The following is a 144,179-nucleotide window of genomic DNA, read 5'->3' as shown; positions in this document are numbered from 1 at the left end:
TATACACACATGAACCGTAAGCTTTTTCGGAAGCATCGGAAAAGAAATGGAGCTCAATATAAGTTGAATTTTTACAAATAACATTTCGATTTATTTTTAGTTCATTTAATTCACTGAGTTGCGAATAAAACTGACACCAAATTGAGTGGATATGTAAAGGTAAGCTCTCATCCCAAGAAATTTTTTCAAGCCATATGTTTTGCAATAAAATTTTTATTAAAATTACACAGGGACTTAGGAGCCCTAGTGGATCAAATACCTGAGATATTGATGACAAAATTGTACGTTTGGTATGCTTGTATAAATCTGTATACCTATATTAAAATTACTTCATGTACCAATGTACCAAAACACAGAAGCCGATACTAATCGAATATTCGCGCATATTTGTGGTTAATTTAATTTATTTCCATACTTTCATAAATTAAGCCGCCGAATCGAACGTGGAGTCGGAGATCCACTTTGCGATATCCATTATAGTCACAAGGGATCGGGCATTCACAATTTATGTTCTTTCGGACACTGTCACCAAATTTCACGCGACTGGATGACATCTGTGGGTCCCTTTTAGTGTACGAGATTTAATCGGATAAAATAAAAGAAGCATTTTTTTAATATTTAAATTGCATTTTGGCTCGAAGTCGATAGTATAGTAGGTATAGTAGATAGTACCGATGCTTCCGAAAAAGCTTACGGTTCATGTGTGTATATTAAATCCATTGACTAAAATTCCAAGGCATTTGTTAATTTATTGTGCAGTAAATCAAAGGTGGCACCTCTTAAAACAATTACCATGCCTCGATTGGAATTATGTGGTGCTCTAGTTTCAGCTAGATTGTATGAAAAAGTTTTGAAAGCTCTAAGACTGAAAATACAAGAATGTGTATTTTGGACAGACTCAACCGTGGTACTTGGGTGGTTGAAAACCCCCCCAAATAAATTAAAAAATTTTGTTAGTAACCGAGTATCGGAGATTCAAACTTTGACTGGTTCCAATCCGTGGAAACACGTTCCAACTCAATTTAACCCAGTTGATCTCTTGTCACGGGGTGTAAAGCCTTGCGAAATAGGAGGCGCAAAAATATGGTGGCAAGGACCAGATTATTTAAAATTAGACGAAATTCATTGGCCCACTATTAATTTAAATCGCGAAGAAGGGCTCCCTGATATTCAAAACAAGGTCAAGGTTCTTATTGCTCGTCAAAATTCTGATATTGGTATATTTGAAATAGTTTCTAATATAAATACTTTGACTCGAGTAGTTGCACTGATATTTAGATTCAAAGAAAATTGTAAGACAACATTAGTGCAAATTGAAGCATTTTCTCGTGAAATTGAATTAGCCAAGAAAGGTAAATTAAATTCTAATAAAATTGGAAATTTAAACCACTTTATTGATGACGTTGGTCTTTTGCGTGTTGGGGCAGACGGTCAAATGCAAAGTATGATTTTGAAAAGAAATATCCACTCATTTTACCAAAACAACATTCGTTCACGAAATTATTATTTAACAACGAGCATGAAAAATTATTTCATGCAGGCCCGCAACATTTATTAGCATCGATACGCGAGAAATTTTGGCCAATTTCTGGGCGGTATTTAGCCAAGCTGACAGTTCGAAATTGTGTCAAATGTTTTAGATTCAACCCAAAAATTTCAAAACCAATTATGGGAAATTTGCCTGAGCAGCGCATTTGTCCAACCCATCTCTTCGACATAACTGGCGTCGACTACGCAGGTCCATTTTCCATGAAAAGTAAAACAAGTCGTGGTTTTAAGACTTAAAAAGTTTATGTTGCACTTTTTATATGTTTTCTGACTGGAATTGGTAACCGACCTCACGAAAGATGCATTTATTTTAGCTTTAGGTAGATTTGTGTCTCGCAGAGGAAAACCGAGTCAAATATTCTCGGACAACGGAACCAATTTTGTAGCAGCCAGTTCTGAATTAAATGCTTTATACAATTCTATTAGAAAAAATGGCAACGATTTCATTCATACCTTTGGAAAAGAAAACGTTGAGTGGCGATTTATTCCGCCCCAGTCTCCACATTTTGGTGGTTTACGGGAAGCAGGCGTGAAAAGTATGAAACATCATCTAAAGCGAGTAGTATCCAACGTAAATTTAACTTTTGAACATTTTTATACACTTATCACACAAATCGAAGCCATACTAAACTCCCGACCTATTTCTCCATTATCCCCAAGTCCACATGATCTTAGTCCTTTGACTCCCTCTCACTTTTTATTGACCAAGCAATTGGGAAAGATGGAATGAAGAATATGTATCCGAATTGCAACAAAGAAGATAACCTACCGGTTATGTGCTGGAAACTTGGAAGAGTTACGACATTACATCCCGGAAAAGACGGTGTTAATCGCGTAGCGACATTGAAAACTCAAGCTGGAACAATTAAAAGAGCTTTATCTAAACTTTGTCCACTACCAGTGAAGCGAAGTGAAGTGTCGTATTGACAATTTTTTGGCTTTGCCCTACCTTTTTTATTTTGTGTTGAAGGTGGTATCTTTCAAGGCTGGGGGCATGTTAAATATTTTTGCTTAATGTCACAGTTTTCAGTAAGTGCGCATGCCTGTAACTTATAATAAAGTTCCGCGCAGGGTGCCTTTGCTAGAGAGACGAGAGTCGGTCGGTATCAGAGTCGCACAGAAGCGGAAAGAACTTTTGTCGGTAATAAGAATGTCGGGATAATTTGTCTTTTACAAAATACACAGTGTTAGTCATCTTCCGACGTTTTATTTTACCGAAAAATTGTGTTACTGAAAGTTGCTGAACAATAACCCCCAAATCAACAACACATACCTTATAGTTCTCTTGAGCTAATTTGGAGATCAAAAATCATTTTTTTGAAAATTTGGCGATGAATATATATCATTAAAATAATCATCTAACTTTATTTTGGCAATTAAAAGAATCATGCGCTTTTTTATCTAAAAGTATTATAACATACTATACCCATTGAAATTGCATTGTTCAAAATAGGTATAGTAAGTTATACTTTTAGATCAAGATTGAATTGATATACATATATTGATATATTTTGCAAAATATATAATTTTGTAAAGCTGTCTGAGATAACTTAAATCTTATATCATAATACGATACAGCATTCCATTGGAAAACCGTAAACAAAATATCCATTATCATTCATTCATTTATATAAAATTGTTGAAAAATAGTTAATTGATAAAAAATTTTCTATGAAGGGTCCGGGGGGGGGCGGGGTCGATTTTAAGGTGCAGAATTCGAATTTCTTCTTGTTTTAGGAGAAAACCCCCACTATTGCATTAAAAAGTTAGATGGAATATTTTCCACACCGGCATCTCAGAAGATAAAGTGAGATATATCAGAAGCTCTCTTGTTTCTGTCGGAAAAGAACCTACAGATATGCGCCGCAAACATTTAAACAGGCGCCGCAAGTTATCAGAAGAAACGCTGACGAAAATGGATAGATTTTGCAAGTCGATGATAGCAAAGAAATCCCGCAGTAGTTATTTTTCGTGATTTCTACATCCCCCGTCCCCCGGGGGAGATCTTGAGATGGCAAATTTACAGATTCCCTTTCCTTTTAATTTAGTTCAGCTAGCGTCCGAAAGATGTCGTGCATTATTTAGTTCGGCTAGCGCCCGACAGATGTCGCGCATTAATAGTTCAGGTTTTTGTCGCCAGATGTCAACCCAGCTATTACACATTCCCAGCCAACCCTTTAATTTAGTTTGACGAGAGATGTCGCGCATTAATAGCTCAGGGTTTGATCGCCAGATGTTACCCTTAATGGGGTAGGGGGTATATTATTTCGCCGAGGTCGCGCGTAATCTATGGAAATAATAAGACTATGTTAATGTTTTGCGATAGCAATTATCGTGGAGATACAGAAGCGGCGTGACAACTAATCGTTTTGTGGTCAGCCAGAAACAAATGATAGACGGGTATATTTAGGAATTATACGAGAAAATGCATAAACCAAACACGGGTTACTAATAAAATTATTTATTGGTTATATATATTTTCATCTCGATATAAATTCACAGCGTTAAATAGCCGAGAAAAATTTGCGACTGCTCATTTTTTAACAGCCTCAAATCACAAAGCTCTTCTTCGTTCCAATACATCACCTCGATGACCGTCACGTTGTCGATGTCGATGGCGTTTCGTGCCGAAACCTCGTTCCACTTTAGATGTTCTCCTACTTCTTCGTTTAGAAAATTTAGAAAATCCAAGAATTCTTCTAGTTGAAAATCCATATGTTCGTCTCTGCTGGTGAAACGAACGCCAGTATTGTAAACTTCGAACAGCATATTTTCGTCGATCTTAACAACGGCAGTGGACACTTTCTTTTTTTTTTGCTTGCGTTAAGTTCACTTTTCGAGTTACAGTCGATTTAAAAGTTTTGGAATATATGCGAACGATTTATACATTCGTATATCTCTACTTGCGAAGATGAGCGGAGCACTGAATTTTTGTCAGCTTGTATAGACACTTTGATAACAAAAGGAAACAAGTACACGTCACTAGATACAGTTGTAATTTAGGTACTGAGCGGTAACGTTTGGTAACTTTGCTCCAAAAATTTGTAGCTTATCTTTACCGTTAACTGTCATGGGATATAGCTGACTCCATTCTTCTGGCCAAACGCTACTGATATTGTCAATTTTAAAACAAACTTACGCTGCGATCACCCCATTGGGTTTATTTACATAGAACATATTTTGCACCACCTGTTGTGTAGCGGACGTAAAAAACTGATTCTGCTTTTCACAAAATGAAACGTGTTTATTTCGTTACAAAAAAAAATTGAAAAAATGAACGTAGTTGAGGAGATGCTGTGACCCACAAGTCGGAACGGGTCGGCATCGGACGTCTTAATGCTTCTCGGACTCCGTGCGCGGAACGATCTGCTCGTTTGGCGGTGAGGAAAAAGGTTTATACATGTTAAACGTTTGCCGTTTCTAATGGCACTGGATTTGCCAACGATATTTCTCTTTTTATAGTTTTTATATTGTACTGTAACCACCCATGGTTTCCTTATAAATGTCCTATTATATCTGGTAACTATTACTGCTTTTTTAAATGCAACCTCACTGTTATCGTTTCGTTTTTAAAATTAATGACATAATAAAATAATAACGTTGATTGGCAAATAAAGTATAGGTAGGGCCGAGTGGACTATTTTATACCCAGGAGCTACAGTTGGAAAAAACTGATGTATTATGTGAACCGGTTTACCATTACTGTATGAGCCGACACTTATATTACAAGCGACGCAAATAGCATTGATTTTGTTAATATTTACTACTTCATCCGACTGTTCTGTAGTCGATGCTTCAATCACTCGCTTTTTAAATCCATGCAGCCGATCTATAGGATCATTCAGGGGAAAATAAATTCGTTTAGAACAAAAAATTAAACTTTCTAATGTGTTGGAATTTGATTCCACAACAAAATCGACCTTCTCCTTAAATATCTTTTTCACTTGGTTTTTGATGTATTTTTTGATATCTGTTAAATCGTTCCCTCTGAAATAGTTATAAGTTTCTCTCCTATATATAACTTGTTATTACCGGGCTCAATATTTGGTATGCTCATGTATGTCTCGAAATCCGCTAGTCCAAAAAAGTATTCCTTATCGTCATCTAAATAAATTGGCGGATTGAAATCGGCGGATAATATAGTTTTCCTACTTATGGAAATCGTAGAGAACATTATGAAGCTAAATTAATCACTGACGCTTTATTTTAACGGCATATTATTATATAGAAATTTTAGTCACAGATGCCCGGAATTTGTAGTATTTTTGCATATTTTTCTAGATAAAAATTTGTCAAAGCTCTTCGGGGTAAATTTATTTGGATTTTTTTCTCTTTTGGGTGTTTTTCTCCTTCGATACAGCACCGCCCTTACAGAATTTAATATAAAGACCTTTTCCCTCTCCTCTAACGCTTTTAAACGGTTTTACGTATAGTCCTTTCCCTTGAGCTTCCACTACGTTTTTGTTCTGCCAACTGCTCTTTGGCTGTTTTAACATTGGTTACTGCTTTCGCGATACCTGCCGCTCCTCCGCTTAGCGCCCCGAGTGCTCCAAATACCGGTAGCAAAAGAGGTAAAAATCCGCCAATTTTATTAGGTGTTTTCATAATACGCTTTTTTTTGCTTTGCTTTTTTTTTTGTTGGGAAATACTGTTTATAAATATTTAGGAATTATGCTATAAATACTTGTGTCGGTTCTTACTAATGTCTCAGTCGAAATCAGAGTTGAAAAGTAAGCCTTTTCTTTACCCGTAAAAAACCACCACGCAAGCTTGTTCCGCGAATTTCAAAAGCACTGCGACCTCTTTGGAGGTAGTTGCAAGAGGGTACTAATTGTAGGACCCTCAAATTCGGGTAAAACCAATGTCATGTTATCTTTGCTCGAACATCCTAATTAAATTAGATTTGAAATACACGTATTTGAGAGAACTCCTGAAGCCTTTGCAAGAGATAGGCTTTTTTGAGTTTGAGAGCCATGAGAATATCGTTTCTTCTCAGGAAGTTAAACTCAATTCTGTTATAATATTTGATGATATTCCTTGTCACGATCAAAGTGTTATTAGAGATTATTTCACTCACGGTATTCATAAAAACGCCGATTGTTTCTTTATTTTTCAAGGATATTCTTCTATACTCAAGCGACTTATCCGGGAAAACGCCAACCTTCTGATTTTATTCAAGCACGACATTATGAGTTTAAAGAATATATATAACGATTATTATATTGGACATGTCATTTGAACAGAAATATCTGTGTGTACTGCTGGAAGAAACCCTATAATTTTCTTGTGATTGACAAAGATTGTGCATAGATAAGGGCAGATATAGGAAAAACTTCGATTCCTTCATTTATATATTTATATATTCCAAAATGGATAAACGCTTAGCGACGGAACTAATAAAATCAAGAAAAGCAGTGAGAGAAAAATAACCAAGGCTAAAACAAGCCCCAAATGAATCCCAGGCGCAACTGAAATAAACCTATAAACCGATAACTCAGCCTCTGCAGCAATTAATTTGAACAATAAATAAAACGGATATCAAAGAGGAGCCGTTTGAGGAAAAATAAAATGTTAAATATGAAGTGTTAACTTTGACGCCTACCAGAATAAAGGAGAAAAGAACCGGAAAAAACCCAATCTTTCGTTCTGAATTGCACTCATTTTTTGATACCTCCTTTTCATTGATCCAACAACAAAGCAATGTTGTAGCTGAAACAGCTACAGCGGAACGACGTTGGGAAATCTGTCAGATATTTTAGAACAAACTAAGCAAGCGATACAGGATTACGTCGACACTCCCGCCTACGAGCAATAGTTGAGTGGCTTTGATAAATTACCGCGGACATATATTTATGATGTAAAAGACACCCAACATATATTTGACCCAACATATGTATGGTATCGTTCATGACATCGAAAACGATACATTTTTTCTGGGTTTAACCCAAAAAGCTGTGGAAATTGTTGGTAAAGATATAAAGATACAAGGAATTACATATCCCGGAGCCGTAGGTTTGTACGAGTTACTTTTCAAGAAGGTACCTGTCAGTTTCAAAATGAAAGATAGATAGATAATTACATGGATATATTCAAAAGAACAAACGCGTATCGGAGAAACCATGATCCTAATCAACAAGTGCAAGGAAACGAATCATTTAAGTATATAAATATAATTGGACATTATTTACAGGACCGAGGAATAACAAAAACAAAAAACCCGGTGAGACGACTAGCTGACGCATTTTCTAAATTGCCACCGCTTTATAGAAGAGACAAAAGTGGGACGGGGCTGATTTTGAAAGCAAATAAAGAAAATGCAGATTATATTTATTGGAATAATGTTAGCGAAATTGTCGATAGATTAAGATTGTTATTGGCATCTACCGTTTCAATTATTGAAGAACTAAGAGAGGGAAAAGTTATCTTATAAAATAAGCACGACTGGGAGTTAGAAAATTATTCGAGCAACAACCGTCATCATGACTATTAATAAATTTGGTACACACATTCATCACCACCTTAACGAGAAATACGATAATTCAATGAAAAACTTTTATCCAATATGGAGGAGCTCGAGAAGAAATTTAAGAGCTATCAGGCAGATATCAGTTCCCCACTTAATAAACTTTTGCCACAACAAAACGGATATACACAATGGATCAACAAATACAATACGAGTTTGGACCAAATAAATCAGTTAGCGACCACAAATAATGAATGATTTAAAATAGTGTTTAATTTAAATCGACGGGCAATCGACAAAGTAATGAGCAGTGAGAAAGCGCAACTCGTCCGAGAGCTGCCGAAGCCGGCACGCAGAAATTACGCGCGTCGCAGAACGAGGGCTGGCTAACTAACCAAAACTTAAGCGTCATAAAGAGCACGACTGCACTCACATTTCCATCAAACTTCCGACCACCGAATTGCGCAAGGACAAATACTATAAAGATGTTCCCGCGAATACGCTGAAATGTGAAAAATTTTAAAAGAAATTAAAAGTGCTTTTTGTTGTGTACGCGGATTTTTAGAGGTGGAAGGCGAACCGAACCCCGACAAATCGTTTACCATCAAAACTCACATTCACGAGCCTTACTCTTTCGCCTACTATGTCAAATGTGACTTTGACGATTCCCAGTCTGCTTTTAAACAGTACAGAAGTCGGGACGCATACAAAATTTTCATTGACAAGTTCATGAAAACTTCCGTGCCCATGTGCAAATGTGACACACGCTGCGAGAAGACGAAAAAGTAAAAGATCATTGTCATATGACCGGCGAATTTCGAAGTGCGGCTCACTCCGCTTGCAACTTCAAAGTTCCGCGACACCATTTAATTTTCGACAGTCATCTGTTTGTAAAATTTATAGCTGAAGAAGGGGAGAAGATCGATGTTATCGGTCGGAAAAAAGAGGCAAAGGAAAAAAGGTATTTTTAAAACTCAGATTTTTAGATGCGTTTCAAGTCAAAAATTGTTTTACAAATGAACAAGAATTTCAGCTTATTCGACGGAAGGACGTTTTTCCATATACTAACCTAAATTATTTATCCAGATTAGACGAAACCAAACTACCATCGCACGAAAAAGCAACTTAACCAGGTAGGATTACAATCGTGTCTGGACGGTGTGGAATTTGTTCAAATGTAAAACTTTAGGCGAATATTCCGATATTTATTTAAAATCCGACGTTTTGCTTTTAGCCAATATTTTTGAAAACTTCAAGGAGGTGTGTCTGAAAACGTACGGCTATCTCAAAATCAAGTACGGCGACAAAGCCGTCCTACTCTACACCGATACTGACAGCCTCGTTGTCCAAATTTTTTGCGAAAATTTGAAGATATGAAAGAAAATTTGGACAAATTCGATACGTCTAATTACTCGGAGAACAACCAACACAGCATTCTCGTAAACAAGTCCGTTGTTGGCAAAATGAAGGACGAGTACGCGGGACGGCCGTTGTGGGAATTCTTAGGTAAGGGAGCGAAGGCTTATTGCGTAAATGTGGACGGCAACGAGTTGACCAAAAAGGCCAAGGGCGTTCCCGATTCGGTTAGTCAGCGCGAACTTAGTCTCGACGACTATAAGCGCGCTGTCGACGAGGAAGGCACGTCAATCTTGCGCCAAATGTCTTTGTTTCGCTCACATTTACATGATGTGTACGTCGAACTGAAAAATAAGGTGGCGTTGTCTTACGCGGACGACAAACAACATCTCACACCCGGCTCAGGGCTAGCTAGCTTGGGGCTACCGAAATTTGACACAGTACAAAGGACAAACGCAAAGGCAAACTAATATGGTACGATTCCTTTAGATGATTGTGCTTTAGATTAAGGATATAGTTTTATATAATATTTGTGTTTAATTTATGTCCATATATGTGCCTAGCTTAAAAAATTAAATCTTAAAACTAATTGTTTATTGATGCATATCGTTCTCCCATATTTATTCCGCTTATATTTGTCTGTCCTGGAGGGTTTTGTATATATAGCACAAGTTTAATAACCCAATTTGTTCTATATGAGTATCATTAAACGTCTTTTTGGCTGCAGCTTTTTATTTAATCAGCAAAAAAAAATCGAAGCGCGGGTGGCATCTAGAGATAAGAAACCTATTCGGCTTGGGGATCTCGTCATTGCTATCGCAAAACGTTAACAGCGTCTTATTATGTACGTGGATTACGCGCGACCTCGGTGACCTAATCATCTTGCTCCGCGATATAAACGCAACGCTGTGGCTCGCCTCCCGCGACGTAAAGTACAGGGGGCGAAAAAAAATACCCCCTACTCCATTAAGGGTGACAACTGGCGATCAAAACCTGAGCTATTAATGCGCGACATCTCTCGGACACTAGCCGAACTAAATTAAATGGTTGCCTGGAAATCTGTAATGCCTAGGGGTGACATCTGGAGACCAAAACCTGAACTATTAATCTCGGCCACTAGCCGAACTAAATTATGCGCGACATCTCTCGGACACTAGTCGAACTAAATTAAAAGGTTACTTGGGAATCTGTAAATTTGCTATCTCAAGATTTCCCCCTGGTGACGGGGGATGTAGAAATCAGGAAAAGTAACTACTTCCCACGACTCGCTTAAGGATTCTCAAAGACTATATCTGCCGACAGATTTGAATGTTGAAAGAGTTTCGTACAAAAGTTTCTTGGACTCTCCTGAAGATTTAAAATATTATAATTTTGTTGATACAGGGTGTCACAAAAGTGTCCCCTCCCCGACGTCAACTTTGCTATTTTAAATAGAACACCCATTATGTTTCACATTTTTGGTTAAAACAAAGGTCACTTTCTTAAGAAATTTCTATTCAAATTTTGCATAGTTTGGCCAGAAATTGAGGTTATGAGTTTTTTTTCATATTTTGATTACCCCATAAAAATTGTGTTGTGACGCTGCTGATCCAAGTATTGCAACGAAAATTTAACCACAGACTAAGGAGATCTGATCTGATCTGATAGTGCACTACTTAATCAGTTTGACAGATGCGGCTCAGCTTATAGAGGCTTGTCTCAAATAGGTGGTGTCTTTTTGGCGAATTCAATTAACAAAATCTCAAAACGGTGCCTTGGTAGGCATCTAAATAACTTAAATGTAAATGATTTTGGGATTGTTTTGGTTAATTTTGATTAGTTAGTTAGTGTCAATACCTGATTAGCAGGAATAATTAATAATAATTTTTTTAAAGGGTTGGAGACTAAATAATGAATGCTAAGGAACAGAAGATAATTTTGCAAATATTTTCAATTTTCAATTTTATTCAGCTATTTTTTAAAAACTAATTGACATACGGACCATAATGGAGATCAAAAACATTTACCGATTTTAGTTTTCTTTTTTTTGCAGTTGCATATTGGTTGCAGGTTTTTCCCAATTTTTTTAATTTTGTCAAATTTTGTCGCCGTCAGGATAGCATTTTTCATGGGTGGTAAGATTTTCAAATTATGATAAAATTGCCTTAGAACACTGAAAATGTATACAAACAGTAATGGCAGATTCTATTAAACAAGCAGTTAATGGCAGAGTTAAAACTCTCTAATGAAAACTGTCTAAATATTTTTAGTACTGACAACTTTCAACCAGTCGCAACGAATTAGAAACAATAAGAATAATTACAGAATTCGGTAAGGGCACGCAAATTAAAAAATCCAATAACAAATAACGCTAATATAAAAAAAACGCTAAGGACAAATAACATAACCAATAAATATGCGAAGAGCGAACAGCAAGCTCTGTATCAGTCAATATTGTATATTATATTATATATGTTATCTCAACTTGTAAGAGGAGAAATAGAAAGATAATTAGTTGCGAAAATCGAGACACTGACACTATTCCGAAAAATATAAAAACAAAATAATTACCACAAATACCCGAATCAAGAAAATTATTTACCATCTTATAAACAAAGAAAATATCAAAATACTGCCTTCTGGACTTCAGTGATAATAATGTAAATTCGCATGATAAGAGTGAAAGTGTTTTTGTCTATTGAAACGAAAATTATGAATTAAGAAGTATTATGAATTTTTAATTCTTACGTTTTAAAGTAGGTTGTCTCTTCTCCATAACATAAAAATCGTAAATATTTCCCTTATGGATTTCATTTATCCTTAAATGATAGGATGGTCTACATTCGCTTTTCTTGACTCTTTTTGAATCCTAGATCAGATTGATTCAGATACCTTGGTACCAGAGTTCTAACTATGTTTGTGTGTGTGTGTATGTGTGTGTGTGTATGTGTGTGTGTGTATGTGTGTGTGTGTATGTGTGTGTGCGTGTGTGTGTGTGTTTTTTTAAGAAGGGGGAATCCTTTTTACGGATTCCAGGCATAGATATTTCGCCTGGATATGTCAGACTCGACACACGACACTGAGTTATAATAAAAACTCGGCTCTAGTGCCCCTACTCACTAAACCCTAAAAACCTCTTATCTTCTATCCTCTCATCCCCCGCGGACCCGCCTTTTAGGTATTACATCGCAGAGGGAGGAATTAGCTGCTGCTCTTCCTTCTGGTACCTAAGATTTTATATCTTCTTCTTTCTTCTAGTGGACATTTGTTCTTCTCCTTTCAATAGAAACGGACGCCTTCTACTGATGCTGCTATAAAGCCTGCATTGTTCTTGTCGACTGCCTTCTGGAAAGGGAGCTTGCCACATGATTAAACGACAGCTTTAGATGTGCTGTCACATTCCCACGATTGATTACTTAGATGTTTGTACGGCTCAGTTATTAGTGCTATGTCTAGCTCTAATTCTCGTACGGATTGCATGAGCGGGTCATACGCCGCCTCACAATGGTTGAGATTGAGCTGCAGTATCTTCATGTTTGTTTCTTTATCAATTTCTGGAGCTCCTCCTGAAATACCGGGCATCTGTGGGTGCCGGCATGATGAGCCACATCGTTCACTCCTTGCTGTTCAGCACATATTACACACTTTGCAGAATTTTTACAGTCAGTGACACGGTGCCCTTCTTGTCCACATCTGATGCAGAGTTTAGACCGGTCTACTTGGCTTTTACATTGAGGTCCAATATGTCCAAAGTGCCAGCATTTAAAGCATTGGACTGGTCTTCTAAATGCTCTTATTCGGCAATTGACCCAGCCAATCCTTATCGCCGCAGTTACTGATAGGGTTACTGTAGCGATTTGGGTACCTCTGTAGGCCTTACGGATCTTGATTGCCTCTAATGATATATCACAGCTATCTCCAACTTCCTTTTGAAGGGCGGCCTGAATGTCCGTCTTTGTAGTATCGTCATCAATGTCAAGGATTTCGATCGTCTCCTGTGGCCCTTTACAGACTACTATGGCGTCTTTTTTCAGAATGTCCGCAATAGTCTTTCTCAATGTTTGGCCTTTGTCGGTGCTTTTCCTCGAAAGAGTAATTAGCATATCTCCAGCGTCGGTCTTATAGATCTTCTGGACAGTACCGCGGACCTGTTCATCAGGAACATCCTGTTTAATTCGACGCAGGATCTCGGCGTACTTTGCCTTCTCTGTTGGACGGATGATAAGAGCATCTGTTCTGATCCATTTTCGCGGTTTCTTTCTCTTTGTTTCCGGATTAAGCTTTTTTGTCGATTCCTTTGTAAACTGGTATCTGCTTTGCTTCCTCTTCTGCTTCTTGGATTGAATATTCTGCCACTCAGTCACCTCTTTTTTTCCAGCGTTCTTCACGAATTGGCTGATCTTTGGGTCAAGCGAAGATCGATTTTTCTCTTACCTGGTTTGTTGCTAGTTCCATTTTTGTCGTCTGAGACTGATTCACCGTCACCTTCGGCTCCGGTGTCCATTGGTTCTTCATTCATGACAGCTATTTGAATGCTTCTCTTCGGTGTAGTGCGAGAAATGTGTCGTGCTGTTAAACGCCATTCTTCATCGAGTTTTTTGAATCTCTGGAGGGCGTTCGTTACGCTGGTTGTCTTGGTCTTTATATATATATATATATATATATATATATATATATATATATATATATATATATATATATATATATATATATATATATATATATATATAATGACATTTTTAAGACAACATTATGAACTGATAAATTTGTGATAAATATATTGAGAATATATTACAGTATCACCATATTTAATTTTTTTTTTGTTATTTGTTTCTGTTTTTTTTGTTTTACAGATTCATGGACGCCCTGTATTGTTAGGTTTTATTCGTATATCTGGAGTGTTATATCCTAAAAAAGAAGTAGTATCATGTCTCTGCTATTTAAAAGAAACTTAATATTGTGACGTGACATAATGTAGGCAGTTTTAAATTCAACAAGAATTTATACGGGTGTTATCTTAAAGCTCGAATATCTCAAAAACCAAGTAAAATTGAAATATAAGATAATTTACAAACTAACCCTATTTTTGTCCTAGAATTGATATCTGAATAAAAATATGTTGTGTTCCATTTGAAAATCTTGAGATTTTGTCAATCAATTCGCCAAAACAGCACCACCTATTTGGGACGCCCTGTATAAGCTGAGGCGCATCTGTCAAACTGATTCACCGTCTCCTTAGTCTGTGGTTAAATTTTCATTGCAATACTTGGATCAGTAGCGTCACAACACAATTTTATATGGGGCCTATAGGCATAACCTCGACTTCTGCCTAAACTATGCAAAATTGAAATAGGAATTTCAAGCTGCCAAAGACCTTCAATAAAAAGAAAGAGAAAAGGAAGCGCATTTGTAGAAAAGTATTCGCTTTTACGATGTAAAGAAATCCCTCAAGCCTCAACCATTGAAGCAGTTACAATGGAGTTCCAAAAAACCTACCTTGTCCGAATATTACCTACCAGCAACGATGTTTATCACAAACGTCAATTGAACTTTATCAGTTTTAACGTCCACGTTCTTTCGAATCTGCAGGCGCACATATGACGAGTCTGTTGCAAAATAGGCGCCATGTTCATCCTTTTTTTCTCTAAAATTTTGTTGCGAGAAGTAACTGAGCTCGCCATATTTTGTGACTCATGCGCTGGTCAAAACAAAAATTTTATCTTATATAAGGTTTTTGCATCATTTGGTCACTACTAAAAAGTGTCCTTTTGATGCCATCAAAGTAATTTTTCTATTCGCAGACACCTCTACCTAGAATGCGATCGGCATATAAGTATTGTGAAGCAAAAGTCATATACTGAAACTCCCCATGATTGGAGAGAGGTTCTGTGAAGTGCGCATGTTAAACCTTTTACTCTTCAGATCATGGACTCTAGTAAAGGCTTTAGTTTCCAGAACTGCATTGAGTATTTATTATTTGACGATCCGCCTCAAAAGGATTAAATATCAGATTCAGAGTAAAAATACATCATTATTTTTTTGTCCTGTAACGATTTTGTGAAAAGATTTATTATTGTACTACTTACTAAACAAATAAATAAAAGCTTAAAAAAAAGGGTTTTATTGCTAACGAAAAAATTACTACTCACAACAATAAATTTATTAATTTGATGCTTGTGTTTTTATTTGTATTTAACTTCTTTAAAAACAGAACTTCTTTAGTACTCCAGTCTTTTGAGGCATTATTTATATAATTAGTTTATCTTATTAACGGCTTGTTATTCTCTTACACGTCACGCCACTGGTAGAGCAGATTACCACTGCTTGAGAGAGACAGGAGGGAGGCAATCACGTTCGCACAGAAAACAATGACGTCAATGTACTCTTTACTAAATAATCGGACTCTTCACATCTGTTTTAATAAAAGTTTTTGAAGTATTTTCTTTGACTTTGTTGTTATTCAAACAATATTTTCCTTTTGATTTTAACTGGTAAAACTAAAAATCGTTGTTTATGCAATGAGGGGTTTTTGCCCTGTACTCTTCACATGTTACCGGGCATTCCATTTAAGAAAATGAAATTGGTGTGTTATTATATACATCTAATGCGCCATTTGTCCTGTATAGTTGGCATACACATGTCATATACATCATAATTAATAGACCAACTTTTTTGAGCACGGGGTCTCTGATTAAAGAAGATTATTTTAAATTTCGTGAAGCATATTTCGGACACCCGGTATGATTTGGTTAATTTAAAATTCAAACTCACATCCTGGAACAACTGAAGCCAAGCCCGTAAGTAATTCAAGACATCAATTTCCTCCTTGTTTTTCACGATGTTATGGTTTAATTCACACCCCTCCTTTTTTTGTCGTTTTAATGAAAAATGTTATTCGGACAGGATTTGCCTTGAAGACAACTTTTGTTACATTTGAAAAGGCAATTTTCGTGGTCTCATTTCCGTTTAATTAACATTGGATTTTTATTATAAAGTCTCTTTGTTTCGCACAGAAGCAAAATAGACTGTCGCGTCCGTCTATTTTTACCGACGCTTCTGTGGATCAGACCAGATTATTCATTACGGTGCAATTTTCTCCAAAATACATGGAGAAAATTATTCTAGCCAACTAACCAAAACAGTAAACATAGGAACAACAAGGCGTATGATGTTTAGCAGTTTAGTTTTGAACTGTTTTTTAATATTATTATAATAGAGAAGTTTTCCAGTTATGGTTTAATGTATTTAATATTCTTTTTCTAAATCTCCTTTGTGACGCCATAAAAATTACCTTTTATAAAATGTTCTGGATTCCCCCTGCGGCTGTTGTCTTCTTCAGAGCTGAACTGAAACTAGTTTGCTTTCTACTCTTATGAACACAACTATAAGGAAAAAATCAAGATATTTTAACAAACGGATCTTAACGCCAGTTTAAAAAAATATCTATGGAACGCAACCTTAAATCTGCTATTAAAACTTTTTATTCCACGAGTCTAAAATTCCTCTTTTTTACGGACTCCCTTCGACCTATTGTTAGCACTATTGGTCCTGCAAGCTATTCCTTTCACTTCATTGAACAATTAAAATTACATTTGATCCAAACGATATCCAGGTTAGTTTCGATATAGAGACCCTCTTTACTAAATTCCCTACTTCTGAAACTGTCAACATTATTTCAGATATATTAAAATCCGAGGAAATGCTTGTCTGGAACATAGTTTTCTTGTAACTGTCAAATTTATGAACAAATATCACAGCTATGGAAGCTTTTAAGAAGAAAGCCCTTGACACTTTCCATATAAAACCAAATTTTTTTTATTTGGTCTCATGGTCAAGAATGCCTCCAAGATTTTCTTAACTATTTAAACTCTATATCATTGAATTAGAAACTAATAATAATCTCCCATTCTTTCAGCTTATAGCAAACCTAAGCACACAGACTGATACCTTATTTCACACATCACTAACCGAACCAAAAGTCATTGGTCTCTTGTTTACAGAGCCGTAAAACTATGTCAACCTGAATTACTAAACCCAGAATGAAAAAACCTAAAATGTGCTTTTCTCTCAAATAATTTTCATATTAGAAATATTAAGCGGTCCATTTAAAATACACTTCACCACAACCTGTCATAGAAAATGAATCCAATAGCAACTGCACACTTGCCACTGCGGTCCTTCGTTACATTTAAAACATTATTGGCCAAATATCAAAAGTTCTTAAGAAAAGAGAATTAAAAAAATCTCTCCACATATCTCATCCACCACAGACAAAATTCCGTTTGAGACATCAGGAGTTTACAGCATTCCATGCACATGCAGCAAATTGCAGAGACAGGACGAAAAATATCAAGTAGGCTAAAAGAACGTGAAAAAGCTTTAAGACTAGGACAAATAAAATCATCAGCAGTTGCCGAACATAATCATGAAACCGGACGTAAATCTCATAGCAACAAACTAAACTCCCTTTAATCCCGCATTTTTTCTACCGAAGAAAAATTCGAGAATCTCCAGAAACCTCTAAACAACCAAATCAGTCATCCGAGACAATCTTCATGTCTTTCCTCTAGCTTCGTCCGTCAAGCAGTATATAAGCAGGTACAGAGTAGAATGCCAATCAGTTTTAGTTAAGCTCTGAAGAAATCAACAGAATGACTGGTGAATCGTCAGTAAATTCGATTCAACAAGAACCAATGCAGGAGGAATCCAGCAAGCAGATTTGTAAATAGTATTACAGTAGCCTGTGGAAGTTCTGTTTTTTTAAATTAATAAAATTAAAATAAATTAATAATAAATAAAACTAAAAGCAATTGAAGAAGTAAGAACGTAACCATTAATTTTGGGATACATTTTCGCAACATCTTGGATCGCCCCCAAACTCGTGACTAAAGTACCGGTAGAAATGAATCACGACAGTGTTTAACAAACCTTACTTATTAAAGTGACATTATATTATTATTACATTATATTTTTATATTATTCATTATATTATTATATATTACATTATATTATTCAATAAATGCGGTAAACGGCATTTGAGTCACGAGTTTATTTGGCACTAGGGGAACGCAGCAGAGCGAGTGTTTAATAAACGAGTGATATAAATAGTGTGGCAAACGTGTTGCATACTATACTTTTTCTAAGAGCGTTAGTCAAAATTCAACCCGTGTGGTAAAAGTGACGCTTCCCCTATATAATTAGGTATTTTACCTTAGGGAGTAGAAAAATATATACAGTGAACCCTATTGTGAGATTAGTATTTACCAAAGTATAGATGTGTTGTCTTTGAAAATGAAGTAGTAGTTTAATCTTTATTTGCTAAATTGAGTAAGAAATTGTTTTATAACTTTGAATGTACATAAACTGTTAACATTGCCATTATTTACCAAAGAATTTATTAATTACAGTTTTATCTAAATTTTCGACGCCTCTTATCTGCTGGCTTCCTGACTTTAACAATTTGCTATCGTTCTAATTTTGAAGTAAGTAAATTGGGAGAAAAAAAAATGAAAATCTTATTTTTTCCGATCTATCTGCAACATACTTTTTGATTGTTAAATATTGTGCTGTGATGTTTTCTATATTTTAAAATTGGTTTGGTTAACATAATATAACATAACAAAACGACACACTGACAATATTAACGACAATTAATGAGACGCAAAATTTGCTTTTGATTTGCCTTTTAGATAACAAGAAAAGTTGTGAAGTTTTTTGTTTCGGCTACCCGAAATATTCCTTACAAGATTACCGATTATTATACTCAATGTGTCCGTTTAATAAGTATTGTTCGTAAAGTAGCCGATAAATTTAACAAAAATCAGACAGAAATATCGTTTAATGTTACACACAAAACAAATCAAAAAAAGGGTCTTTAAATTCTGCAAAATAAAAAAAACGCAATTTTCATTTAAAATAATAACAATTAGGTTATCAAAGAAAAGGAAAGAAAATTGTGCTCCAGGACTCTCCAAGAACTACCATTTCAATTTTAAATTTCTTAAACATTAAAGCATGGGTCATTCATTAATCGTCCTTTATATAGCACTAACTATACCATTTATAACACAAGAAATTGCAACTTCCTAAAAAAATATTTAAAAACCAAATGTTTAACGAAGAGCGGAAAACGAGACATTTCAATATTGCGATGTAACTGAAAATGGGCTTGTTCAGAATTAACATAATTTAATATACCACCAACTTGTGGGCGTCGGAGAGGAAAGAAATGAATTAAAATTAATAATACCATCAGGTTTGAAATGCAATGCGACGTGTATACGCTTTTTATTGTTGACAGACAGTTATTTCGATAAATATTTATCACTGTCCCGAATTTTTTTTTATCAATTATTTTGAGTCGTACCGAACCTTCGAATAATTCGTACGTTAGCTGTTTACATATGGTCATATGCAGAACATACGTCAAAGTTATCGCATGAAATTGAAGGGTGCATTTATGCGTGTCAAATGATGGATCTGTAGAGAAAGACAAAAAAAATTAACACCATATTATTCATTTTGTCTTGAACGCACAGCGGGCAAATGATTAGAGGGGATGGATTCAGTAAGTGTTATATTAGAATATAAATTATGAATTGTCTCTTAACCTAATTTCGTATAATTAAAAAGTTGACAATCTAATTGACAAGAAAAAAATGTTGTAAATATTTTTTTATTTTTTATTATTTATCAATAATAATAATAACAATAAAGTCTTTATTGCAGAAGAGTCAAGTGGCCAAGTTTTTTCTTACGATTATACTTTCACTTAACCAGAGTTACGAGAAGTAGGTACATAAAATATAATATAATGTAATATACCTAATGTAAAATAATTACAAAGGAGAATAACAACAGTGTTACTAATGAGGATTTTATTTTCTCTCGCAATAACAGCCTCGTAATGTAAGTTGTACTTTTTAGTTACTAAATCCAAAGAAATATCATTGTTTGAAAAAAAAAAAAGCTTATTAATACCCGTATAAGAAGAGAACGCTTGATTAAGGTTAATACTCCTATTTATTCAAATCGTCATCAATCATGTTAGGAGGTACAAGTTGCTATTAATTATTGAATACTTCGAAATTAGAACTTCCCATTAGGCTAAAATGCGAAACTGTGATTCTTCGTATATTCGAGATCCCAGTGATTTGGTCACATTGCTAACCTTAATAGATTGCTTGTCAAATAAGTAACAGATGTTTCAAAAATACAATTGCTATGTACGAACCTGTAAGATATGGTCGAGACGAATTTTATTTTTGCGTTATTAATTTACTAGTATACTTCTCTACTAGTACATTTACGAAATAGAGAAACTTCCTTCACGCGGTAAGAAGTTATAAGCAATTTCAGGAAAGTGTAGAGTATGTACTGAAATAGGAAATGCCGTTCAGTTCCGCAGGGCCTATGTATACTTATCAAAATAAGCTTTGTTGCCATTTTTGACAACCAACTTACCTGATAAGTATATTTTATAAATTTTTCTACTTCCCCAAATGTACCCAAAAATTAAAAAAAAACTAAAAAATAAACTGGTAACCCAAATCACTGGTAACCCAAATCACACCTACACCACACTTATTGCATAATATGCTATTTTCTCTTCCTTCTGTAAAATCCAAATTTGGTAAACTTTTTAAGTCACGAGTTTATTTGGCACGAACGAAGCGCAGCGGAGAGATTTTTGAAAGAAGGTTTGTCTATCCTTTCACTAGTGCTATATGATAGGTTACAACACATAAATTCGGATGTTCTTGATGTTCTTCACAATAATAGTTATGGATATTGTAAGCTAACAAGAAATTAACGACTCTTTAACCACCAAACCAAAAAATATTGTATTTAAACATCATTTGATAAAGAAGGACAAACATATAGCAAATTTATACAAATATCTAACCTAAATCCTGTAGAACTTAATATGAGCGTAAGTGAAATGAGAAATCATGTAGCAAGACATTCAAAATGAAACATAAGTTACTGTTTGTTCAAGCCAGGAAGTGACACCAGAGAACTGGAGAAATTCAATTCAGCACGTCGCTAAAGAAGAGAAAATGTGGGATCTTGACTATTTGGTCGATTGGACCGTCGACCCGTTAATTATAACATCACAAGAAGTGACGGTTTCTGATATTATGAAGAATATTATGACTTTTTTCAATTTGATTGAATTTACCTTCTGTATAATGTATTTTTTTATACTGTTTAATTAAAATTACCGGGTACCTAATACTGTAGAAAATACCTAATTTTTATTCTATTAAAACCAAATGCCATCCTTTTTAAGAGTATCATATTGGGACGCATCCCATTTTCATTGTTGGTGAATGGATAACAATACGCAAACCCGGGTGGTACTAGAATTTTGTTTGCATTCCTATTGAGGTTTCATTATTATTCTATACCTTTCTGAATTTGTAAAAAATATTAAAAAAAAAACTTGTTTGGCTTCACTTATACGTTTAAAATATTATATTAAATTATATACAGGAAAGAACCCGGAATCCTCGACAAGTAACGACTTTCTCATTTCAAATAGAACAAGGCATTATTGAATTCCGTTGAACTTCTACGTATAGTTCATGTGTAATATCCTATACCGAAGTCTTACCGTTTAAAATTTTGTTCTAAAAAAGACGTTTGCAGGTCAAAATTTACCTGCCGATTTCTTCGACTGAAAGCTATTGTTTTCTTGGGGTTGATTTTTCTTATAGAAGCAGATTTACTTTGGGGGTATATGTTAGAAATAGATAAATAGAAATAAATAAATACACGGTGGCCAAAAACTAACATTAAAAATTGGAATGAAAAATCGTTAAAAACTAAATGGAAATACCCTCTTTTTTATAATTTTATCATATTTGGCATTAAAAAAATTATATTAGGTTTTCTATTTTAAAAAGGTTTCTACATTGAAATATTAGCAAAAAAATTGTTTCCATTGCAAAAATGATAAACCACTAACAGAAAAAAAAACAATGAGGCGTTTCAGTTTTTAAATTAGTGTAACTTCTAAAATTGGAACATATTTCGTCAAAAATACTTACATTTACGGAAAAGTAACCAGATTGACTAAATCATACAATAAACACTGTTTTAAACGAATAATAGAAAATTTGTATATATATTTTTTTGAATGTTACACATAATAAACCCACTTTTTAATTTGTTGTATTTCCTAATAGTATTTTCTTTATTATTTAGTTTTATTAAACGTTTTATTGACTCAAGATCATGTTATTGTAATAAAATCATAACAATAAAAAATGAAGTTAGGTTGTGTAAAACTATCAAACATTGATTTCCAAATCAACAGCAGCATTTTTGAAGTTTTCGATTGATAGTGATTTTTCACCATGTTTCGTCATCATAGTTTGCTTATAATGAAAAAAAAAACGTTTTTTCTGGGAATCTGGGTAGATTTTGACAAAAGTTCCGCAACGAAACTGAAAACCGTCGAATGTTGGTTGTTGAATAGCGTTGAAAGCGTTGATGCGAGTTTTAAAATGGCCCTTCTCAGCATGTTTTGAAGTTCGCTTCACCACTGCCTGTATTATCGGCATAGGACAAGGCTTCTGATGTGGATTGTTCATTTCAAGCAAGAAAATTTTCTTGAAAATTTATGATATAGTACGATAAATGACTGGATAATTGTCCCTTTGGAAGTGGTCGATAAAACACATAGGTATTGTAGCAAGAATATTATATTTTTTAACGTTTTCAAATATACAACTTTAAAAGATTCACTAACTCGTAAGATTTTTTGATTCTTAAAAACCAAATATTCGAATTCTGATTTTTTATATAAAACAGTCGAAATCGCAGCGCGACATGTTTCTTCATTCATAACTGACCCGCGCGAGTATTTTACTCAACAAAAACCTCCAAAACAAAGAATCCGGAATCTCTCAAACAAAATTAGAACCGGCGTTTATATATATTGCACAAATTCATTTACCTAACTTTTGATAATTCAAGTACTGAAACAAGTTTTTCTGACTCCCGCCAAAATTTCACTAAAATCGTCTTCGTTTTTCGGGGCGACACCAGACGCGAGATCGTACACTTCCGGACAACCGACGAATTCTGATTTCACGGCACCCGTTGGATGAATCACACTAGTGGGCTGTGATTGGTAACTGTAGGACAAAACCGGAGAATTTTGTGACACGGCACTCGAAGTTAGCACTTCGGGTCGATGATAGTTGTGATTCGAATCTACACCTCTCAAGTCCAGACCACTAGAGGCGTTATTCCCATCAAATTTGAGGTACTTGTCAAACTCTTGCGTATCCACGTCGGAGTCGGGGTCGCTGCGCTCCTCCGAAATGTAATTTTGGACTATATTTTGTTGATCCGAAGACTGGGGATAGTCTTGGTACGGGTCTTCGAGGCCCTTGTACGGATGGAGATACTCGTTGGGAGGTGGCTTATCCATCAACGGCTTTATGTGAGAATAACTATAACAAAATTAATGGCGTTACACAAACATTGCGCTTTGTATAACATGGCAACAGTGAACTCGATCTGAGATGGATTGGTAACGACGTGATATAGAACTGATGTAAATTTTACATTAGAAAAAGTGATAGTAATGGGAATTGTGCTCTTTTTCTCACTCATATTAACTGGAGAAAGTGGTGTTCGCGTAGTTTGATTGCATTATTTACCAATATACTACTGCAATTATTGCGTGATCAAACAAAATTTTCTTTAAATATTACGTATAAAATTAAAATTATAATAATCTGAATTCTTAAAAAACGTAACGTACAAAAATAATTGATTATTAAAAACAGTACCTATTTATTTGAGGTGTTTTTAATAATTTTTTACCTAAATATATCTATGACCAATGTTTTTCATTTCTTGAACAAGATCAAATTTTCTTTTTAAATTTTTGTGAACGTTCAACGCCTGTAATTTTTAACCAATCAAAACGTGTTTTTTCGACAGATTACTATGGCACCGGATGGGTTTTAGTGGATATTTTTTGACGTTGTTATGGTTTCTAAAAAATCAAGTGGACGAAATCTTCTGTTTTGTTGGTACTTAATGAAGACAAAAATTAACATTATTGGAGATCAAAAAATAAATGTGTCTACTCCCGTCTGTATAATACGTAATTACACACCGTAGCATGTGCGAAGCATCACTTTACCACATCAGTTTCGTTTCCCATGAATCCGAGCCACTTCTGACCTTTCCGGGATTTTACCGAACGGGTTTGGGGGCAATCGGATGTTTTCGGAGATATTTCCCACGCTTTGAATTTTGACGTTTGCCAATTCAGACGGTCATGTCAGTGAATTGATTCGTGTTGTTTTGCGAAAATGTACCCAAAACTAACGGTCGTAGACAAGACAACACGTTCGGTAAACTTTTTAAGTCACTCGTTTATTAAACACTCGCTCCGCTCGTTTCAAATAAACTCGTGAGTCAAATGCCGTTTCCCGCATTTGTTGCATAATATACTATTAATCATTTGATTTCAGAACATAATTTGGTGTGGGATTTTCTTATCGAATACCACACGAGGTCAAATTAAATCAAAATTGATCAAAAAGATATTCATGAGCTCGAAAAAATTTCTGGAAACAATTTGACTTCTAGTGAGAATTAAATAAAAAAAATGAATAACAAAATAGTGATTTATTTTTTAATTCTAAACAATATCAAATAAAATTAAATTAACAATTTTCGTTTTTACATTGTTTCAATAATCATAGTTATATATTTTTCTCCTGATAACTCTAAAATACCCCATTCAAAACGTCACCTGAATTCGCGTGTAAAGAGTGATTTATAAAATGTTGCGAGTTATTATTTATTTACTAGCCAAAACTCAGATCATATACCTACAGATTGGGGGGGTGGGGGTGAGCTTGAGCTTTGGTCAATCAGTGGCTGTTTGTATGTGTTATATACCCATTACTACAACCATATTTACTATTTTATAAAATGTATTTTAATCAACAAGAGCACGAAATTATTACCAGGTATTCTATACACAAGATTGTACACAATCACTTCTTTCAAAGAAGCATAAACGATTAATCTAATTAACGTGACAAAGTACCCTCCGGTAGCAAACGATTTATCCCCAAAATCTCCAACAGGTATAAAATGTAAACAATCTAGGAAAATAAAATATCCCTTATAAAATCCATACCCGCTGCCTTACCGAAAAACAAGTAACTTACTTTAGAAAATCATCCTTCTCACTTTGATCGTAAGTCGCGTATTCTTTGACCGTGTAGTAAGGTTGAACATTCGCGTTGTAATAGTGAATACCACCAGCGGCAGAGTTGGCTATCACAGTATTCATTGCATTCTGCTGACTAACTCCCAGCAATTGCTGATCTTGACTGGTTGCTACTGGAGGATAAAACGTGCCGGTAACCACATGACCCTGTTCTACGCCACTCTTACTAGCGCACATAACGTACATTCCGTTCGCCATCGGCACAGAAGTGATAGGTTGAGTGTTTGTGTAACTTTGACTAATTTGTCTGAAGTTTTGAACCTGAAACGCAATACGCAAGTTGCAAAGAGAGCAGAAACGCAATAAACAATGATTACCTTTGTACTATAATGCGCTTGCGTGTTGGGAACATTGTTCGCATGTTGAATATTTGACACTCTGGTTTTGCTATCCTCATACGCGTTGTAATGTTCTTTTTCGTGTTGCTCCAACGGACTCATTTCTGGCGTTGGAAGCTGTGCGTTTTTTTCTTGGCTATTCGTGTCTTTTCCAGGTTCTTGAGGGCTCGGCGGAATTTTTTTCGGCTCCGGACTGTGGGTGGGCGATGTTTCGGGCGTGTGTATCGAGTAAGGGCTTTTTTGGGGAAAGTTTTGGTAACCCACGTAACTAAATTGATTAAATTTGTAGCTATCTGGACTATACCTGAAATAAAGTTTGGAGATAAAATTGATCCTCGTTTGTTAAATCGGAAAATTTGATTGAAGTGAAACGAATTAAAGGTGTAAAACTGATATGCGCTAGTTATCTGGAATATAGCTTTTTGTTGGAATATACGATAAAAAATACCATGACGGTGTATTAGCTAGCTCTGTAATAATTGTGTGACAAAAAAGATCTGGAAGACAGGGCACAATATATACTCACCATGGTGTTTTATGATTTGTAATCCAACACAATTGGTTTATACCCAGAAACATGGTTCGGAAAAAGAAAGAACCCCTTCTAAATTTATTTAAGACTCTTTCCTTAGAACCATTGAACAATGATCCATAAACTGTTCTGACGTGTATAAAAAACCACGACCAATAATTCCAATTACTTACTGATAACGAATTAGGCGAAATGCATTGAAGTTATAGTGAAAGAAATACAGATAATGTTTTTTGGGCTGTTTGTTGGTACGGTAGAATACTACCCAGGTGGATTTATCGATTGAAACACAAGAATCTTACTCATATACGAGGTTAGCGCCAAAATTTCCCGGCCTGACATAGATGCAGCTTCAGTATCACGATAAAACTTTGTCTTCTTTTAAATATATATCTTAGTAGGCTGCAAAAACAAAAATTGAAGTCTTGCGTCAAATAGTTTTTTATTGACGGCATTTTAAACAAGACGTGTCCGAAAAAATGTCGCAAACACCGCAAATTGAGTATAGAGCAGTCATAAAAGTTTTGACAAAAGAAGGGTTAGCACCTAAAATTCTCCTTCGTATTCTGTAGTGAATGAATGGGCAAACCGTTTTCGAATGGGCAGGAGTCAATTGAAGATGATTCAACAACTGGTCAATCAGTGGAGGTCATAACGGAAGATATTGTTGCGATTGTGGAAGAGGTGGTATTGACTGATCGACGTTTAAAGGTCAAGGAAATCTCAGAAATTAATTAGCTTTCTGATACAAGTGTTCGTCGAATCCTGCATGATCATTTAGGTATGCATAAAGATGCAAGATGGGTTCCTAAAAACCTTTTCGCTATTCAAAAATAACGCCGTGTCGAGTGTGCGCGATCTGTGGGTCGGAACCGAAGCCTGTGATAGGAACTATTGAGACGGGAGATGAAATTATGGTTCTCTATTATGACCCTCTATCGAAAAAAGAATCAATGGAGTGGCGTCGTAAGGGTGAAGCACCTCCAAGAAAATTCAGAGTCTGCCACTCAACAAAAAAGGTGATGGCCACGATCTTTTGGGATTGTGAAGAAATTCTTTTGATAGATTTTAAAGAAACTAATACCACTGTCAATGGTAAATATTACGCAACATTATTACATAAATTGCGAGACAGCATACGTGTAAAACGTCGAGGAAAACTGACCGAAGGCGTGAGTCTTTTGTACGATAATGCACCTGTTTATACTGCTGGTGTTGCACAAGCTGCCATTTTAGAGTGTGGGTTCTAACAGATAGATCATCCTCCCTATAGTCCAGATATGGCCCCCAGCGACTATTATTTGTTTGGATATTTGAAAAAGGATTTACGTGGACGTAGCTCATTTTGCAGACAAACCAAAATAATATTTTATTAAAGGGATTAAGTTAAGGGGGATTATATCGAAAAATAATAAAAAAATGTTACTCTACTTTGCTTCTTTCATAGTCAGCCGGGAAATTTTGGCGCTGCCCTCGTACATTGTATCAACCTCCATAATTATTAATTAGGACTACTTGCGGTAGCAAGAAGTTATCCATAAACCACGCAAAAGATAGCGATGCGATGGAGAACGGAAAAATAGTACAAAATTCTCAACAGATGACAAGAAGAGTGAGTCACAGAGAAAGCAAATCCCAGACGGGCAGAACAATTAGTGAAATAACGGTAATAAGTTATCTGATAAAATGATAGAATGACGAGTATAAAAAAAAAAACAGAAAAGAAACAAAGAATAGCTGCTGTCAACAGTAAATTCAATTCTGCATTGAGTAATGTCAGTCGACAAGACCATGTGATTTTGGTGGGTATGCAACACAGCTTTAAATATTTTTACTAAATATTCCTGCCACTGTAATTTATTTCTATTACCATTAAAATTGTTAAAAGCGCACCATAATTTGTTGCTTCTCTGTAGATAATAGATTGATTTGTGACAATCTCTTTGAAAAGAATGTTTATCTAATATGCATTACCTTTTCTCTTGACCGCTATATTCTCCAATACTCCCACCTGGACTTGGAAAATCCATGGGGGAGCCGTAACCACTTGCCGACACTGTAGGCGACAATCCCGCATTAGGAACATAACCCTGGTAACGAGGAGACATATTTGGCAAGTTTGGGCTAGGCAACGAAGCTCCAACTCGTGGCCCTCCAGGTGTCGCCCGTTGTTTATTGTGCTTGCGCCGGCGTGGTCTGTACTTATAGTTAGGATGTTCAGTCATGTGTATTACTCTCAATCGTTCAGCTTCTTCAACGAACGGTCTTCGGTCTTGTGGAGTGAGAGATCGCCATTTTTTGCCTGAAAAAGAAGAATTTTTTGTATATAGCTACGTGTGGTAATTAGAGTCGCTCATAATATTTTTACGACGTCAACTCCAAAGTTGTTGTGATCTATATATAGTTGACGTGTTTCATTATGGTTTTCATTGATCGTGATTATCTTTAAATACATAAATTTGCATTATTATTAGCTATTATTGTTCCTTACCAAGAGATATGGTACAAAAGTGCACCTAGAAATATTTTTATATTTTATATAAAATTCCTAATTATACACCGATTTAGTGTGCAAAAAGTGTCATTTTACAACGTCAGTTTCATTTCCCACGGATCCGAGCCACATTTTTAGTATATTGCTGCACGGCTTGAATTTTAATGTTTGTCAATTCTGACTGGCAGTGAATATATTCGTGTTGTTTTGCAAAAATGTACCCAAAAACTAATGGTCATAGAAAAAGTATAGTATGCAACACGTTTGGTAAACTTTTTAAGTCACTCGTTCATTAAGTACTCGCCCACTACCAAATAAACTCGTGACTCACATGCCGTTAACCACACGTTCATCACATTTTTCCATCCGTGAATCAATATGTGAAAATATCATATACCTTTACGGGGAGAAGACCTTTACAGCCACCAAGTTTTATGAAAAACTAAGACAAAGGAGGGTTACTTCGCTATGCAACTTGAATTTTCTTATAAATTGCCGCAACCAGAACTTGCTGCCAACATTTACAAGGTTGCCTTATCACACACGCACCAAAAAGACACAAGCTATCCCGGACATGCCCAGTGTTCGAAGTGTTTTCGGAGCGCGAGCACTGAAGATGCCAAGTGAGATTTTGATATATATATATATATATATATATATATATATATATATATATATATATATATATATATATATATATATATATATATATATATATATATATATATATATATATATATATATATATATATATATATATATATATATATATATATATATTGTTTATATTTTGTTTTTTCTTAGACCTTCTCTATATTTATGTTTAGCTTTTGGTTCTTGGGTTATAGGTCTTTGTATTAAAAGCGATTAAAATTTTTTTTGTCCATATATTGACGTTTCGGTCTTCTATGACCTTCTTCAGAAAGGGGTACAGTCTAAAATTATGTTATAGTACAGTTCTTTTTTTTTACATATACACAACGGAATTACAAAGAACCTTACCAAAAAGAGACAAACACAAATCTTAAAATTGAAGAGGTAGCATCATATGAAAGTTTATACTTTAAAAGCGTTTGGTTTTGTCATAGTGCCTAGAAATATTATTGTTTTGGTTTTTTCCAACTATGAGAATAAAAAAGTCATACCCTTGATAAAAGATAAAAGTCCAACAAAAAATGATTTGTATACGGCACTCACACACATAATACACACAAATTTAACGAAACAGTTAAAATATATATAAGAGTTTAAAATAATAATAATAATAATAATAATACCGATACGCGAGGTTTGCTCGCGTCGACGTTACTGTAAAAACATCGTACGATGCACGATTGTTTTGGTGCAAGGTTCAGAGGATATACAGAGTGTTTTTGTTAATTTATAATTTTTTTCTTTTATTTATTTTAAATTATTTTTATATATTATAATTTTATATTAATATATCCCTATGTTGTTACTTCCATTGTTGTTTTATTTCAGAATGTTGCAATATAACTTACTGAGATTGTTGGTGTCTGTTTTCGAATTTATAGAGTTCTTATTTTTTTGGATCTCAACCATTTCCAGAATTTCCCTTTTTTTTGTATTATTTTCGGTTTTTAGAATTTTTACTTTCGCAAAGTTGAAAGAATGCTTGGTTTCCGCGCAATGACTCTTCAGGGCAGTCGTATTTTTTTTGTCGTATTTGTGACCATTAATTCTGTTTTTAAGATACTGGCTTGTTTGACCGATGTACACACCCTCACAATCGTTGCAAGGTATCTCGTAAATGACGTGACTCTTCTTTTCGTCCGGTATCTTGTCTTTTAATTTACTGAAAATGTTTTTTACCAAATTGTATCCTTTGTGAGCAATAGTAATGTTGTGATTCATAAAAATTTTGCTAAAATTTTCGGACATACTGGGTATATAAGGAAGCGAAAGATAATTTTTTTTTTGTTTTTGTTGGGTGTTGCTTTTTTGTTTAGTTTGGTTATAGAATAGGTGTATACGTTTTTTGAAAATGGTGTTAATTAATCGTTCCGGATAGTTATTTAGTTTTAATGCTTGTTTTGCTTTAGTAATCGATTTTTCTCTGAAATCCGGATCAGAGAGTTTAATTGCACGGTCAGCCAAGCCAATAATTACGGATTTTTTTTGCGATATAGGGTGCTGGGAGTTAAAATTAACGTATCTGGAAGACCAGGTCACTTTAGTGTACCACTCGGTTTTAATTCCTTTTTTTAAATTATGAAGGGTTAAATCTAAAAAGTTGATTTTACTTTGGGACTCTATTTCTATTGTAAATTGTAATTTCTGATGGTAGCTGTTGAAGAGTTGAAGAATTTCGTGTTGTTTGTTTTTTGGTATTGCCGTTATGCAATCGTCTACGTATCTGTAGAAAAAAGGTATGTCAAAAAGGGCATTGCTAAGGACCGACTCCTCCAAATCTTCCAGTACAATTTGTGCGATGGCGCTGGAAATTGAAACTCCCATGGCGCATCCGTCGATTTGTTGATAAAAAACTTTGTTATATGCAAAATAGGTTGATTTTAGTGTTATTTCGACTGCTTCTAAAAAGTCATCGAGCGGAATGTCGGTAAAGGTTTTGATGTTATCCCATTTTTTGATGATTACTTGCTTAGCAATATTTATTGGAATGTTGGTGTATAGAGAAGCAACATCTAATGAAACTAGGATGTAATCGTTGGGTAGAGAAATATTTTTAATTTTGTTTTTGAAATCAAAAGAGTCTTTAATATAGTATCTATTTTTATGTATAACGTTTTGCAAGATGTTCTTTAAAAATTTTGAGAGTTTTTCAAATGGTGATTGGATACATGATACTATTGGTCTTAGAGGGATGGATTCCTTGTGAAGCTTGGGTAATCCATAAATTCTGGGTGGCTGAGAATTAAGAATTTTTAAGCTTTGCGCTGTGCTATGGGAAATGTATAACTTTTTTTCCCAGGAGGACACTAAGTCGTTGTTCTTTCTCTGAAAAATAGCTGTTGGGTCGTTTTTCATTTCTCTGTAGGTGGTATTGTCTTTTAGTAGATCTAGCATTTTTTTGTCATACTGAGCGTCCGTCATAATAACTGTTTTATTTGTTTTATCTGGTATCAAAATTTTGAGTTCTTTATGTTGTTTCAGGAAACGTTCTGTTTTTTTAATTTTAGCGCATAGTTTTGAATTTTGTTTATTTTGATCTGTTTTTTTTGGTTTTTTGTTGAATTTATTTTTGTAATTAGTTATTATATTGCAACATTCCGATCGCACCCCGTCCCTAGTTTGAGTGTTAAGACCGTTTAAGGAAGTTTCTATACCTGCAATTATGTCACCGATTGGTAACTGATCGGCTCGTTCTAACGGTGTAGCAAAATTTGGACCAAGACTCAAAACTTCATTTACGTATTCCGGAATAACGGTCTCTGTTAGATTTTCCACCCAATCGGTGACACAAATATCTGGATTTTTGTTTTTTTTGTATAATTGTTCGAATTTCTTAATGTTTTTGTTTTTAATTTTTTGGAACAAGAATTCGGTTTTTTTTGTTTGTCTGTCGATCAAAATTGTTGATATGTTTGCAGGGACTAGAGTGGTGAGCTTTTCTATAAAACCGTCAATTTGCCTTTGTAGTTTTGAGATATTTTTAGTTGTGTCCGTGATTAAAAGATTTATTGTATTTAGCACAAAATTTCCCATGATGCCCTCTCTGAATTTCTTTTCGAGATGTTTACAATTAAAAGTGATGTGTTTCATTTTAAAATTGAGAAAAATGGGGGTTACACCGTCGTTTTTGCACCGAAGGAGGAATATTCTTCTGTTCTTCTGTTTGCATAGTTGTGTTACTGATTTGCAGTATAATTTCAAGGTTCTTGTAGTTCCCTCGCCGAAAGTGTTAGAGATGTATTCGTAGGTAAGCATATTTTCACCCATGCTGTATATATATTGTTTATATTTTGTTTTTTCTTAGACCTTCTCTATATTTATGTTTAGCTTTTGGTTCTTGGGTTATAGGTCTTTGTATTAAAAGCGATTAAAATTTTTTTTGTCCATATAATGACGTTTCGGTCTTCTATGACCTTCTTCAGAAAGGGGTACAGTCTAAAATTATGTTATAGTACAGTTCTTTTTTTTTACATATACACAACGGAATTACAAAGAACCTTACCAAAAAGAGACAAACACAAATCTTAAAATTGAAGAGGTAGCATCATATGAAAGTTTATACTTTAAAAGCGTTTGGTTTTGTCATAGTGCCTAGAAATATTATTGTTTTGGTTTTTTCCAACTATGAGAATAAAAAAGTCATACCCTTGATAAAAGATAAAAGTCCAACAAAAAATGATTTGTATACGGCACTCACACACATAATACACACAAATTTAACGAAACAGTTAAAATATATATAAGAGTTTAAAATAATAATAATAATAATAATACCGATACGCGAGGTTTGCTCGCGTCGACGTTACTGTAAAAACATCGTACGATGCACGATTGTTTTGGTGCAAGGTTCAGAGGATATACAGAGTGTTTTTGTTAATTTATAATTTTTTTCTTTTATTTATTTTAAATTATTTTTATATATTATAATTTTATATTAATATGTTGTTACTTCCATTGTTGTTTTATTTCAGAATGTTGCAATATAACTTACTGAGATTGTTGGTGTCTGTTTTCGAATTTATAGAGTTCTTATTTTTTTGGATCTCAACCATTTCCAGAATTTCCCTTTTTTTTGTATTATTTTCGGTTTTTAGAATTTTTACTTTCGCAAAGTTGAAAGAATGCTTGGTTTCCGCGCAATGACTCTTCAGGGCAGTCGTATTTTTTTTGTCGTATTTGTGACCATTAATTCTGTTTTTAAGATACTGGCTTGTTTGACCGATGTACACACCCTCACAATCGTTGCAAGGTATCTCGTAAATGACGTGACTCTTCTTTTCGTCCGGTATCTTGTCTTTTAATTTACTGAAAATGTTTTTTACCAAATTGTATCCTTTGTGAGCAATAGTAATGTTGTGATTCATAAAAATTTTGCTAAAATTTTCGGACATACTGGGTATATAAGGAAGCGAAAGATAATTTTTTTTTTGTTTTTGCTGGGTGTTGCTTTTTTGATTAGTTTGGTTATAGAATAGGTGTATACGTTTTTTGAAAATGGTGTTAATTAATCGTTCCGGATAGTTATTTAGTTTTAATGCTTGTTTTGCTTTAGTAATCGATTTTTCTCTGAAATCCGGATCAGAGAGTTTAATTGCACGGTCAGCCAAGCCAATAATTACGGATTTTTTTTGCGATATAGGGTGCTGGGAGTTAAAATTAACGTATCTGGAAGACCAGGTCACTTTAGTGTACCACTCGGTTTTAATTCCTTTTTTTAAATTATGAAGGGTTAAATCTAAAAAGTTGATTTTACTTTGGGACTCTATTTCTATTGTAAATTGTAATTTCTGATGGTAGCTGTTGAAGAGTTGAAGAATTTCGTGTTGTTTGTTTTTTGGTATTGCCGTTATGCAATCGTCTACGTATCTGTAGAAAAAAGGTATGTCAAAAAGGGCATTGCTAAGGACCGACTCCTCCAAATCTTCCAGTACAATTTGTGCGATGGCGCTGGAAATTGAAACTCCCATGGCGCATCCGTCGATTTGTTGATAAAAAACTTTGTTGTATGCAAAATAGGTTGATTTTAGTGTTATTTCGACTGCTTCTAAAAAGTCATCGAGCGGAATGTCGGTAAAGGTTTTGATGTTATCCCATTTTTTGATGATTACTTGCTTAGCAATATTTATTGGAATGTTGGTGTATAGAGAAGCAACATCTAATGAAACTAGGATGTAATCGTTGGGTAGAGAAATATTTTTAATTTTGTTTTTGAAATCAAAAGAGTCTTTAATATAGTATCTATTTTTATGTATAACGTTTTGCAAGATGTTCTTTAAAAATTTTGAGAGTTTTTCAAATGGTGATTGGATACATGATACTATTGGTCTTAGAGGGATGGATTCCTTGTGAAGCTTGGGTAATCCATAAATTCTGGGTGGCTGAGAATTAAGAATTTTTAAGCTTTGCGCTGTGCTATGGGAAATGTATAACTTTTTTTCCCAGGAGGACACTAAGTCGTTGTTCTTTCTCTGAAAAATAGCTGTTGGGTCGTTTTTCATTTCTCTGTAGGTGGTATTGTCTTTTAGTAGATCTAGCATTTTTTTGTCATACTGAGCGTCCGTCATAATAACTGTTTTATTTGTTTTATCTGGTATCAAAATTTTGAGTTCTTTATGTTGTTTCAGGAAACGTTCTGTTTTTTTAATTTTAGCGCATAGTTTTGAATTTTGTTTATTTTGATCTGTTTTTCTTGGTTTTTTGTTGAATTTATTTTTGTAATTAGTTATTATATTGCAACATTCCGATCGCACCCCGTCCCTAGTTTGAGTGTTAAGACCGTTTAAGGAAGTTTCTATACCTGCAATTATGTCACCGATTGGTAACTGATCGGCTCGTTCTAACGGTGTAGCAAAATTTGGACCAAGACTCAAAACTTCATTTACGTATTCCGGAATAACGGTCTCTGTTAGATTTTCCACCCAATCGGTGACACAAATATCTGGATTTTTGTTTTTTTTGTATAATTGTTCGAATTTCTTAATGTTTTTGTTTTTAATTTTTTGGAACAAGAATTCGGTTTTTTTTGTTTGTCTGTCGATCAAAATTGTTGATATGTTTGCAGGGACTAGAGTGGTGAGCTTTTCTATAAAACCGTCAATTTGCCTTTGTAGTTTTGAGATATTTTTAGTTGTGTCCGTGATTAAAAGATTTATTGTATTTAGCACAAAATTTCCCATGATGCCCTCTCTGAATTTCTTTTCGAGATGTTTACAATTAAAAGTGATGTGTTTCATTTTAAAATTGAGAAAAATGGGGGTTACACCGTCGTTTTTGCACCGAAGGAGGAATATTCTTCTGTTCTTCTGTTTGCATAGTTGTGTTACTGATTTGCAGTATAATTTCAAGGTTCTTGTAGTTCCCTCGCCGAAAGTGTTAGAGATGTATTCGTAGGTAAGCATATTTTCACCCATGCTGTATATATATTGTTTATATTTTGTTTTTTCTTAGACCTTCTCTATATTTATGTTTAGCTTTTGGTTCTTGGGTTATAGGTCTTTGTATTAAAAGCGATTAAAATTTTTTTTGTCCATATATTGACGTTTCGGTCTTCTATGACCTTCTTCAGAAAGGGGTACAGTCTAAAATTATGTTATAGTACAGTTCTTTTTTTTTACATATACACAACGGAATTACAAAGAACCTTACCAAAAAGAGACAAACACAAATCTTAAAATTGAAGAGGTAGCATCATATGAAAGTTTATACTTTAAAAGCGTTTGGTTTTGTCATAGTGCCTAGAAATATTATTGTTTTGGTTTTTTCCAACTATGAGAATAAAAAAGTCATACCCTTGATAAAAGATAAAAGTCCAACAAAAAATGATTTGTATACGGCACTCACACACATAATACACACAAATTTAACGAAACAGTTAAAATATATATAAGAGTTTAAAATAATAATAATAATAATAATACCGATACGCGAGGTTTGCTCGCGTCGACGTTACTGTAAAAACATCGTACGATGCACGATTGTTTTGGTGCAAGGTTCAGAGGATATACAGAGTGTTTTTGTTAATTTATAATTTTTTTCTTTTATTTATTTTAAATTATTTTTATATATTATAATTTTATATTAATATGTTGTTACTTCCATTGTTGTTTTATTTCAGAATGTTGCAATATAACTTACTGAGATTGTTGGTGTCTGTTTTCGAATTTATAGAGTTCTTATTTTTTTGGATCTCAACCATTTCCAGAATTTCCCTTTTTTTTGTATTATTTTCGGTTTTTAGAATTTTTACTTTCGCAAAGTTGAAAGAATGCTTGGTTTCCGCGCAATGACTCTTCAGGGCAGTCGTATTTTTTTTGTCGTATTTGTGACCATTAATTCTGTTTTTAAGATACTGGCTTGTTTGACCGATGTACACACCCTCACAATCGTTGCAAGGTATCTCGTAAATGACGTGACTCTTCTTTTCGTCCGGTATCTTGTCTTTTAATTTACTGAAAATGTTTTTTACCAAATTGTATCCTTTGTGAGCAATAGTAATGTTGTGATTCATAAAAATTTTGCTAAAATTTTCGGACATACTGGGTATATAAGGAAGCGAAAGATAATTTTTTTTTTGTTTTTGCTGGGTGTTGCTTTTTTGTTTAGTTTGGTTATAGAATAGGTGTATACGTTTTTTGAAAATGGTGTTAATTAATCGTTCCGGATAGTTATTTAGTTTTAATGCTTGTTTTGCTTTAGTAATCGATTTTTCTCTGAAATCCGGATCAGAGAGTTTAATTGCACGGTCAGCCAAGCCAATAATTACGGATTTTTTTTGCGATATAGGGTGCTGGGAGTTAAAATTAACGTATCTGGAAGACCAGGTCACTTTAGTGTACCACTCGGTTTTAATTCCTTTTTTTAAATTATGAAGGGTTAAATCTAAAAAGTTGATTTTACTTTGGGACTCTATTTCTATTGTAAATTGTAATTTCTGATGGTAGCTGTTGAAGAGTTGAAGAATTTCGTGTTGTTTGTTTTTTGGTATTGCCGTTATGCAATCGTCTACGTATCTGTAGAAAAAAGGTATGTCAAAAAGGGCATTGCTAAGGACCGACTCCTCCAAATCTTCCAGTACAATTTGTGCGATGGCGCTGGAAATTGAAACTCCCATGGCGCATCCGTCGATTTGTTGATAAAAAACTTTGTTGTATGCAAAATAGGTTGATTTTAGTGTTATTTCGACTGCTTCTAAAAAGTCATCGAGCGGAATGTCGGTAAAGGTTTTGATGTTATCCCATTTTTTGATGATTACTTGCTTAGCAATATTTATTGGAATGTTGGTGTATAGAGAAGCAACATCTAATGAAACTAGGATGTAATCGTTGGGTAGAGAAATATTTTTAATTTTGTTTTTGAAATCAAAAGAGTCTTTAATATAGTATCTATTTTTATGTATAACGTTTTGCAAGATGTTCTTTAAAAATTTTGAGAGTTTTTCAAATGGTGATTGGATACATGATACTATTGGTCTTAGAGGGATGGATTCCTTGTGAAGCTTGGGTAATCCATAAATTCTGGGTGGCTGAGAATTAAGAATTTTTAAGCTTTGCGCTGTGCTATGGGAAATGTATAACTTTTTTTCCCAGGAGGACACTAAGTCGTTGTTCTTTCTCTGAAAAATAGCTGTTGGGTCGTTTTATGGATTACCCAAGCTTCACAAGGAATCCATCCCTCTAAGACCAATAGTATCATGTATCCAATCACCATTTGAAAAACTCTCAAAATTTTTAAAGAACATCTTGCAAAACGTTATACATAAAAATAGATACTATATTAAAGACTCTTTTGATTTCAAAAACAAAATTAAAAATATTTCTCTACCCAACGATTACATCCTAGTTTCATTGGATGTTGCTTCTCTATACACCAACATTCCAATAAATATTGCTAAGCAAGTAATCATCAAAAAATGGGATAACATCAAAACCTTTACCGACATTCCGCTCGATGACTTTTTAGAAGCAGTCGAAATAACACTAAAATCAACCTATTTTGCATACAACAAAGTTTTTTATCAACAAATCGACGGATGCGCCATGGGAGTTTCAATTTCCAGCGCCATCGCACAAATTGTACTGGAAGATTTGGAGGAGTCGGTCCTTAGCAATGCCCTTTTTGACATACCTTTTTTCTACAGATACGTAGACGATTGCATAACGGCAATACCAAAAAACAAACAACACGAAATTCTTCAACTCTTCAACAGCTACCATCAGAAATTACAATTTACAATAGAAATAGAGTCCCAAAGTAAAATCAACTTTTTAGATTTAACCCTTCATAATTTAAAAAAAGGAATTAAAACCGAGTGGTACACTAAAGTGACCTGGTCTTCCAGATACGTTAATTTTAACTCCCAGCACCCTATATCGCAAAAAAAATCCGTAATTATTGGCTTGGCTGACCGTGCAATTAAACTCTCTGATCCGGATTTCAGAGAAAAATCGATTACTAAAGCAAAACAAGCATTAAAACTAAATAACTATCCGGAACGATTAATTAACACCATTTTCAAAAAACGTATACACCTATTCTATAACCAAACTAAACAAAAAAGCAACACCCAGCAAAAACAAAAAAAAAATTATCTTTCGCTTCCTTATATACCCAGTATGTCCGAAAATTTTAGCAAAATTTTTATGAATCACAACATTACTATTGCTCACAAAGGATACAATTTGGTAAAAAACATTTTCAGTAAATTAAAAGACAAGATACCGGACGAAAAGAAGAGTCACGTCATTTACGAGATACCTTGCAACGATTGTGAGGGTGTGTACATCGGTCAAACAAGCCAGTATCTTAAAAACAGAATTAATGGTCACAAATACGACAAAAAAAATACGACTGCCCTGAAGAGTCATTGCGCGGAAACCAAGCATTCTTTCAACTTTGCGAAAGTAAAAATTCTAAAAACCGAAAATAATACAAAAAAAAGGGAAATTCTGGAAATGGTTGAGATCCAAAAAAATAAGAACTCTATAAATTCGAAAACAGACACCAACAATCTCAGTAAGTTATATTGCAACATTCTGAAATAAAACAACAATGGAAGTAACAACATAGGGATATATTAATATAAAATTATAATATATAAAAATAATTTAAAATAAATAAAAGAAAAAAATTATAAATTAACAAAAACACTCTGTATATCCTCTGAACCTTGCACCAAAACAATCGTGCATCGTACGATGTTTTTACAGTAACGTCGACGCGAGCAAACCTCGCGTATCGGTATTATTATTATTATTATTATTTTAAACTCTTATATATATTTTAACTGTTTCGTTAAATTTGTGTGTATTATGTGTGTGAGTGCCGTATACAAATCATTTTTTGTTGGACTTTTATCTTTTATCAAGGGTATGACTTTTTTATTCTCATAGTTGGAAAAAACCAAAACAATAATATTTCTAGGCACTATGACAAAACCAAACGCTTTTAAAGTATAAACTTTCATATGATGCTACCTCTTCAATTTTAAGATTTGTGTTTGTCTCTTTTTGGTAAGGTTCTTTGTAATTCCGTTGTGTATATGTAAAAAAAAAGAACTGTACTATAACATAATTTTAGACTGTACCCCTTTCTGAAGAAGGTCATAGAAGACCGAAACGTCAATATATAGACAAAAAAAATTTTAATCGCTTTTAATACAAAGACCTATAACCCAAGAACCAAAAGCTAAACATAAATATAGAGAAGGTCTAAGAAAAAACAAAATATAAACAATATATATACAGCATGGGTGAAAATATGCTTACCTACGAATACATCTCTAACACTTTCGGCGAGGGAACTACAAGAACCTTGAAATTATACTGCAAATCAGTAACACAACTATGCAAACAGAAGAACAGAAGAATATTCCTCCTTCGGTGCAAAAACGACGGTGTAACCCCCATTTTTCTCAATTTTAAAATGAAACACATCACTTTTAATTGTAAACATCTCGAAAAGAAATTCAGAGAGGGCATCATGGGAAATTTTGTGCTAAATACAATAAATCTTTTAATCACGGACACAACTAAAAATATCTCAAAACTACAAAGGCAAATTGACGGTTTTATAGAAAAGCTCACCACTCTAGTCCCTGCAAACATATCAACAATTTTGATCGACAGACAAACAAAAAAAACCGAATTCTTGTTCCAAAAAATTAAAAACAAAAACATTAAGAAATTCGAACAATTATACAAAAAAAACAAAAATCCAGATATTTGTGTCACCGATTGGGTGGAAAATCTAACAGAGACCGTTATTCCGGAATACGTAAATGAAGTTTTGAGTCTTGGTCCAAATTTTGCTACACCGTTAGAACGAGCCGATCAGTTACCAATCGGTGACATAATTGCAGGTATAGAAACTTCCTTAAACGGTCTTAACACTCAAACTAGGGACGGGGTGCGATCGGAATGTTGCAATATAATAACTAATTACAAAAATAAATTCAACAAAAAACCAAGAAAAACAGATCAAAATAAACAAAATTCAAAACTATGCGCTAAAATTAAAAAAACAGAACGTTTCCTGAAACAACATAAAGAACTCAAAATTTTGATACCAGATAAAACAAATAAAACAGTTATTATGACGGACGCTCAGTATGACAAAAAAATGCTAGATCTACTAAAAGACAATACCACCTACAGAGAAATGAAAAACGACCCAACAGCTATTTTTCAGAGAAAGAACAACGACTTAGTGTCCTCCTGGGAAAAAAAGTTATACATTTCCCATAGCACAGCGCAAAGCTTAAAAATTCTTAATTCTCAGCCACCCAGAATTTATGGATTACCCAAGCTTCACAAGGAATCCATCCCTCTAAGACCAATAGTATCATGTATCCAATCACCATTTGAAAAACTCTCAAAATTTTTAAAGAACATCTTGCAAAACGTTATACATAAAAATAGATACTATATTAAAGACTCTTTTGATTTCAAAAACAAAATTAAAAATATTTCTCTACCCAACGATTACATCCTAGTTTCATTAGATGTTGCTTCTCTATACACCAACATTCCAATAAATATTGCTAAGCAAGTAATCATCAAAAAATGGGATAACATCAAAACCTTTACCGACATTCCGCTCGATGACTTTTTAGAAGCAGTCGAAATAACACTAAAATCAACCTATTTTGCATACAACAAAGTTTTTTATCAACAAATCGACGGATGCGCCATGGGAGTTTCAATTTCCAGCGCCATCGCACAAATTGTACTGGAAGATTTGGAGGAGTCGGTCCTTAGCAATGCCCTTTTTGACATACCTTTTTTCTACAGATACGTAGACGATTGCATAACGGCAATACCAAAAAACAAACAACACGAAATTCTTCAACTCTTCAACAGCTACCATCAGAAATTACAATTTACAATAGAAATAGAGTCCCAAAGTAAAATCAACTTTTTAGATTTAACCCTTCATAATTTAAAAAAAGGAATTAAAACCGAGTGGTACACTAAAGTGACCTGGTCTTCCAGATACGTTAATTTTAACTCCCAGCACCCTATATCGCAAAAAAAATCCGTAATTATTGGCTTGGCTGACCGTGCAATTAAACTCTCTGATCCGGATTTCAGAGAAAAATCGATTACTAAAGCAAAACAAGCATTAAAACTAAATAACTATCCGGAACGATTAATTAACACCATTTTCAAAAAACGTATACACCTATTCTATAACCAAACTAAACAAAAAAGCAACACCCAGCAAAAACAAAAAAAAAATTATCTTTCGCTTCCTTATATACCCAGTATGTCCGAAAATTTTAGCAAAATTTTTATGAATCACAACATTACTATTGCTCACAAAGGATACAATTTGGTAAAAAACATTTTCAGTAAATTAAAAGACAAGATACCGGACGAAAAGAAGAGTCACGTCATTTACGAGATACCTTGCAACGATTGTGAGGGTGTGTACATCGGTCAAACAAGCCAGTATCTTAAAAACAGAATTAATGGTCACAAATACGACAAAAAAAATACGACTGCCCTGAAGAGTCATTGCGCGGAAACCAAGTATTCTTTCAACTTTGCGAAAGTAAAAATTCTAAAAACCGAAAATAATACAAAAAAAAGGGAAATTCTGGAAATGGTTGAGATCCAAAAAAATAAGAACTCTATAAATTCGAAAACAGACACCAACAATCTCAGTAAGTTATATTGCAACATTCTGAAATAAAACAACAATGGAAGTAACAACATAGGGATATATTAATATAAAATTATAATATATAAAAATAATTTAAAATAAATAAAAGAAAAAAATTATAAATTAACAAAAACACTCTGTATATCCTCTGAACCTTGCACCAAAACAATCGTGCATCGTACGATGTTTTTACAGTAACGTCGACGCGAGCAAACCTCGCGTATCGGTATTATTATTATTATTTTAAACTCTTATATATATTTTAACTGTTTCGTTAAATTTGTGTGTATTATGTGTGTGAGTGCCGTATACAAATCATTTTTTGTTGGACTTTTATCTTTTATCAAGGGTATGACTTTTTTATTCTCATAGTTGGAAAAAACCAAAACAATAATATTTCTAGGCACTATGACAAAACCAAACGCTTTTAAAGTATAAACTTTCATATGATGCTACCTCTTCAATTTTAAGATTTGTGTTTGTCTCTTTTTGGTAAGGTTCTTTGTAATTCCGTTGTGTATATGTAAAAAAAAAGAACTGTACTATAACATAATTTTAGACTGTACCCCTTTCTGAAGAAGGTCATAGAAGACCGAAACGTCAATATATGGACAAAAAAAATTTTAATCGCTTTTAATACAAAGACCTATAACCCAAGAACCAAAAGCTAAACATAAATATAGAGAAGGTCTAAGAAAAAACAAAATATAAACAATATATATATATATATATATATATATATATATATATATATATATATATATATATATATATATATATATATATATATATATATATATATATATATATATATATATATATATATATATATATATATATATATATATATATATATATATATATATATTATTATTATTATTATTATTATTATTATTATTATTATTATTATTATTATATCAATTATTTGAAATCGCTAAAGCAAAAATAAAGTTAGCAATAGGTTGAAGAAAACTTTAATAAACAGATAAAGCTGAAAATAATTGTGTATATATGTTTATCCAAAAACCACCACATTTCCAGAATTATCAAACATAATTTCAGTTGTTTAAAGGAATATTATCAGTGTTATCCAACGCTGCCAAAAAATGTGTTTGTGTACTGTATGTAACCCTATTTTTCATATGTTTGTATTAATTACGCGTTGATTTGTTGCGGAGGTTCCACGTGCGGAGGAAGCCTTTAGGAAGCAGAAACACATTTTACCGATTAAGTCGTGGAATTTTTCATGTCGAGACCTATTTCTACAACACTCTTTATTGACACTTCCTAATCTTTATATGTTCTCAAGAAACTCAGACATCAGTATAATTTAAGAGCGAATCTTAACATACAAATACATAGACGCCGACTGTCTTTTACATCAAATAGTCCTTTTGTTTTGACCTAAAAAATTTATAATAAATTTCCTATCGAAATGAAGGAAATAGTCAAACAAAATTCAAATACACTCTTAAAAACAAATTACTATCACTCGCTTATTACAATATTACGGATTTTTTTTAAATACGTATTCGTTGTTTGTTATTATCTATATATTTGGTATTTATCTAACGTTAGTAATTGTCATTATTATTAATTAACTAATTAATTATACGAACGTAATTTTATATTATTTATATTTGTAACTTGTAACTCAAGACTTTGCCGATTAAGCTATCTTTATCATTATCTTTAAAGGAAAATGTGTAAATAAAACAAATTTAACAATATGCGTATATGAAACAAAATTAACATTTTGCTTTCATATACGCATTACAAAATTTTCAGCGGGATTTTATGATTAAACTGTACACAAAATGCCTATATCCAAAAAAATTTGTTCCACCAACACACCGTAGCAAGTCCCTCGATTCCATGAATTATTAATGGTACCTTCAAAGTCGAGACATTGAAGATTGAAGCTCTTCGCCTGTCTGAGGAATATGACAACGCCGCGTCGGTCGGCAGGGTGCGGCTGACAGACGGTCTACAACTATGATGCGATCTTCCACTTGTTTCTAGCGTTTATTGAGCGGGAATGCAAGTTATGACTTTATAAAAAGGTAAATAAATTACAAGCATTTCAATTCAAAAACACAGCAACGCCGTGATACGACGTTGTGACATTTAAATTTGTTTCGAACGGTTCTATTATTATTAACTCGTTACTTCTATACCAAACTAATAGGACATCAATTTTAATAATAAATAATTACGCATTAAAGAATTTTAGGGAACTAACTTTGCCCACATTGGGCGTTAACCTTATGCAATGAGCAGTATACTTTAGGATGTAGTTGTAAAGAGGATGATGATGTCTCAATTTATTTTCCAATGCACCGGATCTCCGATGTTCTATCCTCTTATTCCATAAGGATAAGATGCAGAAGATACTATATAGTGTAATTTAGGCTATACCGTAACATAAATAGGGCACTTTCTATGAGTTGATTTAGAGAACCATTATTACAAAATCAAAATCGTAGTAAAAGTTAAATATTTATGATGCTATTTTTATCAGTAAAACAGAAAGTCTTTTTCGTTTCATTTAAAAATTTTCGCCATCACTAATAAAGACTGTTTTTGTTGTTTCACTCAATTGAAAATTTGTATTTATATATTTATTAATTTAACCAATACATAGTTTTCTAAATGACTTGAACCTTATTCAAGTAAAATGGTTATAAACATTCAAAAGAAATTTAAAATGAGGTATTCAAATAGTACAACGAAGATTGTGTATATAAGTAGAAAATAAAAATTTAAATATCTCTTAAAAACTTACGTGCTACACACAATTGCAAACATAGATAAAGAAATCGTACAATTCATAAAAATGACTGGATTTTTTTTTAATTTTAACTATACACTATACGATCTGGAATCCCATAAGAGATACGTAAAAGAGTTTCTTACAAAAGTTTCTTCGACCTACCTGAAGATTTAAAATATAATAATTTTGTTGTCCCAAAAGTGTCTCCCCCCCCCCCCCGCGAGCATCAACTTTGTTGTTTTAAATAGAACACCCTATATATTTCGACATTTTTGGAATCCTTGGTTAAAATAAAAGTGAATTTCTTATAAAATTCCTATTCAAATTTTGCATAGTTTAGGCAGAAATCGAGGATATGTGTTTTTTTCATATTTAGGTCACTTGTTGGCAATATTAGGTATTTTTTAAATAGCACAGACCTAACACTACAATACAGGGCGTCCATAAGATTCTATACTGCATACATAGATTTAATAAAACTTCAGAATTCATATTTAAAGAAATATTTAACAGTTAATTATCTATCTATCTATCTGAAAACAGTTAATAACAGAAATAAATAATTAAGGTTTATACGCCAACTAAAGAAGGCAACAAATTTGAATAAATAAATGTATAAAACAAAAAAAAAAACAGAAACAAATAACTGAAAAAAAACTTAAATATGGTGAAACTGTATTATATTTTCAATAAATTGTCCTTATTCTGCAATTAAATAGCGCGCCATAATACTGGAGACCGCATTTATAACCGCATCACTATTATTTTTCAAATTTTCTTTAAAGGCATCAACTGTATAGTTATTTCGTGATTTATACACACAATACTTTAAAGTACCCCATAAAAAAAGTTTATGGGTGGAGACGCAATGTCATCATTTTTACCAATTATATTTTGAAAATTTATCAATTGATGACCACAATGATAGGCCGCGTTATCATGAAGTATAATGTTCTCCCGCAAGTTTTGTTAAAAATGTCAGTCTTAAAATTGTTCGTCTATCATGACTATGCAGAAATTTCGTCTGGCAAAAATTGAATTGGTAGAAATTTATAAGGTTTTATTTTGTTGCCTTTTAAAATACGAAATATTTCAGCGAAGTATAACATTTAGCCGTTCCTGAGCAGAATATAACGGCATTGTAAGAAAACAATCATTACTTATTTAAAATACAAATAAAATATATACTAACAAAAAACTTGAAAAGTACTTCTTAAATAGAAATATGAAAAACAAACAGAAATGTCAAAATTTGTTTATACTTTAATGCGTAAAAATAGATTCTGATGTCATAGCTAACTACATTTTGAAATATTTTGATATTTCCTTGTAGTTTTCATTACAGATGAAACGAGCATTTTGAGAGGAACATTTTTAACTAAACTTTATGGACCGAATTAACGAACTCTTTTTAGTTAACTGGTTGTTTTATAGATTTATTTATTCAAATTTGTTACCTTCTTTAATTAGCCTATAAACTTTAATTTTTTATTTTTGTTATTAAGCATTTTCAATGAAGCTAGATAATTAACTATTAACTGTTTCTTTAAATATGAATTCTGAATTTTATTAAATCTGTTAAAATGTGTAGTTTAGAGTCGATTTTTTTCAAAATTTCCTCGCATTAATGGACACCCTGTATTGTTAGCAATAGATTTTATTCGTATATCTGGAGCGTTATATCTTTAAAAGAAGTAGTATCATATCTTTGCTATCTATTTAAAAAATACATAATATTGCCAACCAGTGAGGTAATGTGGGAAGCTTTAAATTCAACAAGAATTTATACGGGTGTTATCTTAAACCTCAAATATCTCAAAAAGTAAGTAAAATTTAAATATAAGATAAATTACAAACTTACCTTATTTTTATATATAATAATAAATAATAATATATAAAAATAAAAATAAATAAATAATAATAAAAATATAGTGTGTTTGAAAATCTTGAGATTCTGTTATTTGAATTCGCCAAAACGGCTCCATCTATTTGGGACACCCTGTATAAGCTGAGGCGCATCTGCTAAACTGATTGAGTAGTGCATCATCTCCTTAGCCTGTGGTTAAATTTTAGTTGCAATACCTGGATCAGTAGCGTCACAACACAATTTTATATGGGGCAATCAACAAATGAAAAAAAAACACATAACCTCAATTTCTGTCTAAACTATTCAAAATTTGAATAGGAATTTCTTAAGAAAGTGACATATATTTTAACCAAGGATTCCAAAAATGTCGAAATATATAGGGTGTTTCATTTAAAATAACAAAGTTGATGTCGGTGTGAGTGGAGCACTTTTGGGGCATCCTGTATCAACAAAATAATAATCTTCAGGAGAGTCCAAGAAATTTTTGTACGAAAGTTTTTTCGTATTTAAGAAGGGTTTGCAGATCGTATATTGCATCGTTTTATTTGGCACATGGTGTACGCAATAAATCTAAAATTTTTAGATGCCAAAATGTTTTTTTACGCGGCACAAAGTGGGTGAAATGGAAACCAAAATACCCTTTATTCAATAAGATGAGAGGTCAATAAAAACATCGAAATGTTAAATATGAAACACGGCCGTTTAGCATTGCTTTAACAATACTTTTTAAGTCCCCGTAAAACCATTCAATAAAACAAGATACGTTGTCAGCTAGTGTCACAATATATTCAAATTAAAAATATTTAGGGTCGTTTATAAAAAAAAACGACAATGAATAAAAACGATCACCAAAAGTGGTGTCAAAAGGCTATCTTGTTAATGAGAAAATATAGGTCCAGATGACGAATGGGCCGTAAAAGATGTCCGATGTGCTTGGTTAGGGCTGTCTAGTTACCCAACTTGATATCGCCCAAACATTTGTTAAATTTTATTGGACAAGCGAAAACTGCAACGAAATGAATTAGCTGATATTATCACTAGCAAGAACGGATTGTTAATTCAAATTAAATGTCCGGTTAAACTTGGAAAATTTTGATATTTTTTGCGTTCCGTTCCAGTTTTGGCGAGTGTGATTTTGAATTAAAACATGTTTGTAGGTTTGTAGGTATAACTAAAAAATAATGAATTTGTTACATGTATACAATATGCCCAATGTTTTAGCTGAAGAAAAAAACAAAAATGTTCTATTCTATCTTTCAATAAAAGGTCAAAATATTCTTTAAAATTGGATTCTTGAAATCAAGAACAAACAAAAATTATTCATACTTGCATTTGGACCGGCAAAATTAATATTAAAAAAGTTTTGAACTAAATTAACAATGTGCGTTTACATAATTATTTTTACATTTTCGAGAAATTTTTAAACTTTAAACTTGATGCACAAAAAATTAAAAATCCAGAGCTTTTTAAATAACAACCTTGGCAATAGCTTGGTACACAATTTATCCCCACAAAGCAACAGATAATAATATAACTCAAAATAATATGATATGTTTAAAAAATATGGTGGCAAATATAAGTCGCAGTAGGTCGAACTAGTCACACCAAAGCACTGAACAGCCCGAAGTTCCTTTTCTTATAAAGGTGCAAAGATCAAATTATGTAAACCTCATTTATTTTCTCATATATATAAAATTGTGTTTATACATTATATATTATAACATAAGTAAATTAAAATTATATATTTAGTTCATAATTCATAACTTTTATAACGTGTTGATTCAGGCAAAGGCACCATTTATTTATTGATCACCTGTTGCTCTATGCCGGATGAGACACTGCTTATAATAATAATAATTATTTTTTTTTGACTAGTTGAATTTTTTGTAAATCAAAAATATGACCTTAGAATCTTACCGGATCATCCTATTTTATCTTTCAGATAGAACTTAAATAAATAATTAATAAATTATCGATAAATCTTATTCTATTTTATTCTCTTATTATTAATGAAAAATTATTACTAATAAATAAGTAAATTTCTTTTAAAAATATCGAAAAACCACAAACTCATGAATGAATCTAAAGACCCACAAAAATATCATACAATGCAATTGATGGATGTTGAGAATACCCGGGGGTCCATTCTGATGTTTCTAAACACAGCGGGAGGTTGCCCGGGTCTAGTAGCTCTGTGGCCAGACTTCACACCGGCAATGCGCATCAGCATGAACGAAACCAGCACTTTTATAGCGTCGCCGAGGATAGATGTTTAAGAAACACAATACTTTTTTAACCACCGCTCGTGTATGGGTAAATTATGCCACTAATTGGTACAACGGCTTTTTTGTGAGCCATTTTAATAAAGTTTGTCGATTTATTTTTATTGTTCAAATGAATAAAAAACTCTTACTGGGTGGGTTCCATTTGATGATCCCAGTATATTTCGACCTCTGCGATGGTTAAGAAAATTATTAGAAAAAAACTGTGACTACTACAATTTAGTATTTGCTGTGCCAAATTTGCAATGATTACAACCGAACTTGAATTTAAGAGCAATATCTAATAGCATGATTTTTTGTAAAACAGGGTTTATAAAGAACATAAATGTAATAATTTTTTGAAAATTGATAGATAAATTCAATAAATTTAGTGTAAAGGCATATTAAAATTAAATTTGGATAAAAATTGCTATGATTTTCATTGTTTTTTTTTAATGTTTAGGGCACATGAGTCTGCTACTACGCGTTTTCTATTTACTAGATGTTTCTGATTAAATTTTGTATGAATTTTATCATTAATTTTTCAAAGAAATTTCCGCATTTATTGTTTATTACCCTTCTGGATGGTTCCTGCTGATGAATCGAACTGTTGGTATACTCCAGAGTATACCTTAAACAGTTTCAGTGAAGCTCTGAAGAAGTTAGCAGGATGATTGGCAAAACTTATGCAAGTTCGATTCATTAACCGACGCAAGAGGAATCCGGAATATCTCTAAATAGAATTTTATTATTGTTATAAGAGCAAAAGGATACATAGGGTACTGACTGTTGATGTATAGGTCTGAGAAGTTTGGTAAAGCAAGTACTATTTATTTAGAGTTCTAACGCTTAGAATCTAGACTGATAGGCTTAAATTTTTGATTGGTTAAAACTCTACCGTTCTGTTTTGGTTAGATACGCAAAACTAACTAAATATAGCTAAAACTGACCGAGACCAGTGAAAGTTTTCATTATTACCCGTTGTTTGTAGAACGTTTCTAATTTACTCTGCTTTTTTTTACTGGTTAGTTTGCAGATGATCCTATTATTTATGGTCTTTGGTTGTTTTATTTTCGTGATTATCTGGTAATCCATGGATTTTGTTTAACTTTCAAAGCTAAAATAACAACACCGTCGATTTATTAAACACAGCAGACATATCAGGCGAATGCGTCGGCTAAAAATAAACGCACTTCGGGCATTGCCGAAATTTACCGAAAGGATGACGTGTCCGTAGTTAAGAAATATGCTGCAAATGCTCCAGGGAGAGCACTGGACTTCACAATTGTAATATAGTTAAATCATAATTAGAAAAGATTTCAAAAAAAATCGGTCAAAAAATATTTAACAAATGACGACCCTCCAGCCCAAAGTTGACTCTTTTTTTTAAACACCCTGTAGGTATGTTTAAGAACTATTATTTGTTTTTAAGAATATGATATAGGGGAAGTTTGAAGAGTCTTTTTAGTTTCTAGCAAGATTTTACATTTAGTTAAGTTATTATTTTCTTAATACCTTATGTTACAAATTAGAATCTTGGAAATTAAGTTATTTTTGGTCATTTTGGAAATATAGAGACAAACTGAAATGTTTTTAGATGTTATTCTCTTACCAGTTTATTTAAAGTTTTGAAAAAAAAATCTAAAAATTTAATTCCTATTATATTTTTAAAGTTTCTTCTTTTGTCGAATAAAAAAATCCTTCCTGGCACTTGGTTTCTCTTAAAAAACCTTTCAAGGACAACATGACTTTTATTTTAACGATCAGTAAGATGTATAGAGATTTAGTTCAGTTAATATAAAGAATTAGGTGGATTACTTTTTGTTTTCTACGGACACACACGCCCGAAAAGTCATCTTTTGTTTTGTCAGCGACCGACCCAAGCCGCATAATGATTGACAGCCATTGTCGAAGAATAATTTTTGTTTACATGACCTAAAATTTTTTATGGTTTAACTTTACTGGGATTTATATCTTTACTGGTGATGTAAAAGTCGGTTATAGCAACAGGCTATGTCAATGTTTTTAATTTAACATTAAAAGGAAGAAAATCCTGCCCAAAAATTAAGGTGGAATTACTGGCATTTATTCCATTTGCGAATATTAAGTAGCAAAACATCAAAATTCAATGCTTGAAAAATATCTGCGGAAACATCCGTTTGCTTTCAAACCCGTGTGGTAAAATCCCGGAAACGAAGCTGACGTGGTAAAGTGACGCTTCCCGCACGCTAGATCGGTGTGTAATTAGGTATTTTACAGACGGGAGTAGAAAAAAAAGTTTTTCTACTGGGAGCAATTGGATGTTTTTGGAGATATTCCCACCCTTTGAATTTTGACGTTTGTGAATTCTGACGGTGATGTCAGTGAATGTGTTCCTGTTGTTTTGCAAAAATATACCCAAAAACTAACGGTCGTAGAAAAAGTATAGTATGCAACACGTTCGGTAAACTTTTTAACTCGTGAGTGCCGACGTGGTAAAGTAACGCTTCCCGCATGCTAGATCAGTGTGTAATTAGGTATTTTACAAACGGGAGTAGAAAAAGATAATTTTTGATAATGCCACAACGTAAAGTTTAAAATTCAGCTAAAGATGTGTATTTTAAATTTGGATTACTCTTCCTAAATTCCAAAATTGGAGTTTTCGGTATGACTGCCAATCAAGTTATATTGTATGCGTTTTACCTCGCACACGCTAAAGTTAGACGAACCGCAAAAATAAAAACAACAACTCATCGCTTAGTTCTTGTCCTAATATTGTTTCATAATAGAGTTGTTGTTGGTTTATGAATTTTACATAATGAAATAGTTAGAAATACAAATAATTGCGAAATTATTTAGTGTATACTTCCGAATTGCAACAATTAATTATTCGGAAATCTTGAAATAGAAACTTATTATGTCGCATAGTCGACTAAGTGAAGTCTGTCTTTTTGACTGTTACTGACTGTTATAAAATCTGCGCCAGAGGTAAAGAAAGTGAGCAACGACAAAATATTTTTCTGTTCCGGTCACAAGTGCGGATTCTAAACCACCATTTAAGAATTATTCATTGTAAAACCCCGTCCGGAACGAACGGAAATCAATTACCGCAAGAAGACGGAAACGAAGAGCAAGAGAGACCAGACGAAGAACTGGCGAAAGAAACCGAATTCCAGAAGGCAATAGAGGTAAATACTGTCGGTTGTCAAAGCAACTTTTTCATTAATTGGCAATATATTCGAAGGAATCGTCTATTCTTAGATTGGATTAAGAATTATAAACTTCCCTTATGTAAAAATCAATCAAAGTAAATAACCTGATTTCCGATAAAGAGATTCATGAAACAGCCAGGGACCTTCTTAACATTGGCACTGTGAATAAATGTTGACAGAAAAAACAGACCCACCGCATTTCAAATTAGAAGAATATAGAAGTGTTAATGGACTTCATCAACAAAGGTTTTTTTATGTAAAAATATTGATAAACATTATATTTACCTTCTTACCATTTCGATTGGGACCATTCATATATAGTTTCTGTGGCATTGCGGAAGGCATTAGAAAATCTATTAGACTAGTACAATTGGTAACTGCCTTAGAAAAGAGCTTATTGTCTCCAACTCAGTAATGTAGGTTTCTTGGGTTTATTTTGAATGTCATTTCAATGATAATGTCTTTATCAGTAGAGATAAAAGAAAATATTATATTATTGCTGGCCCAAGAAACCTGCCCTATTCGAGATCAAGCAATTTGAGTTCTTATAGCGGCATTCCTTGCGATAAAATACGACCGGGCATGAAAAACACAACAACAGAAAATTCAAAATATGTAGCACTTAGAAGGGGTAATAACAACTAGGATAAAAAAATATTTCAGTTCTATTATGTAGGTATGAGGAGTGATCTTTTATGATATAGCAAAATATTTTAAAATCCAAGGACTGATATCAAAGATCCAAAATAACAGTTAATAAGATGAAAATGATGAAATATGATTTCTCGGAAAATTTGGGAATATTCCGGAAGGTGAAATGTTTTGACCTCATGTATGGCAAGGCATAATACTATAGTCGATTTCGATTCCAGAAGTCTAAAAAGAGCTTCTAAAAAATGCAAAATTTACCTACGTTTCTTGTAAACCAGACCACCGATTCCTTGTCGGTTGGCGCCTTTCTCGTGTCTAGAAGAGTATGTTTATGCTTTTTCTCCTTTTAAGAGAATTTCTTATTTTAATATCAAAAGTCAGCTCCCGCGATGACACTTTAAAGAAGCCCAATAAATAATTGAAAGATGTTTTTACAATATATTAAAATCAAGGGTGGGCGCGCGCTAAGATCTTGTGCGAGGCTATGCCGCGTCACTTCAGTAGCCAACATAATGCTTCAAGATTATCAAAGGGGTGATTCGCGACATTTACGCCATGTCAATGTGGAAATAGTGGACGACTTTTTGGCAAATAATGGAAATTTAAACGAGCCTCAGTGGCGTTAAAGTAGTTCGGTAAGCAGATAATATGTACACACAACGCTGTTCTGAATCTACAGATCTATCCTACTCATGGATAAATTTAAATTCTGCTATATCTTCGTTGATTAGAACTTTATGATATTAAAACATTTTACAGTTATAAAAGCTATTATCTGTTTTTTTTTTGCATTGAATACTCTGCTTTGCGTGTAGTAACGACAAATGAAAAAAAAAAGATCTGGCATACTCAACAGTGTGTTTTATTCGCCTCTACAATCTACAAAATATATTTTTTTGGAATCAAGGTTACATTAGCTAAACGATCAGGCAAAAAAACTGAAGAATGTCTCTCGCATTATGAAAACTTCAAAAATAACCAAATTTCATGAGAACGTAACTTTACATTCAATGTTTTATAGGAAATGAATATACAGGGTACTATTGCAAATATAGGTTAATTACTTATTCTTCATATTAGGAACCTACTCAATTTTCATCAAAATTAATTTTGAGTTGTTCGAGGATTACCAAGTAAAGTTATTAGGCAAGTACTGAATAAAAAATTTCATTTTTGACCCCTTGTTTTGTACAACTTGCTTAGACTTCTAAAAATCGAAATTACTTTGCAACGAAAATTGGCTTGATAAGATGTTTTCAATGAGAGAAGTTCTAGGGAAATGACCAGTCACGTAGATATAAGCTGATAATCTTTTTTAATCCACCTGAAAAATACATATTTGAATTTAGGGAGACTTTTCGCTGGATGACATCGCAACCGATAAAGTTCACAGAATTTAACAATAAATCCGTATCCGCTTAAACTAGATACTCTAAACCGAACACCGATGGCTGCGACATTATTATGTGTCTCATAAAGCCAGCTGGCCAGCCAGTCGTCTGATGTGTCTGGCTACTGACATCACGCGGCCTAGCCTCGTGCAAAGGTTTAGTTTTCTAGCCTCGCGCCGACTCTTCATTATTAATTTTTTTCATTCTTTTTTTAACCACAAAATCATTCGTTTTGAGTTAAAATAAAGAAATCTCGAACCTACCTATTTGCAAATATTTATTGCATTATTGCGAGAAAGATCAAAACCTTGCGAACAACAGTTATAAATTTAGAGAAATGGCAGAGCTTTGCTTAGCCTCCAATTCATTATCTAAGGCATCTGTTTCTGCAGTGTGGGAAAGAGTACAGTGTAATTTTGACACTTTAGGAAATCCATTCATACCGTTTCCAGTCAAACGATGCTCGTATAACGAGGATCACTCATCTTTACATGTAAGTCGATTGACCTTATAATTATGGACTGCACTTTGTCCGATGTTGTGCATTCTTGTGAAAGTTTAAGGATGTAAGCTAATACTAGGTGCAGTATTCATTAGGTAGCTGAAAGTATGTAGAAACCATTAAAATTATTTAAGTACGAAGTAAATGTGAGACAGAGTTAAAAAAGATTAAATATGTTTTTTAAACATGACCTACTTTTTTAATCGGCTAAAAATTTAATTTAACAGATGTTAGATACTACCAAAAATCTCATACATATATTCGGTTTCTGAGGTATTATTTTACGTTGCAGCTGTATTTATATGGTTGCCCAATAAACCACTTTACGCGATACCTCTAGATGTCTTTTGGTTGACTGACCAACAGGACTAGTGAAAAGTAGACTTTTTACAACTCCGCAAAATCAGAACTGACTTGGGGTGCGTTAAGAAACAAGGTCATCAGCATCACATCTGCTCACCCTAGAATGTCGTCGTTTTCATTGTCAAGCTAATAAAACGATAAAGCGCACTTTTTCATTACAATCAATTCATCGATCAACACGAGGTTATTGTACTCGCCTTATTTACGACACGAATACAATTTAGGTGAGCAAAATGCAAAGCTAAAGTACGAAAACATAATTTTTATACTGGGTGAGCGTTACTCCATCAGTAAATCTAACAGTTTCTATGGCGTCAATATAAACTAGAAGAAGGGTTTCAAGGGAAATTAAAAATATGTGCCCAACTGGAGGTGTTCGGGTACGCAACAAATTTTTGTATAAATTTGTCTACCTAAAACTGTATTAGCTAGATCATTTTCGTTCATTGAATCCTGTACTTCTTTATTGTACATTAAATATTTACCCACCCAAGTAATGACCACCTTACTCAAAATTCCTTGTGGAGGATGTAACTGGTCGAAGGCAGGCTTCACCAAGAGTTTCGCACACTAATTTTCAGGATACGTAATCGGCATGGAATCCCAAACTCCCAAAAGTAAAAAATATTAATTAGAACGTTAAACTTAAGAAAGAAAGGAAAAAATACAAATAGCGAAATGGAGACAGACCAGTAGGTATGTAAGCAAAAGTCGATTTTAACAACAAATAACAAGTTCTTGTACCGCAAAACGACACCGATTATAGTTACTACACCTAATACCGTAGTTCTATAACCAAATGGGGAAGCGGTTTGATTCGGAAATAGATAACCAAATTCATAACCTAACAGTAACTAATTAAATATTTCGTGCAATCCAAATCCAAAAGTTTCAGGTTAGCATCATCTCGACGGTTTGGAAGCTGAAATTAAATTTGTGATGATATTAACTAGTTTTTGGGTAGGACCTGTAAGTAAAGTAAAGTAAGTAAAAAATGCAGCCTATTGCAACTGTGTTAAATGTTTCCACCTTGTAAACAACAGACGCAAATGTGACCATAAAAAAGGTTAAAGACGACAAACTGCCTTAATTAAAACGATGTTAATATTCTCGACACGAAGGTGTACAAATTAAAATGCAATCGTTGTAAGCGAATGCAGTTAAAAGTCTAAATAAAGATCTGCATATTTGTACCATAACATAAATTAGTAAAGCATTTTTTACAATGGCAAAATTTGTTCATGGCCTGCTGGTTGCATTCCATATTTTATACAAACAAAAAACATTTGTGCTAATTTTATGTCAATTCAGGTAGGTAGGTATACGTTTGCTTTAAAACTATTTCTTCAATCTATCAGAAGAGAAGAGGCGAGACTTTTTTTCTTTAAAAGATTAGACATTCTAGTGTCTGGCAAGTGTGTTGTTAACTAATTTACCGAAATTTGAAATGCAGATAAATCTTGGAAATGTTATCTGCTTGGCACCGCTTACTGAGATTACCAAGTTTTGAATTCATTTTGTTAATTATCAGAGACGGATTAAGTCATTTTCCCAATTTTATTACATATAAAGAATTCATCCAACAGAATCTTATGTGGTAGAACAATGCTTTTATTGATGTTCGGTTCATTAGCTACATAACTAAAAGCAAAATTTTATTAATTAAACAAAAATGTTTACAATTTTTGCTAGAAAACGAAAATATTTGTAGTACCAAAGTTAGATTCCGATGAGATTGGAAGTTGAGTTTATTGTTTTTTTATTTCTGCGCTTAAGATACACAACCGGACTTAAACTGAAAATTTTGTAGAAGCCATTTTAAAATGGGGTATTGGGTAGCCGTTCCATTGACATCCGGTATTTAGAAAATAAGCTTTATTCTTAGATGTTCACAATTTATGCTTTCGCTTTACAAATAGTAACATAACAGAACAGATTAACAAAAATGTTTTAGAGTCGCCAACCCAACCAAAACTAAAAAAAAAAATTGATCGTTTTTTGCGTACATTTTTATCATTCGCAAATTATCGTCCACTTCAATGTAGTCAAAGTACTCAAAATTTGTCGTACAACAAAAGGCGTCAAATAACACCTTACCAATACACATATTGAGAGTCCGGACCTGCCCATTAACAGCTTATCAAACTAGAAATTCGTTTGTACCAAAAAATAGCCGATCATATGTTTACCTGCCAGACATTTAAAGAGATTAGAAACTTGAAACACTGAAAAGTAATATTAATCCTTTCTACATGAGCTTATTATGTTTCGGTGGAACCATTAGAACTACATGCTTAGACGAAATGGGTTTTTAACTAATGGCTTTTGTGTAACAGAAGCCAAGATTTTGATTGCGCGTGTGGGTATTATGGAAATATTGTTAATGTTTAAGCTAATTTTAATTAGTTTTTTCCGAGAAGTCGTTTATGCTTATGCAAAATGTTCGGAGATATTTAAAACATTTTCGATTAATGTTTGTTGCGTTACAATTCGAGGAAGTAGTTACGGCTGGCAGAAGCTATTAAATATTTAGCCGAGAAAGATACAATACGAATTTTATCAAATATCATGCGTTTGTTTGAAAAAATTCAGATAACAATTTAACTGTCGACGATCGTGGTTAAATATCGATGATTGAAATATTCCTTAATTCTTTTTAAGCAGGATATAGTGCAACATGCATAGTGGAACAGTTTATAAGAACAAGGTAATGGAAACATAATGCAAAACTTGAACCAAATTGTTGTGAACTTAACATTTGTCAGTAACATATATATATATATATATATATATATATATATATATATATATATATATATATATATATATATATATATATATATATATATATATATATATATATATATATATATATATATATATATATATATATATATATATATATATATATATATATATATATATATATATATATATATATATATATATATATATATATCCGTTTGTTGTTTGACCCTGGAATAGGATCATTCGCCTGACGTTTCGCCACACTGAGTTTAATTGCGGACCGTACGAGTGACATGGCGCGGCCTCTGAAGATGCCAAGTGATATTTTGGCGAAACGTCAGGCGAATGATCCTACTCCAGGGTCAAACAACGAATATATATATATATATATATATATATATATATATATATATATATATATATATATATATATATATATATATATATATATATATATATATATATATATATATATATATATTACACACCGATCTAGCGACAGAATTGACAAACGTCAAAATTGAAAGCGTTAGAAATATCTCCGAAAACATCCGGTCGCTACCAAATCCGTGCGGTAAAATCCCGGAAATGTCCGAAGTGGCTCGGATTCATGGGAAACGAAACTGACGTGGTAAAGTGACGCATTCCGCACGCTAGATCGGTGGGTAATTAGGTATTTTACAGACGGGAGTAGAAAAATAAGTATTACTTATTATGAAGAAAATACCTAATACCTATTCTTTTAAGGCGAAGTCATTGTTTTGTAACTATATAATAGGTCTTATGTGTCTTGTACCCTAGGATACGTCGTTCGTGTCGTCTATTTCATACAGCAGGATTTTTTATTATATCTTTTGATCTAGCACGGTTCAAAAAATGTTTTACTAATGCTTATCTCTTATCTTTTTTGGGTAATGGTTTAAACGAGTCCGAAGATTTTAAATGTTGATTGATTATCTACCTGTGTGGGATAAATATTCTTAACGAATCGGCTAACACGACATGAATAAATCTACTCAATATTACATCTTTAAGATATGTAGGTAAATACATAACTATTTTTATATTCCCAATCCATAGTCATGCGGTAAAATTTCGGAATAGCATGCAAATTAATGTGGAAACGGTCGTTGCAAAATAATTTTATTAATGGGATCATGCTTTTTCTTAATTTTGGAAAGTATCCTAGACTTTTTGCCCACCCTGTGTATTATTCTAATCTGGTCAGATTTATTTGTTAATAATAATATATAATTTGTTTCTTGCTCTCTCAAACCTATATATATTTTTCCTACTCGCTACCCTAAAATATCCAATTATGCACTGATTAGGCGCGGGCAATCGCTTTATAACGTCAGCTTCCTTAAAAACACGCGAGCCAATTCGAGCCTTTTGGTACTCTAGTGACAGTTCACGGGAGATCGGATGTTTTCCGTAAAATTAAAAAAGAAGTGTTTTGACGTTTTTCAGTTCTGATGATCAAGTCAAACGTTACTTAGTGAATGTATTCGTGCTGTTCTGATTGGTCCTGTTTATTTTTGCAAAAATGTAGCCAAAATCTAATGGTTTATAAAATTCTTCAGACATTCGCAAGATCGTACCGAAAATGCATTTAAAACTTTTTGAATAATATACTACTATAGGTTATAATTACTATACCGGGTGACAGAAAACTTGGGACACCCAATAAGTATTAGACAGCTAGATACAACACAGGCTAAATTTTATTTGAAATACTTCTTTGAAACTTAGTGTCTTCTAGAACAAGAGATTATTGATTACTGTAAGCATTAGCTTTCACGATCGATGAGAACTAAGGATGATCTTCGTCAATTTATAAACGGAGTATCTCGTTTTTAGGTGGGTGAGATATTCAACTGCAAATGAGATTATTCTACCTCGAATAAGATAAATGACTAAGCGCAACGCAGATACTAACAGTTAAGAATTTATTTACACACCCAGATTTAGAAGCACCTTGGTCGCTTGCCTTAAGATTTCTGGAAAAAATTGAAACCTACTTAACGTTTACCGTCGACATTCCTCCCGATTACCGATTAAAATGTTCAATAATTGCTTCAAGGCGGCAAATGTAGATTCCGATAAATTATTATGTTTTGCATTTCAACAGCGCCCGTAATAACTTTGTTTCCGCCACGGATTTGCAAGGTTGCATTTATTTGTATTACAAAAGAAGCTTTCCTGAGGATCACTATTTATAAAAGAGCCTCCAGATATTTACCAATTTAAACTAACTAAATAAAAATTAGATTTAACCTAAGGATATGAATTTTTGCCTCAAAACGAAAGGTGTAAACATTATAGAGGAGTTGGATTATTGACTTTTGTCTATTTTGGCAGCACTGACGATCTAACGTAAGTTTGTATAATTCTCGTTCTCACTGCAGTGTGATTATTCAGTGGTTAAAACCCCACGTGTGTGTTTTCACCTATTTTTACTTTTTGTACATCCCTTTCCGAATTAAGGATGAGTTATGTTGTTAGCACCACCATTCATTATTCGTCTTATAGTACCTAGAAGGCGCTGTCAGACTTTGCCCTTTTACACATTTTCTTATCTTCTATAATATATATTATTATATAATATATATTATTATATTATAGTTATAATTTATATAATTAATTGAAATAAGGCAAAAACTCTGGAATTCTGTCTATTTTTGGTTGATTTATTTAATTAGTTTTTGGCCAACTAATTAATTTTAATTGATTAAATTAGTTTTTTAAATAAATGACAAGGTTAAAAGACGCACTCAAGAAGCTTGAGGAAAGAGTCTCATGACGTCAGTGTTCGTATTATTTTGCGGCAGTGTTCTGTATATAAGCACAGTGTTGTGAATATACACGTTTATCGAATTTTTCGCTAAAACTGATGAGTTAAAAAATGTAAAATTACTCGGAAGCAATAATTTGGTAATAATGTGGTATTATAGGCACCACTATGTAGCATAAGGCTTTAACATTTTCGTTTCCGGCCTGTGAATTGTCGCAAAGGCCATTCGTCATAAGTTCTATGAGCGACGGAAAGAAACATCACTTGTAAAGACAGACGTTCCTCTGAAACTGTTCACGCGCATTTCCGACATGTCTATGTCGATGTCAAAAATGAAAAATCGATTGCCGGTCGATGAGCATTAATAATAACTGAAGAGGTGCTCGTCGCGTCGCGTCGCGCCTATATCCACACGGAATTGGAAAATTTATCATGTTCGTGGCCGATAAAGTTCTTTTTGTATTGTTCATCGAGTTTAACCGATAAATTTATTGGGAAGATAATTCAAAATAGCTTTTGCGATAACAATTGGTATTGCCAATGATTTTTGACCGGAACTTGTTACGAAATTGGCTGTTGGGTGGGGTTTCCGTTCAGATGTTGAGTTTGAAATTGGGGTGCGGTTTTGGTACCAGAATTTCCGTTTTTGGAATTTTCTTTTACCTAAGTAAAATGAGGTGCTAAATGCCATTGCCAATAAACCCCTTACACCTACGGATGATTTTAAATATGATAACAAAATAAAGAGTCTCTATTTATACAATGCCAAGTGCTATAGCAAAATTGACAACTCAATAGTCCCTTCATTCAAAAACAATAGGGAAAGCAATAAACTACTTCTCAAGGAAAACGTTGAAATATCTATGAAAAATCTATTGATTTGTGCATCATTGGATTTTTCTATAGACAAAGTTGTTGGCGTAAATAATTAGCAAGGGCAGTTTTTTGAAATGTATCTTGAGAATTACATTTATTCTATCCTCTTTCTTCAGTTTTCTATCAGAGAGAGAGATAACTTTAAATTAAAGTAATTGAGGGGTAATAAAAAATAATTTTCGATTTTTTCAACAATATCTGTGTAATATAATGCTCAGATAGGCATTGCAGTACGAAAAAGAGTTTGATAAGAGGTTCGAAGAGTTTTGACCGAGCGTCCCATGAATTAATTTTGGTGTTTCGCCTATCCGCCTATAACGGAAAGAATCGAAGAAGAGAATTGCACGAACAAATATTCAAAGCATTTGATTGTTTCTTATGAGTTCAGTATAAACCACCCGTTTGGTCTTGTGGATCTTTTAGTTAAACGCGCTATTTTTCTTTTTGATCGGTTAATTGTGAGGAAGTGTCCTGTAAAATGATTTTAAGCTTGTTTGCCAAAACTGTATCTAACTATATCTAACTATTTAAACAAAAATGCTCGACTAATCTGCCTTTATATTTGGTAACTTGTGGAATTGCTAGCAATTTTCTTACCTAAACTATCGACTCGTTTTATAGTTGGCACACATGTCATTTTTTTTTTAAATTTTTTGATAGAGTATAATAATTTATATTTTAATCCGCGGACGATGGAAAAAACTAGATACCGTCAGCGTCGAGAACCAGAGTAATGTTTTCGTACTGTAACACTCTTATTGAGACATCATCAACCGTTACAACAACGAATTGTGCCTATAAAAGGCCTGCGCTATACATCATCAGAGTTGAAAAAGTGATTTCGATATTCGGCGTCCGTATATAATAAATATAAATTTCGTGTAGCTGACTTTTATATGGACTGACGTAAATAAATCGTTTTTGTCATTTTTCCGGGGCTTGAAGGACGGGTATATTAATATTTATCAACAATGACGATCGCGGTGTGACCGAATGTGAGTTTGGCCGTTGGTCCACTCGTTGCATGGTGAATACTCGATCCTTGCTTTCCTTGGGATCCAGTAGGGAATATCGTAACGAGGGTCGTATCAACCATTATTTTTCGTCGGTACAATGAATTGTCTTTCGTTTTTTAACTATATTATATATTATGCATACGACTAAAACAGTTTTGGAAATTTGCAAAATTCGTGTTTTAATTATATTTTCTTCTATCGATAATAAACCCGAAAATAAGTTATTTGTGTGAAAAATTTGTGGTATATTTGTTGAACGAAAGTACGACTTCGTCTCGAGCAGCAACAAGTATACTTGGCAGATAACATTCGAATTATATTTAACCATCTTTACAACAAATTAATGAAATTTAAGACTGACAACTTGAAATAATTACTTACGGAAATTCTCAATGTCAGACGTCAGGAAGTGATTAATGAAATGTCAAAGTATTTTTTACGCATACATATATAAACTTCTTCAGACACTCGATTATTAAGCATTCGCTCAGCCCCAGACGCAGTTTGGATATTTGGTGTTTTAAATTATTCCGCTGTTTGCATTTAATAAAAAGAAGTGAAACTAACTGTTTGATATATTAAAAGTACTTAGAAAATTTAAACATCTCAAAATTGTCGAATTGTTCTTTTGTGTATTGGATGTTATTCGTTATATACTTAGGTAGTCAATAATAATTTATAATACTCAGCAAAAATTAGCAAATAGCAGGCAGCCTGAAGCCTAAATTAATAGCGGCAGTATAGAAAGGGGTTGGAGAACGAACCATTTTCTCTTCTAAAATCCTACTGCTTTGCTATCAAAATTACTATCTAATTGTAATATACTGATTTATTGAAGATATTTAAATTCCTTTAGGTTTGCGCTGTTTATTCTGCGTTCTTGACTTAATTTGACAAAGAGCCAGGTCAGGTGTAATATCTAGGGTTTCCGCTTCAGCATTTAATTTAAAAAAAAGCAAATGCCATAATCGTCTGTCCTCTAATGGAGAGCAACCAGTTAAGAGACGAATAGAAGTTTCTTCTACTACCAGCACCCTTTTGGTACTACATTGATTGCCTCAGACCCGGCAGATTTTCTTAATACAAACCCCGCGTAATTTATTCAGCCCTTTTTTCAGTACACTGACTGTTATATAGGTGTAGCTACTAAAAATATAGAGGATTTGCGTATGCTGATAATCTAGGCACTTTGAAGGCGCGAGTTGTTTCAAAACTGGCTTTCTGTCAATAAATCTTTGCGGCGTTCAACAAACAACCTGACTGCTGACACGCTAATTCCACAGTTTTCTCAGTTCAGATGTGATATTTGGACTAGTGTTTTGTAAAAAATGTGCCCAAAAAACGAATTGAGTGTGTGGAGATCTTCATTTTAAAATAGACGATACTCCCGCCTGTAAAATTCCTAATTGCACAGCGATATATCGTGCGGGAAGCGTCACTTTACCACTTCAGATTCGTTTCCCACGGATCCGAGCCAAAAACTAATGGTCTTAGAAACACGTTCGGTAAACTCGTGAGTCAAAAGCCGTTCACCGGCATTTCACTCACGAGTTTATTTGACACGAGCGGAGCGAGTGTTTAATAAACGAATGAGTTAAAAAGTTTACCGAATGTGTTGCATACTATACTTTTTTTACGAGCGTTAGTTTTTGGGTACATTTTCGCAAAGCAACACAAATACATTCACTGACATGACCGTCAGAATTGACCAACATCAAAATTCAAAGCGTGGGAAATATCTCCGAAAACATGCGATTGCTCCCAAACTCGTGCGGTAAAATCCCGGAAATGTCCGAAGTGCTCCGATTCGTGGGAAACGAAACTGAAGTGGTAAAGCGACGATTCCCGCACGCTAGATCGGTGCGTAATTAGGTATTTTACAGACGGAAGTGGAGAAACATATTTTTTCTACTCCCGTCTGTAAAATACCTATTATGCGGTGTCGGCGAAAAAAATTCTAAAAGCCATCTCAATACAGGGATTTTACTCCCTACTCCCTTCTCCAATATACACTGATCGAGCGTGCAGAGTGTCATTTTACGACGTTAGTTTCGTTGCCTACGGCTGCCAGTCACTTCGGCCATTTAGGGAATATTGCCCATGGGCTTGGGAGCAATCGAATGTTTTCGGGGATATTATTCACAACTTAAATTTTGAGGTTTGTCAATTCTGACGATCTTGTCATATGCCAGTCAGGAAAAGGAGAGAAAGGTACTGGGGATGCCTCCCCCCCCATCCAAGATCTGCAGATAAACTGTTGCATATTTTCTACTTGCCACTTCACTCTATTCTTAATAATAATTTCCAATGTCTGGCTGACACAAGAAATCAAGCTGATCGGCCTTTATGATGATAAAATATTTGGGTTTCTGTCTGATTTAGGAATTGGAATGACAATTTGAGTTTTCCAAGTCTCTGGGATTCTGGCCTCCTTACGTAACAATCTGTTAAAAAGATTGGTAAATAGGTAATTGCGAAAGTACGCTAAACGCAACTTTATCTACTCTTGGGCAAGTATTCCTTCTCCTCTTAGTTGCTGCGATGCATTCTGATAAGCTGAATTCCTCTGTGTGTTCGTGCAAAAATTGGTGTTCAGGAATGTTTTGTAATAAAGTAGTGACTTATGTCAAGTGACCTTTTAACTAGTGAAGGGCGACAGATTTTCGCAACAACTGAAAAAACACATTTTTTTGCGCCCTCGTTCTTAGAACTTCCATGAAATTAATCTCTGATGGGGTGTTGAATATATAACTTGAAAGCACATATTTTGCTTTTGATAGCATGAGTACCTTCGTTATCCCACCAAGGTAAGCCACAGTCTGATGAGATTTTATGGAGGGGAACAGATTCAAGGATGGAAAGAGAGGTTATGTACATAAAGTTATCATATGAAGTTAGGGGACCGCTTCTACACCAAGCCAATACTTGGGACACTAAATTTCACCCAATTTGCCTTTTTGAAATTATTGTTGTTACTATTTGTAAGTCATTTGAGCAAGCCAGGGATGTTCTCTCTGTTATGGATCATACATAAGATGAAAAGTGATCGCTTTGAGTTCTATCCTGGAGAATTTTGCATTCTACATTCGCAGCCAAAGGTTGGGAACAAAAGACAACATCAGGAGCACTACATAGTGCTCGTATTCCTGGATGTGTCAATCTTGTCGAGGAAATCTGCTGCATACTTCTTTCCAGGTTTTTGGAGCGAGATTTCCATATCCGCATCAGATGAGGGATTTTAAAAGTTTCTTAATGGAGGAGAGGCAGTCCTTGAATCTATTAGAAGATTTTTTATTCATGATAGGAAAATCGTCCGATCTTCTAGCGAAGTTTTTATTGTTGTTAGAGTTCCTAGGAAATAATTTTGCTGCGTCATAAAATGTTAGGGTGTAGAAACTCATGGATTCATTAATATTTTTTTGACGAATAGACACAGAGCAGCTCCTATCAGTGGCTGCATGTGGACTATCGCAATTCACGCAAATGGGTTTAGGGATAAATTTGCAATTTGACAGATTGTAAGTTTTACTAACATTATTAAGGGGCTCCTGAAGGCACTTTATTGTCGTCATGGCTTGGTCTCTCCTATCGCACAAAAACATTAAATATTCTTCCTTGCAAATTCCACAACGAGCTTTACCCCGGCAATTCCTTTAACATGACCATAACAACAATTTACGCACGTGATTACTCGATTTATGTACTTGTTTACTTCTGGGTCGTTGTTGTACATATTTATAACTTCTGGCAATGTTTTGTCCTCAAAAGTCACTATAGTCATTTCTCACAATCACAATCTTCACAATCTCCTCAATAACAGTAACGACCCTCCTTTTCCTGAAAGGAATGAGGAAGAGTGAGGGGTGGAGAGGGGGGGGGGGGAGAGAGAGGAGAGAGAGAGAGAGGGGGCGGAGAGGGGTGGGAGAGAGAGGGGGGGAGATATATATATATATAGAGAGAGAGAGAGAGACGAATGAGAACAATAAATGGACACCAATGTTTTCGACACAAGACATTCTAGTTTTGCGATGTTCTGATGCAACCTGCAACACCAATAAATGTAAATGCGTAAGGCTTGAAGGCTATGAAGAAGGTAATTGCAAATTCTGTAGCAACAAAGATATAATAGGCACAGCGGAATCTTTGGATGAAAATTTGTAAATGATTTTGAAAATAATATATATTTTGCCTATTCAAAAATTCAAAAATAAAAATGTTCATGTTCATTCTTTTCTTCAATAGCTGAACGTATTTTCTAACACAAGCTTGGCGCGGCGTTGTGTCGGCAATGGCTCAGATCCGCCACCATATTTCAAGTACTATTCTGGATAAAAGACTGAAAAATTCCTTATGAATTTTACTCCATTTCATTCGCAACATATAGTATGAAAATTTTCCAAATAAAAAAGTTGCTTACTTTTCAATACAAAAATTCCAATTCTCATATTTGAAGTCGTGAAAAAAAATGAAAAATAAAAAATCTAAAAAATTGTATCGCCTAAATTATCATCCTTTTTGTAAGGTCTTCAAGTCAAAGTTTCGGAGTTACTGGGGGTTGAATGACAAAAAGAATTTTTTTTGAATTTCCGCATTTTTGGTAGTTTTTTCGATTTTACAAAACTCGGTACCACTAAGAAAAGTCGTAATTGCCCATTTCGTATGTACAATAAGCCAACTAATGATTTCAGTCAGGTTTCATCTTCTAAGTCGAATAATTTTTTTAAGAAGAAAGCGACTTTTACAGGCTCTTTGATTCCACGACTCCTCTACAGGCCGTCGAAAGTAGCTGTTCGAATGGATTTACTCTATAAAAATGAAATTGCTTGCACCACTCAACCTGATTGACCGAAAACGTAGAAAACGTTACCTCATTAGGGCTCTCTACTTTGTAGCTAAACAGCAAAATGTTCCGGCAAAGCATTAAATGTCGCATTAATTTTGAACTAGTTGTCAATCCGCATATGCTTAATCGTAAAGTAGTTCAAAACGATTAGGGACTCTGTGTTGGAACAAACCTAGAAAAGCAAGATCTGCTTAAATGAGTTTGTGGTTGGGGCGCGCGCCACTGGTCAATTGACACATATTAGCCCGGAGCAGCGTCGTCCTAGCGGGGTGTGCCGGGCGGACCGCGAATACCAACACTGTTGCGCTGTTATTATCGGGCCGCCCTGTTATTAGCGGCGGTTCGACGGCGACCCACGGACCTCACGATAGGGCCGGAAAGTTTGTCATTCGGGGACCGGGTTTAAAGGCCCCGGAGCGGCGACCCGTGTTCGCGGATGAACGACGTTTTTATTTCTTCCCGATCGTAAAACTGGCAATGGGGGCCGGGTACTTATTACGACTGTTTTGCAACAATGTGTAACTTAATGCGGTAAGTCGGGTCGTAAATATGTTAAAAGCGTTAGTGGAAGTCAACCGCAATTTATTTTTTACACTGTCTTAAATGCTCATATTCAGTCAATCATGCCGGTCCGGTAATTAGAAGCCGTCAAAATAAGAGCTGTTGTTGCGGCACATTCGCGAGAAGACGTTGTTGAGTAATCGTCCAAAGTTAAGAATTTCCGTCACACTGAAAATGCGCAAGAAAACCAACCTCAAAGTAAACAACATGCGAAATAACTTCTTTGGTCACGGGTTTGATTTAGAACTTATAAACTGGTGACTGCAGAAGGTTAACTTATTGTATGGTATGTCTCAAAGTATATCCGCTTTCCTTTTGATAGAGTCTGTCCCAAAAAGGAATTATGACTTTCTTACCTATTGTTGCTAGGTAAACCCAACAACCAATAATGTATTCATAGGTAAGAGACAAGACGGTGGACGTCAACCACGTGTCGGTTGATATCAGCGGCAGTGTCGACTAACCAGTTTATCTACCGTGGAAATCACTTGCCATTAGATGCAAAAAAATGTTGAAAAATGTGTATGAATGTTTATAAATGGAGGATTTATTAAAAAGAAGCTTTAAAAGAAAATTTACAAAAAGCTCAATATTTTCGTTATTGGAAATTATTGAATGAAAGAAAAAAGTCGTTATTTGCAATCTCACCGTCTGGAAATAATGAACAAGACATGATAACAAGGAACATATATTCAATTTATAAGAAAAAAGATTCTTCTTACTTTGCATAAATTGAAAAGGAAGCTAGAAGAAGATGAAACCAATATAATTATTAGCCGTGTCGCCCGCCGTTATTTTTAAAATGCAATTTAAATACCGCAAAAAAGACAAAAACCGAGTGGTAATGAGATCGCATTGATTTCGTATTTGGAGCCTTAATTACCTTCACTAAATTAAACAGTATATATCCGAAAACAGATACAGTATCCCAAGGATGGGTTGATTCTAGTAAAAACAGCCAGACTGCCTTATTTAGGTAATTATTGATAATTTCTATATACAGAGTGAGCTATAGTCACTATTGGTATCAAAAGATAAAAGAAAATGCTAATACCAAAGTTGTAAAGATTGTTAGGATGCACAATTTAAAATTATTTAAATGTACAGGGCGGCGAATAAAACATACATTTTTTTAAATGGGACATCATATTTTTAAGTTTAGTTTTCAATTCCTTTTAAAATTATTCTCCTTTTTTATTAATAATAATATATACCTAAATCTAATATTTTAATTATTCTAAAAAACTCTAGTTTTCACACTTGCAAAAAAAAATACGATAGCGCCATTATGATCACTCATTTTTGATTAGGGGTATTCGAAGATTGCAAAACATAGCAAGTAGCACATCGTACATATTATTTCTAAAAGATCTTACAAAAACCTAGACCTTTTATTAAGTATGTATGTATATAAGTATACCTATTTTTAATACTCTGCGATTTATTTTAACTTTTCCAATATTTATCCTGAATTAATTGATTTATATACTGGGTAGGCGGAAGTATTGGAATCAAGACTTTACAAGGCGAAGTACCCTTATAGACGTATACCAACTAGACAATCTCTTCAGTGTTTAATGGAACGGTTTGATGCTAGTGGTCATATTGAATATGAAAAACGAAAAGTGGTAAACGGGAAATCTACCAATGAGGAAAAAGAATTGTAAATTTTACTTCAAGTTTAAGATAATACACTGGTTGGTCAGTAGCCGTTGTTTGATACATCCCAAACTACCGTTAATCGCACCACTAGAAAACACAAATATCTTCCCTTCCATATGGAACTAAACCAAGACCGACTTCTGCACTGTTATAAATGAAGCAATAGAGGTCGGTCCAAATTTATTGTCTAAAATAATGTTTTTCTACTTCCGTCTGTAAAATACCTAATTACGCACCGATCTAGCGTGCGGGAAGCGTCACTTTACCAGGTCAGTTTTGTTTCCCACGAATCCGAGCTAGTTCGGACATTTCCGGGATTTTACCGCACTTTTTTATTTAACACTCGCTCCGCTCGTGTCAAATAAACTCGTGAGTCAAATGCCGTTTATCGCAGTTGTTGCATAATATACTATTTCCGATGAAGTTACGTTTCCCAGTAAAGGTGCAGTTAATCGTCGTAACATGCCTTATTATTCAACGGCTAATCCATCCCATGAAACACTTTAAAGTTATTGGACCATATTTTATTCGCGAACCACTTAACTTTTTGCAGAATGGTTTACCTCAACAAAAGTTGATAACATTGAGAGCCAACAATTTTGGTTTCAGCAAGATGGAGCTCATCCGCATTACCATCTAAAAGTTTGAGAATTTTTAAATAATAATTACCCACAGAAGTGATAGAGGTGGATTCATTGAATGGCCTCCCCTAGAAGATATGGAAAAATAGGATTTGGGATGCGTGCAGGGGAATAACACCATTTGTGGTAAGGAACGTTCAAAAAAAATGTACGAAAAAAGACTAAACATGTGTATTCAAGTAGATGGGCATATTTTTGAACATTTATTCGCCATAATAATAATTAAAAATTAACCAAAAGTAACCAAAATTGCTAATAATTATCTGTTACTTTATCTACGGCTCCAACAACGTTCTTTCTCTTGTTTTTTTTTAATCATAACAGAGCCCTGCTGGCGTTTAGCCAACTATACAACTATACATAGCCAACTAATATAGACAGAAAAGTAAATATTGGAAAAGTATAAAAAAATCGTAAATTATTAAAAACAGGTATATGACATATTTAATAAAATTTGTTGATTGTTTTTTGTAAAATATTTCACAAAAAATAATAACATACATTTTGTGACATTTACGCAAATCGAGATTTTCTAAATTTAATATGTATTCAAATATATCAAATATATTCGGTTATTTTGAACACCCTGTAGCATCTAATTCATCTAATTTTACCTCTTCTTCGAATAACGCTAATATCAAATATCTACAGTCAGTATACAGATATACAGTCAGTCAGTCAGTATTTTTTCGTTTGCAAGTGTGAAAGCTAGCATCCGTTTAGAAGAGTTAAAATATTGGGTATGTAGGTAAAATATTAGGCATGTATTATAATTAATAGAAAATTAAAGAATTTCGAAACAAATTAAAACAAAATTTCAAAATAAGGTGTTCCATTTAATAAAAATGTATTTTTTCCGTAGCGCTTTTTTGAGACAACCTGTATGCTTTAAAAGAATTTTAAATTATGCATCCTAACAATCTAACATCTAACAACCAATGAGACAATATTGACTCACCCTGTTCCGGGTGGCCAATATAACGTAACCCTATACATTATCTCAGAATATACAGGGTGTACGAAAAAATTTTAAATTCAAAAGTCATCTGATTTGAAACGAAGTATTACTTAATTACATTTTTGCATAGACAGGGCACTCAGTGTTGCTTCGGCAAACAACTTAATTTTTTTTTAATGGAACATCTGGTTTATTATTACATTTTTGGATTATACAAGTTTCTAGAAAAATCTCTATATATATATATATATATATATATATATATATATATATATATATATATATATATATATATATATATATATATATATATATATATATATATATATATATATATATATATATATATATATATATATATTGGAACTTGGAATTTCTTCTTATATCGACCGTACTAAACTTATTTGAATTCAAAGGATATCAATCCAGAATATAAAGCAATCTATAACTAACTTGATACCTATCAATATTATACAAGATTATAAGAGTAGATTAGAACTCATATACAAGAAAGTTTTCAATAAAGTAAAAAAGTTTAACATAAAAAAAATTCAATTTGCTTCTTAAATGTCAATCTACGCAAAATGTATTATTTTATAACAATGAAAAATGGTTCCAAAATTATTCTAGTGTTGAAATTCCAAAAAAAATATATCCGACTTTTTATCACTCGGTCCCAAATTTAGCGTACCAGCCAATAATAATCAGTTTCTAAATCAAAATTTTTTGGCTGACATAGAAAATATTATTGATGTTGTACCGGACAATTCTAAAGATAGTATGAGGGCAAAAGTTGCAAATGCATTCACAAACTACATGCACAACAATAATAGTAATGGTTCTTCTCGCTTCTACACAATGTTTAAAGAAGCTAAACATTTTTTGAATGCACATCCTGACTTGTACATACTGCAAGCGGACAAGGGTGGTTGCACTGTTGCTATGGACAAAACCACATATATTCAAAAAACAATGGAATTATTAAACGATTCGACCACCTACACACGACTTAACCGCGACCCTACTACTTCTATACAATTAACTTACAATAGGATAATTAAATCATTAAAAACAGAAAGAGAGCTTTCTGACAGTGAATGTAAACAACTATCGATCTATAATTCATCCTTTCCAAAGTTGTACTGTTTGCCTAAGATCCATAAAACAGATATCCCCCTGAGACCAATAGTAAGCTCGATTAACTCTGTTACGTACAACTTATCGAGATTTATGGCTAATATCCTTAAAACTACGTTTACAAACACAAATGACTATAATGTAAAAGATTCATTTACCTTTGCCAACATGATCAGCGGTTACGTACTACCTGACAATTATGTTTTGATTTCATTGGATGTCGTATCGCTCTTTACTAATATTCCTCTGGAATTGGTAAATCAGATTTTGGATAATGAATGGAAAAAGTTAAAAGTACACACTAATCTTACAAAGACAAATTTTTTCAAACTTATAAAATTTATTTTTGATAACACCTATTTTAGTTTCAATTCAAAATTCTACAAACAAATTTTTGGTACCCCAATGGGTTCTCCCATCAGTCCAATAATTGCTACCCTAGTATTGGACCATTTACTAGATCAGATTATACCCAAATTACCTTTCAAATTTCCTTTTATTTATAAATATGTTGACGATCTTCTTTGTGCGGTACCATGTGACCAAATAGATATAACCTTGAGTATTTTTAATTCTTTCAACACCAACCTACAATTCACAATTGAACATGAAAAAGACTCCTATGTCCCCTTCTTAGATACCAAGGTTATTAGAACTAACAAAAATGAAATTATTTTGGATTGGTACCAGAAAGAAACTGCCTCAGGTAGATTTATTAATTATTATTCCTCTCATCCACAGAACCAAAAATATAATACAATTATAGGCATAAAAAACAGAGTTACACATTTGAGCCATGACAGTTTTGTTCAAAATAACCTGAAAAAAATTTTCAACGTTTTTGTCAATAACGGATATCCAAAACATATACTTAAGAGATTAATCTATAACTCCAACACATTTGACGGTCCAACAGAGGAACCAGACGCTCGGATTTGTTACAGAAAGATACCTTATATTAAAAACCTCACAGAATCTATCATAAATATTTTCAAAGAATTCAAGGAAATAAAAATTGCTAAATATAATACTGAAAAAGTCTCTAAACTTTTTTCTAGAGTGAAAGATCCAACTCCGCTACTATATAACTGTAATGTCATATATCGATTGTCGTGTTTGGGTTGTCAAGGCTGTTATATTGGACAGACCTCACAGTGGTTAAAACAACGTTTAACACAGCAGAAAAGTGATTGCCGTATTCATAAGAATACTTGTGCAGTAGTTGAGCATTACATAAAAACAGGACATGAATTTGGCTACAGCAATCCAAAAATTTTGCAATGTGTCAATAATTATAAAGCCCGATTGTTTCTTGAAATGTGCCATATTAACAAAAACAAAGATTCAATTAATTACAAGTCTGATACACAACAAATAAGCAATATATACTGTAACATTTTTCAGTTAAACCACAGATAATGTAATGTTCGGCCACCGAGTAGCGTATTCGCGTTGCGTTGTTGATCCACGGAGTAGGTTATTTTGATACCCCCTTTTTTTTGTCATTATTTAGATCGATTGTTTTTTCTCTTTTTTTTTTGATTGTTTTTTTTTTGTTTTTTTTTTCGCTACCCCCGTTAGCGCAACTTTTGCCTACCATTATTAAGAATTGTATACTAAGTGTTTATCCGTTTGTTTCATTATGTCGCTTCGTTCATTTACCTTAACTGTAAAGTATGGTTTTTGAGGAACTATGTGGTAGACTCTAATTTTGTAAGTATTTCTCACGATTGTTTTAATTGTCTGTTATATAGTTTGACCTGTTGTTTTCATTAAATTTTAGTTCACTCCTGAAGAAGTCAACAAATAAATTGACGAAATATTGAGTGTTAAAGAAAAAAGGAGCTTTCTATTTTAACCACGGACCGCTACCCGATATCCTTTGAATTCAAATATATATATATATATATATATATATATATATATATATATATATATATATATATATATATATATATATATATATATATATATATATATATATATATATATATATATATATATATATATATATATATATATATTTAGTGTCATCATATTTTGTATTAGCACTAATGTGATTTTATTATAATGTGATATTTAATCGTTGAATTTTTAAAACACCTTAAAAGTCCGTTCGTGATACTCTGCCTTACAATACCGAATGGTCAAGTGTTGTATTACCACCGTCGGCATGTTAATTCGAAAACTGAGGTCAAAAGCCAAAAACTATATATATTTTGAGATAGACCATACATTTTTGCAAAACAGCACGAGTACATTCAATGAGTGACGTGACCATGGCTAAAATTTACTGAAAACATCCGATCGCTACCAAACCAGTGACTCATAAACCGGAAAAGTGATAAAGTAATATTGTTTTAATTTCATGCAAGTCCGTTTTAATTAAATTTAATGTTATCGAAAATTTTTCAAAAAAGACATTTAGATTTCTTTGTAATACTCATTGATTTAAGCTTCGTTCGGCTTAAAATTTGGTACCAACTCTTGGAACCACTACTAAATAACAGACAAAATGATGAAATTTTGGAATTAAGTGTAAGAAAGCAGGCTATGAAAATTTAGTAGTAAGATTTTCGGGACATATTTTTCACATTCTGCCGTAAAAAATGTACCCAAAAACTAACGGTCGTAGAAAAAGTATAGTATGCAACACGTTCGGTAAACTTTTCCAAGTCACTCGTTTATTATAAACTCGTGATACTATTACTATAGCATTACTGGGTCACCCAAATTTTAAATCGCTCCGTGATACGCTTTCCTGGGTATGGCATAAAAACCTTCTGTTAAAAAGCCTCTGAAAAAACAATAAAAGGTTGTACAATAAAGTGCACCTACAAGTGACACAAATTAAAAAAATGTTAAAAAAATTTTAGTATTCAATTTCTTATAATCTTATAAAATTTTTAGTTACAAATTTTCTATTACACATTATTCGCTTGACGACGTACGTCCCTGGAGCTGACCCAAAGGTCATATTCGAAATGGTTCTGAATCGTCCGTGAGCGCTTAATAAACATTTAGAGTCGTAATTACGTGTCTCGTGCACACGAGACGTACCTCGTGGTCCGGCCCACAGCTCCATCGGAGATTTAAGAGCTGCGTTTGTTAATAAAGGATGACAATTTTTTTTATTCTTTACTACGTAAACCTGACATTTTTTATTGCTGCTGCGTAGGTTATGTGTAATATTTAGAACATTTTTTATACATGATGTCGATACAGTCGATATTTCGAAACGATCAAATATTCTCCTGGGAAGGTTGGAAGGCATATGTTGGGACATTTTTTTATGACTGTCTGGGGAAGATTGCTTGTGCTTATGGGAGAAATGCACGAGGTAAACCGCAGAGGGAAAAAGTGTAATTCCTTTTATACTTATAATTCATCGGAATTCATCTGAAATTCTTGTCGACATTCTTTGCAATTCCTCAGAAATTAGTTCATACTGTACCCTCTGCAATCGCGCGAAATGTTGTCCAAAGAGTCACTTATCGATCATAAAAACTGTTGCCAATATCTTAGTGCAATTGATGAATTATTGGTCTAATAAATTATTCACGTAAAAATTTGCATTGCATTGAATGAGCTTTATCGGACCATGGTACAGGGCGGGCCAAAATAGGCGCCTGTGGATGTCTGAACTCAATTTTCATAAAACAGTTAATGGTGAGAACTGCACATGGGTGTCTAGTAACGTTTCAGAGTTATAAGGTGTTTTTACAAAAAAAAATTAAAATCAAATCCATGAACACATTTTTAAAGCAACTTTTTACGCAATAATTTATTAGTTATTAAGTTGATTTTTTATTTGAGACAAATATAGCACACTCGTATCTACTTCATATATTTATTCAGAATACAGAGTCTTTATCACTTTTAACAAGTATGCGATGGAGCGACCATAACACCCGAAACAAATACGCACTGGTAATTGTTTAAATTGACAATTGGTTTAGTTACTACGTCGAGTTTTAATTTGGCCTTTCAAAAAAATGCCGAGAAAAATGCAGAGAAAGCAAGCAATTACGGCCACTACAATCAATATCCTAAAAGAAAACAACATCTTAAAAATATTTTGGGAAGATTGCGACGTAATCTAAATAATTGTTAACTCCCTACGAGTGGCAAGAAATTTTGATTTTAGGAAAAATAGTGAAAAATAAATTCTACATCAACATGAAAGTTAAAAACACCAACAAGGCTCGCAGGAACCCAAACTTAAATAAACTTATAAAAATACATACATACCACACAGTTTCCTGTTGTCCTGTTTCCAGGGGGTCTCATATAAAACACTAAATTTTCAATAACAAAAAAATTACAGCGATTTTTTTAAAATGAGCATTTTCTTAAACACCCTATAAGTTTGAAACAGTAACGAATATCCATGTGCAGTTTTTCCGATTACTTTTTTTTTATGAAAAACGACTTTTTATCCATTTCATTTTGAAAGGCAACTGTCCTTTAAAAGTGTCCAATTTGGCCCCGCCTGTAGACGTAATGAAGCTATTTTGGAATAGTGGTTTTAAAAAAATGGAAAAAAAATAAAATATTGATTATTCGGTTTAAAATAAATAATTTGTCCTTTTTACAAAACTTCAGGATTCCCCCTGCGTCATTTAGCTCCTACCCCGTCAAACAATATATAAGCAAGTAGAGAATAAAATATGAGCCAGTCTCAGTCAAGCTCTCAAGAAGCCAACAGGATGATTGGCGAAACGCTAGCAAGTTTGACTCAACAAAAACCGACGCAGGAGGAATCCAGAAGTTTCGTAAAAAGTGTTACAGTCTGTGGAAGTTTCTTTGAAAAAAAATTGTCTTAGATCTACGTATATACTATACGAAAAAGTAAAAGTATTTAAAAAAAGTTAATAGCATTTTTTCACTAGTTAAAAAATGTGGCAAAAATCCACATAACATGCAGTTGTTAATTTGAAATACTAACAATTTGGAATATTCGAAAATCGCAGCACTTTGTTAAAAAAGTCACCAAACATTTATTAAAATACAAAAAGGGGTAGATTATTTACAGTAGTGGCACACATTGTTCCGGGCTCACATCTCACACTCACAGTGCATCTTCGCTAAATTTTCCATTGCAGAAAAAACTTACAGTCTCCTAATCTTAGGGCTCTCTATGTGTAAATCGAATTCCGAAGCGAGTTCTTCTGAGGAATTTGAAATATTTTAGCTTGCGTTAGACTCACTATCTGTTTTTAGTCTTCTGCTTTTTTTTTTAGATAGAAACCCCTTTAGCCAAAACTAACCAAAAGTAACCAAAAGGCATTCAAAGGGTTTAATTAAAACACGTTTCGCCCAATATTGTTACGAACAAGCGGTTCAGTTCGTATGTCCTAAGACACGAGCGAATATTAGCGCGAAGAGAAGTTAAAACCGATTTCCCAGAAAATCGCGACATTTTTTACACCAGCAGTCGCATTTTACGTTCCATGGCAAAATTAAATGAGTATGTAAGGCCAAATGTCGCTTAAAGCTGTAAAACACCAAAGCAAATTACTTGAAGTGACACATTGTTGAATGCGCGTCAGCAGTTAAGTATGTACGGTATGTTTAAAAAACCATCCGTGTTGATATATTTTTCTATATAACTTTTTATATAATAACAGCCGAAAAAAACCCAGAATCCAAACGGAATTCAATTTACTTACATTTTAATAACAATTGTTGTGCTGAACAAAGCCATTGACAGCTGTGAAAAATTAAAAAAATAAAAGAAAGATAGTATTTTTCTACTCTCTTCTCTAATAATATATCACGCAACAAGTGCAGTAAACGGCATTTGAGTTACAGGTTTGTTTGGCATTGAGATTTTACCGCACTGTTTGAATTTTGACTTTGTCAATTCTGACGGTCATATCAGTGAATATATTCGTCTTGTTTTGAAAAAGTTTACCCAAAAACTAACGGTCGTAGAAAAAATGTAGCATGCAATACGTTTTGTAAACTTTTTAAGTCACTCGTTTAATTAACACTCGGTCCGCTCGTGCCAAACAAACCTGTGACTCAAATGCCGTTTACCAAACTTGTTACATAATATACTATTTAAGAAACAAGTTTTTTTGTGTACTTTATTGCAAATCAACACGCATTCATTCACTGAGTAACGCGTGACATAAAAGTCAGCATTGACAAAAGTTAAAATTCAAAATTCAAAACCGTCGTTAATATCCCGGAAATGTCTGAAGTGGCTCGCAACTGTAGGCAACGAAACTGACGTTGTAAATTGACAATTTTCGGCCGCTCAATCGGTGTAGATTTAGATTTAGAGAAATTAGTAGAGAAAAACACTTTATTGATATGGTTTGCAAAATATTTTTTTCTGACACCACATAATAATTGTTGCAGTTTCTATTCATTTGAAAAACAAGAAAGGAGAGAACGTTATTTTCCAAATACATTTGATCTGTAATTATCAGATAGCAAATCCATTGAAAACGCGTGAATTTCCGATAATATTTCAATTTACTACGGGGACTAAAACAACCAATTCTTCTAAATCTTCTTTGAAGAGTTTGGAACCACTGATATAAGAACCAATTGTTCTAAACTAACCTCAAATAAAACTCAGATTAAGTTTGGTAATGAGAGAATAAAATTATTTAAAAAAGTGTTATTTATTACAGATAATAGGGGAAAACCGGGTAAGATGACGAAGCGACTAAGATGACTAACTTTCGTTATACATTCTAAAATGTAATAATTCTTCATGAAACTTATACGGACATCTAGAAATAAGTTTCAGAACTAAATTTTATAGCCTTGGTGCTGCAGTCTGCAGGTCGACAGTTATTTGACATTTGCCGTTTGAACAGCTCAGGTTATAACTTTTGTGCTCTTAAAAATAGTGTTTTATGGTATCACAATCTAAGTATTTGAATATTAATTAATCTGTATAACGAAAATGAGGTTTAAGGCAAAATATTGTCTTGTTGTTTGCCAAAAATAATAGATTTTGAATTAGGTTTGGCCTTTTTAATTTTTTTAAGTTAAAAATGTGTTTAATGATTTTTTAAAATGGGCGTTACAATAGCTAATAACTAATAACGGCTATTTAAACATTAGTAATGATTATAAGAATGTATTAAGCAGATACAATAGTAGCTTAAAATAGAGTATTTTCATCTGAATTAAATTTGTATTATTTAAATTCTTTTTTTTTTAATCGGCAAAAGTTTGTTAGCTTTGCAAGTCTGAAATTTTTTTTTTTATACATTTGGATAATAATATTGCATAACAGGATAATTTGCAAACATTTTTGAAATGTATTTGGATCCTTTACTATTAATCAACTTCGTTGGCTGATTGGCTAATATATTAATTCACGAATTAATTAATTACGCGTATTACCCAAAACAGAGATAAAAAAAAATTTAATGTGTCCTTCGAACACCTGCTTAATAAAAAATTTCTCTAATAACGATAGACATTTTTTTACCTACAAATCATATTGTTGTCTTAATAAAATGCGTGCTAGTGAATAAGGAGATATTCAAGTTAGAGTCATACTAAAATCAAATTCGAATTTGACATATCGAAACCCCCTAAGTACTTGTTTCCATTCAAATATTAATTAATTAATTCACAATTTTTGTATGAACGTTTTGTTTTCAATTAATAAAAAATGTATCCCTTAAAGTTACGTCATATATACTTAATTAACGTTATGTATAGCGTTTTACTTTGAATTACTTCCAGTTATTGTAATAAATTTTAAAAAATCAATTTATTATTAAAGTGGTAATATACAACTCAATTTTCTGAAACTGCCAATGTTATCAATATTAGAACTATTATATCGATTGAAAGCCTCACGGTCTCAAAAATAGTTCGTTCCGTATATACTACAAGACCCCAAGGTGGGAGGCGTGGGCTGAACGAAAATGATTACACGAACCCATAATCGATTTCATAGACGATGAATTTGCATATTGGCACGTTCCAGCCATTGGCGGCGAAGTAAGGCGATATTTTGATCTAATGAATCGTCGAATACTTAAACAAGTCAATCTAACCCGGAACTTATTAATTTGGTTAAATCTATAAATAATTTCCCAATTGCATGAAATTATCAACTCAATACAGCGTCAACCAAATAAATAAATCAATAAATGTAATACGTTTTTCACATTTTTCATTTAAATTAATTTAAGTGATAAACATTATTAAAAGTAAATGATAATCGTTAAATTATTAATTTTAAGAGATCTGACAATATTCATGGATTCATTGAATGATTGAATTCCTATATAGCTATAAGAAAATAATTTGCTTAATATAATATTATTATAAAGACAATACAGCTACCTAAAGTCGTATTTCGATATATCGTCTGTAAGAAAATAATGCAACACCACTGGTCCTATAATGAAGCATTCTACGGTCTTCGTCTGAGAATCGAGGATCATCTGATCGTAGAAAGGAGACCTTGAATCGTAAACGCGCAAATCCACGTTTTTTATTCAGGAGATTTTTTGGTCGATTTCCTGTAAAAGGAAAGAAGAAGGATGTGCCTCGTTTAAGCGTACCCGAAAGCCCTGAACGGTTACTCAAGTTTTATTAATTTCCCTTTGCGGATTCGTTCAGTTTTTAACGATGATGAAGGATAGATCCGAAAACGTGAGACATTATAACATGCACGTAAAAAAATGACTAGCTATATTCCCCTTGACAACATAATCTGTTATCACAATCTCCAATACCGAGAGAAGAAAATTGCAGCGAGGAACGCGATAAATGCTGTCGACAATGAGTGTATAAAAAATATAAAGTAAGTCATCTTACCCTTTTTTTAACCATGGAATTTTGGTAAAAAGATTTTTAAATAGATCGACATGTAATATATCATTAGGTAATGGACGGAGTTAGTCAAAAACTTAATTGGATGAAGGTTTGGCTAAAAAATAATCAAATAGATCTAGAGGAAATTTTTATAATTATTGCAATAGATACTACGTTAAAGCTTCCTTAAAACACTAAACATTGTCCCTATGTAATTATTGGTGAAGCGAAGGACTAACTAATCGGGAACTAACCGTTTATCAGAATATAAACACTTTAGTCACCAGTATGATGCTGTGCTATACTTTTTCGATGAGTAGAAATAGAAGTGTTGACAGACAGTGTATATTCCGGAAGATAAATATTAAAAATGAAAATGTTATTTACCCGTTTTAAATATGTTTTTTTTTATTTATTTTTTATTCCACTTTACTTTTATCTTTCACATATACATAACTAAGATTTTTTTGTGTTTTATAAGTTGTGTTCCTTCGTTCCTTCTTTTCAATTATTATTAACCTACATCATTATTAGCCGCATAGGTTCATCGCGTAATCATACGCAGGAATTTTTTTTAGCTACATTTTGTAGCATATCACAGGAACTTTGATGTCAAACTAGAAATCCAATCTCTTGTCATTTCAGAAATCCGTTCTTGCTCTCAATGTTCTAAGACTTTTTGGCGTTCACCGATGTTATTTTCCTAATATCAGCTTACCGAAAAATTAATCGAAAATTATTGAAATTCTTATTCTAAGGCAACTATTTATAATTCGTTTTTAAAAGTATGCCTATAGATGATCTCAAAACTTTGCATCCGATTGAAAATTTGTATTTAACTAGTACCTATAGTTCTCTAACGGTAATTCGCAAGGGTAGTCAGCAGTTTATTGTAAACCGGATATTCACATTCCCCACAAGAACGCCACAATTTGGCAACCATGCGGGATCATCATCGTCTTTACATTTCCGATTGAGGGGCCTGCGGGGGGTCAACGAGAGCCGCGCCCTGACAGACAGGATGGGAGTGACCCTGGGTCTCTCTAAAACAGCTCATTGTTATAAGGGTGCGGCCCTTTCAACTCTTTCTGTTCCGATTATCGTTTCAATTTGGGTCGAAAACGAAAAAGGCGGGTCATGATGCATGATGCATATTCAAATTAGACAACCGCACATCACTGATCAAATTTTTTGGCCATGCCTTTAGACGGAGAAAAATAAATAAAATAAAGTAATACACAAACTATATTTTAAACAGTGGGGTGAGACAATGGTCATCATCACATTATTTATGTTTATTGTACCGTCACCAGCTTGCACAAGATCTCTTAAGGGTTTTCTTTGCAATGAGGTGGTTGTATAAGTGCAGCCTAGTTGCATACCGCCACCCATTGTGTTTTGCAGTATACCTATTTAATCTATTTAATTCAATCAGGTGATTTTTATTGCTTTATTTTATAATTCAAATTTCAGCGTTTTATTTATATAATCAATGTACCTATTTTTGGTGAGCTTGGCTTGGATAAAGAAGATTAAGAGGGTGTCACTTTGTGGCATGGTATGGAAGTATTTTTTCTGCTCCCTTCTCTGAGCGAAGTATATTATTTCACAAAAGTGTACTCAAAATGTTCATTCATAAACTTCTTGATAAACTCCGCTGCGCTCCGTTCCTATCTGAAGAAACTCGTGACTAAAGTGTTGTTTATAAAACTTAAATATTTAAAAACGGGTCATTGAACTATAAATCAAAACCAAAATGTTACGATGCCACTTAGGTGCCCTTAGACACATCTTCGTTGATCTACTCACTTACGGGCCACAACTATTTCATAAATATCATGAAATCATCGATGGTACTTCGAATGCTGTTAGTCTACCAAGCGTTGATGCTGTTATTTTCCTATTCATTTATTTTCTTATAGACTTATAGAGCAATGCTTAGTAATTGGTTTCTAATTATTGTTATAAATCAATCGTAATGTTGAAATTAACAATGGAATTGTTGTCAGCTAACGTTCGGACAGAGTAAAAGAGAAATTTCGACTTCGAAAATCCATTACTGAATCCGGCGTTTAAATTATTTGGTAAGAAAGAAGAATTTCTAGATAATATTGTATTAGGCATTTGTTCGCTTAAATCCCTAAAAATAATAAGTACTATATAATAAATACGTTATATAAAAAAATAACAGTAATATACATACGGTATAGTTAATTAAATAAAAACTGAATTACATTTCATATTTCAATACGTGAGTCTGTAGGTAGAGTATATGTGTACAATAACATATCTTAAGGGCCATGTTAAGATAATAAATATTAATTACTGTTTCGTCTCATTAAAAGCGTGCAAGGTAACAAAATTTCAAAACGTTTTGCAATATTTCCCTATAGCCTATAAGTTATAAACTGAGTTAACTATTTTTGTACAGAGAGCAAAAATTATTGATATCGTTTAATAAAAAAACAAAATGAAACAGACTAAAAGGAATAAAGGGACTATAATATCATAAAATAACATTTTTTTAAATAAAATTTACATTAAAACCGCAATAAGTCTACAAGAAATTATATTTTTGTCAAATTCTTAGGACTTTATCATAGATTCATACCTTGAATGGTTATACAATTTCTGCTCAAGAAATTTGCTAATCAATTGATATGTAATTTGGTAGTTAAGGACTGAGGTCAGACACTGTGGCACCCAAACTCTTTTATTAAATTTAAATATGTGATAAAAATAAGCTCATCGGTAGGTTACTCTTTTTCGATATATCCATGCAAATCTTTTTTTAATGTATATGTGTATAAGATAGTGTCTGATATATCTTTTTATTTTAAATTTTTGCTGACCCTGCTAAAATGATGAGAATATCCACTATTTTGTTGTAGGCTGCGAGAAACACTTTTCTGTGAATTTTGAACGTATAAACAGTAGCAGTTATATAATAAGTAAAATATCCTTGAATTATTGTCAACGTAGTTAACGATAACAAATCTCGAGTAATGATGAGATACTGATGTGAAGATTGCGTGGTTAGTGATTTTACAGCATTTTATGTTTCTCAGTTATCTATAATTTTATTGAATAGGTGAAAACTAGTCTATGTCTGTGTTTTTTTATTGGAACACCCTGTATATCTGTTAATACTTTTATGAGGTATTAATATAGCATAATTTCATTTGTATTACTATTTCAAAAATATATTACAAATAATTTTTTATAAGTTCAAATACCTTTAATTAAAATAAATATGAGTAGGCCATAAAAAATACAGATTTTACATAAATAACATAATAAATTACAAAAAGCTAGTGACTAGTCAATACAAAATATTCAACTATCATCATTTATCATAATTGTCCTATTTTGAATTAACAGGAGCAGAAGGAAGAAGAGGCAAAAATTTAAATAATAATTACGAAATGTCTTGACTGTTTGACGAAAGTTTATTAGAAAATATGAAACCCTCTCATAAAAAAAAATTAAAAATATATGCATCGCAGTAAACTGCAAAGGTCTCTATGAAAATATCAGTGCCGCTTCCGACTTGTCAATTTTTAGCGTAGAAATGTCAGGTGAGTTTATCGAATTTTTTACAAACGATGACTTAAGTTCTTTTTCTTTAAATCGGTCGCTGTGTGTTTTTTTTATGGAACACCCTGTATGGCTTTTAATAATCTTGTTAATATTGTTTATATATATATATATATATATATATATATATATATATATATATATATATATATATATATATATATATATATATATATATATATATATACATATATACATATATATAACCTGACCTTTCTACGCTAAAAATTGACAAGACGGAAGCGGCATTGATATTTTCACAGAGATCTTTGCAGTTTACCGTGATACAATTTTTTTATAGTTGCTTCATGAGTTTTCTATTATTGACATCAGGCAGAGCCCCTATATCTATCTCTAGAGCTATATATGCTATACCTACTAATTCAACCACGCGTCATGTAAATAATGCTTTAAACGTCACCAATACTTTTTGCATAAGGCGGTATTTTTACATTAGACATTAATTTTGGGAATACTCTGACAACACGTCTTGTACATGTCGTAGGAAATTGTAGACAACCATAACTGACCCCCCCCGTTTGGTATATCTATTTATCATTGTATGCATATCATTAGAAATAATTTATTAAAATAAGTCAGTTGACATTCTGTATAATTTAAATTATAAATGTACATACTCATGCGGCTGTTAACTTCATTGTTGGTTGTCAAGCTTATTAGAATATTAGTTCGTTTAGTTTGTGCGTCTTAACGAATTTTTCCGAATCTAAGGAAATATTAACGTTAAATCTGATAAAATTGTGGAATGTTTTCGTCCCGTTAACTTAGAAGCTAAAAATGTACATACATACATCTTTTCAAATATATATCAGTAGCTTTTTACAGAGGTTTTATAATTTTTGTTATAGACCAACCTTTTTCTTTGTGTAAGTCATCCATCAATCCATCCAATATAGGCAAAATTTGGGACCTTTCCCAGTTTTTTAGGCTGGCCTACTTTGGTCTATTACATTGTGTGCCACGTGATGGAGTAATAATACTCTGGAATGGTTGTAGATATAACAACATTCCAACAAGGAAATTAAAAATCTACTTTACATATAACTTTAAAAGAGAATAAATGTTTTTTTTAGTTCAGAATACACTAATGAATACTTGGAGCCACTTAAGGATATAACTTTGTGTTGTTCCAACTAATCAATATTTTAAAACTGTAAACGTAAAATTATGTTTATAAAATGTCCGATTTATAATATTGGATATCTGACAGTATATAGTCCTCAGTTACCACTTACAGTTAACTTTTTTTCATAAAACCAAGAATAAACATTTTTTTTACAGTCATTACTTACGGACTCTGGAAATCAAAAAAGAGTAAAAAAAATGTGTTATGTTAACTTACTTCGGAAAGGGAAAGTTTAAAATATACTACAAAAAAAGTCGCCAGGCCATCATTGCTACTTTTAATACATAGATTTGGAAATAAATAAATTTCTAAAAGACCTTTCAGTAATGCAGAGACTGCGGAAAATATGAACATGAAAATATGAAAATACACGTGTGCCCAGTTTACATAAATCTACAATGATTTTGACAATTTTTTTAACAAACTTTACTTAATTCCGCTATCTGGCAAAATAAACGAGGTACCGGTGAGCGGTTTCTTAACTTCCTGCTTCAATTACAGTGTAATTAGCGTGCAAAACCCCTCTTGCTCCTCGTTTTTCCAGTACAATAGATGGGAACGCCCTGGTACACGAGGTCAACCGCGGGTCACATTCCCATAAGAATAATCCCACACTCCACATTAGATCGTTTTGTGGAGTAACCCGCACAATATGCGCTCCCGGAGCACGAGCCGTTTTCTATTGTTTCTTAAAATTATCAGATTAAAAGTAGGTTATATTTATATAATTCGTTTCCAATGACGTTCAAACTGTATTCATGAACACAGATCTTACAGGCAAGCACCTGCGTAAGTAGGTTTTAAGAAAACGTTAAATTTTAGCCTTGGCAGTGCCATAAGCAAAAAAAAAATAGATTTTCTAGACGGAATTATTTGGCCATGCCAAACGAAACGGGCGCTTATAAAAAATGGCTACAATGTGAACAGTTAGTACAAAATCATACCTTCGTAGTCAGGATTATGAAATGGTTATGAAATCGTTTGTTGAAATGTGTCGGTTTAGTTTCCATATACTCTCCATTTCAAAGAAATTATAAAAAGTCAAGTCCCTGTATTAAGTTGCGTGTGCCGCTGGTCAACAAAAGCAACGTATTGGTGACAGTTGCCAGGGGACTAAAGGGGCTGTCCGCAGATTACAAAAGGACTTTGGATTAATGAGGCTATATTTGCGCATCGTCTCCGTACTGATTAAAAGAACAAAGTTTAAACATTTTACAGAAATCAGAATAAATAGACAACAACATTGAAACTAAAATACTACCTTGTGCCCACTCCTGTGAAAATATGGATAGAATCATAATTATTATAATACACTTTTTGAGACCTATCCGTGGGGTGTTCCCAAATTCTTCTGGATGGGATTTTGGACAGCTGGGAAAGCGGAATAAATCTGAACAGTGTCAAAATCTCTAACCTACGTTTCGCAGATAACACAACACTTCTGGCTTCTTCTGTAGATGAAACTACGACTACTCTTAAAAGGCTTGAAATATAGAGCAGCAATTTTCCAATACCCATACTATAGCAGGCTGCAAGCAGGGATCTTCTGTCCTATGGAAGGCGCATACGGTCCTTAATGAAATCAAACATTTTTTTTTTCAATCAAAGCGACAGCAAAATGGGGCATGGACGTAGCAGATCTCCGCAACGTAGGGTTGATAAAACAAAGAAACTCCTCAAGAATCGTTACACTGAGGTCGCCCCCATAACTGATGACTGAGACCGATCCAGCTTTTTGAGCTGCCGATATCTGTCAATATGTTAATGATGATGATGATGACAGGATCGGTAACAAGCATGCGCGTTGGTAAAATGCATCACTTATTCGGGTTATATTCAGAATAGGTTCGTGATCGGCTTCGCGAAAATAGCTATTATTACAATTAAATGGGGAGGTAGTTGGATTTCGAGGAATACAACTTTGCCGAAATAAAATATTCTAGCTTGTATCTCTTCAATCAGGCACCAAATTGAAAATCTAAAACGGTAAGAACAAACCAATTTTCAAATTAATTTGTTAAAATGTCAATTCATTTGCTCATTGAAGGAACGAAAAAAGTACAATTATAAATTGTTTAGCAATTAATTCTTCAAAAATGATTAAAAATGCGTTGGCAACTCACCCATCACTTGTGTCTACACGTTATAAATTTACACACACCGCGAAGGCGTTAAATTTTGATTACCTATGGGCTGCGTGGTATCAATTAACATAATACGTTACAAAGAACGTTTTTTATTATTCGGCGCTTTATTTCTTTATAATTGCTTCATCTCGGCATGGTAATATATTAACTCGATGGGTGTAGTTTTAAAATTTTAAAATACCGTACAATTATTATACAGAAAAGGCTGAAAAAATTTGCAAAAGTTAAAAACTTTATATCCGAGCTCTTATTTATAGTATATATCCCATTGAAACTACAAGCGACGAGATTCTAAAAGACACTTTAAGCTACTTTAAAGGACAATCAAAATAATTTTTTCATTGCACAATAATGCTGTTACTGCAATTAATGAACATAACATTCAAGCATTTTACACAATTGCGTTTTCAGACTGAATCAAGATTATCTGGGAAATTTTAATTAATTTATAACCGAGCTGGCGAATTTACTGGGCCACTTCGACTTATCCACTTGTTTGCAAAATTTTCATTGTAACAGTTTCTTACACACTGTCTAAAGTGAGCTGGCGCTCCATCATGCTGAAAGAATATCTCCAAGCGAGTACGTATGAAAATATTTTAACAATTCGGTCAGATCATTTGTAGGGAAATTTAAGTAAGCATTAGCATTTAATTCATTTGGCAAAATAAAAGAACCTATGACATTTGATACTGCAGAAATACGCAGTGTGAGTGTTAAAAGTATCTGCTGAAATTTCAAAACCTTCTCTCAACCTGTTCCGGAAACATTTGGCGACATATGTTTCTATATAAAGCTAGAACTTATTTTGGAAGTAGAATATGCTGGTAAAATTTGGCCCTCTAATTTCGGGAAATCCTATACTAGGGGGTAGAAAACTAAAATTTTCTACTCCCGTAAAATACCTAATTACACAGCGTGCGGGAAGCGTCACTTTACCACATCAGTTTCGTTTCCCACGAATCCGAGCCATTTCGGACATTTCCGGGATTTTACCGCACGGGTTTGGAAGCAATCGGATGTTTTCGGAAATATTTCCCACGCTTTGAATTTTGACGATTGTCAATATTGACGGTCATGTTAATGAATGTATTCGTGTTGTTTTGTGAAAATTTACCCGAATACTCACTGTCGTAGAAAAAGTATAGTATGCAACACGGTCGGTAAACTCGTTTATTAAACACTGGCCCAGCTGCGCTCCGTTCGTATCAAAAAAACTCGCGACTCAAATGCCGTTTACCGCCCTTGTTGCGTAATATTAACACTAAAAAGATAATACAGCAAATTTTGTGCGTGTAATCGGTTTGATGTAATTTTTCTTTCTCAATGGTTTCACGGAATAATTCCGTGTATATCATGCGGGCAGACGAAGAGGATTTAAAGTTCAGACAAAAATTAAAAACTCAGTACGGCAATAGCGCCTTAGGTTCGAGGAACCATTTCAGTGGTACATACGTATATCATAACGACACATTTTTCAATTGTACGTTTCAGACGTCATAAGAAATAACGAGCCATAAAATTCGCTTATCGATAACATCGACGGCGTGTACGTGCCTTTAAGAAAGTAATCGAAGATTTCGATTTTGAAATCGGCAGTAAGTTCAGTTGGGCCATCGAGTGTTATGCTACATAAAACATATTGAAAAAAATGTCATTAAATTATAACATGTGAAACCAAAATTCTAGATCAAATTGTATCCTGTCCTAATTTTGGTAACGACGTGGTTTATCGTATAAACTATGAAAAAGTTGCGGGTTTGAAGCGCACGCTAGTTTGTAACACAACGCTTAAAATTAAAGGAAAACTTGAATAGACGGTTCAAAAAGTTCCCAAGTCTCGTAAATAACCTATTACAAATACTATCAAATAAAGCAAAAATAATTGCAACGCTAATATTTGGGCATATAATGCGGACGGAGGACTTGACCTTTTCAAAGATTATGACAAGAGGAAAAAGCCCAATACAAACCAAAATAGAAAAGCTTTTAATTTGAAGTATAGAGGCCGTACTAGAAGTTTGCATTTTGAGTAGGATGTAAATTCAGCATTGGCAAAAGTGGTGGAAAAATTACTCTTGTTACTGAACAAGAGCCGAGCAGCAAAAGCCCAACGTCTACGAAAAGTTCATAATATCAAAAAATCGTCACTGGGCGGGGCAAGTTCGTAGCGCGTAGTGCGAAGCAGCTTGTTATTATAAAAGGAAAGAACTTCGCGGTTTCGTGTGGTAAAGAGACGCATTGTTTTTCTATCGTGCTCTTGCGGTCCACTATGGAACATTCGCAAAATCGATGCAATTTAATTGTGCATGCACCCTGTATAAAGTGTCCTTCACATCTCGACGAACTTCAAAGTTACAGCAAACATCGGTAAATATTAAAATTTGCACAAATAATAGCGTCGTCGAATGACATTTTTGCAAATATCTCGCGCCCTATATAATTGACGAAACCTGAAACTATTATCCCATCTTTAACGGTTTTTCATTTATCGCCAATAATTTACCCATAAAAACGGAAATTTTTAGGATATTTTAGAATTTTTGCCCATAAACGACACACCCTGTATATTTTTTGAAAATATGTTTTTTCTGAAACCATGCAGTGCGCCGTAATAATTAATGACATTATCACGATTTCAATATGCATTTTTTCAAATATCCCGAGCAGCGTATGTGATGTGTGACGAAAACCGTCGCAAATACAAAAATTGTAGCTCTTGATGCGGCCTATGACACCGTTTGAACCAATTAGCTATAGGTTTTTCGATTTTTGATTTGCGGCTAATCATTTACTCTGTAAAAGAACAATTTTCTAGGTCTTTTAGATTTTTGATATTCGAGAAAATGCCAGAAATAAATGTTATTGCACTGGATCTTCTGCGTCTGCCGGTTAAAGAATTTAGCCAATCGGATGAACGATTATGGAGGAAAACATGTTTTTCTGGAAAATAATAAAATTACCAAAATAAAAAAATTCAAACATTTTTAAAAAATACTTGGTAATATTTGATTGCGCCCAATTTCTACCGTTTAAAAGTGAACACGGACTTTTATTTCTCTGCTAAATTTGAAGTTGATATCTGCAAATTTAGGTCACAACACATTTCTCATTTAGCACGGAATATCGGAAACACCTTGTACAATAGGTGAAAACATTAAGTGCTAAAGTTTTTGCTGTCTATGCGGTCTAAATCGCAATATAAAAGAAAGTGAGATCTGAATCATAGTCTTTCAGTTATAACCAATTTTCAATAATAGGGGGACCCATTTTTCAGTTTTTATGAATTTGCGGCGTCCCTGTATATTTTTGAAAAATTGTCAAGAATAAAAGTTTATAGAGCTTCTTCTGGTTCGAGAATTTTTTTTTGGTCTCGTAAACAGTTTTTGAAAAATGATGTTTTCTGTAGACCCTTGCACGCGAGATTTTTTATTTTTTTTAGAATACTAACCGACCTCCCAGCCCACCCATTTTCAATACGGTCCGTCACGGGGCAATGCTGTATATATGTACCAAATATGAAGTCGATTGCTTCAAATTTCGGAGACCTATCGTGTTTTAAGGTCCAAAAGACAGTCGAAAATCGCGAAAAAAAGATTTTGTTGAGAACGGAGAACGGATAACGGACAGACAAAAAAAAAATTTAGGACCTACCGTTACCGAGATATACAATTTTTATACGAGCACAGATACTTTCGAAAAATTCGATTTCATCGGTTTACGAAAGTAATAAGTTTAATCAGAATGATAGTGTTATATAATGCAATGTTATGTGATTTGTAATTAAAAGAACTTCGAACATCCGTTGTCTTTACGTGACTTGTTAATTACGACGCTTCCGACAGGTGTATCACTTATCAAGGGTAAATAAACTTTTTCCGAAAACTAGTACGCTTATATTTTAGTTTAAGCTTATCCATAACTCAGTTTGGTGCCTTCATCATGAAGTTGCCCACTAAGGATGCCAGCTTTATTAGTAGTTGTCAAAGATTTTTTAAATCTACTCTTCTCTTGGTGAGGCTGTTTATTTGTTTTTCCCATTGAAAGGAATCATTTTTTTAAGAAACTTCCACAGGCTACTGCAATACTATTTGCAAAACTTTGAAACTGACAGTTCCAGTTAAGCTCTGAAGAAGCCAACAGGATGATCGACGAAACGTTAGCAAGTACGACAAGAAATAATGTTTTCATCACTGATTGTCTTGTGCTGTTTTTGGAATCTGAATGGTCAAAGCTCTCTCATTTAGTACCATTGAACCAATAAAAAAAGGTATATTTTAAAACAGCAATAAATTCGCATCGCCTAAGAAGTGACGACATTTTCGATATTGTAAGTCAGTGTGTCGTATAGACCGGATGGGCGAACAGCACGTCACCGGCCGGGGTTGCGTGTGTTGATTCATAACAAGGAAACAGGCACTAGTTGTCCGGTGACCTCGCCGGGTTGCCAAATTTGATAAACTTGCGTGAACGCCTCAGACAAAAATGAAAAACCCGCAAAGCTTGTCGCGTCCTGTCAAATCTGGAATAAATAAATTCTTTGCTAAAAACATGTGATCCGCTTTTTAAGAAATTTATGCGTCGTTTGCTCTATCGATTCTCATTTATTCTCGTTGCATGTAGAATAGAATAGAATAACTTGGCGAAGTGCAGCATTCATCAGTTGGCAACCAAAACTTAAAAAATATATGTAAATTGAATAAATTACAATAAATTAATATTCAGTTAATAACAGCAAACTTATAAGAATGAATATATACCAATCTTATTTAAATACAAGTTACAAAGTACGAAATATACTAAACTAATATTCAAATAATACACTAACTAACCTTTAAAACTGTGTAAAGATAATTTTAATCAAGTAACCAAGAAATCCCAAATCTCAGCTCTTGCAAATCAGATAATCTTTAAATCTTTTTTTTAAGGTTTCACAAGGAAACCCTTTACGTAAAGATAGTTCAAATAATGTTGTTTGGTGTACTGATTTCTTAGAGGTGGCTGTTGTGGGGAGTTTCACGGCCATGAGTAGAAAATCTAAAAGTAAGCTTTTCGCGTAAATATTGTGGAGTTCCGCTTTTAAATATGTAGGTTACAAGCCAAAATGAAGCTTTAATTTATCTTGCATATTTTAAATCATCTTTTGGCTCACTTATCCCTTGATTTAATTTAATTTAAAAATGAAGCAAATGGACGGATTTTGCTTTCTTTGCAATCTTTTCTTAGATTAAAGTTGAAAGCAATGATCACATATATATAATTATAATACATGTAATTGTCTTTTTAAACATATACTCAAAACGTTTTTACCCTTATATGCACAAGTTTCTTAGCGAAATTACTGCACAAAACCACATTACAAACAAAATCTTGAAGAGTTGCGGCGAAGAGATCTCCTAGATTTTTGTATTCGTTTACTATTTGACATTTTGAACATTTTCGCTTGCCTAGTCTTGGTCCAGTTTTCTGATATTTTCTATGTCCCACTTATTCGAAGTGACAGGAGAAAGAGTTGTCTTATTGGTCTTTTAATAATATAGAAAATGAAAATTTAATTTTTGTCTTTTTATGTAGATTTAGTATTTTTGTTAAAGCTAACATATTCAAACGTTAACAACTCTAGAAATTAAAACAAAACTTCTAAAATAAATTAATCCAGTAGATATGGGGCTCGCTATCAGTAATTAATTAATAAGTATTTATATTTATATTAAAACTTTGAATGTACATCTGATGCAAATATTAATTTTCTTAACAAAGGGAACATTAAATTAAAGATGTGGTTTTGTCTAAACATGTTAATACATTACGTACGACATTGTCGCTGCTGAAGCTTTGACAACGCCGTGCGTAAACTCGCAAGGACCTTCCACAATAGAACAAACGTTGATTTTAAAACACCGTCCCCGTCTGCCGACTAAGTGTCTATGTGATTTGTGTATGGTAACAGTAACTATAAAGCATTTTTAAAGTGGGTTCTTTTATGCGACAGAACGTGATGTATTTTTGTAACGCTTTATTTGATAGTATTTGTTTTTAATAGGGAAATGCAAGGGACACACACGTAGCTTAAACGCGGATACCTATCAGCTGCATTTTATGAGAGTGGGTATTCGTCAGCTGGTGCAAAATGAACATGCCTGTACTACCTTCGCTAAAGTTCATTAAATTCAGCAATTGACACCGTACATGGACAGCAGGTTCATAAATAAGCCGTGGTATATACAAAAAATTGCTAGTCCATATTATATTAATTAATTAATTAAATGCTGAATAAGTTTTCTATATATGCCGCTGAACTAATGAAAACTTCTGTTGGCAAGTCTCTGGCGGTATTATATTTTCTTTGAGGATAGTTAGATAGGATAGATAGAGATTGAAGGTTCTCGGTTTTTATTTAGTTTTTCCCGATAATTATTTGAACATCTTTTTCAAGTTGCTAATGATACTTATTGTCTTGTTTTATGAATTTTTTTTGTTTTTTGTTATTCTTATCCTACAATGGTGATCATTTTCCTCATCACTCAAGCTTTAGGGTAAAAAAATACAATAAAAATGTTTTCGATTTGATCTCTTACAATCTGTTATGTTGGAAAAGATAAAGCGATTGTAGTAAAGGCACGCGACCCTCGCCAATGGCGGAAACAATAACGCAGATACAACAATGCGGCTAACTTATAGTAAAACAGTAGGGAAGCTATCAAACGATACTTCGAAGATGCAACAAATGAATGAAAAGGCTTGAATGAAATTCTTCTCATCATACATTTACTCGGTCACACGTAATTCGAACAATGGATGCATTCTCTTTATCTAAAGGCATTGTTTTCCGCTACGCTGATGAGATGCTGTTGTTTTACGAGTATATATATATGTGTAAAATCAGCTGATCGAAAACAATAACATCTATCTATTACTCTGAAGTAGATACGTACCAAAATATTTTAATAATAAACATTGATAATAATTGTATTGGTGTATAATCGTAATATTATTAGAAGTTCAGATTTGATTGTCCCTATTTGATAGGCTTCTGAAAATCACCTCAAATTTTTTAGTGCCTTAAAAAGTGTTAAGATTTAATTTTTATATTTGTATATGTATAAAGATGCATCTTTCTGTTTATAAATATAGTTGCTTTATTTTCAAAGCGTCAAATTTTTATAAGAGAGAGAGAATAATTTTTATTTTTAGCTGCTTAATCAAAAAAAAACTACAAAAAAAGGCGTATATTTTATATGCCAAAAATATTTGTTGCGGGATGTCACTGAAATAATCACAACCTTTATAAGTACTGTTAAATTTCAATAAAAATTATTTTTATATTATATTTGATAAAAGAAGTGCATTCAGTTGTATATGAACATTTTTTTGTTTTAAAATTTCACAGAGTACTTTTATGGTACCCTCTATAATGCGAAATTGTTTAAAAATTCAGAGTAATTGATTGAGATACAATCCAAATAAAAAAAAATATTTTATGATAATTGTTAGAAAATTGTTTTTTCCGCAATTCAAATTTGATTTGGTCCCTCATGTTTTTTACATTTTTTGTGTCGACCTAAAACTGTCACGATCGTCACAACTACATATGCAGGTACTTATATGTACGTAAGTGTAACCTATGTATATTATTATTAGAAAACCGTTCAAAACCAGTCAAGGACACAGCTGGTCTGGAAAAATGTTTTTCGCCGAAGTGTCGGAGTAAGATGAATGTTTATCGACAGATATTGAATATTGATTAAGTGCCTCATTTGCATATGAATTTCATAGAGTACAGGCGGCGTTTCAGTCAAATGGTTACAATCGTAACTTTTTTCTAATGTCGCGGCACGTTTTCTTGTAATTTCAAATTCCCTTTTAATGATACGAAACTCAACGCAAATTGGCATAATTAATATGACGCACCGATTTCTGAATAGCTCTATTGTTGTTATCGATATTGCGCTGAGGGGCTTACGAGCAAGCAATTTGTTACACAATTTTCAGTTCTCCGACACATGCCGATTAATCTACAGGGTGTTTGGTTCCACTTTATCACGGCAACAATGAATCGACGCCACGGTAGTTAATACATGCGCACCGGATGTTGACGAATAGATCGTGTTGGGGCGTGCTTCAATGTGCATTTCAAAATCCTCCAATTAACCGAGCAAATCGATAACTGATATCTATTTGTGAGCAGAATGTTACCACTGCACTACACGGGAATTCAGTGGTGATAGTGAAATGAAACATGTCGATAAATAATGAAAACAACTATGAACCGATGAACTTCTGAAAAATATATCCGTACGACACTGATTTTTTTTCCAAAAATAACTGACGCTTCTTTTATATTACTTTTATATTACTGATTATTGTACTCTAGTACTACACATTTACGTTAAAAAAAAAACAAACACACACACACACACACACAAAAGCAAAAATTTTTCTGGCAAGGCAACGTTCTAATACCTAATTATGTCGGATCCCAATGAAGGCCCTTAGTGATATCCCGCCTCCCCCTCTTATATATCCTAGCATTCTAGTGTAGCAGGTTTTGGCATTAGTAAATACTTTTTTCTTCTCCCGTCTGTAAAATACCTAATTACCACCGATCTAGCGTGCGGGAAGCGTCACTTTACCACGTCAGTTTCGTTTCCTACGAATCCGAGCCACTTCGGAAATTTCCGGGATTTTACCGCACGGATTTGGCAGCAATCGGATGTTTTCGGAGAGATTTCCCACGCTTGAATTTTGACGTTTGTCAATTCTGAAAGTCATGTCAGTCAGTGAATGTATTCGTGTTTTGCGTTCATTAAACACTCGTTCCACTCGTGTGAAATAAACTCGTGAGTTAAATGCCGTTTACCGCACTTGTTGCATAATATACTATAATTCGCACATTATATCCCGTGAGGTTTTTGTCTGAGTTTTTGTAGTTGTTTCTGTCGCGCTTTCACGGGGTGACATGTTTCTGGATAAAAGTATCGTTCTCTTAAGTACTAAAATTAAATAAAATTTACAGGGTATTGTTAATCAGAGTGCATATATTTTTGCAACATATACTAACGAAATGTAATTTATTCCTATTTTTGGTATTGCACCTGCAATTTTTAACTGCGAGTAAAACTACTGTGTAATAATGTGACCCTTAATAATTCAAGTAGGTCAGTTGCTTAAAATTAATGATAGGACATCGACAAACAAAATAATAAACGTAGCATCGGTTCAGTCGACTGTATAGAGGTACACTAAATAAAGAATAAAAGTAACCGGTCCAAGTTTCTGTTGTGACGAGCGTACATAATCTCTTAACGAACCTTACTGTCGCGGTGAGTTGCATTTTTTTGTTGACGGACGCACGCCTACTACGATTTCGTGGCCTGTTAATCACTTTCCGGCAAAACGGGCGGCGTGTAGACTGCCCGTGGGCGGCCAGGATTGAAAAACTGGCGGCTGTCCCGATGGAAAATATTGGATCTAATTACCGTTTGGGCAACCGCAATGGATAGATATTTGCAAGTAGTTTCAAGAAGCAGCTGCTCTTAAGAATTAAGAACCGATAAAATAACAATTATAGAAATGTCACCTTCTGTCAATTATTTTTAATCTAGTTCAATGACTGGTTATTGATTATACAAGACTTTTATAAAAAATAGTCGTTGTTTTACTTAAACTCCACGCGGTCTTCGTGAAGATTTTGGTTCACATAATGGGCCTCTTGTGCTTCTCGGTATTCGTCGAATCATCGAAAAACCTGAAACAAACTTTTCACCAAGTATTTCAGAACACTAACAAGATAACAAAACACAAGAAATCAGGTGAATATTGACGCTATAAGTGACCAGTGTTGCAGAAGATCGAAACTGAACGTTAAACACTTGCCTTTACAGCGTCAATAAGTGTATCGTGTCAGTATCTTGGGTTTCGTGGTCTTAATGGTGCTCTGATACCACGAAGTGACGTTTTTCACACAAGCATATGCAAAGTATTGTCAAAATACACTTTGAATTTTCAAATTATACTTAAAATAAATGGCATGTCTAGTGATATTAGCGATATATTACATACGTTTTAGAAACGTTTCCAACGTTACTATTGAGAAGTTTCATATATTCAATTTCCTTTTTAACGAAAAAGTTCATATTACTAAATTGAAACCATGTTTAATTGAGGAATTGTCGATTCTTTGTTTAAGACAAAATTAATTTAATTTGTTAATAAACAATATTTTAGGAATTAATATGTAGCCTAAAAGAGTTAACGTTAGATCTATAAGTTTCGTAGGTGAACTAAACTTAGAATTTTGCTGGGTGCAGCTGCTATGTTATTTTTTGGTGGATTTTATAGATCTCACGTGTCTATGCGACAATGACATTGTTTTTTAAATCACTCTGTCGAGGAATATAAATTATATTATATTAAATTATATTTGGATATTTATTGGATATTTATTAAGTGTGCAATATATATCGACAGAATCGAATCAGATTATTACAAATATTATGACATTTCAAAAATTTTTATTATATATATATATATATATATATATATATATATATATATATATATATATATATATATTCTAAGTTTAGTTCACCTACGAAACTTATAGATCTAACGTTAACTCTTTTAGGTTATATATTAATTCCTAAAATATCATATATAAAATAGTTCAGCGTAGAATTTTCAAATATAACATACCAGCACTTAATAAGGCCATAAAAGCAAATATGAGAAATAAGTAACTGTAAAATACTTAACTTTCGTGATAAATTAACAAAAGTCAAAGCAATTTTAATAATTATTATTTTTAAAACATATTTTTTTAAAATAATTTAATACTTTTGCCAACGTTCCAAATCTGGTCATGTCATATGTTAGCCAAATATTTGGGCATTTACTGACAAAAACTCCTTTCTGTATACTTTTTACTAACTTTTCGTGGGGCGGACTGTTGAAACATTTTTTTTTAATGAAAAACTGTTAATTTTGAATCAGTTAAAAATCTGATGTTAAGTATCTGATCCGTAGAACTTGGAAACTACAAATCATGTGATAGGGCATGTATTTCTCAATCCTCTAATATATCAATATATTATAAAGTGACCTTCTACAGAGTAATCTTTCTGTGGGTGATCTCCTAAATTTCTGCTCTTGCGCTTGATATCTGGTCTCGCTTATGGAGAGGACATCAAGCACGAAAAGGAAAACTGATAGTTTCGTACTTAATTGCTTTCATTTCATTGAACAATTAAAAACCATTACATTAGATCAACAAGATATTCTGATTAGTTTCGACTTACAAACCCTCTTTACTAAAGTCCCTATTCCTGAAATTCTAAACATTATTTAATGTATATTAAAATCCGAGAATCTGGAACCAAACCTTATCTTAATTGAAAAATGCCTGTCTGGAATATATTTTTCTTGTAGCGGTCAAATTTATAAAAAAACGTCGTGAACACCTACGGGTTCAGCATTGTCACTAGTAATTTCGAATATATTTATGGAAGGAAGTCTTTGAGAAGAAGACCCTCGACATCTTCCATCTAAAACCAAAATTATAGAAACGCTACGTTGATGATACTTTTGTTATTTAGATTCATGGTCAAGAATCACTCCCATTTAAACTCTATGCACCCTAACATACGTTTTACCATTGAATTAGAAACTAATGATAACCTCCCATTCTTAGATATTCTTATCAATAGAAAATCAGGCCTAACATTGGATCATTCTATTTCGAGGAAACCTACGCATACAGACCGATACCATAATAGAGTGACACATCACCATCCGGCGCAAAAATCATCGATTATCCACTCTGTTGTTTACAGAGCCGTAAAAATATCCCAACCCGAGTCACTGAACCCGGATTTAAACAGGTTTCATCTGCTCTTCTCTCTAATAATTTCCACATTACAGATATTAAGCGTTCCATCACAAAATACAGTTGACTACAACCTTCCAAAGACAATAAATCCGAAAGTAACCCCACACTTGCCAGTGTTGACCTTCCTTACATTCAAAATATTCAAAACAACGACATATTCAAAGTTCTTAAGGAATATAACGTCAAATGAGATTTACCACTCAATATCTTTGATCCATCAAAGACAAAATTTCGTTTGAAATACTAGGAGTTTACAGCATTCCATGCATATACGGCAAAGGATATATGGCAGAAGCCGGACGAAAAATATCAACTAGGCTCAAAAATATGAAAGAGCCTTACGATCACGACAAATAAACTCATAAGCACATCATAAGCAGTTGCCGAACACAATCACGAAACCGGACATAAAACTTTATTCGATAAAACAAATTCTTGCATATAATCAATTCTACCAACGAAAAATCCAAGTATCTCTAGAAATCTGCAAGAATCCAAACAATCTTAACCGCGGCTCAGGTCTTAACCTTTCACCAATGTGGAAATCACTCATCCAAGGCAATGTTCGTGCCCCCCGTATAGCTCCGCCTCCCTCAAACAATATATAATCAGGTACAGACTAGATTATGAGCGTGTTTCAGTTCAGCTCTGAAGGTGCAACACGATGATTAGCGAAGCGTCAGTAAGTCTGATTTATAATCAACCGGCACAGGAGGAATCCAGAAGATTTCTAAATAGTAATGTTTTTTTTTTAGTTAACAACCGAAAAATCGATTTTTTGTATAGGTCATCTTGTATATTTTTGGAATATTGAAAAGAACTTAAGTTTCCTTTCTTAGACTATAGCACACTTGATATTTAGCTCGTCGTTCTGGAAGTTTTAAGCTTTGAACAAGAAGATGCGAAGAATCAACGGAAAATGCGGTACTATGTATACTTTTTTTTACATTTTTCTAGTAACTATTTACCCATGTACTTTTCTGGTGCTGTGTTGCATACATGTATGTTTTTTTTTAATTACAATTAACCAAAGCGTATACATGTTCAAAGTGCCAACAACTCTGAACTTTAAATAAAACTAGATCAAAATATCCAGCCCGATATATATTGTTGGAAAGTTAATTTCAAGTTCTTCTCAATGATCTAAAAATTGTTGTTGAACATTAAAAAAAAGCAATACATGCGATACATTTGTGATTCGTTCTCCGCAAAAACAGAAACCATCACCAAATGCACTTACAAACTCGTCGGTCGTCATGGGTAACTCAGATAATTGAAGGGTAAGAGCAGACCAAATAAAAATAAATTAAACTTAACACCAAGTAGTCCTAATTTTTAATTCTCAATCAGATAGGATTATAAAAATTATATTTCCATTTGAAAAAACTGATTTTCGCCACTTTTTTCAATTTCATTTTAGTTTTTAAAGAGTCTTTCATTTAGCATAAGATATTGACATATCCGGATGTACCGTCATCTTGAAAATATTTTAGAAGAATTGTTCCCACTGACAACTCAGAGTTTTTTCATAACAGATCGTGTCCCGGTGGAACACCCCGTACTGTCCTTATGAATTATTTGGACCCCGTAAACAGTGTGTCCAAGGATTCTGTCGAATGGAATATCGCAAACCATAGGAGGTACAGGGTCGCAAAATTATGATTCCAGCGTAAAATCGTTTCTAAAAAGTTATAAAAACTTGTACTTTCTGTTTTAAACCCCAAAAGACTCCAAATCTGATTTTGGGATCAGAGTAATGGATTTTTTTCATTTTTTCATTATTGGATAGAACCTAAAATTTTTTTTAAATAATATATCACATTTATCATTTTATTGTATTCTATTCTATTCTTATATCATTCTTAGGGTCACGGGAGCAAAATATGATTTTTTTTATCGTAGGCTATGATCGCTTTCAATGGACATTTGGAAAAACAAAAGTTTTGACCTCACACTGATCGCATGGTCCTACTGAATTAGTATTAAATTTATTTTTTATTCAAAATTGAAAATTGAATAACCTAAAAAAATTCAAACAAAATTTCTTTAAAATGTGCTGTAGATATTGACGTTTTACTTATTTGTTCTAATCTAAACAATGTCATAGGGTCATCGATTACAGCTAACAGAAGAAAATTTAAAAATCTATGGTGTATCTCAAAAACAAATGAAAATTTTCTATTTTCATGTCATCGTATTCTTTTTAAAAAAATGTACTAATCTCTGCAAAATCATGTTTGTCGTATTTTGGACTTTATAGTTAAAAATAGAAAATCAGAGTATTTATACTTTCTCGAATTTCTGAGAAATTCACGCTGGAATTATTTTGCGGCCAGATTTAAATTTCTCATAAAATTCTATAAAACTTTCCTAATTTAACCGACCCTGTATCTATCTGGTTTCAGATATTCTAATATTATTCTAGCCTCATATTGGAGACAATGCATCTCCCAGAAATGTTTGTAACCGATGTAACATACCTAACAAATAATTAATTACTGCGTATTGACTTTCTAAATCAAAAATTTTCATTCTTTCACTTTGGGAAACTGTAAAACGTTCTATCCAATTTTATAAAATGGAATGACTTTTTTTCATAACATTTTCTTATTTGAATTAGGTTCCAAATTTTTCGGTTTGATACTAAATGTCGGCCTTCGGTTATAAAAAAAATAGGTTAGTTTTAAAAATATATATCCCCCAATAGCAGTCGTTCATTAACACAATTAACAAAAAGGGACACGTGCTTAAAGAGATGCGCTCATAAACAATAATTATTTTCTATATTTTTAAGATGGTCCAAATTTAAAATCACAATGCAAACTTTCGACGTAAAACGGACTTTAAAGTGACTCGTTCACTGAGTTTACGATAATTTACATCTTATTCCTCTTCCCACCCGTCGCGACCGTCGCTTTCGACGAAAAGTACACTGCATGCAAATCGGATTACCAGCGTCCGCGCTCGGCCTACTTCGACCCGCCCGGCCATTTTCTACATCGACCTGCCTCGCTAATCCATTGGTCGCCGCCCGACCTTCGAGCCAATCGCATTCGCCGCCTATCGGGTCCCATTAAGTGGCCTAATAAGATGCACAAAGCTGCTTAGAGGCATCAATACTCCGCGTTGTATGGAGTGAGTTGTGTTTGATCCCCTATGCTTTCAGACCATTCGAACGCTTTTATACCTTTAAGAATTTTAAAATGTTTTCAACTTCTTGCTATCGCACGGCATGGTCACGCATGTAGTATACATGCATGATTCATTTATAATTGGAGTTATATAAACTGTAAAATTCTGACCTCAAAATGTGTTTTATTTAAAAAAATTACAATTATTTTTGACCAATACCAAACTAAACAAAACTATTTGACGTATCCATGTCTAGATCACATATAAAATAAATATATAAATACATATAAATAAACATTTTAAATGGATCACTCATACAAATATAAGAATAATATGTTTTGAATATGTTTTCAAAATAGTTAACAAAAGCTATCAGTATCAGTGTTTAATATGTTATTAATGACTGAAATAAGCGATTCCAACAAAATGGCCTATAAGACCCCCAAATATGAATATTTTTCTTTTATTTTGTGTTCGATTTATTATAATTATTCTGGAATTCAAGAAATCATTTGCTGCTTAGTGAATGATGAAAAGTTGAGAAAAAAATGGGCAAGTAAGTGAAATTTCTTGCGATTGCCTATACATATTTTTTTCGATTTTTTTCCAAAAACATTCCACCCACTTTAATTACAATTTCTAAGTTTTTCTTGAAGTACCTTAGGATTATGTGGAGCGTAATCGAAAAAGTATAATGTTATATAGAGCGAATAGACATGGTTAATTGGCGACACAGGTACTTAGAGTAAATCAAAAAATTGTAAAATCATCTATTTGTCATCAATTGGTGCGATTGATTAGGCTTGGTGTGATAATACCATACAGACCACAGAGATGCTGAAAGTTTTAAAGCACCTACCCATATTTCGTGCTGCTTCATGCAAAAGGTTTTCTACCCGGAGCCAACCGAGTTTTTTTAGCAAAGAAAAGCGACGGCGATTATCATGACGAAACGATCGGGGAATATTTCGAGTTATGGTTTGAGGAGTTTTACCTAACAATGGACAAAAAATTTTGTTCTTATGGTTAACGCTTCCTATCATTCTTGTAAATTTAGGTAGGTAGTGACTCTTTGGAAAAAAGCCGAAAGTGAAAATTGGTTGCTGGAAAGTTGCCCACGCAAACAGCAATAAGTATGACAAATATAAAATGGAATTAGTTGCTCGAAATACGGGATAGATGTTTTACGTTTACTACCGTATCACTGTGAGCTTAGTTTAAGGGTACAGAATCTAATGAAGTCATATGTGGCAATGAAAAACTCCGGTTTCAATACAGAATATGTTCGTTCGTCAATAGACTCGTTCGTTAATAGATGAAGCATTTCAACCAGTTACTGAAAAAAATTGGGGTAATTATGTTGAAAATGTCATAGAAAAAAAACGAAAAAGTAATATAGCCCGCTGACAATCTCTAAGACACCGTGGATGAACTCATTATTAGCGGAAATTCTAGCAGCAGTTTTGAGAGCGACATTGACATTTCCAATCTCGACCAAGAGTAAAAAATATCACTAATGTACATAAAAATGAGGTAAATTTAAATGTTGTGATAAAATTTGGACCCTGACACCTGGCAAAGTGCGATCCATTAGACTTCACACTGTATTCTCAGTGTGACTTTGACTATGTAAATAAAAGTTTGTGGCTACCACCAGATGCGTACGACAGTTCCGAGGGCTACGTTGACTCTCTCCAAATATATGCCACAGGTTCAATTGCCATTTTAGTGCACTTATTAATTCTCCAATACTTCATATGTAAGTTGCACAATGTGTTTAATATCAATTACATATTAAGCATGTTGAAGTTAATATTATTGTAGTTTCTTCCAACGAATAGAAGCGCTCAACGTTTAAAAACAAATTGAAGAGGGGAAATGTCAAAGGGAGTATTGATATCTAAACATTTTGTGTTAGAATTGTCTTACGTGCCGCGCCGCATTTGCCTTATTTTGGGAATACCGGCAATTGTAACCATTGCTGTGAATTTAAACGGATTTATTTATTATCTCAAAAATGTAATTTTGGCACATACCTCTACCTCCTTTGCCATTTCGACGCTTCAATTATACGGTTCTGAAAAGATCCATTTTTCACAATCTAAATAAAAGAGCAATTTTAAAAACAGAAAAACATCACACATTTTATTAAGTGGTTTGATTGATATTTTGACCTCAAGTTAAAATATTTTTCTACTTCCGTCTGTAAAATGCCCAATTACACATCGATCTAGCATGCGGGATGCGTCACTTTACCACTTCAGGTTCTTTTCCCACGGATCTGAGCCACTTCGGACATTTCCAGGATTTTACCGCACTGGTTCGGGAGCAATTGGATGTTTTCGGAGATATTTCCCACGCCTTGAATTTTGAATTTTGACGGCCATGTCAGTCAATGTATTCGTGTTGTTTTGCGAAAATGTATTCAAAAACTAACGGTCATAGAAAAAGTATAGTACGCAACACGTTTGCCACACTATTTATATCACTCGTTTATTAAACACTCGCCCCGCTGTGTTCCCCTAGTGCCAAATAAACTCGTGGGTCAAATGCCGTTTACCGCACTTGTTGCATAATACACTATTCCAACTATTAATGAACTGCTTAAGCAAACAACCTGTTTGCTTAAGTATAGGTTTAGGATTTGACCAAATATTTTTGCACCGAATAATAGAATAATATAAATGCGAAAGTCTCATGTATGTATTATCAGCACTAATTGCACATTGCTATTGCATATACTTGAATAATCCAATTAAATAAATGTCTGCCATCCATTATCTATATTTCTGCAAAATTTATAATGACCACTGTCAACGCCTGCACCAGCGTTAACGCCGCCGTGAGTAAAGACATTTTTTCCGCCCCTTAACCGCGCATATAATTATTAAACATAACTTTGACTTAATACTCAACAAAAGATTTAAACTTATAAGATGCATTTTTAGTAACTTGAATTTTGTCAAAAAGTAACCTAATTTTAATTTCCCGAAATACGAAATCTACAGTAAAATATAAATATAGATATAACTCAATTACAAAAGGCTTCACATCTTATATAGGGTGGTCAAAAATATATTTTCATCTAATAACAACTTTAAGTAGCTACAGCATGACTAATTCAAATAGAGCACTATATTTCTTAACCTTACTTTAACTAGGGAATGTATTTTTTCTACTCCCGTCTGTAAAATACCTAATTACACACCGATCTCGCGTGCGGGAAGCATCACTTTACCACGTCAGTTTGGTTTTCCAAGGATCTGAGCCATCGAATGTTTTCGGAGATATTTCCCACGCCTTGAATTTTGACGTTTGTCAATTCTGACGGTCATGTCAGTGAATGTATTCGTGTTGTTTTGCGAAAATGTACCCAAAAACTAACGATCGTAAAAAAACTATAGTATGCAACACGTTCGGCAAACTTTTTAAGTCACTTCTTTTTTAACCACATGCTCCGCTGCACTCCGCTCGTATCAAACTCGTGAGTCAAATGCCGTTTACCACATTTATTGCATAATATACTATTTCAATTACCACTCGAATGGTATTTGAGTGTCCTACAGCTAACTCATTGTGTTTTCGCCGAATAGGTCTAATTATGGGTTTTGTTATTATTCAAATTAATGCTTTAATCTAGAATTGCTGGTATAAGCTTCAGCGATTCAACGATTTACCTTTAAGTACTGTTCTAGGGAAAAAATATTAAATTTTGATTCTGTATGTTAAATAATGTTTTTAAATAATTAAAGTAGATATTGGATAGTCTACTATCACATGAACAGACTGCTTCAATATTCGAAAACAAATACTCATGTCATGTTAAGAGTTTTGTAACTTTTTTTCATAATAGAACATGCTGAGCTGTCACACACTTTGGAAATGCCCTACTTTTTTATTTATGCGAGTTAAAATTAAAATTGAACTATTTTTTTATCTAAGGACAAATTTTGCATATAAGTTACGTTGCAAATTATGGCATTACGTATATGACATTTTTTCTTAAATTGTTATAACTAGTATCAATATTACAATTTCGAAAAGCGTATTTAGGATTCGCTTGTATCATGATAGTGTTCTTAGTCAAACAAAGGATTATTTTGTTAGGTACTGTTTAACATCAAATATGTAAGCTCTCGAAAATCTCTCGCAGAATATATACACAGCAAATTAAAAGCAAACATTGCGTAATATTGAAATTTTGTTAATTTAGTTATAGTTTTTCCGTATTGTGGCCGCCCTATTAAGTATAAAGATATTCTTTAAAAAAATGCACAAAAACCAATCATAATTTATGTAAGCCAAAAGTTTATTTGCTATTCAGTTAAGATCTTGTTTTCGTTAAAGACAAATGCTGTTTTTCGAAATAATTTATTCTTCCCTTAGTAAGACATCTATTATGTGTCCAACTGACAATTAAACTGAAAAGAGCATTTTTATTTAACTAGATCTCAAAAGAAAAATGTAATATTATTGAAACAATACGATATATAAGCAATTACATTAAAACAAATTAATCTATAGAAACGTTAATAAAAATCAGAAATACTAAATCTTATTCCAAGAATGAAATTTCATTGAACTAAATGAAAATAAATTGACTAGATTTAACTTCTAATATCTGTATTTTAGATTATAGTTATCTAAAAAATGTTTTCATCTATCAACGTACAAACGTATTTAAGTGAGTATACTTCGAGGAAACATAATATAGTCAGCGGGTATTTTTGTGCAACCAACTAACAAACAAGCACTTGGAACAGATCAAGGAAGAATGTTTAAGGAAATGAAGCTCTATATACAATATGCATTTTCACACCGTTTGCGATTAATAGTCTATGGAATTAATTCTAGAAAAAACACAATTTTATATAACTACTATAAGAAGGCTAATCCAATCGTTTTGGTTAGTGATATACAACGTTTTCAGATCCTGTAGCCTTGCCTAGCCTAAGTATGTTTAATAAGGGTCATATGTCCATGCCAATAACTCAGGACATTCAGTTTGCATGTGGCATTTTTACGACGGTATTATCTCATGGTATGGTTTAGATTCCTTACAATGGTTAGGAAGAAACGAGTTAAATGTGCGGAGATCGCTTTATAAAAAGAAAATGACGCAACTGTGGGTTACTGTGTAAAATGCCCTCCCGTAGGAAGAAGTAATGGCCGTCTGATAGAGATAAATAAGTAATCAAAATTGTAAAAATAAAATTTTTTGACTTTTTCACTGTAAACACAATAATATTTATCATGTGTAAGGGATTGTTATTACAATGACTACCACTAACAATGGCATAAGTAAATTCTGTACATTCTTAGCAGGAATTATTATTATCACTATTACCATAAATAATTGTGATAAGATTTAATTTCAGTATAGATTTCCTCAAAAAAGTTAAAACTGGTTTAATATTTTTTCATTAATGTTGCCCGAAAAAATCAATAAAATTAAAATTTTTCAAAATTGCCACATGGTTTTTGGTACAATTTTGACACCCTTTGAAATTTGGCCCAGAGTTACCCTATACTTCATAAGGAAGACAACCGACTACTCGGTGTTCTCGATCTCTCGATAAAAAGATGCAGATCAACAAATGATTTTTAACAAAAATGTCGTTTTAATGAAGCAATTAACAACACTAGAACTTCTCGTATTGACACAGCTCATTTATAACCAATTGTCCATGTCATTAAAATTTGAATCATCTAGATACATATTTCATACCCAGGCAGATTCAAACCAACCAATGGGGACATCATTGGTCAATCCTTGCAATATCTTAATCGTGCTGTTTTAATCAATAAGAGCACCTTTTTTTTCTAGTCAAGCTCGTTCGGCGGCACTTTTATATCATGTCGCCGTTAACAGTGGCAAACCAATACTTTATATCCGCAAGACCGAATAAAATCTCTTATACCAACCCAAAAAGGAATCGCTGTCAGCCGACTATAAAAACGGTTGCCTCGAAGGAAAAGCTATACTACATCTAAGTTGGTACTACCGCCGGCGGCCACCTCTGCCGAAGTACCGCTCAGCTTCCACAGGTTCCTATCGGCGAGCGTCCTCGCTCTGAAGAGGTACAAAGATCGCCGGTCCAAGATACGAGTCGCTGGCTGTCGTAAAGATATCGCGGACGACAACTGCACAAGATACCGGGAGTCTATATATGTATAGCTGAAGAAATAGACGGGACATAGCGTGGCTCCTTTGGTCTAAGAAGATCGCAAGATGCAATTACGAGGAAAAGCTGAATTGAATAGGTTTTCAAGCACTGCTGAAATTATATTGCATATTCGGCGAATAAATTCAATACGGCAAGTATAGTATGGTGCACGCATTTGCGTATACAGATCTGTTTTGTCTACGCAAAGATTTTCTTAAAAAGTTCAACACCACCTAAACGTTATATTATATCTTTATTTTGCCTCTTTTTTTACAGTAATATTTTTAACTTTTTGGACAAGAATGATATTTTTTGAACAATTTACCATAAAAAGGTAACCTTTTTTGAAGTCAGTGGTTTTGTAGTTTCAGTTTTTAGCAATTATTGACAACTGAATTAATAAATTATTTTAAATAATTTTGATTAACTATGAAGGAGAACCATATAGCTACTAAAGATATAACAGATATATGCCTATAATACAGGAACTTATGAAGCAACTATGAAAAAATGTTAGAACAGAGTTAAGTGTTTGGAAATCGTTGTGTGCACGTTTCCTACGAAAATAGCAATGCCGACTGCGGAGCATCAATTTTTGTAGTGCCACTGATAGCTATGTGGGGAGAAAGAATAGCAAAATATTTGTTGCAGAAACTATGTAGTCCACAAAGGTATTTATGAACTAAATTTAATTTAGCCATCTTACCCTGCATCAGAAATAATAAAACGATTTTCTCAGCGTCGCCCATCGGCATACTCAGGGACATATTTTATTAAGCAAACGAAGGTTATTTTTTAATATTGTCTTTACCCTAAAAATTTAAGGAACATTTTTTGAAACAACCCGCACGTTTCACAACAACTGCAACGTTTTAAAATGTACTAGAAGACAATTAAGGCACAATATCCAAAACATAAAAAATAGCATAAAACGAAGTTTTCCAGTAATCAAAGTTACTAATACTCTCTTACAAACTTCCACCATCCTTGCACAGAACGGTATTATTAGAAATATCATTTAGTTACCAGGTCTTCAGCTGTGATAATAAAGTAGCAAGTAGCTTTTGTTGGAGTATGTTCTTTTCTTTTATCTCCAAATAACTGTTTTTGTTATATAAGTTTATTTGCTTGTCTACCTTATAAACTTGCCACAAGGTTAGGCTATCAAAACTAGTTAAAATAGGAAGCTAAGGTTCGATTTCGCCTTTTGTAATTTTATATTGCAATAAAGTCGTTATTATTATTATAATTTTTGTTATTTTTTCGTTCATATCTTTATGGGCTTGAAGCTAACTCACAAATATGTGTTACTTGTGTATATAAGTGGACTTGTATGTAACATTGTCTTACCAACCAGGTTTCTAACATCGCATCAGAAGTGACTAAAAAAACATTTTTCTTATTAAGTTTTGAGGAACAATACATCCGAACTCTAAAGATTTTTCGCTTTGGCTTTCTGAGTTATTTAAAACGTGTTAATTCGAACTGTCAGAGAAAATTGGGGTGTTAAGCAAGCAAAAATCAGAAGATGTCTCGGGTTAAGTTTTGTAGGCACCAAAAAGTCGACGAGGATATCCAGAGAAGCGCAACGGCAAAATTTTTCTCATAACAACTATAAATGACCGTCAAATGAAAACTGCTATTGCCAAGAAAAAAGAAATTTCCCATATTTCACGGGGAGCTATCCACAACCGAGTCTACCATCTGAAATAAAAAACACATCCACAGTAGGTGTACCTGAAATTGGCGCGCATTATCTTCGCGATCAAACTACATGCCATTATATAGATCAGAGTAAATTATTGTCTGAATTCTGGAGAGATTATAAAACTTCTTGTATTCGGACTGGCAAAACTTTGCAAATTTGGGTATGTTCAGCGAAAAAAAGACCCGTGAACTATACACCGCACACTCTAACGCCTGATATGTCGAGAAATTATAAAAATGAATTCAGATTGGAAAACAGTCTGCAAATTTGTGCATAGACCAGTGCGAACTTGTGCATTGCATACACGAATGGCTGACATGGGAGAAGAATAATAAACTTTCTTGTATTCAGACTGGAAAACAGTTAACAAATTCGTGTATGTTGAGCAAAAAAGACCAGTGTGAACTGTGCATGGCATACTCTTAGTGGCTGATATTTGGACATATTATAAAACAAAGTGCAATTAGACTGGAAAACAATGTGCAAATTTGTTTATGTTCAGCGAAAAAAGACCAGTGTGAACTGTGCACTGCGTACATACACTAATAAGTCGGCAGAATATAATAAACAATTAAACATAAAATATGACAATCACCAACTTTATCTTCCTTCAAAACAACCCTCCTCGAAAATTTTTTGAATATATGTAAATAGTAAAAACTAAAAAAAATCATCAAAAATATAAATAAAATACGAGTATAGTCATCACAAAATCTTTCTATAAATAGGTAAAATAGGTATTCTAGTAAAGACACCTTAAAAGATTGACACCGTTAATTTAAAAGCACTGATGATTAAAAACGTGCCTAAATCCATTTTGTCGTTTTTTTGATAATGTCATTTCTGAAGCGGGAGTTCAAAAAATACCCCAAATCATCGAGTCTCATCGAAAGTGACCCACCCTGTTTAATATTAACCGTAATATAGCCCCGCTTATCCTCAAAACCAAAACATTTGAAAGTCACGCAATGGGCCATTACAGCACGTCCGATAATAATTACCTGTTACCTTACAAGAATTAAATCGTCTTACAGATTCGAGTGTGCCAAAACCCAACATAGGTCAGCGTTTCTCTCGGCATAAAAACAAAACACATGAAAATCAGCAAACGGCAGCCGGGCAACCAGCCAGCGGCGGTTCGTCCTTTAAATCTGCACCCATAAATAACTTGACGCGGCTTTCGAAGCATCCCTGCCTCCGTCTCGTTTACATAAATTTCGAAAACGGCGGTCGCTATGGTCGATGCGGCCAGAGCCGACCAGAGGACAACCGCGTCCCCGTAAATCTCCTGCTGATTGATTGTCCGCCGGGTTTCGCGGAATTCGGATCGGGTTGCTTCTGCAGCGGCCGGCGGCAGCGGGAAAACACGACAGAAGTCCCAGATGGAAAGAAGAAGAAGAACGAACGAACAAGAGCGAAGACGTATGCAAATGAGAGGTTTGTTTGTTTGGGTGCGACAGTATATGCCTGCGATGTGCATGCCCGTTCGGGAAATGAGCCAAATGAATTGCTTCTTGACGTCGGATACCGTATTATTTCGTGCCCTATTAAATATCGTTTCATTACCTGTCAAGCTGAGAGAGTATATTGCAGCGTTGTGATCTGGGCTCCTTATCTATGGTTCTCGATAACCTGGAAATTCTGGAAAAGTATTTCGAAGCTGTCAGGGAAATTCATTACCATTATTGCCTTTTTCTACTCCCTATACTCTCTAAAGTACTACGTTATTGATAAAGCAATGATTAGTCGTGCACAAAGTGTCACCTTAAAATGTGACCTTCATTATTTCCGACATTAGTCACGGATTGGGAACGACCGAATATTTTCGAATCATATCAAATATCTTGGTTTCAAACACCAAATTACAACTGGTATAGAAAAAGTCGACCCTTTTTTATTATCATTTTTTATCGATTTGATATGCAGTAGTTTTTTAAAGATATAAATGCAAGGTACAGTTAGGTTTCAAAAAAAAAATCGATGCAATGAGCGTACCTCCAGGTACCAACAAATAAGAAGAGACGAAAAATGTGAGTAATGATAAGATAAAAGAACTTTTTGGTTCGTAACTTGCTCTAGCACAGTAAGTGCCATGTGTCCGTTTTCCAGGTCTGAGGTGTTATGTAGATCATTAGTAAATAACCGGAACATCAACGGTCGGAGAACACATCCTTGTGGTACGTCTAAGGTATTTTTTTCTTTTTTCTGAATTTATAAACTGCAGTTATTTGTTTCCGGCCAGAATGGTAAGATTTAATCACATCGGAAACTATACTCCTTAAATCATAAAAGTTCATCTTCGCTATCAAAATATCATAACTTCAAGATCAAATGCTTTGCCCAGATCCATAAATTAATCAAATCATTTTGAAAGTCTGTAAAAATGTTATACATATTCTCAGTCAGTCAGTGGTTCAGAAATTTGCAGTAAATTTTTTCTAAAATTTTAGAGGCAGAACTTAAAGGCGTAACGGAATAATTGTCACGTCACACGTCATTCAGTTAAAGTGTGCAACGAGAAAAACAAGTTAATAAACTAACCTAAAAACCTAAAGTTTCGTTTATGAAACTTGTTGCGTAACTATACTATTTAAACGTTTGTGTTTAATTAATTGTTCTTTTTTTAATTTTGCTCTTCTCAGGGGAAAAATCTTGGAGCAATTGTGAAAGAGGTTTTTGTTTTTCTTTCATATCATGCCCTTTTTCTGGACCACATTAGGTACTAAACTAATAGACGGTTAGCTATTTTTTACTAGTAACATAAGGGTCCAAAACGTCTCAAATCTTGTCGATTTTTAGGGATCCATTAAACATTTCTATAAATATCTCGAAAAAATGTACAAAAAAAATTCTTATGTAATGTAAATTGTGTATATCATTCGGATCTAACAACGACACCTTTGCAAGTTTTGAAGATATGATGTCACTTTAAACTTAACGCAAGAACCCATACTACGGTTGCTAGAAACAAATTATGATTTCTTTTCGTACGTGGTCGCCCACCATGTCAAAGCGTCTACGATAAAAATCACCTCTAAAAATGTACTGCGAGACGTGAGGTTTCTTGACACGCTGTATAATGGTACGAATCGAAATAATATTAAACGTCAATCAAGGAAATACAGTCCAAAAGCATTTTTAGCAGAGAAATCCATTAAGATATACATTGTCGATTAATCATCAATTCCACACTCATACGCCGCATTATTAGCTTTTTTGCGCAATAATTAATGGTCACTGAAATAGGAGTGGAATGGCATGACAACTCCATTAAACTCTGATTAATTTTTAATTAATTCAGTCATGTTCAGACCGCGTCCAGACTCTTGACGAAAGGCAAAACAACGAAAAAAAATATAAATCAAAAGCTGAGGAATTGACAAAATGGCAAGTGTGCGTTGCGCAGATGTGTTTTATGGCTTTATACCCATATGTGGAAATGTGAGAAAAAGGTTCGGCTTGAAATCATTTCTACGAAGAAATAAGCAAAGAATAAATTTGTATATAATTTTTTAAAATAACTCGGCTTCTTGTTCGTATTGGCATCTTCATAAATTTTGTCGAGCTTCGGAGGAATTCGAAGCTTGTCAATGTGATATCTTCATTGGAAATACATATACGCTGTTTATGAAATGTTCACACGGTTATGTGCATTAAGAAACTTGAACTTAAAACAATATTGCAGTTGATTTATTAACATGTGATCTAAATAGCGAATGTTAATATTGCGTAATAGAACCTTTTGGACGTCAAATTTAAATATCGTATTCATATCAAATTTTGTCCGTTTTAGTATCTTTCTATCCATTAGCAGATTCGAAAACGGCCAGTATCGATAATATACCCAATATGAGACTCGGTATCTAATACGCTTGTTCAGTTTGTAGAATGAATAGCATTGGTTAAAATCACTTTTATCCCATACACACTGTAAGTTAGCGATATTTTTAAGGCCGTGTAATTACTAAAAAGTGCACAGACTCTAATTGCATTTTTTAATAAATGGATTACTTAGGTTGTCTTGGGGGACACAAAAATAAAATATATATTTTTCAATTGGCCAATGTTTAATTTTATTGATCAATTTAATATTTTTGTGCCAGAACTAGATAATTTTAGCACAAAGTAACTTTTAATACCGAATGAGCAAACGTTGTCAGCCAGAATATTGGGGAAGTTTCCCAAAATGTTCAGTTATTTTGTCCTAAACGTTCTTGTTGTAGAAAACTGTTTCTGGCGAAAAGTTGGAACGAAATTATGAAAAACTCTTGTTCTAATTCTAATTTTCTTATTTTACTTGACGTAATTTACAGTGTGTCCCGTTATGGAAAGATGGTACGAACAGAAATGTCACAGCCAGCTTGGATTATTAAATTTTGAAATTGTTACCTCGAATATTTTGTAGTTCGGTTTTGCATTAACTTATCGAAAAGGTGAAAACCAGTCTGGATAGGATTTTTTACATAGGATCCAGTCCGTCTTCAATTTTCTTCTGCAACTTCCTAATTTCGATATACGATGTGTTTTTTTAATGGAACACCTCGCATGTACTTTAAAAATTTTATTAAGCTGTATATGAGCTTTCGAAAAAATATATAACTCATAAGGAAATAGAAAAAATTTTTTCGTTTTAATAGGTTTTAGTTGTCAAATGGTAATGTTATTTTGTAAATATTATTTTAATTTCTGCCGCCTCTTCTTTCTGCTATGGCTCACGTCTACTCATAATATGAAAATTATGAGTAATTGGATATAATAGGGTGTATTATCAATGCGCATTTAATATTACACACAAGTTTATTTTCACAGTTAATTAACTTTTTGAACTAAATAATGTAATTTATGTGACAAAGTCTGTATTTTCTATGGCTTACTCAAAAAAAATAAAATGATTTAATGATATATGCTTTATATTTGAAATACTGCTCAGGTGCTATATATTTTTGGAAAGCTAATAACAAGACTAATGAAATTATTGAAAGACACGCAGGGTCAGTTAAGGGTTCCCTTAAAAAACAAATGTTTCGTTGATAAATCAAAATTTGTGACGCGACTAGCTCATACGTAAAAAATCCTCTCCAAATTAATTTTCACCTTTTCATTAAGTTAACGCATAACCGAACCACAAACGGTGTCTAAGAATGCAACATCTTTAAAATTACCCTGTACTTAAAAATCAGCTATGAGAGATCTGTGGTGTGCCATCTTTCATTTCATGGAGTAGCCCTGTGTTACGAAAGCCACAATAAGGGAGATAAGCTGTAGAACAATCAAAAATGAGACACATTTTACATCACAATACGCATACTTATAATTTACTGAAACTTACTATCTCAGTGACGATAATTGAAATAAAAGTTTTTTCTGAGATCTGAAAGATGGAACACATTTACACTCACCTAGCATTTTACTTAGATCGGCGTTATGCAGATCAGGATTTTCGTCAGCCAGTTTCTTTCTCTCGACTTTGGCCCATACCATGAACGCGTTCATTGGTCGTCGTATACGAGCTTCTTTGTTCGCCTTTTGGGCTTGATTTGCACCCAATTTCGGACCGAACCCACCAGTACGGGCAGCGTACACTGGCATAGCGTCGGCATACGACTGACGCGCGTAATCGAATCTGTAAAAAAATGTCACGTACTTCTAACGGGATAAATATTACAATGTTCGAAAAATGTATAAAAAACTGTTTTTATAGTTTGGGCTTAACTTTCGAAATCAACAAGGAACTTCTGCGGCAGATACTATCGTCAAGGTGTTATCTCATGACGTATATAACATAGGGAGATATAAACAACCCTTTTATAAATATGAGGCTTTTCAGCAAGTTAATCTTGAACCTTTTTTCGTATATCTATTATTCCAAATTATACAAACTGACGTAGGCGGAAGTGCTCTCTCGTTCTTCAACAACGTGGCAGCTTCTCGCCGTTCGGTGTTTCTATATCGCTATTTCGTACTGCTTTTGAAATAACATTCGTTGTAGAAATCTTAATAGTTCCGTTTTGAATTTAACGGACATGGTTTAAATTTTCGAAACGGAATTAAATGCAAAGTTTCCAAATAATCCTGTATATTTTTTATTTTCGAATTTGAACTGGCAAATTAACTCAAGTTTATTCCAGTTTTCCTACGTTTAATTGTATTTGTTAAATAAAAAACAGTTTTCATAATCTCGAAAAATTTGTAAACTTTAAAAAGATTACTAATATTATTAAATAAAAATAAATCTTTGGAAAACACTGTAAGGTCTATCAAACTGCAATTCAAAAACAAAGTTCAATTGATACACATGTAAAAGCGATAACACTGCATGCTTCAAAATATTTGAGAGCGCATGGTTTAAAACAAATCTGTACATTTTCCTGATATTTGTAATAATGAATCTAGTTGCTTCGTATTACTCATAAGATAAGAAAATTTGTTCAAGAAAGAAAAGGAAGGTTGAGCGTTTCATCTAGGCTGACAACCCACCTTCCTTCATTTATAGATGCCGAAGTACTTATATTGATATAATAATGGTATCTGTATTAAATAAATAGTTGATATGTTTTAACTGATAAACCTGATACATATATATTTTCAAACGCATAAAGTCTAAATTAAAGTTAACGACCTTCACGGTATTTCCATAGTGTTATCCAAAGAAAACATTCACTTCAAAAAATCTCAGCGTTCTACAATTTTTTTCTTTAATAATGCGCGTTACAAATCACAGACGGTACTGGTAGAAATAATAAATTGTGTACCCATTTGAAAATACTTCTTGATGCACACAATTGCAATGCACTAGAATCGTTCCTTAGATAATAAATAGAAAAAAATTTCTTGAAAACTCAACCTCCCTGTATCTCAAATGAATCATCCCCTTCATTATTGATACACTATTAAGGAACACCCTGTATATCTGCACCGAGCTCACAAGGTATGTGCAGGCAGCAGACTAATTAATGCCCATTAGATAACATACCTCCCTGCGGGGTCACTAAAACTATTAAAGATAATTTTAACTTTGCTTCAATTTGTTAAGTTAAGTATCGGTTCAGTATAGAATATTTTGTATTATACCTATTCGCCTCGTAGGCTCTGTAATCCGAATAAGCCTCCATTCCCCATAAGTCTTGTCCTCCCTTGGGTAATGCTTGAGGTAAAACTTGAGAAGCGGGTATCATCTCCTGAGGATCTCCTCCGCCATATTCCTGCGAATACCTGCCGAGTTGGTACTGCGAAGCAAGAAGTGGTGATGGAGAGTTAGATGGTGAGAGGCAACTCCTGTAGGGGTTTGACTGACCGGGCGAAGGTGTACATGCATGTTCATCAATTAATCTGTAAGAAAAAAATCAAACTCACTGAGCGTCGTTTGGGCCACTTAACGTAAGCGGCTACTTTAGATTGTTGAAAACAATGGACTCTAACAATAGGCGTTATCGCCAACGCGTGCTTAATCTGAAACCAATAATTTCCAAGTAAAAATTTCAATAGCGCAGTAATGCGTCTGCATTTTTTGGCTTTGCATCACTTTATCGGGATCGCCGTATCTTTAATTCCCCAAGTAAGTCGCTATTGATAAAACAAGTTAAAATAACTCGCTATCTGCAAGTTTTCCGAAATATCGATCTACAAAAAAAATGCGCTGAATGATTACGTTGTTTATCCAAAATAAACTGATTATTAGTTGGCATAGATTTGTATAAGGCTCCAATAACCTTACCTATGCAATAAAAACACGGATTCTATAATTTGTTACTGTATACTGTTATGCTTATCAGAACTTAAAAATTAGTGTTGACTGTAACCTGACAAGCAGATCTACTACTGGTTGCGGAATATGGAAGCGCCGTCGCGAAATCTCACGCGCGAGACTAAAAAAAAAACATCTTTCACTAGTCATTTTCTTGAAACAAGTTCTTGTAAAACAGCTGTAGTCTATTTCAAAAAGGTGTCGAGAAATATACCTTCATAAGGTATACAAAGGGTCTACAGAGTTACCCAGCCAATACCTATAAACTTTCATTTTTTTCGATCGAGGGTTACCTGTTGAATATTCGAAACACTATACGTAATAACAAAAATATATTATATAGAAAATTAATTATAAAAAATTATAATATTCTCTGTTATCTCCACAATTTTATCATTGACGGTTCGACATTCCGGTCGATCAAGTAGTCAAGATACAACTTTTTCTCATCTTCTTAAATGACATACTGCACTGCTTTTCGCCAGCTCTCTGGTGTCACTTCCTCAATGACTGGATAAAACACGCACAGCTTGAATTTCGTGTTGTGCCTTACAAATCCTTTCACTTGCGCCTATTTATGTTTTGGTATATTTTCCACGCCGTATTTCATAGAATGATGGTTGTGTAAATTTGCGATATGTAATATTTCTTTATCAAATTATTTTCAAATTCAATATTTTTGCTGTTTAACTAGTATATAGTTTCTTGTCTTCTCTAAGATGGAGTTGGAGTATGCTCTACATGTTGTGCTTGCGTTATCCATAATTATTATACTGAATTAGCCGGAAGATATTTTACCATTTCTCCAGAATAGCTAATATTTATTCTTAAAATCCCCCTTCGCTTCTAATGTTGGTATTATCCCTTTTCTTAAAGGCGCCTTAATACCCGCTGAAAGCTTGTTATGAAAACTGGTTATATTGTTGTCTTGCAGCATTTTTTTACTACATAAAGTATTTCTTTCTACTCCCTTCTGTAAAACACCTAATTATACACGTATCCGTCGTGCGGAAACTGTCATTTTACCACGGCAGTTTCGAGCCACTTCGGACATTTCCGGGATATTACCGCACGGGTTTTTGAGCGATCGGATGTTTTCGGAGATATTACCGCACGGCTTGAATTTTGACGTCAATTCTGACGGTCATGTCAGTGAATGTATTTGTGTTGTTTTGCGAAAATGTACTCAAAAACTAAAGGTCGCAGAAAAAGTATAGTACTTTGATAAACTTTTTATGTCACTCGTTTATTAAGCACTACCGCTCAAATACAGTTTTCCACACTTCTTGCATAATATACTATTATAATGTGGTTTTTAACTATAGGGTTGTAATCCGTGTATATATCTTTAGATACCTTTTGTCATCCATTGAAAGAATATCTTTGATGTCAACAGCCTAAAAAAAAATTACAATGATTCCAAACGATTTCTGCCGATATACAGTAAGTTAAAGTAGCTTATGAATATTTCAAGCCCTAACCGCAAAGCCACTAGTTTTGTATCGTAAACGTCGCTAACTGAATTTGCACAACTATTAACATGTGTGAACCACTATAGTTATATCGAATATTCATTCACTTCTTGGTGGTATGTTTTTGCAATGTATACCAGGATTATAGCAGGGGCGTTTTTTCCTTTGCTTGAATTCACTGTAGTAAATTCATGTATTTTCTTTAGCCATATATCAAAGCCGCTATATTACATGTATAAATGCACACTCACGCGTGTATCGATGTAAATAAATACAACCAGGATGCTTTCAATGCCACCCAACCGCACTCGCGGTGTCTGTAACCGACCTAAAGCATCCATTAATAATTTAATAATATCTAATTAGCTTACCTAATGCTGAGATTACACCTTTTTTTTAATTACGTACGATATTTCCAGACGCGTTAATAATAATTAATACCTCATATATTAAAATGACTTAATTGTTATTGGCAATATTTGGAGTACCTATATTTATCCCGGTAAAGAATTTAAAAACTCTAAAAGGGTTGGAAATAAATTTCTTATTTAAAAATTTACATATTACCAGTTTATGATACTATTAATTGAATTTATGCTCCACTTTCAATTAATATATATTACTTTGTGTAAGAAGCAGTTAGAAACAGAAAGTCTTACAAAAATTTCTTTTGAAGGGCAATCAAAAGTCTCTTTCGCTATAACCGTTTTGGTGAATTTTAAAATTCAAAGAAAATTAAAATTTTTCATTTGGCTAACTAATTCTCAGTAAGGAAGTTGGGAAATTAAAAATATTTAGTTCGAGAAGCCCTCAATTGTTAAAAAAAGTTTCTGGCCTATATTGGCTATGTTGGTTATCATTAATTTATAATAATAATAATAATTTATTAAATACGTGAAACTTCTTCGTCTCCGCAAAATAGTACCGGTTTATTTATTCTGACTATTGACGACGCACATATTCCTGTCAAGCTCTTTTCTAAATTCGCCTCTTTTTGGAAGTTTTAAGTTTCTTACTTTTATTTAAATACACAATGAAATTGGTATAGAACTTGAGTACGCCGGATCGTTAATCAAAAGCTATAAATTCAAGATAAGCAAGGTAGGTATGACGTAACGTCAATTTAATAGCAAATATTTTATCAAATCTGGTAAACAAACTAAGTAAAGCCTGGTTTAATGTTTACAATGACTCCGCGGAAATGCGCAGTAACATCTTAAGGGGGCCGTTTCTCTAGCCAATCATAGTAATTAATCCATCAATATATGAGAAAATGTTTCGATATATTAACCATTCTAATCGCAGACAAATTTTATAACGACCATTTAATTTAGTACAAGGCATCGAAAAAGACCCGGTATAATTTCATTTAGGTAGAATATGACTTGCACTTTTTTAATTTAATCTTAAGAAAGTCATGTGGCGAACATGGGCGTAGCACCACCTGGCCTATTGACAAATTTCAGGAACGAACAATAACTGAGCCTTTGGTGATCATTTCAGAACAATACAAATAAAAAAAAGAAAAAATATACTCAAAAGTAGCGAAATTAGTCAAACCGGAAAATTGTAGGTATGCTAAATATAAACTTGCTAAATTTACTAAAATTAAACTTACGTCAAAAGCCAACGTTGCGAAGGTTCACTCTATGGTGTACCGCACTTTACAGAGATTTCTCCTTACTTATTTACTATTTCGCTAATATAAAATAAAACCGATTATAAATATGCAGGATATGTTGAATTTTAATCATTCAAGTTTTAATCATTCAAGTTTTAATCATTCAAGTTAATCCATTATTGTTTTGGTTTAAAGGCATGATAAATAAAGCGCTTCTAAATTGCACATTCCGAGCCTACTGCGATTTTTTATACCCTTGATTTTTAATATAACTCCATTATTTGAGAAATTTTCTACAAAATTTGATAAAAAATGTACTGAGTGGTCAAAATGAGAATTTGAAATTTTGTGCAAATTTAAGGTCGTATAAAGAGGAACAGACTTTTCCATCAAATGTTGCGAATGGATTTTTGAAAGGATTGATTAATGGAAGTTGACGATCTATATATTAGAAGTTTGATTAGGAAACGAGAGAAAACAGGAATGTTTTCCTCGTAGTGATTCTTCAACTATTGATTCTTTAATAATCGACCAATGTCATGCGTTTCTAGTTTGAAAATTAGAAAAAGGAAAACACATTGAAGTGTTAATTTTTCCAACGGACTACGCCCGTGCATGATCTGTTTGCTTTTACTCAAAATTTGTACTTTAGGTATGTCGCAACCGCAAAATAATAATTTGTTAAGTATAGCCTTCTTTATATTGAAGTTGATTAATTGTTTTCCGAGGTTTATTATTGTGTGGTATGACAGCACAGGATTTATGGAAAACAATTAATCTCGGTGAACTTTAAAAACGCTTTTAAAATGTGTCTCAGAGATATGCGCACAGGTTTGAACATTATTAACCAAACTTGACGCAAAATTTCGTAATGAGGTAGTTTGATTGACATGCATTTCTAATATAACGGTCTGTTTAACATTTTATTTAAAACTTAGAGGAAAGGTATTAAGCGAACGCTGAATAGAGTTTAATTCTTATAAAATACGTTACTCTTTTAAATTCAGTTGGAATTTTGCCAATAACCAACAGGCAATGCTTATTGACCTTCTAAGTTGAGTAAGATTTAATAATTTAATATTTTGACTGACTAGGTCGAGGTTTTTAATTAAAATTCTTATAGGCTGGCTATAAAGGCTATAAAACGATCCCATCGAAAATGCGAGAAAAAATTTATTGAAAAATGAAAGCTAATTAAATTGCTGTGCAACGCTGATACACAAGAAAATCTTAATTGCATCAAATAAATAGTGAGGACACTTATTTTATATGTATCACTTTATTCTACACAAGCGATTCACGATTGAATACGGCCTAAAAGACAATTATGTTTCTTTATGTTATTATATGAGAGATCATAAAGCATGTACAAATGTTCGCTAACATAGGAAAATATATAGATTATTTTCGAGGTCACGTTTTTGTGGCGTAGAATCCGAATTTGTAATATAAAACGGGAGTTTCCAATATTTCAAAGACATCCTCCCCACCACCACAGTGGATTGGGGTGGAGATCATGCTTGGTGTTATGAACAGGTTTTTTATTCAATATTTAAGGACATTTTCTGTTTTTTAATCAATTGTGTAATTCTGGAGATATTCCGCCGTTACCATTTAGTTAGTTAACTGGTATATGAAAATTCAAAAATCAATCTTCAGATATGGACATTACCTTTTCTAAAATAAGACGAATACACCCAATCTAATTTTAACCACATCTTTTGAAACAAAAATTTTACAATTTAATGTAATGGTAATAATGTAAATTAGGGACTTTACTTGCCTAGAATTTGTTTATGGGGTGAGGGATAACAATGTGGTTCTCTGATGTTTTACTTTTTACTATATGCATATACTTAAAAAAAGTGCAACCCAAACTTAACTTTAGTTTAATTTTTTTTTAACTGAATATAAAATCACATTGCTTACTATAGTTGGTGGCAATCGTGGTTATATATTATTATGTCTATACTAACTAAAATATTGCTTGGATATAAACTTAGTCGGCTATAAAAAAGAAGCTTGATAAATTGATAACAAATAATCTTATCAAGAAAGAAGTTTTATCAAAGATTTCGAAGAGTAATTAATTTATCAAACGGTCTAGTTTTCATAGAAAAATAATTGTATATTTCCGATACTTGTTTAGAGGCATAAATAAATGAGTAGCATTTATTCAAAACCAGACATGACCTGATAAATTAATATCGAGAAAAACATTGTTTAACTTTTCAAAAAAATTTCCACAGGTTGCTGTAGTATTTAAAACTTCTGAATTCTACCTGCGTCGGTTGTTGAACATGAAAAACTTTTGCCCATTTTCGAAATGATTCTTATATAATCAATCGATAGTCTTGAAAACATTAAACAGCGAATGTCCGGATTTGAATTGAATAAGTTACGTTACCCATTAAAGGGGGAGTGGAATAAAGGAAGTGTGACAGCTTCACATAGAGGACGCTCTATAAAAAGCATAAAATTCTTGTGACGTAATTTGTAAAATCATAAAACAGCTTTAAGCTTTCTCCAACAAACGGACTACATCTAAGTTGACTCAATTGTCACCTTCGAACGTCAAAAATATTTAAAACAAGATCTACGATGTTTCAACTACCGTTTCTTACCAAAATGTTTCTAAACGTGCGATAAGCATCAGTTAACAGGTTGTAAGTACATCAATTTTTAATATTGTGAAGACAAACACACTCCCTATAAAAAACGCTCGTTCTACTTCGATTAAATAGTCTGTATCGTGTTGAAAGAAAATAGGATACTTCGATAGAAGCTACAAGGCGCGACAATGATCGATCGCACTTCATTACGTATTGCCAATGTTTCCATGATATATAATGGCATCGCAGCAATATGCTTGTGCTCTAATTTTACAACGTTTTTTTTATAACATTTTAAAATTTTGACCCCTTAGAATTTCCTTCCTAAATAAAATGAAATTATAGTTGCTAACGTTGTCCATAATACACGGAAAGAAACCTAGAACTGAAAATATTAACATCTCTGAAAAAATATTTTCTGTCTAATTTTGGAATATATTTAAATTTAAACTCCCTTCGCAACATTTCATTTAGTCGAACAAAATTCGGTTCGGTTGGTCAGAAATACAAGCAGGTATGCTAATCAATATTAAACTTTTATGAAAAATTAAATTAATTAACTGGGCAACACTGTATTCCACTCCGGTAATGTCGTGAGCTGTAGAGAGAATTTCCTTGCCTAATTTTGTAGTTAAGTCTGCTTCCGGTATATTTTACTTTAGCTTGGACAGCTAAGGAGTGGCATCCGTAGAACATAGCAGCATAAAGATCGAGCTATAGTTTCCTGTCAAATAATTTAATTTTTAAATGTCATCTGAAGCGTCAAGATATTTAGCCACAGGAAATGCATGCAATGTTAATAGCAAGCAGAATCGAGCTAGGTATTGTTTGTAAATATCACTTTGTACGTCGATACCAGATATTTGTTTCGTTAAAGCATTCCGGTGGGAATCTTCCATGTTTTTCTTAAAATTAAATTAGTTTCATTTGGTTTTATTATGCTCGATTCTGTTTGCTGTTAACATTGCATGCATTTGCTCAGATGACATTTAAAAATTAAATTATTTGACAAGAAACTATAGTTTAATCTTTCCTAGTTCTGCTATGTTCTACGGATGTCACTAACGGGTCCTTAGCTGTCCAAAAAGTAAAATATAACAGAAGAAAACTTAACTGTCACGCAATACAACCTTAAACATTAGGAAATTTTCGAACCAACAAAAATTACAATGGCTTTTATTTTTTGACGTAATTACTAAATTACATTACTGGCACCATGTTTAAGGTATATATTAATTCGTAATTTTTATTCTTATAATATGAGTCTGCGAGGTCGTAACTTTTAGATGTAAAAAAAAACATGGAAATACCGTCTGTCAGTTGGTAACGTCGTTATCGTCAAGTTTGGATATTTTCATTTCTTTGATTTTTTATTTAGTCCAGTTTAGTTATTTCATCCGAGATATGGGGAAAGACAAATGTTACGATATTTTTCGAATTGACGGATTTTACTACTCCTACGAATATTCAATTATGATCACGAGTGTCACTTTAAAACGTCAGTTACCACGTCGTTAACCACTGTCGCGAGTCACTTTGGACGACAGCGCGAAAACTGACCAATCAGATTCGATTCTCTGTTTTCAGGTTCATAATGCCATCCGCATTAAAACAAACAAAAATGAAATTCGATGTTCTGTTTTTAGAGTGATCGAGGGTCAGTTTCTCCCATGCATTTTAGAAGCATGAACGCGACGCCCGTAAGTCGAAATAAATGGAGAAGTTAGAAAATAATGGTAAAATGAAAGTAACTAATCAAAAGTAACGAAAACATGTGTCTTTATCTATTTAATAATGTCACTGCATTTCATGAAAAATTCCAATCGTCAATTTGGCCTAACATTGTGAGCCTGAAAACCGAATATCGAATCTTTGGTTAGTTTTCGCACTATATCTAGATCAAGGGTCAATCTTTTAATGATTTCACACACGGATACAGTTCGAACTGTGTAGCAAAAATGTAACCAAAAACTAACGGTTGTAGAAAAAGTATAGCATGCAACACGTTGATAAACTTCTTCAGTGAGTGATGAAGCTTCATCGTGACTAAAGTGTTGTTTATCAAACTTGTGGCACCAAACTCGAATTAAGTCGCCCAACAACTGTCTATTTCCGGAAAAGTATTCAATTGTATCAGTCACAATCCAAGCAAAATGATCCGTTTTGCACTTAATCGATTACTCATTGAATAACCTTGAACGAAAAATACGTTCGTTTGGGATAGCTTAATCTATATACATTGCCCAAACATTATCAATATAAAAAAATAAGCCAAATAAATTCTCGTTTCGAAACGAGGTAAAGGATATACACAAGCATATATTAATGATCTTATCTCAGTTAATTTATTCTAAGACTGAAGGTTAATACCGTAAATTAACGAAACCCCAACACTGGAAGTAAAATGAAAATAAAACGTTGCCAAATTATTTGCACATGCGATTTTTTTCTGGTAAAGATTCCAACTGCGACGAGGCACTTGAAAATCTGATCTATAGCAATTAACCGAAATTACTTAGGTACGTATGAAAGAGTTTTGAAAATTTTAAATTTTCAAATTTTGTTTAAGAAAAAATTTAAAAGCAATTTTTTTTTCTCCTTTTTGTTCGGAAAGTGTTGTAATTTTTTGTTATATTTGATATATAGTAAATAATATAAAGTAGAACTATATGAAAAAAACGTGGACCATCCAGCTAATCTACAAAGATGAGAATGTTAACTGAAAAAAAGTGGCAACATTGTACGTCATTGGTTACAATAATTATCAGCTGTTTCCGTACTTTATAGATCAATTAAACAAACTTTATAAACTCTGCCGTATATTCTACAACAACACGATTTTTCACATAGATCCGTCAAGATAATGCCGAGGTAATAAATATCTGTTGAAACCAACAGTTGGTGAGGCAACGCAAAAACTTCATTGAGAAAAAATCGTTAAAGTTAAGAAACGTCGGCGTCTAATTCACTAGTGGTTTAGCTAATTGACAGTTAATGTAGATGCAATTCCAGTTTTCGTACTTCGAATGCCAATTATTTGTCATGATATTCGATGCTAAGCGATTGGACCAGGGCTAATATAATTATAACATGGCATTAATTAGTATTTAGTTTTTATACGACTCTATTGAGCTTTTAATTCGCTTAAATGCAACGATATTCTCCGAAACGACTTGCAAGTTGCCGTAACAAATTTAATTCGGTAGTCCCGGCAGGTTTTAACATTTGCCCACACACCTTAACCTTGTTAACAAAAATGTAGCCATGATTTTTATTACTCTTAAATGATATATAACAATGTGTTTACAATTGTGCTGTTGTTTAAAGCTAAATTAATATTTTGAAAAAATATGGATCTATTTTTCAAAATTAGATTGCAGATGGAGCAACTAAGTTTGACTTTTTTTGCCTCGTTTCAATTTCGTTGTGCCAATTAAAAAAAAGTTTATGAAACATATATTTTTAAAGACAAGAAGCATATATTAAAGTAGTTCAAAATTCTACACTCTAGCTTTATCGAATAATAATAATTGCGATTACTATTATTTCGACATTCTGTATTTCTAATTTCTATTTTATTAGTTTGGTTTAACAACAACTCGAACGTTTTTGTTAAATTAAAGTAAAAACAACGTTTTGCCTTGTTAAAAAACATATTTAGATTCATGTAAGGGAAAAATTTGTTTACCTTAATATGACTACAAAAAAACTAAATTATTTTTCCAAGAGACTCCAAAAACCAAAATTTTCTTTTAACTGCCGCCATATTTCCTCGGTTTCCTTGTTTCTAATATTTAATATTTTTTTATTATTAATATTTAATAATAATATTAATAATATATGATATTTCATTTTTATTTATTAAACCTAAAGCGTAAATAAACATGTCATATACTTTTTTGTTTTGGGTATTGTATGTTTGCGTATGTCATAGCAAATCTGAAAACGTCACCATGTGGCTTCAGAAAGAGTAGAAATCACTTTTTTTTTCTCAAATATCTCCGGGTCACTAGGAATTTTCAGTTTCTAAACGACATATAAGCACTGATCACACAATTTGTGTGAGTGTGATTTTTTTTATATTAATTTTAAATATGGATTCATTAACCAGATATGAAGGTGGTTGGTATACCTTCATATCTGAAAACCTTCTCCAACCTTATTCTTCAGTACAACAACTGAACTATCAAAACCAAACTGTACGCATAGAAAGAATGTTTAGCAATAATATTTGCAAAAAGCTTGTAGCACCTATAATGCAATATTTGTATCTTATAATGGCCTTGCTTTCGATGTAAATCAGTGTCAAACTCATCCTTTTGAAGAAAAACCACGAAGACTTGAAGCCAATCCGTTTCATAAGCGATTTGAAAAATTCCCGAGTTCGCTGAGAAAAAGCACTGAATGGCTACCATTAACGTTCCGACGAGTTTGATTTAGGCCCAACGCAACCCGACAAATGTCTTAATTATCAGCCTAGGTTACAGGCGCGAATCTAAACGGGCTCTTCAGGCCTTTTCTGGATGAGCAAAAACCGAAAACGAGTCTCAGCGGCACGGACGTGATACGAATGACGTACGAAAGAGTACGACACTGATAGGGAGACGATCTTGCACCAATTGCTTAAGACTTAATCTGATCAATAATATTTTATATACAATCTAGTCTGGTTTGCTCCTAAGTGATTATTCGTTGTGGAAAAATATCTTGTGATTAAGCTCCCAATTTTTTAATGGTTGAGATTGGCGACAAAACTACAAAAAAGAACAAGTCGAAACCTTGAATCTATCTATATGTCTAATGAGAAAGTTTAAAAATTCTTTGACGTTTGAGACGACTTCAAAAACTTTTGAATAAACTTTTTGACTCGGAACCTAAGGAGTATTACTATCAACAATAATAGTTTAAATAGTTGGGAGTCAAGTAATTAGATCGGCAAAATTTTTGAAAGACAATATGCATTGAATTAGTTGTTTATTTTTTCAAAAGTAAGAACTAAAGAACTAAAGAATAACTTGAAATTAAATGTTATCTATTTTTCCAGATTTCTGATTATTCAATATCATGACTCACTCGTCTGGATGTTTCAAAAAATGTTCTGCTAATTTCTAGAGTAAATAGAATATTAAAAAATTATGTTAGTTTGGTTAATAAATATGTCCAAAAATGTCTCCTTTAGAAGATATGGCTCCGTAAAAAGGATCACAAAAATCGAGGAGGGGCATAAACCTTGTCCCGAATGACTAATTTCCAAATTGATGACAGGTAAAAATGTAAGACGCGTTCAAGATTGTTTGGTTGCTTACAGTCATTTCTATAGATTCTCGGTTTTTACGTTGGTAAAAGAATTGATTACATTCAAGAATTTTATCGAATAAAATTTTATGACCAGTTTCGCGTTTGTGTTCGGCAACTGCTGATGAGTTTATTTGTCTTAGTCTTAAGGCTCCTTCATGTTCTTTCAGTACAGTTGATATTCTTCTCTTCTCTCTTCCGTCATCTATGGAACGGAAACATATTGTCAGTACCATTGGTTGTACAATATAGCAAAATATCTAGCTTCTATGTTAAAACCCTTCACAGGGAAAACTAAACAATTAATTAAAAAGTATTACATTAGATCCATAAGATCTTTTGATCTTTGATTAGTTTATTAAAGTCCCCATTCCTGAAACTCTCAACATTATTCAGATATATTAAAATCCGAGAATCTAGAACCAAACCTTCTGATCTTAATTGAAAAATGCTGGTCTGATTACGGTGACATTTTTGAACAAAACAGTCATCGCAAATATATTTATTCATTATTTATTTTTATTTGACAATAAAGTCCTCGGACACTTTCCATCTAAAACCAACATTATAGAAACGCCACCTTGATGATACTGTTATTATTTGGCCTCATTGTAAAGAATTTCTATTACATTTTCTTAGCCATTTAAATTCTATACGCCTTAACATACGTTTTACAATTGAATGAGAAACTAATAATAATCTCTCATTCTTGGACATTCCTATCAATAGAAAAAATAAGACCTAACATTGGGTCACCCAGACCGATACCTTAATGCATTGTCACATCACCATCCCGCCCAAAAATCGTCGGTTATCAACTCTCCTGCTTACAGAGCCGTAAAGCTATCTCAGTTCGAGTAACTGAACCCAGAATTAAAACACCTTACATCTGCTCTTTTCTCTAATAATGTCCACAGTAGAGATATCGAGCGTTCCATCAGAAAAAACGACCCATATATTTTGGATTAATGATAGGATGACCCCCGTCTCGTCTGTATACTACCGCGATCTATTTATCGTGAAATTTTTTCTTGCGTTTAACGTAAATGTTTGTATATAATGCTGTGATTCTGCCTACTTGTTAAATAAGTACATACAAGGATATCATTTGATGTGTTGTTGGTTGGTTGTTCCTTATTTGCTATTTTCAAATTTTAACTTTTAAATGTCATTTTGGTCTTCGGTCTGCATACTATTTTCAATTCAAGAGATAAAAAATTAGGGACCTAAAAACATACAGGAGATTGTTTCATGCCTAACTAAAATGACATCGTATCTTTGCCATTTGACAGGTGTCGTGTTACCGCAAGAAAATTTCTGTTCCCACCTATAAAAGTATACAGAACTTTGTTTAAGCCAAAGGCAAAACTGGCGTCTTATCTTTGACATTTAGTAAATTAAAACTTATATTATAGATAGTATATTATGCAACTATGCAACAAGTTCGATAAACGCCACTCTAGTCACGAGTTTGATTTTGTACTGACGGAGATAGTAATAAATAATAAACGACTAACTGAATTATTTTATCAACGTTTAACATCCTATACTTTTTAACGACTATTTTTTGGGTACATTTTTGCAAAACAGCACGAATACATCACAGCTAAGCGATCGTAGATAGATAGTTGGCCCAAAAAGCTATTCCCGTACATTTTTATTAGTTCGACCTAACAGGCAAATGGTTGCGTTGCGCTGTTGTAGTAATGACAGACGTGACCGTAAGGCTACAAGAGGGCGCCGTTAAATGACAAAAATAATATTTACTGGTTAATAGAGAGTCTCAACTATTTACGATGGTGGAATACAATCACAGTAAAAATACAACCAGTGGGTAAAATCTACCGAAAATATCCGAACGCTTCCAAACCCAAAGTTCAATCCCCCAAAGTGGTTGGCCACAGTGGTTAAAGAAACTGGCGTCTTACGCTTCGCGCACGTTTGACATAGTTTCATAGTTGAGTATTTTACAGAGTAAAGCAAAGTTCCCAAAACCGTTTGTTTTTTATCCAAAATGGAAACCTCTGTTTAGGGAATATTAAGAATAAATTGAACCAGTGCTTCTCCTAACTGCTGACAGACATAATTTGAAAACCGCAACTAAAAATTGTTATTATTAACTTTGACCAAAAAAAAACCATAGTGTTCATGATTTTTATAGGTTCATCGAAACAGCGGCAACCGTGTATAACATAACAAAAGTATGGTTGTTATCTATATAGATTTGGACAAAATGTCGCCGGTATATTAATGTCTCTCGATGACAAAAAATGCTTTGGAGTCGATGCCGACCGATGGCTTTCATTAAGAATACCTAATGAGTAAGCAAAACTGAGCATCAATAATTAATATACTGCTCGATTAAATCAACAGAGGTCCGAGGTAACGAATTATCGGGGCATATCCTATTTATAATACACGGTATTATATATTTTGAAGAAATTCACCTTTCGAGCGATACAATCTTTGTTCTGTTCTATACCACTTCAATTAGAAGTATATGACTCTTGCTTTCGTCTGATGCGCAATTACAATAATAATAAATATATTAACGTTTTCAAAATTTTTGTTTTTGCACAGTTTGAAATAAATTATAACGCATCTAAATAAAACGGAAAAAAATTTTGGTAAATGGAGGCATATTTGCCTCGATCTCGTTGACTGTTCCGCTATACATCGACAGTCCCACAGAATTGAATTAATAAATAAAGTTATTAGCCATATAAGTATTTCTACTTCTTAAATGTACCTTCATCTCACGTCAGATCGAGTACCATCACGGAAAAAACCAGTCTTTCGATAAGTTGAAGTGCTTGACGTACCGAGACAAAGTACTTGTGTCACACAACGATTCGATCACGTTTTTGTACAGCATCGAAGCATGGCGTGGTGTTGGTGAGACTTGGAGTTATCATAAAGTCGGATGTATTTAGCGAAGTTGGAAACAATCGGAATATTTGTTACGTACTTGTGACACAGAAGCCCCTGGACTCTTTGGATTCGGTGGATTCGAAAAAATATGGGTATTTCTACCATGGTCAGTTGTGGTTGGTTAATATGACAGTTATAATACTTAATCGATTTTGGTTTCCAAAAAAAATAAAACAACAGTTCTGTCAATAAACAAAGCCTTAATGTCAATGTAATGTAATTTACAATAAGTGACAAAGTTGGGGAAGCAAAAAAAAACTACTACTTATAATTAAGTAAAAGGATTACCGTTACCGTTCATCAAATGCGTTAAATGTTATTTTAAAACAATGATTAAGACGATAAGAATCAGCTTAGTGATAGTGATAATGCAATTAAAATATGGTATGGTAAAATGCGAAATGGTAAAGTATTAGTTTTTCAAAGTAAGATGTTTGAACTCACTCCAACACATACGCAGTCATAATTGAGTTTGAGATTCGAGCAATCAAGTTTATAGAACGTGAGCTAATATTAGAAAGTAGCGAACAAACTGCCTATTTAGCTTTGGAAACGACCGAGGCAGTCAATTCTTTGAACAAGGAGGAAAACTTAAGAGTTACAGCTAGATATACCTACAATGGGTTTACCATCGTGATCAAAATTCACCTCGCGAGAAACATTATTAATATCGTTAATATCCTCTACCCAAATTTCTTGAAACATGGCGGTTTTATATGTATATGTATTTATGTGAAGCCAATTCGGGACAGGCTTAAATTGGTTAATTGCACTTTCAGTGGCGGACATTTTTTGGCAAAAATTTTGCTTGCATTTTGTCGAGTTCATGATGGGTACCCTGACTGAAAAAAATTAAAATTACAATAAAAAAATAAATAAATTATAATCACGAAACCATATTAACTGTAACAATGTAACAAAATTATTTGGAAAAAAGTGAGTGAGCGGTGTTCCGGTGAAATATTAGCAGTAAAAAAACTGTCGCCATGAAAAATTATCTACAAGTTCGTGATACGTGTAACAATATTCGTGGGTGGTTATATTTATAGCGTAATACGAATGCACTATAGATACGTTTTGTAGATAAATTTAATAGATACATAGTGATTTATTCAGTCGATTAATACGTTATTGATTGTGGTTTCTGGGGCACAGTTTTAAGAACCGCTGAGATATAACAGATTTGATATCGCTAAGCTGCTGCCGCTCCGCCGACCACAGTTTGTGTAAGATTAACTGCTTTTAAGAAATTAATGTTACTGTCATATAAGTAGTAACCGGCGCGGTGAGCCCTGTTGTATGCAACCTTTGTACACGTCGTCAAGGTGATTGAATAATTTTGTACTTTAATATTTTTAAAACTTTTTTAACACAGTTTCCAGAATAAGATGCTCATCCTTGAAAGTACGAATGCTTATGTAATTAAAAAGAAAGTTCCAATAAATATTTGGCTTAGAGGCTCTTAAGAAGAAAAGAAATAAATTGTCTTAAAATTTTAAGGAAGAAGATACATAAAATATATATTCATTTTAATCATTAAGGAGCACTGATGTTCATATAAGGATATAAACTGTAACTATAAATATAAATTATTTTCTCTCGACAAAGCACAAAAAAAATTTCATAGCCGATTCAGTGAGACTACTTTTTATCTTTTAGTGAAATTTCGTAGGCACCTAGCCTAGCATAAGTGCAGACATTTTCTGTGAACAAAAATTAAATTTATTCTTCCACTGATGACATCCGCGAAAACATAAAATTGAATTTTTGGAAAGTTATTTTTTTTTAAAGCTTTAACGCTTTATAGCTCAGAATTAAGAGGTTTACAACATGTTGTTATAAAGGTTTCTTGTTAAAATCACTCAAGGATTCACACACTTTAAATGTAGGAACATGCTCAATTAATAAATACTCTATATATTCATAAAATTTGTCACATACCTGTCTAAGCACCAACAGCCATTTTTTGATGTGGAAGATTTTTTAAGCACTTTCGTCTCCATGTGCACAATGTGGACTAGATATTTTTAGGCAAAAATTAAGCGTTTTTTTTTCATTCAACAAATGGTTTCTTACGAAAAAACTAGAAACAAAAGATTTCTTTTTGATTATTATAAATGGAATCCAACAACTAAGGAATGGAATATTAAAATTATGGAATGATTAAAATTACTGACACTTTCATATTTCATAAACCTCCAAATCAAAACCGTATTAAAAATGTGTTAAGTCTCAAGCTACCTCAGTGATTCTTATTAAAACTTATTAATCAATATAACGGGACTACTGATTGAAAGTCGAGAAACGTTAACCAGCTTGGCTTCTACTTTTGCCAATCTGCTCATGAAGGTAATGGGGAGAAGAGAGGCTAACAATCTGGTCCTAAATGCGGCAGGCATGCCATGGACGAAAGCTGTCACTTGGAATAAGAAGCGACGTACTGAGGATTCACTGAGAGCTTGGACCACCGAATCCGAAGAATTATCCAAACTTTTTATGAAAGAAATCGATTTTCTTGAGAGTACACTATTTTTTTAGGTGACAGATCCAAAATTATGAATGCTAGGCACCTGGAAAAGCAGAGTTATATGAGTTTGCTTCTGTTTGTCACACAAGCATAGAAAATTTAAACCACTGCCCCTAAGTTATTTATTATATAAGTAATATATATATAAATATAAAAATAATATTTTTGTCTGCTAAAAAACTGGCGTTTTGCAGAGGTCTTTTAGGAAATTACGAATATATAGCGATATAAAGGTAGCCGAAAATTATAGGAATTGTGGCTATGAATGCAATTTTATCGCAACCAAGATTTCACAAATGATCAAATTTTAATATGGAAATAAATAGCTGAGATTATTGAGCAAGGTCATCTAAAATTATGACAAATAAATTATCCCATATCTTAGGAGCCAGGGAGATCATGTGAATGAAATTACCCTTCATTTGAAATTGTGATTAATCAATCTAGAATATTAATTAAAAAAATTGCCGATTTATTACATATTTCTGTTATGTGAAATTCCACTGTATTGTCTTTTAACTATAATAATCAATACATTATATATACCTAATTACCTAATTCCTGATCGGTCTTACTTTAAAAGGAAACAATAAAAAAAAACCAATGTACCTAAACAAAAATATGCTGTTGTCAGAAGCCTGCGTATCAAACTTTCGTTATGTATTCACTCTACAAATTATAATGCGAACTGGCATTGTTAGTACCAGTATTGCAAGTACCAGAATAAAACATACAACAATGCCAGTAGGTATAGAACGATTAAAGAAGTTTAGTGAACGTCCTCTATAAATCACGCACAGTTTATAAACTGACCAGAATATTCGATAGCCATGCAGTCGCCAGTTTTTGCGCGAGCAGAACGTTTTTGGCAACGAAGAATTTCAAATCGAATCTCGGCGGAAAGGAGCGTCATAGTTTAGTGCTTCTGCGTGCCGAGAATGGCAACGTTGGAACGCGACCACTACAAGAAAAATGCCGAGGACGTCCCTAAGACAGGTCCGGCTAATCTGTCAAGCAATATTAATTTTGCAAATAAACGGTTATTTATCATTTATTGGCGAGAGGCGGTAGGTTCAACGGGATATAAAAAAGCAGTTTTAATAAAAACAATCGGCATAGAAGTATCCTAATATAAAAAAACAACTCCAAAAATATCCAGTACTATTATTTTCCAATTTCAACGGTCCGAAAATTATTCCTAATTTTTTTAATACGAACCGTAATAGAGTTAATAACAGCAACCTCAGTCTTCATCCCCAATCATAATTAAAATTGCTATTAGCAAAGTACTGAACAAAATATGAGAATATATTTCAAAAAAAAAATTTATTCAACTCCCTACTTTAAAACGGGAGGAGAGTATCAATTTAAGACGTCAGTTGGGACGTACGCTTTGTTAATCACGGTCGCGAGTCACTTCCGACCTTCCAGGTACTTTAGTCACTGATTTGTTTAGAAGCGATAGGATGGTTTCGGTGGATTTTAGCCATAGGTCACACGCCACTCAAATTCGAGCTACTGTATTCATGCTCTTTTGCAAAAATATACCCAAAAACTAATGATCATAGAAAAAGTGTAGTATGTCAACGCATTGATAAACTTCGGTCTCTCATTTAATAAACACAGACTCCTGACATGCTATACTATTTAACCCAGTATTATGGCTTCCTTGTTTCCTAAATGCAAAATAATGCTACGAAGAAGGTCGAAAACTTCAAGCCCCCCATGCTTATAATTTGGGAGCTTTATCGTTGTTACTCTCTTCTTCATAAGGTTTTTTCAGCGGTCGAAAAATATTTTTAGTACGTGCCTGGTAGACTTCAGGAAGCCGGCCTGTTGATTTTGAAAGTGTATAACTTATAGGCATATACACCACCTGTTATCAATTGAAACATGAAGCACTGAAAGTCAAAACTGCACTATAGTATTCCCTATTCTATTAGTATCTCTCCTACACTATATTTATTAATTTTACTAAAGTTATAAAAAAGGAATGAAATCATCTCCCGCGAATGCTGCAAAACACCAATCTCCATTCATGCAAATGGATAACATATACAGTATATCTTTTATGAGAAGTTTCAATAATTGTTTTAACAACTGAGCTTTGGCAGCTAAACAGGAAATGAATACAACTTTCCCCTGCATGTTTTTCGTTCAAAAGCGAATTGAGAATGAATGAGGTGATAAATGTTATTGCCAATCTGAAAGAAAATCTCTTGAAAAATGCATTTGTCAATACTATGGAATATCTTACCTGATTTAAAACACAAACACGCTGCAAAAACCACTACAAGATACTATTAATACAACAACACTAAAATAGTGCATAAAAAGTTCCACCTTAGCCTTAAATCTGATCAAAGTATAAAATTAGGAAGAATATAGATATTTTGGAGATAGAAATTTAGTGAATCAACAAAATAGAAACATTAGGGTTAAGCTAATTCTAATTAAATAAATTATAATGCCCGAAATAAAGGCTTTATAATGGCTTTTAGATAATATACAGCGAACGGCTTAAAAATCAGGTAATGGATTTCAAGAAAAATGCTCGCACACGTTCATCGTATCTTTTTCTTGCAAAATTTTTTGCACTAAACAAAGAATATACAAGGTGGGTAAAAAGTGAATGTAGACACCAAGTTCCTTTTTTTCAATGGAATACATTTTTTTTTTAATCCATTTTCGAATTCTGTGTCAAATTTCACGCATAATTCATTTAGTATATATAACCAATACATATTTCTTACTTTTTATGAGCAAAAAAAAACAAGAAAAAAAAAATTTAAATGAACAGGTTGTAGCTAATTCTTATTATCTCCACAGTGAATAAAATGAGCGAAAATCTACATATAATCTAGGGAATATAAAAGGTTGTCCAAAAACTAATGGGAACACAAGTTTAAACATTTTCTTAGAAGTTCAGCCTAATCCCCATCTTCTGACGTAATAATGAGGTTAGAAAACGGATAGCTTTGCATGTATTAAAAGAAGAAAAGTATCGCCCGTACGAGATTAACATTACTACAGGAGCTAAACAAAAAATAAATGTTTGGAAAACAAAATTATTTCTTCGATCAAAATCTTACTGGAGCCCGATATTTACAATTTCTTCAAAATGACTTAATTCCTACTGTCGCAGTTTCTGATCTGCCAGATAGACAGATTTGGTTTCAAAAGGCTATTACTCCGCCTCAGTTTATTAGACAAATCCGTGAGTATTTAAATACGGAATTGCCGGGACAGTAGATTGGAAGAAGGCGATCAATAGACGGTTATTAATCATTTATTTGCGAGAGCCGATAGATTCAAGAAATAACAAAAGCAGGACCTCCACTGACTTTTTCCTTTGGGGATATTTTAAATCAATAGTTCATAAGGAAAAAGCCCAAAATTTAGATGATCTAAAATTTAGAATTAGATAGGTACGAAATAAGGCAAATGTAATGTTTTGGAAGGATTTTTAAACCGATTAGTATGTTGTCAAGAAGTTAAAGAAGGATATTTTCAACACTTAATAAAATAATGTCTTTGACATGTTTTTTATTCTTTTGCTCATAAAAAGTGGAATTTGACGCAGAATTCGAAAATGGATTTAAAAAAATAGTGTTGTATTTAAAAAACAACAAAATAAATTTGTTCCATATTCTAGCCGTACACTGTATATTTGTGATATAGGTGCAACGAATAAATTTGAAATGCGATAATGGTATCAGGTGCATTTAGTGCGTATTGCCCCAGTGAAAATCACACTAGAAATAAACACATTGTCGGTTGATATTAAAATTGGTATGTACTATATGAACATTTATTTACCAAAATCGCGCCAACTTTCTGTAAAAGTCAGCGAAGAAAATATTAGTGGATTTTTCAATATCGTTCAGAAGACATAAGATATAAAAACCAGCACACACCCCTTCAACAGCTGCTGATGATTTAAAATTCTACCCGCTTAAAAAATTAATTCATAACAATGTAACTCGTCGCATTAAAAATTATATTTTAGGTTTCTTAGAACAGTTATCGCATTCGCTGCACTTGAAGATAGAGGCGTCACGAACATGAGAAACAAATTTCACTCGGTGTATTTGTTTTAAAAATTGATAACGCGTCTAAACAAGCAAATGAAATATGTTTTCCAAAACGTGTTCGTTTCATATCAGAGAAAACAATATTAACATAATTTCAGCAGTGCAAATACCACGTCACTCTTATATAAACGGGTAGCTGTAGTAAAATCCTAAAGACAACAAACGATGTATTTTTGTGCTAGGAAATGTGTGTACTTTTGTCCGTCGTTGGTTCAAAGTCAGACAAGCTTTCTTTTGTGCTCGTATAAAAATAACCAATGTTAAACTGTTGTTCTATGTTTATGTTAATGTTATGTCCGTCATCTGAATATGGGGATAGCATTCTGACTTTTTTTCTGATATGTGGAATATTTCGTGTCGACTACTACTTAGGACATTCATGATTTTAGTGTATGCATAAAGCAGGGTGCCCAATTTACTACCAGTTATAGTAATCCGTAATCAAATACACTGGCACGACACAAACATTGAGCAATTAAAATTGATGTTGCTGGTTGTTTCATGATCAGAATATACAAAACGAATTGCAGCCAACTATACATAAAACAAGGGTTTTTTTTAAAGAGTCATTCTTTTGGTTTCTGATATTCGCTTTTGATTACATTATGCCCCAGGTGATGAAAATTCTAAAAGTAGCTCTATTGTGCATCTACATAATATGTACTCTAGTGGCATTTCTTAACATTGGGTACCTGCAACTTTACTTTACTAACGCAATACAATTAGAACTCGATCAACAACGCATTGAAAATTGCATCAGCTGATTGCACTGTCTAAAAGTTGCACTACTTTCTTTCCAAACATTTAACGGTCATGTCAAAACTTTCTGTATAATCAGCATAAAAATGGTATCTATATATCTAAAAGCTATATGGTAATATTCCTTAAATTCTAACAGTTTTACTTTAAACATAAAAGTCTGCTCTGGTGTGTTTTGCTTGATTATTCAACAATCTGCTTAGTCTTAGAGAGTTGGTGATTATTTAAGTAGTGCTTTAATAAAAAGGTCTGTATAGCATATTTCTACTGTTGACTTTTAAATGCATTGTCAATCACTTGATTAAACCCCAATGTGTAGATATGCATTTACTAAATATCTAGCTATTGGGTGTTTGAAAAAACGTTGCGGTAAGTTCCACGGTAAATAAAATATTAGTTTAGTTAATAAACATGTGTTCGAAAAATCCTTCTTCAGAAGGTTCTGTGAAAGCGGGCCCAAAAATCGTTTTTTTTTCATTGTTGCTAACACGATTTAAGATTTAAATTTAGACCACTAATACTGTGGATTGTGTCGTAAATGTTGCCCTGTATAGGTAAGGATAACAATTAGAATTTTATTATAGACAGAATGTTAACGTGGTGAACCATGAATGCATGGGCACTATCCTATCTTTTTTTATATACGAGGTGAGCGTGAAAAGTTCCCGGCTTGACATAGATGCAGCTCCAGTATCACGATAAAACTTTGTCTTCTTTTAAATATATATCTTAGTAGGCTGCGAAAAAAAATTGAAGCATTGCATCAAATAGTTTTTTATTGACAAATAACGCAAATTGAGCATAGAGCAGCCATAAAGTTTTTGATAAAAGAAGGGTTGGATGGTGTGTTGTGTTTTCGAATGGGCAGGAGTCCCTTGAAGATAATTCAAGAACTGGTCGATCAGTGGAGGTCATAACGGAAGATATTGTTGCGATTGTGGAAGAAGTGGTATTGACTGATCGACGTTTAAAAGTCAAGGAAATCTCAGAAATTAATTAGCTTTCTGATACAAGTGTTCGTCGAATCCTGCATGATCATTTAGGTATGCATAAGGATAGTGCAAGATGGGTTCCTAAAAACCTTTCGGCTATTCAAAAACAACGCCGTGCGGTCTTTTTTGGAACTCTGTGGGTCGGAACCGAAGCCTGTGATAGAAACTATTGAGAAGGGAGATGAAACTATGGTTCTCTATTATGACCCTCTATCGAAAAAAAATCAATGGAGTGGTGTCGTAAGGGTGAAGCACCTCGAAGAAAATTCAGAGTCTGCCAGTCAACAAAAAAGGTGATGGCCACGATCTTTTGGGATTGTGAAGGAATTCTTTTGATAGATTTTAAAGAAACTAATGGTCAATGGTAAATATTACTCAACATTGTTACATAAATTGCGAGACTGCATACATGTAAAACGTCTAGGAAAACTTACCAGAGGCGTGCGTCTTTTGCACGATAATGCACCTGTCCATATTGCTGGTGTTGCACAAGCTGCCATTTTAGAGTGTGAGTTCCAACAGATAGATCATCCTCCCTATAGTCCAGATATGGCCCCCAGCGACTATTATTTGAAAAAGGACTTACGTGGACGGCTGTTTATCGACGAAGTTGAGTTAAAAGAGGGTGTTTTAGCTCATTTTGCAGACAAACCAAAAGAAATTTTTTTTAAAGGGATTGAGTTGTTAATATAGAGATGTAATAAGTGTATTGAAGTTAAGAGGGATTATATTGAAAAATAATAAAAAATGGTTACTCTACTTTGTTTCTTTCATATTCAGGCCGGGAAATTTTGGCGCTGCCCTCGTATTTTACATACATACTGTTCTGTTATGTTTTTGTAATGTTCATCATCCAAAATTCCCCAATAGACATAAATATAAATAGAGAGACCAATGCATAAATCTGCACATCTCAGTACAGGGTCTAACTGATTAGCAGCACTTTATTACCCAAATAAAACATCACGATTCACACAACAATTATTGAATAATGAAATTAATGAAATGAAATTTAATTAGCGATTGCATTAACCGTTAAAGTAATAGCCATCCCAGGTTGTCGCCCCGCAAGTGTATTCCGCTGCTTTTCTGTTGTTTCCTTATCTATCTAAATTCAAGTCATTCATCGTCCGTTAATATAAATAGAAATAAACATTTCAATTACCTTTCGATCCGTTAATAGTGTAATAAATTACCTACCTATACTACTAGTAACCATTCGACTCGCCGCAAACGATTTAGTGATTGGTGTCTTAAAAAATACCAATTCGGGTCGCCTAATTTACTCGATCCCGAGGCGAGTGACTATTTCTTTTTCAGTCCGGATAAACTCCAATCGCAAAGACTCTTTTGGGAAATGTTAACAATATATTGCGGCAAGTCATTGCGATAGTTAAGAAAAAGATCCATAATCATTACCATCATAAAAAAACAAAGTGATAGTTTTGTGGGTCCAAATCAAAGACAACAAATGTCTTTTGATATCTATTCGATTAATTTTCATTATGTCAAGCACTATGGTTCCCAAAACCTCTCTGAGAGGGAAAGAGCAATGGTCAAACACTTTTTTTGTATTTCAAATTTCATAATCGAGTGTCCATGAAGAAATGTGTACTCTAATTACGCCTTATTCAATATTCATGTTAGGGATTGACTTTCCAGGTATCTAATACGTCTATGAACCATACAAACATTTGTCGCCGGTACTTACGGGTACGCACTGTAAGCGGTGCAATCTTCATCTGAAGCCATAACACAAACTTCTTCAGCACTTAATTCGTGTTGCGCACAAACACTCAATTAACGAGCAATAAATTGTCCCGTCCACGCGGATATCTATTCTATCCGCAAAATAATGTCCACTGAGTTACATATTGTTGCAATCGTCTTGCGCTGGAACTGACATAATTCGTGGAGACAAACGCACCACCCCCCTTCAAAGTTCAAAAGCCCCTATCGAACGACCGAATAGATATTATTTGCGTTTTTGAGAATCGCGCAATGTTTTGCGTTTAAAAGGTATTCTTCAAAGACCGCGAACAATAAACAACTGATGCGACGGAATATTATAAAGTCACAATCGCGGGCGTCAGTCGACGTCACAAAATGTGAAACGTAAAATGATCTTACCGGCTCACCTGCTTGCTAGGTACTGGCCGCCCTAGTAGGCAGTGCCGCCTCGGATTACCTGAAAGTGGTACCTGAACGACATGCGCGCGCATCAAAAGACCCGGCGTTTTGTGGATTTGTCACTAATGAGCTAACTTCTTTGATTTTGGTGCAAATACGATCATAATGAAAATTGTTTATGAAAACAAGTGAAACGTAGATACAGGGATATTAATAATGAGGTTTTAATACCAATACAGGCTTGAAATATATTTTTTTAAGTGACGAATGAGTGAACAATTAATCTTTTGAAATGTGTAAGAGAACTAGCAGAATAAATGAAACGCAAATACAAAATTATTCATTTTCTTATTAGATAAAGTCACATAGCTCAGGCGGCTTTGAC

The 144,179-nt window shown here is 33.4% G+C and overlaps 3 protein-coding genes across 4 annotated transcripts; 1 reads left to right on the top strand and 2 right to left on the bottom strand.

Annotated features, from left to right (window-relative positions):
* Nucleotides 1-23,051: 23,051 nt before the first annotated feature.
* Nucleotides 23,052-143,794, bottom strand: LOC132700344 (putative transcription factor SOX-15). The gene is made up of 7 exons (XM_060667586.1): nucleotides 143,376-143,794; nucleotides 118,689-118,946; nucleotides 117,017-117,240; nucleotides 28,461-28,788; nucleotides 25,934-26,258; nucleotides 25,555-25,877; nucleotides 23,052-23,811 (listed from the first exon to the last, which is right to left on the bottom strand). Exons 1-7 carry the CDS (start codon nucleotides 143,414-143,416, stop codon nucleotides 23,325-23,327), a joined length of 1,986 nt encoding a protein of 661 aa, XP_060523569.1. The 5' UTR covers nucleotides 143,417-143,794; the 3' UTR covers nucleotides 23,052-23,324.
* LOC132700350 (uncharacterized) lies at nucleotides 29,797-31,464 on the bottom strand. Of its 2 annotated transcripts, none has more exons than XM_060667607.1 (2): nucleotides 29,983-31,464; nucleotides 29,797-29,915 (listed from the first exon to the last, which is right to left on the bottom strand). In XM_060667607.1, exon 1 carries the CDS (start codon nucleotides 31,456-31,458, stop codon nucleotides 30,454-30,456), a length of 1,005 nt encoding a protein of 334 aa, XP_060523590.1. In that variant the 5' UTR covers nucleotides 31,459-31,464; the 3' UTR covers nucleotides 29,797-29,915; nucleotides 29,983-30,453. The 2 variants fall into 2 exon arrangements, with proteins under 2 accessions (XP_060523590.1, XP_060523582.1); XM_060667599.1 differs by having other exon boundaries at nucleotides 29,812-30,071; nucleotides 30,126-31,464.
* Nucleotides 38,517-40,226, top strand: LOC132700362 (uncharacterized). Its single transcript, XM_060667619.1, has 2 exons — nucleotides 38,517-39,999; nucleotides 40,054-40,226. The coding sequence occupies exon 1, from the start codon at nucleotides 38,670-38,672 to the stop codon at nucleotides 39,672-39,674; it is 1,005 nt and encodes a 334-aa protein (XP_060523602.1). The 5' UTR covers nucleotides 38,517-38,669; the 3' UTR covers nucleotides 39,675-39,999; nucleotides 40,054-40,226.
* Nucleotides 143,795-144,179: the final 385 nt, after the last annotated feature.

Source organism: Cylas formicarius, unplaced genomic scaffold (assembly GCF_029955315.1).
Source record: "Cylas formicarius isolate icCylForm1 unplaced genomic scaffold, icCylForm1.1 PGA_scaffold_10__41_contigs__length_53128322, whole genome shotgun sequence".
In the NCBI taxonomy this organism is placed as follows: Eukaryota; Metazoa; Arthropoda; class Insecta; order Coleoptera; family Brentidae; genus Cylas; species Cylas formicarius.
Note: the sequence above shows the minus strand (reverse complement) of the source record. Positions and strands in the feature narration are given on the sequence as shown.

Coding starts and splice junctions, on each gene's coding strand:
- LOC132700344 (XM_060667586.1), bottom strand. CDS start 143,416: ATGGCTTCAGATGAAGATTGCACCGCTTACAGTGCGTACCC. Junction 28,789..117,016: donor CGATCTAAGTAAAATGCTAG/GTGAGTGTAAAT, acceptor CTTCTTTTTCAG/GCAAAAAATGGCGATCTCTC. Junction 26,259..28,460: donor TATAGCGGTCAAGAGAAAAG/GTAATGCATATT, acceptor ACTTTATTTCAG/GTATAGTCCAGATAGCTACA.
- LOC132700350 (XM_060667607.1), bottom strand. CDS start 31,458: ATGGGAGTTTCAATTTCCAGCGCCATCGCACAAATTGTACTGGAAGAT.
- LOC132700362 (XM_060667619.1), top strand. CDS start 38,670: ATGGGAGTTTCAATTTCCAGCGCCATCGCACAAATTGTACTGGAAGAT.